The sequence below is a fragment of the Drosophila grimshawi genome, unplaced genomic scaffold, assembly GCF_018153295.1.
Source record: "Drosophila grimshawi isolate 15287-2541.00 unplaced genomic scaffold, ASM1815329v1 contig_1377, whole genome shotgun sequence".
Lineage (NCBI taxonomy): Eukaryota > Metazoa > Arthropoda > Insecta > Diptera > Drosophilidae > Drosophila > Drosophila grimshawi.
The window spans coordinates 6,495,289-6,639,467 of NW_025062900.1; the positions used below are offsets into that span (position 1 = coordinate 6,495,289).

A 144,179-nucleotide genomic window follows, 5' to 3' on the forward strand; every position below is an offset into this window, starting at 1 on the left:
GATACTTTCGGAGACTTTGGAGCTGGCCAAGACGTCACCTACAATGCGGGAACTATAAGTGTGGGCCAAGGCAGCACTCGAGTCGTGCCTTGTCTTTTGTACTTGAAGTGGAAGCTGCTCTACTACAGTAGGAACATAATAATAATGGCATATATGTACTTAATAGAATACATTAATAAGTTGCACGACTGTTGGCGAGAGGCACTAACAACAAAAAAAAAAATAAAATTCTATAAAATCCACATAACAAAACAAATGGGATAAATGGCAAATGTAACACTCGAACTTTGGAGCAGTGGAAGGTGGAACAGCAGTGAGAAACATCTAAATATGAAACATATTCATTTACAACATACAAAATGTGGCATATGTTGTTACGAGACAAATGTGGAAGTGGAACACAGAAAGGTGAAAGAAACAATATGAATTAGAAATTAGGGAACAGTGAACAAAATTTAAACACTGGAAATAAAACAGAATACGGTAAGACACAGTGGAATAGATAAATAAATTGGTAGTAGTTATATAAACATGTGCAAAAGTATAAGTTGGAAAATTGGAAATTGAATTTGCTATGAATGAAACAGTGTAAGTTGGAACAATGGAAACGAAACAGACCAGGAATAGAATATGATATATATATATAGAATACGATAGAATTCGATTTAAGCATATGAAACATAGCAATAAACAACAAGACAATGACGTAACAGAGCATTGTGGAACTCTTGGAAATGAAACAGTTTTAAAGCCCGACAAAGCACACGTCTAGATTCAATCAGCCCCCCTTCGGGTTTAACTGAATGATTTGTAAATTATAGACAAACAAATGCTGAAAAATAATAGAAAAATTCGAGCCTGGCTTCAAGTGAGGCAGTGCAAACCATTAACAACCCGTCGAATGTCTGTGGGCAGGGTTGAGTTGAGAAGAAGCGGGTAAGAAGAGCTGGAGAAGAAAAACACGAATGTCAAGAAGCAACCGAGGAACAACAGAGACCACAGAAATGACTTTCCAGCCAAGAATAACAACAACAGCAACATCAGCCACAAGAAGAACAACCAAGCCGAACTTTTCTATGGACTCATTCAAATTTTTGTCTAGCAATTCTGGCTATGTTCGGTTTTCAGTTCTGTTCTTCTATTTCATCTCTTCTTATTTCTTTTTCTTTTGTTTTTTTTTGGTTTTTTTGCGTATCCAACGATGGCGACTTGCAAGCGACTGACTTTGGCTCTTTCAATAGGAGGGGGCAAAAAAAAAAAGAACTCAAAACCCGTCCCAAGCCTGGCAGCAAATGCGTGTGCGATTTTGTTATTGTTGTTCATGCTGTTGCTCTGTTTTTGTTGCTGTTGTTGTTGAAGTAGCAACAGCAACAGCAACAGCAACAGCAGCGCCAATCACACGCTTCCCGGCACACACAAGAGCTGTTCCTGTTCTTTTGCAAGTTCTTGTATTATTTGTATACCCTGCACCTAAATGGCCTTAAAGTGTGTGATGGGTTTGTACAAATGCAGTCTATACAGTTGCTCACAGCCTATCTCATCCCACAAATCCGAAAATATTAAAAGAATATAACTTTAGAACCATTCGAAATAATGAAAACAAAAACTAATAGTTTGATTCATAAATAACTGAAGAAAAACTACGAATACTGTCTAAATCAGTGTAACAACTTTTTCACAGCCAAAAAAATAGAGAAAAAAAGATTTAAACTTAACTTATAATAAATTTAGAATATTATAGTGGCTGAGTATTATTACCATCCTCATCTATAACCGCATTCCGCCTGTTCCGAATGTTTTTGAGTCAAATATTTCCAACAAATTATCTATTATATTTAGATCAAGTCTTATTACATGGTTTTAAATCAAAGCTCTGAGAGAAACATTTCTTTGCTCATAATCTCAAGGTAATTATATTAATCCAATGTGCTTTTAAAAATAAAGATCTATTTTATAAATATATATGTATTATACAAAATGAACTGAAATAATAACGATGTGGCAACGCTAAGACGACATTTAGTAGTACATATAATACATATAAGATATAGTTATTTGAAATGCATTAATACTAAATACATACATATTCAACTTTGATTTAAATCTTGTTCTAGGGTATCTCTTCTCCAAGCTCTGTCGCCTTAAGCTTCTTACTTGTTTTGCGCTGCTACAGTCGCTGCCAGCGTCGCTGCTGGCGTGTACGTCGTCTACGCCACACTTTGCCTATTCTAGCTAGTTTCACCTTGAAAAGTTCATTCACGCCGCTGCCAAAAAATACAAAAAAGAAATAAAAAATAAGCCGAAACGCAGCGCTAAAGTCCGCAGCAGCGGCAGAGCAGCAACAAAAAGTAGTAACAAAAAAACTTGCACAAAAATAACATAATTTATTTTTTTCTAGCCTGCACGCAAAAACACACACACACGCACAAATAAATAAATGAAGAGGGAGAGACAAAGAGAGAGAGAGAGGGAGAATAGGCAGTGATAGAGAGAGAGGAGGTTCTTGAGGCTAACTGCTGACCAGTCTACGGTCACTGCGAATGGTTTATAATGCAAATATATACGCACTTTTTGAACAAGCGAATATTTATGGCCAACTTTTATTTCTTTCAACTGGTCCGAAACAGGCCACGTGTGTACAGTTTGCTATCTGATGACTTTTTCTAATTCGGAGAATTTTTTGCCATTTGGACCTGTGCATAAAGTTTGAGAGTTGTGTTTTCGAGTGCAAGTTGATCGAAAGCAAAATGTAATTTGCTTAATTTGCTTGCTACCCTTGGAAGGTATGCTATATGCTGACATTTAATCTTATCGGACGACTATGTGCAAGGCCAGATATGATATGCTTTACTATCATATCGGCATATTTACAACGATAACATATGGGATTTTGGGCCAGTGTTAACGACAAAAACGAAAAAAAACAACTGGTTAAAAGTTTAAATTATTAATGTATAGTTTAAGAAAACTATATCATTTAATAAACAATAATAACAGTTTCAGTTATATGTAATAATAAAAATGCAATAATTTAAAACCAACTGAAATAAAATACTTACTACACTTCGAAGCTAATGCTGCATCTCTCCAATTACCCTTTCTAAACAAAAAGATCTACATTTGACGCACCTCCTCTAATTAAATAGTTCAACAAACGGGGTGATTCATGCGAAAAACAAAAAACCACCGGGTTTCACATTAGGCAACCCCAAATAAAATAGTTCTGATTACTCAGTTCGACGCCAATCAAAATATAATTCGCACACCCCCCACGCACACACGCAAAACAACAACAACAACAAAAAACAAACTATCAAAATTGGCGAATTGCGAAATCAAAATGGCAACAACTAGTTTTTTTTTTATGGTTTTGTATTTTGTTATTATTTTTTTTTTTGGTTTCTTTTTTGCACACATCAAAACAAATGGCGAAAATTCGGTGAAGTTCAAGGTATGTGCCATTAAATCAAACAGACAAAGCAAACGGAACAAAAACGAGACAAGGAAGGTCTGATAGAAAATAGAGCAAAACTAAAGCATAGGCATGGCATTAACTATAGCTGATTGTCGGCTGGGGGGATCGGGAGATGGGAGACGGGCGACGGAATTGGGAACCCAATCAGCATTGCGTGCGATCAGAAACGAAGCAAAGAACAGCGAAGCAAAGCAAAATAAAAAGAGAGTAAATAAAAAAAATATAGAAATGTTTATGTGTGCGTATAATGCGTGTGCTGAAAAAGCTTTCAAATGTTTTTTATACATATATATATATATATATATATATATATATATATATATATATATATATATATATATATATATATATATATATAGTTTTTGTCATTTGTGCGCTAGGCATAGGAGCTTTTGGCGAGGTCTTATCTTATCTGGCGGATCGTGCCTTCTCTGAACTAACTAATAAGAACAACAGCCTCAACAGCAACGCACTTTTTAGTGACTCTCGATTAGTTTTATTAGGTTTTTGGGTTTCATCTACCAGTGACGAACAGCTCGCAGTTTTCTATCTTCTCTCTCTGTCTCTCAGTCGGTGCGTGTTTGGCGTGTCTGTGTCTAGCACTATCTATATATACATATATATATATATATATATATATTTGGTCTGTCTGTGCTGTGCGTATGTGGGAATATGCCTCTAGACATGTTTGCCCATCAGCGGCTGTCATCTGCGATTTATTTTTATCTTTTCTGCTTTTGGACATTTATTAACCAATATTTGGTGTAGGTTGGGAAAATAACAAAGTAGAGATAATAATTAATTGCTGTTGGTAATTGACAAATACACATCAAATATAAATGATAAAATAATTAAAACCAAATTAAATAATTCTACTAGTTATAGATTTAGCTAGGACACTCGAATTATTATCGTTAATATTAATAAATAGTTATTAATTTAATCTTATTTATAAATAAATAAATAGTTATGAAACTAGTTGGCCTATGGACTTGAGAAATTTGCTAGTTACCAGTTATTTTGATTAGAAATATTCACATTAATGCAAACCATTTTTAGCTGTTCTACGAAGAGATTATTCCTCATTTAGTCTGGCGCCGCAAAGTATGCAGCATATTTTTCAAATCAACTTAAAGGAATTTCGAACAAATTTGCCTCAGCCCAACTGACCCACTTAATATGTAACGCAATACAACTTTTAATCTACAGAGATTTAAAAACAAAACCAAAAAAAAAGAAGGAGGTTCGGTTCCAGAGATGCTGCAAGTAATTATACCCAATCCATTTTTTTCCCAGCGTTGCCCAATATGCAAATAAAATGAAGCTGGGCCAAATTTGGCGTTTATTCCATTTGTATGTAAAATAGACCTTTAGCATTATTTTCACATACTTTGATTGCCCGAACTGACTGTTGTTGTGGTTATTGTACGCTTCGGGTCAGCGGTAAATCAGAGGAAGTAAAGCTGAGCTAGCTGTAAGTGCTGGACCTAAAGATACCCTGTACAGGCAATTAAGTATTATTTGAGTTAGCTGTATAAATAATAGTAAATCAAAATGAATAATTGTGATAGTTGAATATAAATGAACTATAAAAAAAACAATCTGAGAAATTTGAAATATTGATTTATGCATTTTCTGTGTCAATCTCAGCTAAGATCACGATCCCAGTATCAATTGGTTTATGATTAGGCTACACATAATTAACCAGCAGAAACTCTTGACTTTATTATACCCTTTATGAACCAATTTTTACAGTTACAGGGTGTATAAAAAGGTGCTCAAAACAGTTGTTGTTGTTAAGCCCCAATTTTTGCTTATCTCACACGCATCTCGAATGACTTGAATATATCTCATTTGACGCCAGGACGAGTACGTTGAGCAGAGCTTATATTGGGCCAGTGGCCCATAGCCGGCTTGCTGCACTTGCCGACCACAAGCACGCACATATGTGTACATATATGTATGTATGTATGTATGTATGTATGTATGTAAGTATGTATGTATGTATGTATGTATGTATATATATATATAGCTCAAAATGTGCACAATAAATTTCCACATGTTTATCCCTTTTTTCGACACACACACACGCACTCAACTAACTTCCTGAATGCTGCATGTTTCTTATGTTCTGCGTCCATTGTCCTGTCCCAAATTTACTTTCGTCTCTGCCTTGCTGTGTGTGTGTGTGTGTGTGTGTGTGTGTGTGTGCGGGTGTGTGTGTGTGTGTCTGCGTGTGGGCCCGCAGTGCGCAAAGTGTGTCAAAAAGTTTTTGGCTATTACTTTCACTACTTAGAGTTAGAGCCAGAATTTGGCCAACGTGCTTCGAGTGATGGGGCGGGCAAAGCAGTTACAGCCATAGATGGGACAGCCTTATGAGGGTTGTTGTTGTTGTGTGTGCCTGTGTGTGTGTGTGTGTGTGTGTGTGTGTGTGTAATGCGACAAATTAACAATGTACTTAATTAATATGTCAAATTGGATTACAATTTGCTAAAAATTCTCATAAATGTTGGTCACAGTGCTTCCACACCAGTGAACTTTATTTGAGCAGCCAACAATGTAATTGTTTCTATTTAGATGACCATCGATGAAACTCTTGGGAATTGTTTTTGTATTCATTAAAGATGGGATTGTTTCAAATGAAAGTCTTGAAATATGTTCACAGCTAGCAGCCCTAAGTAATGCTTAGAATTCCCAATTGGTTTAGGCAAAATGTTAACAGAATAATCATTTAATATGCGACACTTGAAAGGTGACAGTTTAGCGTTTTCCCATCAAAAATAATATAATTTGTTTTCTTTTTTAAACTGACTCTAAAATTTGTTAAAATAGTTTAAGTTAACACTGCGGCAAAGTTTCGTGTATGTTTCATTACTACCAAGAATACTAAATATTTATGTTAAGCAATAATGGAATTCCTCTACTCAGAAGACAGACAGCTGCTTCAACTGCTCGTCAACTCATCAACAAGTAAAGCCACTAAAAACTTATCAACTGCGCATATATAAATTTTAATTAGACTTCACACACACACACACACACACACACACACACACACACATCATAGACTAGGCGGCATAGAAACAAACATTTTGTAGCAGGGTTTCATTTTGGCCTTAATTAATTTTTGGCCAAGTGACATTCCCCCTAGAACACACACACACACACACACATACATATAACTGTATACTTGATATACATCTCAAAATTTTGTAGAGGAGTCGTCTCGGTGAAAATCGAGCTTGTGATAAATTGATTTTCACTGAGCGAAAGTTTTTGGGGGCCAAAACAAACGACAAGTGCAAAAGCGCAGCGCAAAAGTATCTCACGGATACACAAACTGTTGAGAATCGGATCCTGCCTGCCAGCTGTAACTGCTGACTGCCAGCAAGCACTCGGGTGGGGTGGAGTGAGATTGGATGGGGTGGAGTGGGATGGAGTGGGGTGGTGTGTGGTGGTTTGGTGTGCTGCCTGCCTGCTGTGTTGTCAAAGTAACGAGTACGCTGTCAAGACTGTCAGCCACACCCACTCGCCCTCCACCCCGCCCCATCCCACATTCCCCTGCCCAGCCCAGTCGAGCGTCAACGCAAGTAAACTAAAAAGACAAAAGCAACGCCTAAAAGTGTGCTACACATAAGGCACAAAAGTATATAAAGGCCCGGTCGGAGCTGCTGCTGCTGCTTCTGCTGCTGCGTCTTCATCTTTGCAGGTTGCCCCGGCGACGCGTGTTGGCAGGAGGCTCAACATGGCCACGAGTTTCAGCTTCACCCAAGTGCAACAACAACAGCAGCAGCCGCAGCAGCAGCAGCAGCGACAACAGAAGCAGCAGCAATGGCAGCAACATTGACAAAAGGTTTTTATGCTCTGTTACCCCAAAGAAAAGGAGTATATTATTTGATTTGTGCAATGTCCATCCAGCTAAGATATATTTTTACTTCAATTGGAATACTTCTTGAACGCTTGGACAACAGCAGCTATATTTATATATATATATACATAAATTTTAGTTATAAAGTTGGCATAGAAATAGAATTGTAATTTTTTCATTTCTAAACTCGCATTTAGGGATAGCTCAGAGCTTTGCATTGCCATAACTTTGTCAAAGATGAAAGCAAAGTATTTTAAGCCTTACCTTCAAATATGAAAACATAATTTCATTTATAAATACGACTCAACAAAATCGCAATCAATCAATTCCAACTAAAAAATCCAGAAATCCAAAGCAATCCACTCTCTTTCAACCGTTATTACACTAAAAGCAGAGTATAAAACAGTCGTTGATTTTCGTTTGCAGTATGCTTTGGCTTGGAATCGCGTTACGCCCTCGTACCGCCTTTGAGCTGCCTGCCCATGCCCAACTCACCTCCCTCTAACTCTGGCCATGTACACAAAAACTTTGGGCCGCATTTTGTGTTGTGTTGGAAAATTCGAATGTCAGTTGTAATAGCTTCGGCATATAAATCAATAAAATGATTGTACGCACCTTTGCGCCTTCCCCTTCCCCACCCAGCTTGGCCACCACTCTCACCCCAACTTCAGCTGCTTCTGCTGCTGTTGCTACCTTTTTTTGTTGTTGTTGTTTTGTGTCGTTTTCTTGCAGCTTCTGGTTCTGGCCATGGGCACTTGTAGCGACGGCTGGCGGCCTTTACTACAGTTAGTTGTTGCTGTTGTTATTGTCGTTGTTGTGTTGTTGTTAATGTTGTTGCTGCAACGTTGTTTCCGAAATACACACACAATAAAGGGGTGGTAAAACGAGGGTCATCCGAAAAGATTGTCGAAATTGTGCGAGAAATGTGCTGGTAGAAAATTTGGACTTGATTAATACAAAATAAATAATAAACAAAAATAATACTCAATAATTAATAAAGGAAAATAAATTTCGAATTTGAAATAAGCTATAATATTAATATTTAAAACATATCGACACGAATCTGAAATGCTTTAGGTAAATTTATATTTTTAGTGTTAAAAACTTGTTCACAGATTTTTTACAATTTTAACTAATTTAAATATAATACAATTGTAATACATTGACTTGATCGTAGCAAATACTCAATATATATATTTTTATACATATATATTTAAAGCATATATTGTTAATGCAACTGATGAAATAGAAAACAACTTATAAAAATAAACATAACCTTTTGTTGCCTAGCTTAACAAGTGAAAACTGTTCAATTCACCCCATCTCCACGCCCACTGCCTACGCCCACATGACCGTCCACTTGCTCGCCCCCGCTATAAGCAAAAAAAAATAACAAAAAATCCAAAAATATATTTTTGCTACCAGTTTCAGGTGCGGCTGCTTGTTGCTGCCGTTGCCATTGCTCTTCTTCGCCATGTTGCTGCTGTTGTAATTGTTGTTGCTATTGCTATTGCTGTTGTTGTTGCTGCTGCTGCTGCTGCTGCTGCTGTTGCCGTTTGCCATTCCACATTCAAGTTGGGGCCATTTTGCTGACTGTTGATGATGATAATGGGCCTGGGGCTTGCCTTCGGGGGCTGCTACGGCAAGAGTGTAGAAAGTAGATGCCTGTGTCATACACACACCTACACACACACTGAGACACACATACTTGGTGGAGGGCACCCGCCCTCGTCTTGCCAATGCGTACAACGTATAAATTTTTACGCATTTTTGATTTATGTGAAAAAAGCAGGCAGCGGAAATAAATTGGCGACGCTTTCGTGTATATTGAAAATGCATTCGGCGAGCGAATAACAAGAAAACAAAAATAAAATGTAATTCACGAGGCAGATTTTTAGCAGCTGCACAGCACTGGCAATAACGTTAATGATTATGGCAACTCTGGCAAGCGATAAACGAGCTGAAGAACGGGCCGACAATGCTCTCGAGAGGGATGGGGGCATAGGTAGTCATACACCTGCGGGACACATGTGTGTATGCAGGGAAAACTCGAGATCCTTTAGCTACAGAGCTACAGGCCATTAAAAGTTTTACAATGCAGACACACGCACTTTTGCCAGAAGTTGCCACGCCTCTTGGTTTCTTTTTTTTTTTTTTTAGGGAAGGAGTGGAGTGGAGTGGGGTGGAGGGGGTTGTGGGGAAGTTATGCTTCTCTGCTGCCTACTGCCTGCTGCGTCGCACAATTTGTAGGCTCACTTTAGTGAAGCAGCTTGTATTTTTTGTGTGCGTTTTTTTTTGTTGGTATATTTTCTATGCCTGGCCAACGGTGCGCATACTTGATGCTCGTATTTACCCATCGAGACAAGCAGTTTTTGGGGCCATGATGGAAGACCAGAACACATGCGAACCAAAAGTTACTTCAGCTCCGTACTTGCTTTCGCCTTCGCATTTCTCTTTGCCTGCCTTTGCCCTGCTTCTCTATTTTTTTTCTTTTCTTTTTTTACTTTTCCCGTTGCCAGTGTACAATTTACAACAAGTAGGCCAACTCAAGAAGCACTTGAAATATATTTTCCCATCCTGTTGCCTTCCTGCCTCGGCATCGCAATTTATGTTGCTTAGACATTGAGTTTAAAGTGGCATAAATGCTAAGCATAAGCTGCTTTGCCATACTACAGGACCTACATATGCCTCCAGCACATGAGCACTTAAATACCTTGTTAATTGTCTCTTACTGGTTGAAATGTCAACTTTCACAAGTGTTGACCAATTGCCGGCTAAGTGAGTCGAAAAGCAGCGCAGATTCAATTTAAATTGATGTTTTTTTCCAGTCACATATGCTGTTTATCATTTCCTGGAAGGCATTTATTGCCTGGAGAACATGTTTATGTTCACCACCTGTCTGATTAAACATCAATCAGTACTCAATCATGGTATTCAGAATCTGATTTCCTGAGATATGCTTATTACTTGACAGATTTCAGTTTTTACTTCTTAACAATCAGATTCTTCTTGAGATAATGCATTGTTCACACTTTTATTATATCGGCATGCATCAATCACTCCGTATTGAAGATTAAATTCTTCAAGCAAACTTCACAAACAACTTTTACACAAAGCTCTTGCCTTATGCAAGATTAATTTCATTCAATTTAATAACTAATAGTTTCAGACAATAGGCATTTTTTCCCGGAATTCGATATTATATTGGGATTTTTGTTTTGTAATTCCTAATACCACTAATTGTTCAATAAATTCTTTAGAGGCAAATAATATTTTATATTTCCTAGAATTTGGGCATCCATTGAACTTAAAGCTTCTCGAGCCGCTGGCTTATGGACATGGGGAGCCAAACACTCAAGGTTATTTGGGTGTGTGTACTCCAACGGCTTACAGAGTAACATTCTGATTCACATACAACTGCTGTGGGGCAACACCTCATTAAAGTAACATCGCGCTAACAAGCCACCCACAACAACCTGCATAAGGCTGCACACACACACACACAAACACACACATACATAGACTGTCCAGACACCCACATGATGATGAGATTGCCCAGGGAGCCAAACACACGAACGTTGCTGTGACAGCAAAGATAACGCGACGGCAGCAGTAACAGGCAACAACTCCAATTCCATGTGTGTGGCAGCAAGACAAGAGTGGTGCGAGAAATGTCAATGCATGTGCCAACCAACCAAATGACCAGCAGGAGTCACACACACACACACACACAAATAGAGAGTGAGAGAGAGGGAGAGGTGTGATCTATGCCTATCTGATGTATTTTAATGGCGCTCACATATATTTTTCATTATTGCTGCTGCCAGTAAATAAAAAGCAACAGCGCAGGGAAATAAAGCAATATAGCTAGTCAAACGAGTGAATAGATGGCAAATCTAATGTACACGAATATTCTAAAGTACTCTAAAATTAATTACGAATTTTATTGAGTTCAAATTATCATTAAAAAATATTTAGTTGGTTTATTTGGTTTATTCAAAGCACATCTAAGATTTTATTTAGCATATGTTGCTGAAATTTGTTTAGTTGTTGAGCTACTTTAAAGTGATTTAAATTGAAATATGACTTATATAAATTATAAAATAAGTTGAGTACATACACAAAATATAAAAAACTTGACACTTGAATAAATACTAAATGCAATGCTGACAGCTGGACAAACATTGCCTTATCGCTAATAGGCTCTGTTCCATAAGGTATCTGAATATACACGCTCATCTTCCTCATATCACATACTCATCTCCAAATGCCGCGTTACGTATACGCAACGCATGCCAGTCTCGCACGCACACACAGTCTCACTGCCGGGGCTAAATTTATATTGTGTACACCAGAGGACGCGAATTTCGCGGCTGCATCCTGCCCCAGGCACTGGATGAACGGACGAACGGACGAACGGACGAAGGGTCGTGTTGGTGTTGGGTCCCCCACGTATGATATGGACCCGGGTCAGACCGGGTAAGGCAGCACCCCTTATCGTTGTGGGTCGAGTGCTGCGGCATTTGGGGGATTCGTGCGATGCGCAATATTTTTTATGGCCCAACGAGAGATTGAGATTGCAATTTAAAAATCGATAAATTGCAATTAATTTAATGGTCACAACAACACACAGCTAACAAATTTGGGCACATAAATCAGCAGGCAATGCAGTGAAACGATGCGGTTGATTTTGTTTCCTTGTAGTCAAAGAAAGGCGATTCCAGATACATTGGCTAACTATGAGAAAATGTTGAATTAAAAAATGTTGGCACGTGCATAACTTCCACACAATCACAAAACAACTGAGAACTGCTGAAGTCCTCTCAGAAATCCAAGCAAATGCTTTGAATTTCCTAATTTCATAACTTCTAAGCAATCGCAAAACAACTAAGAACTTATCAAGTCCTCTCAGAAATACAAGCAATTGCTTTGAATTTCATAATTTCATACAGAATGACAAAGCGCTTCTAATCTATGGTAGCATTTCAGTAATTTTCTGGCTAAAATATTTGTTGTCAAAAAAAATGCAAAGAAATTGTTATTTATTAAGGCCTAACGGGCACTTAATTAGCCACAGCAACTCTAAAGGCGCATCACTCTAATGGACGACAGCAAATGCGAGAGATTTAAGATTGCCAGGGTGATACCCAAAAGTCAAAACATACAAACTGGTGGCAAGTTGGAGGTGTAGTTGGGCAGAGTTATATAAGACAGCAGAAGACAAAGGTAAAACAATGAAACAAATGTGAATGAAAATAACTTAGAAGAGTTTCAAAAAATATCACAAAAAAATCATGAAGCACTTGATATTAAAACTGAAATTGCAATAGATATATAAGAACAAAAAATATTAATATGCTGATGAATTTACTTATTTATTTGTTAAAGTCGACAAATCGAATTAAAAGTAGTTGCCATCTTTACATGTTTAAAATGTATTTATTTATTTAATGTAGACTACAATTTAAAATGAAAGTCACAAATTCAATTATGAAAATTAAAAGAAAGACAAGAAATAAATGTAGCAATGCGTAATCAATGATGTCTTTCACTGTACTCAACGCCTACAAAATATTCATATTTCCACTAATCGAATTTGGCCTATAAATATTTGTATATATTTATTTATCTATATATAAAATGCTACACTTGTTTCTCTAGAGCTCTAACTGTAATGCATTTTCCGCTAAGTCATCTCAGTTGGGGGTTGCAAAAAGCAGACGAAGAAAGCACATCGAAAGTGAAATTTTAATTAAACTGGCCGAGCCATTTGTAGCCATGGCAAATGAGAACTGGAGCATATTTTTAAATGCAGCAATGAAAAACAATTTGACAGTCAAAAACAAAAAAAATAGAACGACCGTTGTCCTGTTACTGTTCTGTCCTTGGTGCTCAAACCTTGGCAACTGGCATTTGCATAATTTCCACCCCAACGTTGGAATGGGGTGAAAGCAGCAGTGGCTCAGATTCGAGAATCGCTGGGATTGCTGATTAGGTGCCTGCGCCGCCATCGACTTTGTGCTTTGTTCATGTTGCCGTCGCTGTGGTCCAGCAACGCAGCATTTAATTACCAACCAACCACGGCGGCAACTTCAGCACAACAATAACAACAATAACAAAATACACACACAGACAGCAAAAGAGAAAGAGAAAACAGGTTAGGCGGCCAGAAGACGCGACCAGGACGTGCCCAGGACATTGCGCTGTGCCTGGCTTTTGCCAACAGCTAAAACAAAACCTAATTTTCTCAAATTTCCAAAGCGGACAACAACAACGACAACAACGTTGAACATTGTGCGGAAAATATGGCGCAGTTTAAGTGCGATCTTAGAGCATGGGCAAGGAGTAGGGCACAGGAGTAGGGGAGTAGGGAGCACAGACGACGGGGGTCGAAGCGTCAAAGGGAGTAAAGCACTGCGACAAAAGCAACTGATTGTTATTGGAGCAAGAAGCAGCCAAAGGAAACGAAAGGAGTAAACACAGAGAAAAAAGAGCTGCCAACTGATCAAACCTGAATCGATAACTTAAAGCGATGAAAAATCTGCTTTTCCAATACAAATTCTGTAAACGATAATCAACTCAGTTATTTAAAATAAATCAAAAATATAATCTTTATTTTTGTATGTTATTTTTAGTGCACTTCACTTTATTGTTGCGTGTAAATATTTTAATAATAAAAATAAATTCAGAGCACCCAAAGTTTTTATACACAAGCTGCAAATAATTTAGCTTAAATAATAAATTAATTTGCTTCTATTTTTTTTATAGTGTATATCTCTTTAATGGTGTATGGTATACATTAATTCTAGAAACACCTGATATTCAATTAAGACTTTACAGCACAATAAATATATGGTTTCTATTGTATACGCCGCCAGTGCAAATCTGCATGATTTTGTAGGTATTTTATTGCAGTGTAGATCTCGGAGTAATGCTGCAAAAAGATATTCATTTCAGATGCGGCAAGCTGCTGTTTTTCGTATGTAGGCGTTGCTCAAACAGGTCTCTGCAACGCGATTCGCACACACACACACACACACACACACATACAGAAACACACACATACACACACACACGGTGACAGCAAGAGGAACAACAAAATATAGAAAAAGCAAAGCAACAAACAATGATTTTCATGGTACGTAAAATTAATTAGGGCACTGAGACAAAAATCCTCAAATTTCAATGAGCTGCGCAGCGCAGTCGGCTTCGACGTCGACGTCGACGTCAAGGCACGCACAACTAGCAGAAGAGTGGGTGGGGGTTTGGGGCGCTGTGCCTGATGGGGTGGCATGCAATGAAAACATAGGCACAACTAAAAATACCAAAGAGCGAGCTCTCCGTACTGTGGCAAGGGGCAACATAGTAGAGATGCCGGGCAACATAATTACTCTGCAGCTGTATAAGTGTGTGTGGGTGTGGATTTTAGTGTGTGTATGTGTGTGTGTGTGTGTGTGTGTGTGTGTGTGTACGTGCGGGTTGTGCGTAGGCTGCGTCTGCTAGTGCAACAAATTTTTGGGGCCTGACTTCGTTGTCGGCGTCGCTGCTGCGCGTGTTTCCTGTCGCTCTATGTACCAAATAGCTTTTACATAGCAAAAGGATGTAAGTCTGTATGTGTGTGTGTGGGTGTGTGTGTGTGTGTGTGTGCGAGTGGGTGTGTGTGTTATCAGCATGACAGCAATTACAACAGCAACAATAACAACAGCAGCAACTTTAACGGCGACATCAGCTCAAAGCTCAAAGGCAAAAATTATTTTTTATATGATTTTTTTTCACTTGCCTGCTTGCTTGCTAGCTAATACATAATTACAAATACATTTAATCCAGAATGTTTTTCTTTTAATTGTTTTTGTTGTTCGGCTAAAAAGCCTGGGAAATCGTAACGGCAAATGTGAAACAATTGCGTTTAAATGAGTTAAGCGTGGGCAGATGGTTGAGGAGTAGGGAGGAGGGGTATATAAAGAGAGGTAAGACTTGAGTTGGAGTTGAGCCGCTTGCAGGCTGACATTTTGCTTTGATTGACATTTTTGAGATTGTGCGACAGCATAGTGAAGATGAAAAGCGAACGGAGCACGGCGGGGGTGGCTTGAGTGAGTGGGTGACTGAGTGGGTGGTTGGGTGTGTGAGTGGTTGGTGCTGTGATGGGTTCAGCTGCTGTCAGTGAGCACATTTTTGAATGGATAAAAGCTGCCACAGCGCTGAGAATTGAGCGATTGAGCGACGTTGCATGCAAATGATGAATACGCATTGGGAATTTCAGTGAGCGGAACACGGGGAGCAGGCGGAGGCCCAGTTAGAAGCGTGAAGAGAAAAGTATAATTGGATATTATTAGATATTACGCCTACACGTCAATGTTACATTGAAGTCCAAATTGAACTCCGTAAAGATTGATTTTGGAGCTGCCTTTAAATCGGTTATTTAACCATACATTCCATATGGCAGCTGAAATCATAAATATCATCACAAAAACCCAAAAATACTTAAAGTATAACATAAATCAAGAATTCTAACTCTTCAAGTGCGTTTCAATTAAACCTATACAAATAAATAACTTTTTTTAGATGTGGAAAATATGTGATTAATATGTTAAAAGTATTTACATAAAAAATTTGTAGCTATTAAAATTAATGATAGATTTTTGTATGAACTCTTATCGATTATTTTGAGCACCAAGTATAGCCAAAGATGTGGTTTTGTATCTTTCTCGTAATTAGGCTCCATTGAAGTTGGACTTAATTTGTTCTTGTCATTTGAAGGCACATTATCGCTGAAATTAATTTCACTTCCTTGCCTTGCCAACCAACTGATATTTATAGAAGCCCATTTTGAAAGCTTAAAGTTGGCAATTAACAGTAAAGGAAACGAAATCTAACCGCTCGAAGACCGCATACGACATTTGGCACGCACTTTGCTATTGGTAGAAGAGGATGAAGCTGACGACGAAGTTAACGACGACTCACGCAAACCTCAAAAGCGGCTGCTTTTCCAAGGAAAATGCCAGCAACTTTGCCATTTGCTTAACTTTAAACTAACGCACACACACACACACACACATACACACACACACCTTGTTCACATATTTTGAAAAAGGCATTTGTTCGCATTGCTATGCACCGCACATGAAGGAGGAAACCCGAGACCCGCTGCGACCCACATAAGTAAGCCAAGGCAAAAAAAAAAAGAAAAAGGAAAAAGCGAAAGGCAAGCAGCAGGAAAATGCCAAAAGGCAATGAAAATTTCGCCTTGTGCACTGCGAAAACTACGCAATTTAGAAAAGCAGCAGCAGCAGCAGCAACAACAACAACAACAGCAACATATGCTAAGCTTCCATCTATATACCCAAGCTATATACTCACGCACAACCCCACCTCCCCCCCAAAAAAAACAACAACAGCAGCAACAACAACAACAGCAATCAACGTCAGTCACAATGCCGCTCCCAAGCGTCCCCATTATCTGCCCCTTCACCCCCCTTTCCACCAACTCTCTCTCCAACGCTCGCTGCACACGCACAAAAAGCGCCAAAATTACAAACGCAGCGAGCGGTCGGTCGCCTCTACGATACACTTTACAAAATTGGGAGTAACAACACAATTACTATGTAATTCGAAATTTAAATAACAGAAAAATGTTTAATTAATATAATTAATGATAATAATGATATAATTTTTAATACATTTTAATAAGAGAACTTTTTTTTTCTTATTGTTCAAAAATAATACATCAATTTGAAGTGACAAGCAAAGCTTTAATTGCCTGAACCCTAATTGCTTTTCCATGCATTATTTAATTTCGACACGAGGAAGAGTAAGTTCAATTGTTCTCTATTATTATAAATAAATATAAATCAATTCCAAATGCTAATAAAATATTTATTATTATTAGTCGATAATCAGTTTAAAACCAAAATTGTTTATTGTGTAGCTCATTTTGACTGGCTTCTGCCGCTGAAGCCAAAGAGGATTCTGGGTGGTTGTCGGCTCAATAAAGGACTGCAGCAGCAGCAGCAGCAGCCGCAGCCGCAGCCGCAGCAGAGTCCCCCCTTGCCCCCTGCCGACATCCCACCTTTATTGTATATAGATATATATATATATATAGAGGCGCACACGCACATCTGTTATGTACTGCGAGGCAGCTGCAGCCACCCAGCAACGCAAAAGGCCCCCCACAACACCCATCCACAAAACCCATGTCAAAGTCAAGCCACCACCAAAATAAAAAACAACAAAAACAAAAAAAAAACACAACAAGAAAGGAAGACGAAGAAGAAGAGCCGAGCCGCCCAAGTAAATGAAAATGTACGCCCTGCATTTCTTTTAGTATTCGCGTTGGCTCCAGTTGCCGAGTTGCCGAGCAGTCGCCCATTTCATTTAACTTGAACGTCCTTGATCCTTGCAACGCACACCAACAACAACAACAACAACAACAGCAGCAGCAGCAGCAGCAACCATAAAGGGCGCCTGCTGGTCGTCTTCCCAAAACACAAAAACACACACACACACACAGACACATGCACATATATACGCACACGCACACACATACAAATGCAAAAGGGCATAGCATACTTTTTGGGGCCAACGTCGCCTGGCTGACGCCTTATCAGTTGTAAAAACAAAACCGGAAGCTCACACACACAGACAGGAAGTCGCAGTGCGTGCGTGCGACTGAGTGAGCATAACTGTGTGCCTGTGCGTCAGAACGAGGCACACACAGAGACAGAGAGAACGCCACAGAGAGAGAGAGAGAAAACACAATTGCGACGTCGTCGAACTTTTTCAGGGTGTTTGAAAAGCGAAAGTGAAAAGCTGTCAAGGCAAAGGGCAAGGCAAAGAAAGTGAAAGTTGTGCGCACAGCGCAAACGCACAGAGAGCGACAGAGAGAGAGAGAGAGACAGAGTGAGAGAGAAACATAGAGGGAGAGAGAGAGAGAGCTAAAGAGAGGGAGTGCGCTTTGGCGAGAGCGTGGCATTGTCGCTGCTGCAGTCGCGTCTCAAGAAAGCGGCTGGAAAAAGCGTGAATGCCAGCATTTTAATGGCCGCAATGTCCTTGGCCAAGCAACGTGCCGAAGGATATTTGGTATAAACGCACGACGTCGACAGCGACGCGGACAGCGACTGCGACGCGTGAGCTTCGTTTTGGCGGCGCTTGCATTTACTTTCACTTTCGGCTGGCCGCGAACTTGACAAACAACCCCAGACCCAATGTCAACCCCCCCCCCCCCCCTCCCCTCCGCTACCCAAATACACACAAAATACACGTCACATTATCCGGCTCGTGCCCCACACTCCGACCCTTTGCATGCTTGCATATAATGTACTTTTCGTTTCGTTTCGTTTCTCTTCTCTTCTCTTCTTTTTTTTTTTTGTTCTGTGAGGCAAACAAAACTTTTACCCCAAGAGCTTTCTGCATTTTTTTTTGTGTTGCTGTTGTTGTTTTTTTTTTGTTTTTTTTTTGTTTTTGGCGCAAGTTTATTTTTGACAGTGTTTTATGCCCTGCGGCCAGGACACTGCAGCGGCAGCAGTGCTGAGCCGGGGCATGGTGGGGTTGGGTGTTGGGTGGCATCGCCCCAAAATGACAAAATAATGTAATTTGGCATTAGATTTATGCGTGCTGCGCCTCGCCATCTCCTTTGGCGCGTGTCCTGCGCGTACGAGCGCAAAACGCAACAAGGACCCCAAAAGAAAAACGCAGCGTCGACGTTTCCTTTTTGCCTTTGCTGCTGCTGCTGCTGCTGCTGCTTCTTCTTCTTATTCAACTGATATTTTTTTTTTGTGCTCGCCCGCTGTGCGACTTATGCTTGATGTTGTTGCTGTTGTTGTTGTTTTATTTTTTGGTTGCTTCTTCCTTCTTATTTGCCACGCTTTGTGTCCTGTTTTTATTTCATATTTTCGCTACTTGCGTCTTTGTTATTTTGTTGTTGTTATTTTAAGCCGCTTGTGCGAATTTAGGGCAGGTTTCATTGACGCTTTTTCCTGACGCTTTTTCTTTTTGTCTTCTCTCAGCTTCTAGGCAACGTTTTTTTCTTCTTCTCCTTATTTATATATTTTAGCTGTTATCAAAAAAACCAAAGAAAAAACTTTCACGTTTCTAGCTTGAAACTTCCCGCAAATTGAAAAATGTCAACAAAGTTTAAAGTGCTAGAAGAAGAGCGGCAGAGAGTGAGAGTGAGGCAGGGGGAGGTTGGCAGCTCAAAAGGCAGTTTATTGTGAGAGTTTTCTTTTGAAAATACCAGTGAAAATAGAAAATAGATTGGACGCACTAATAAAGAGATTAGTCGAATAGTCGGCAGAGCAAATCGATTTTAGTTTCTATAAATAGTATTATAGTTGTTTAATACGATTGTAAAATAAGTACACAGAAAAATCGAGCCTCTTCCAAATCATTAAAATATATTTAATTAATTTTTAAAACATAGTATTTATATAAAATGCAATGAGCAAATGTTCAGCATGATCAGAAAAGAATTATTTGTTTTTACACTTAACACAAATTCTTGCTTTCTACAATAAGTTATTAATAATTATTTTTACTTTGCACGAAATGTAAATTAATTTAATTATTTTTACTTCATTTGGAATACAGAAAGAGCAGAGATTCATATAACTAACAATCACAGCAAACATAATCATATAAAGTAAACATTTGCACTTTAAATATAAATGTAAACACAAAATCCAAAAAAGTTTACATTTTTGAGGAGCTTAAACTACAACAATAATTTCTGAGGGAAATCTATTCACTTTAAATTCAATGAGTAAAAACGATTGGAAAGAGTTTATATATTTGTGGTGCATAATAATGTCGGGAATCGTAATTGTGGGCAGTATTCTGATGATGATCGTGTTCGCAGCTGGTCACATTAACTTATATGGCCCCAACGATGATGTTGTCGAGCTAACCACGGCAAATTTTGAGCACAAAGTGCTGCAGGACGATGCTATTTGGATCGTGAAATTCTATGCAACATGGTGCAGCTATTGTAACGCAATGGTGCCCGAGTACAAGAAGCTGGCCAAGGCGCTGAAGGGCGTTGCCAAAGTGGGCGCTGTCGATGGCGAGCAGCATTACGAGCTGTGCTCCACATATGAAGTGCGCGGCTTTCCGATGATCAAAATATTTGGCGTGAATAAAACACAGCCCAGCGAATATTTTGAAGCACGAAACGCTGAACAAATAGCCAAGGCAGTTGTGGCCGAAATTCAACGAAAGTTGCAACTGGTCATCAAGGGGCAAGAAGATGTCGTCGCCGCAAAAGTCGCTGCCGAAGAAGAGCCAGAGAGTGATGTGATTGAGCTACAGACTGATGATTTTGCCAAGCAGGTGCTCAATTCCAATGAGATTTGGCTGGTCGCATTCTATACGCCTTATTGCAAGGCTTTGACTGCCGAATGGATTCAGGCAGCCAATGAGCTGAGTGGCAAAGGCTTCAAGCTGGGTGCCATGGATGTCAGCAAGCATATGATCAAAGAGAAGGAGTATAAATTCAGGGATTGTCTAACCATCAAATATTTTCCAGCCAACACAAGGTTAGTCAGCAATGCGCAGGATTATCATGGCAAGCGAAATGCAGCGGATATTATCAGTTGGGCGGTGGGAAAGTTGGAGGTGCCCCAACTGCTGCAGCTGATCGATGAGGCCAGTTTGTATGCTGCATGTGAGGAGAAATCGTGGTGTGTGATTTCGGTGCTGCCCTCACTGCTCGACTGCAATGCCAGGTGTCGCCACACATTGTTGCATTCTTTACGCAAGCTGAGCGAAAAGTTTAAGCTGGAGCCTTTCGGTTGGTTGTGGAACGAGGCAGGAGAACAGCCGGTGCTAGAGGAGGGTCTGCAAGTGACAAACTCGGGTTATCCAGCATTGGTCGCCGTCAACTGCGAACAAATGCAATTCTCTGTATTTAACGAACCATTCACACACGATAACTTGGTCAAGTTCCTAGGTGATATTGCCAATAATCGTGGCCATAAGATGCACATCAATTGTGCCCAGAGGCCAGCTATCAACCAGGTTGCAGCCTGGGAAGGAGATGATGTACAGCTGTCCAAGAAGATGTCACTCGCCGAACGCGAAATCACCGATGAGTTGTAAAGTGGCGTCTCCCAAATACTTCAGTTAACTCAACACTAAAAGCTGATATGAATTAATAAAAACTCTATTTGCTGATTAGGAATTGAAATGATTTAATGGCGTGCTGATTGTAGTTTTTTCAATATGAAAATATGTTTGGCCCATCAAAATCTACGTCTACATCTACGATCTTAATGAAATGTTTATAGTTGATCCATAATATGATATTGCATATTAATTGGAAGTAAATATAATTATAAGTGTCTGATGCATTACCATCGTATATCGATTTTTATCCATATTCGGAAGACGGTTGATGTTGTCGATCAAATCAAATAAACTTTCTTAAGCTTTTCCCCAGAAATAAATAGATATATCTGCAATTAGTTCTTCCCACAGCGATAAATAGAAGAAAAAACTATTAAATGATTAAAAGTTAAATCCAATTATTTAATGTTTTAATTATTTTAAGCCTCTAAACTTTAATTCTGAAACCCAACATACAATCAAAATTAATAATTCCCAACAAACTTGCATTTAATTTATACTTTTTCTTAGCACTCACTTTAAATATATATTTTTTTACGTACATTAAAAATTCAAAGAAATTCAACTTGTCGTTTGGGGCACACCAAATAAACAAAGAAGGGGACAGAGGCTCATTGCCCGTTGTCCATTGAACAATTGTCATGGTCACCTAATCCTGGCTGGCAAAATGGCTTAGGAAAAAAGTCGAGCAGACGCCGACCGGACAGCAGACAGACATTACTGACTGGGTCCAGCCGAAAGACCTTAGCCAGGCAACAAAATGCACAGCTAAGCATGTGCTAACAACAATCTTAAAAAAAAATATATATACAAATATATAGATATATATGTATATATATATATATAAGGCCATATTTATGTGTGATGTATATATATATAATATGTAGACCCAAACTGAATTGTTGCCGTTGGCATAATAACTTTAAATGCAAACCGAGAGTTCGGTTGAGAAAATGACTGCCAGCTGTGCTACATTTGGTTGCGGCTCCAGGGACCCGAGACCGCGCCATCTTAAAGGCTGCACATGCCACAAGCCAGCACAGAAGCACCCTCCACGCCCCCTTCTCCATTCACTTTTCTAACACCAATCGCCTCACTTCCCTTGCCAACACTGCGGGAGTTGCACAGAGCTAGCTGCTTATTTCATTTAATTTTCAGAGAAGCCGCCCAAGGAGTAAATGGGTTTTGCATGCCAAGGTAGTCCAGGCCAAAAAAAGGGGGTAAGCGGAGCTGGGGCAGGGGAGAGGTGTGGAAATTGTGGTGTGCATGGGCGTCAGCTCGACTGTCAGTCACTCAGTCAGTCAGTCAGTTTAGGAGGCCGTCACTCAGCTCAGCTCAGCTCAGCTGAAACTTTTTGGCTGCCACGCACAATTTTCCACTTTCAACTTTCGTCGACGAGGGGGGGCAAATTTCTTGCTGTTGTTGTTGTTGCAGGGCGGTGGTTGGTGGTGCGAGTGGGTGGATGGATGGTTCGGTTCGGTTTGGGTTGAGTTGGGTTGGGTTGGGTTGAGTTGGGTGTGCGTATTGAGCTTTATGCTTGGCTGATGTTGCGATAAGCGGCTGTAGCAGGCAATGTTGCTGTTGTCGTCGACGTTGTCGTTGTCATTGTTGTTGTTGCCACAGCCGCAGCCGCAACGCTGCACACGCCACACACACATACACACACACACCCATACATACACATATACCAAAGTGGAGCTGGAAGAGCAAAGCAGCCCTTCGGCATTTAGAAGGCGGGGCGGGCTTGAAAAATAGGCAGCCAAAGCAAGTTGCTGTTGTTGTTGTTGCTGTTGTTGTTGTTGCTGATGTTGTTGATGTTGATGTTGTAGTTGGCGCCATTGCCCAATGTAAAAGTTGCTGAAAAGTGTAACGCAGTTAACGCCAGCAGAGTGGTGTGTGGTGTGCTGTTGTGTGTAGGTTAAAAAGGGGAGCTCTTCACTGCTTCTGGGCTGCTGCTGCTGCTGCTGCTGCTGCGTCGCCTACGCGGCATAGTTTTAACTGTGCTGTTGCAATACACTCTCCAATTGAGCCATACAGTTGACTATGTCATCTTGTTTGACAACGGAAATAATACAGATAGAGTCTTTAGAGATTACAGCATCTAGATTATTACTGGCTTAATTTAATATGGCTACATAAGCTAGAGACTCCAAATTTGTATACCCTACCCAAATATATGTATAAAAAAAATAATAGAAATGAAAAATAATAATAATAAAAATAATAATACTATTAATAATAAAAAGAATACTACTGATAATAGTAACGATAAGAATAATATTGTTTTAATAAAGATTTTTCTTTTATATAAAAGCTTAAGGTGGTTAAATAATCCAATACGACTATGAGCTGCAGTCAGACTATAGTTAAGGAACAATCATTACAGCAAACAATAAATCAATAGAAATTAATCCAACTGCAACGATCTAAAATTGCTCCAAGAGCTATGCAATTTATTAGAGTATTTTAAGTTCGTTGCAGCAACTGGCATAAATTGCTGTTGGATTTCTTGTTTTGCTCAAAAATTCACGCACTTTTTGTGCGTCTCTATGTGAATGTTAGTAAGTCTATATATATATATATGTGTGTGTGTGCATTACTATGTGTGTGTGTGTGTGTAAGTGTCGTGGTAAGTACATAGAGGCGCCGTTATGTGCGCAGATTGCCTTGCCTGGAAATGGAAACGGACGCCGCTAGCAGCACGCATTTCTCCTTTCACTTTCACTTTCGCTACGCCACCTAGCGACGGGGAGGGCAGCTTGTGGCTAAAGGGGGGGCGGGGGGACTAGCGGCGAGGGAGGCAAAAACTTTCAACATCAAAAAGAACTACTTTCGATAATCACAGGCCTGGCGCCAAAGGAATTACTTTTGCCGGCTGTGCGCGTTGCTGGTTTTTTTTTTTTTACTGCTTTATATTTTTGTTGTTGGGCTTCTTCTTTTTTTTATTCCACTTGCCGATTGGGTTTTAAAGTTTGGCGAATATTGTTGTTGTGCTTGTTTTTGCTATTGCCTACTTTTATGCGCATAAATAATGTGATTTTTTTTTTTAGTTTTGTTTTTATTTTTGTCAAGTTTCGCATTTTTATGCATTTTTTTATTGGCATTTTATGCGTTTATTGTTTTTGCGGTTGAGCGCGATGAGGTCAGCGAAGAGCAAAACAGACGATTCGACGTTTTTCATTTGGGAATAAACTTAAAGAGCGCTTATTAATTAAATAAAATTAGACATTCAACTCACATCCCCATCCCTGTCCCTGTGTTTTATATGAGAGAACTTCAGGGCGCAGGATTCTAATCAATGACATAACATTGAGCAGAGGAAAATGCAATCGGAAAAACTGTGATGGTGGTGGTTTTTTCGGTGGTGCACAACCGGTTTTCCATGAAAACCCTTTTTCTGTATTTTTGGCGAAAGCTAAATTGTTGCAGTTTCGAATTTAGAAGGGAAAACTTTTTATGAAAGGGGTTGCTCGCTTACCTCGTTACCAAGCCACTCAGCGGGTGGGGGAGGCCGGGGAGTCTGTTAAGTATTATTAGCTGGGAAATACGCATGCAGTCTCTCATTTAGGTGGAAGCTGTAAGGAAATCAAAAATAAGGGATTGTTTTTATGTCACAATTGTTCTTAGACTTTAATCTATAAAAGCAGCTATTAATATGGAGTGAATTTATGTTTGAGATCTGTTTAGAGATCGCTCAATAATGGGAATTCCCTGCTTCAAAAAGATTTGTTAAACTGAAATTCTGAATTTCGCACATGTTTCAAATTTGGCGGTCAGATAACTTTGTGTGTTCTTGCATAGCTTCCTCTAGGCAGTACTCGCAAAATAAACTCAACTCTACTGTTGATGCTGCACATATATGCCTTGCCAAGCAACGCATTTTTTTGCGTGTCGACTTATCTTATCTAAAGCGTTTATGACTAAGGTATCTCCTACTCGTGCACTCTCAGGCAACGTAAAGTGAGTCAAATTTGGCGCGCAACCAACATTTGCTTACGTGTATTTGGCAAGCGGCACGCAGTTTGAGCTACGTTGCTCAATTTGCGCTTACGTCACGTCATAATGCCAATCTGATGAAAGTTTAAATGCTTGTTACTTTTACTACATTGTAAACTTTTGACTTTCGGTAAACAAACAGTAAACAAAACAGTATATATTCACCCATGTAGACACTTGATACTTTATTCTATGTTGTCAAACATAGAGTTTTGTTGGTATTGAGTGAATTTAATATGTAGGTGAAATAGTTTGGTATTTTCACGTTTGCGGCGTTCGGTCACTCTGGTTTTCAACAGCAACAGCAAAGCAGACGGACGACGTTGGTGTAAAGTCAACGAAATTTTTTCGATAGACAAAAACAATTAGAAATTACAAACGCAAGCCAACAAAATGATGAAAGCCGTGTCCTGTGCCTATGTGCGAGCCAGCGCACAGGCGCTGTCCACCAGCCTGCGGGCGAGCGGTGCTGCTGTCAATGCCATTGGTAAGCATCAACAATAGAAATCTGGAGCTGCAGTTACATAATTATAGACCAATTCTGTGGAATTCTGCGTGGAGCACCGCCAACATTCAAGATTAAATGTTTTCCGCAATGTTTTAATCGTCAAATGGCCAAAGTTACCAATTTCCTTACGTAATTTCTACATAACCTCGTTCCTGGCAAACAGCTGATTGGCGAATGAATGAAAGTGTCCGGCATTGCCCGGGCCAAGATGTGGGTGCTTCAACTACTGCTGTTTTTTGAGCATTAAACATGTTGTCAATCAATCATATTTGTAGCGTAAATCATAACTAATGTATTTGTTTTCCTCTTGCAGCCACTCGGGAGGCGCACAGCGATCTGCAGGTGCCCGATTTCTCGCCGTATCGTCGTGACTCTGTGAAGGATGTGCGTCGCCGCAACGAGTCCGCCGAGGAGCGCAAGGCCTTCTCCTATATGCTGGTCGGTGCCGGCGCCGTTGGCGGTGTGTATGCGGCCAAGGGTCTGGTGAACACCTTCCTGGGCTCAATGAGCGCTTCGGCCGATGTGCTGGCCATGGCCAAAATCGAGATCAAACTTGCAGACATAGCCGAGGGCAAATCGGTGACGTTCAAGTGGCGCGGCAAGCCACTCTTCATTCGCCATCGCACCGCATCCGAGATCGAGACAGAGCGGGGCGTGCCCACATCCACGCTGCGTGATCCCGAAACTGATGATGTGCGTATACCATATTACATATAGATATATATGATTGTAATCCTAGCTTTTCTGCAGCAACGTGTCATCAAGCCCGAGTGGCTCGTTGTGATTGGCGTCTGCACGCATCTGGGCTGTGTGCCAATTGCGAATTCTGGTGATTTTGGTGGCTACTATTGTCCCTGCCATGGCTCCCATTATGATGCCTCTGGGCGCATCCGCAAGGGACCGGCCCCACTGAATCTGGAGGTGCCCACCCATGAGTTCCCCGATGAGGGCACTCTCATCGTTGGCTAAGAAGCCCGAGTTGAGTGTGTTGTTTACCTTTTAAGCAAAGCCCCGCGCGCGACAGCAAATAGTGAATGAATTGATGTAAATTAATAAAAACAAAAAAACAACAACAACTACAAGCTATATAGTTGCAGTTTTATCAATTTACCAATATGTGCAAGCGTTAAGCTTTCTCCAATATTTATTTAAAATATAACACCAAAATTGCGAAAATTAAAACGCGGCTGAAGTCGATTAATTTATGAAGGCGATTAACAAACTGAAACTTATCGCTTCATCAGTTTGGCAAAGCGTTGCCAATATGTTTGTCCCTTTTCACAAACAGTTGATTAATGAGAATCGAAGTTTTCCAATTTTCGGGCAAGAAATGTTTTTTTTTTTGTTTTTATATAAACAAAGTTAATTTTCTTATCAGCAATTGAAGTAATATTCATAACAAATTTGTTAATCTCTGTGCATAATAAATACTTAAGAACTATTGCTAACAGAATCCAAGGCACAAGCCAAGCTCGTATTTCTAAGGTCATCACTTGTGTTTTGAGTAAACTTTGAGAAAATCCCTGTGAATCGAAGATAACTCATCGGCAATGCTTTTCAGGGCCTTCAGTTTTTCTCTTTGTATGTCTAAATTAGCCTCCTCAATGGCCAATAATCTATCCGGCTTACTATCCAAATCCATTGACTCTGCTGGCGCATAAGTATTTGTTGAATACGCCGAATCGCTTTTTTGAGAAGCAGGACTTGATGGTTCTCGTTTTTGATAGATTTCAGGACTGCTTCTTGGCTCTATTGCTGGAGAGTTGTTTCTGTTTGGCGAGTTTATGCTGTCCAAATCGCCGCTGTCAGAATCCTCAAATGGCGAAAAATCTGCAATAAATATGTACACATTATTCGAGCTGCATAATTATGAGGTATATTTAGTTTATACCCAAGCTGTTGGCCATGACAAGTTTCATTTTGACCGATCTCGATTCATTCAACAATTCTTGCACCGTTTTAAAATGTTCCCATTTCGATGGCAGCCCAGTTGCGTGACTTTTATTCAATTCTATTCTGAAACAGCAGAAATAACAATATTATATACTTAATTAATAAAGGGGAACACACACACCTGTATTTCCTGGTCATGTTGTCCACTTTGGCCTTGACTTCAACGTGAGTTGGACCAAATTTGTGTAATTTGTCGGCGATCTCCTTGTAGATTTGCGCATTTACTCGAGTGCCGCGCAATTCTTCGATGTACTCCTGCCACAGTTCCAAAAAGAGTTTTGTCGACGCCAGGTTCCAAAGAAAACGTTTGCCAACTGCATTAATTTAAATTTGTTATCAAATTGATATTTATTTAATTGTTTATTGTTATTTTGAAATGCACCTCTTTTGTATTCCATTATGATGTTGATTCTGACAGTGCGATAGGCAGAAATCGATAGTACGCGTTTGATGCTGAATTCAATAGTGTGGCAACGCTAACTTAGGTATGCACAGTATGCTGATCACTCAATGTGTATAATTGTCTCATTCGAAATATCAATTTTCTTTTATTGTTAGTTATTTATTAGTATTATTTACTTTTTTATTTTCTTTATTATTTACATTATTAATATATATTACAATTATATCGCTTGCTCGTTGTGCAATTTTAACTCATCTCTAGCTGCTCAGCTCATAGGCATACTGCGGCACCGTGTCAACTCTGGCCGACCAGCTGGCAGCATTTATTCGTATTTTATTGTGTTGTTTTGCCATTTGATTGTTGATACTAGTAAAATTGGCACAAAACAATGGCCGAGGAAATCGATGATAACGAATTCTATCGCGAGAACTTCAGCGCTGACTCCGATTGGGAAGTCTTCAACGCGCAGCTTGGCGAATTGCTGCAGAAATGGGAGGTGGCCGTCGATGTTGGCGTCCCACTGCAGCCCGAGGAGCTTTTCAGATGCAAATGGAAAGTGAAGTCCGAGACGCTGAATATGCTGCGCAATGTCATCGCCGTCGACTACTACGAGGCACAATTGCCCCAAGGGCAGCAGCAGGCTGCAGAAGCACCAGTCAGCAATTGCTTGCAGCGCACAAATTGCCATCATGATTTAATGTGCAGTGGGAATAGTTTTGGTCCGCCCATAAGGAACTCCAGTGAGCTGCATACGCTGGCGCGGATTTACGGACTGCGTCGCTTTATTGTGCTGCATCCAGTGAATGCGGCCAGCAATTATATGAAATCCACATCAGAGTTCAATTTCTTTTTGAGTGCTGCGGCAGTTGTGGCCGCTGAAGTCAGCAGCGTGGTGCCGATCTTTGTGCAGATCTACGATCCCAAATGGAACTTTTACACTGGCGTCGCCTTGGCGCCCGCTTTGCGCACCAATTTTCGTCTGATTGGACTGGAGCAGGCGCCGCCAGAGTGTCGTTACCTGATGGGTTTACTGACGCTCTTCCATGACAAGTTGCCGGCTTCGTATGCCCAAGATGCGAGGGTATCGGTGAGAAACACCTATTCGCTGGATGCGGTACGAATTCGTGTGCCATTGTATGTGCCCTTTGCTCATGGACCGAGCTCAGAGGATATTGCCATCGATGGCGATGTGGAGCGTTTGGATGTGCAGCAGTTCTATGCCCTGCCACATGGTTATGCACCCGAATCTTGTACGGAAAGCTATTTGGTTTACACGTGGCCCGAACTCTCGGAGACGGTGGCCTTTGACAGCGAGATGCGCACAGATTTTGTGCCCTCAAAAGCGCCCCTAGGCAAGATCTACTTATCTGTGGAGGCCTCCTCCTATTTGAGCTGTTGCCTGCGAGACTATCAAGCGGTCGGCAAAGTCACTCGCACCCTCGACTCCTATGTGGGTCGCAATTTCTCGGGCACCAGAAGCGGTGCAGAGCACACAAATCCCCTGGATAAGCTAACCGAGCACAAGTTGACAACGCGCCGGCAGCAACAGCAGAACTATGAGCTGCCTTCGCAATCGGGTCTCACCAAGCGACTGCCGGGACCCATGACGGCGAGTGAGCTCGCCGAGCTGCTCGCCTATCTGTTTCCCGATATGCATCCCGAACTGGCACTGTTTCCCTACGACAAGCATAGCCTTAAGGATAAGGTGAGCTGATTCTTAAGCTTCAGTTTTCCACATTTCTTTATTTATACAAACAATTTGTTTGCAGTTCGATCCGATGCGCATTAAGAGCGCCGTTGCTGATTCTTTGGTCTGTCGCCTCAGCTCCCTGTTGTCCACTTGCCACGCCCACCTGGGCGGCGTGGAGGGCATGGCCCAGTTGTGGGCAGTATTTACACGCCAACTGCGTTTGTTATGGGACAATTCCCTATCGGTGCCCGGGTGAGTAAGCAATCCGTCCCACTTTAATTATTAAAAAATCTTGAGCACTTAACAAAAATATGCTTTATTTGGAACTTGATGCGTATTAGCGAAAAAAAACGTGTTTCTCTTTCAACACAACAAACGAAAAAACTTGGCAAAAACTTGTCTCTAATGAACTTTTGCTAATACATATTTTTTTTTAGTTTTTTTTGTTGTTTGTTTTTTTGAAGCCGCAAAGTTAACACTTTAATTAGTATATTAACAATTTAACGCACATTTATGGTAAGATTTGAGTAACTTCATTCCGTTCTAAAGTCTAAAATCGGATGGTGTTTTATCGTGTTTGGTTTTTTATTCAATATAATTTTTCGAGTGGGATTCAACGTGACATTGGAGGAAAAAAATTTGATGGAAAATAAAAGCGAAAAGGCTTTTAATTTGTATTACCAACAAAGGCAGATAATTTAGAATAGTCCAGTCGAGACAGCTCGACCAGCAATCACCCTGAACCCAGCTTTTATATATAAAGTAGACTTGTCGATCAACGTGAATTTTTATTTTGATTAACAGAAACTGTTTTGCTTATCCGATCTTAATGCAATGCAGTTATAATAATATGTTGCTGTAGTTTGTAATTTAATGTTATCGGCAATCGATTTTTATTGCTTTTTGATCAATGCGTGGTATATAAGAGCCGATACTTTATATATAAGCTAAGTTAAGCTAGCTCTTATAGTCTCTATGACTTGTTCGCATAGACGGACAGACAGTGACGGTGATTAGGGATATATATATATATATACATATATATATATACCTTATGGGGTCGAATATGCTTTCGTCTGTTTGCTACATGCTTTTGCTCCACTTGATTATATCCTTGTTACATATATATAATGGGTTCAGGGTATCAAAATATATAGATATATATATAGACAGCAGGCCCAATGTCACGTGATTTTGTATTATTTGTTGCTGTTTGGCAGTATTTGTGTACAAGGTTGCTCAACTCGTTTCTCTAAAGTGCCGCTAAACTAAAAACTAAGCACGTGCTTCAATCTTCAATCTTAAATCTTAAATCTTGATTCTTCGTCTTCGTCTTTATCATTTGAATTGTTTAAACTCATTTTTCGCTGGTGCTAAGGCAGTTAATTAATTTAATTCATTGTTATTAAGCTTAATACTAGGTTTGATTTCAAATTTTCTTATGACTATAACTAGAATCGATAACGCAGCTGTATATCGTGTTATCGATACATTGAGTACTTAACTAATTAATTTGCTTACTTTACAAGTGAAACATTTGCTTTTGCTTTTTATTATAACTAAAATTGTTGGGTGTTTTTCTTCTTCTGCATCTTCATCTACATTTTTCTTTTTAATTTATTGCCTACAATTGTTTAATATATTATTATTTATATGTATATATATTTATAATTTTATTGTTGTTGTTCTAAATAATTGCTCCCGTTTTCCATCAAAATTGTGTTTACTTGTCTAATGCTCAAAGCGTTGTCTTAACTTCTTTCTAAATCGAATTCTAATAGATGTATGTGTCTATATATATGTATGTACTTACTTTACTAAATTATCTAGTGCCTGATATGAGCGTTATTGGGTTTGGCCATTTGTTTGGCCTTCATCCTGCCCATCGGCACTAAATATTGTTAACTGTCAACTGTGTTCTCCTGGATTTGCACTCTGACAAATCCTATCATTAAAAATGCTTGAAACTCAACTCTAAAGCTTAACTATTCAATTTATGTACAAACATTTACAGATGGCATCAAATGAAAATCTAATAAAAAGCAAAACTCTTCGCATTAAAACTGTAATTAAAAAATGAAGTAATAACAATTAAAAAAAATATATAAAAAAATGCAAAATACAAACCCAAGACAAAAACGTAGCCTGCAAGGCGAAACTAAATAAAAATCATAAGACACTAAATTTCTTTTAATATTTTTTTTTAATTTTATTAAAATCTCACTATGAAATTATATTTAAACATAAAAATTAAACAATTAATTGTTAAATCAACTTAGCACACAAACTTTTCGACTGAAGCTTTTATACAAAAAGTAAATTCTTGAGCTCTAAAAAAATGAAAACAATTATTTGCTTGATATATTTGTTGCAAACAGAATCGAGAGAAAATTGATTTTCTCAAAATTATATCCTAATATTCAAGGCAGTAAAACGCTCCTCTTTGCACAGAGCTATTGGAATGTGTTCTTGTTTCGTTTTTGTTTCGACGCGATGCGACAAGCATAGGAAATACAATATCAAAATTAAATTCTTGACTTCTTTTCGAAACTTTTGAAAAATAAACATAAAAAATTCCAGCATGAATGTTGATGAATTTGGACAAACGTAAAGAAAGTTTCAAATAAATTTCAGAATCATTCAATCTACATTTTTTTTATAGTTCATTTAAAAATGATTAAATTTTATAACTTTTAAATTTGCCATGTTTGTCGCACCGTAGTTTTTAAGGTTTTTTTTTATCTTTTCGTTTTTACTAGGCTATATTAAATAATGTTGTTTTATAGATTAGTGATTTAATAGCTAGTTAGAGTGTTTGTATGTATGTGTGTGTGTGTGTGTGTGCGTGTTTTAGTACCATTTTATAAGTTATTGACTTACGTTTTAGTTCTTTGATTGCTTAACATTTGCTGCTTTACCAAAAAAGAAAAGAAAGAAGAACAACGCGTACAACGACAAAGAACCAAAAAAAAAGCGCTAATACAGTTAACGGATACAGATTGCAGTTTGCAGATTACAGATAATAGATAACAATTACATTTATGTACACAAACAATAGATAATGTGTATAAGTAATTCATTGCACTTTTTAAACAGCATACAAAAATAGTTAGTTAACTTGAATTTATATTTCTTTCAGTTATTTTTCTTTTTTTATGTAAATTGCTTGGGATGCGACAACAAGCATTAGCAACAACAACAGTGACAACAACTTTGCTAACAGCTACAACAACAGTAACAACAACAACAACAGTATATTGCATTCAAAGCGTGTCCAAGTCCAAGTCCGTCTCAATGTCAGCCAATGTCAAGTTCAGTTCAGACAAGGCCACAGCTGCTGTTGCTGTTGTTATTGTTGTTGTTGTGTCAGTTGTTGTTGCTGCTACTGCTGCTGCTGCTGCTACTGCTGTTGGAATTGTTGCCGTCTCGGGCTCATACTTAGCTGGCTGCACTTGCTCAATGCTTGACACTGAAGTGCTGGGCGCCAAGGATGATGCTTCTGTTTGTGTGTCAACGCGACTGCTGTCAGTTGGTGTTGTTGTTGTTGTTGTGGTTGCTGTCTGCTGTTGTTGCTGCTCCTGCTGCTGCTGTTGCTGTTGCTGCTGTTCGCTTAGTCTACAATTACAAGTACAGTTACAGTTATCACTAAATGTATGCGCATTAGTTGCATCTATTGAATAATTCTTTCGCCTATAGAAAATATTGGTAGTCGTCGTTGCCGTTGCGGGCAACTGTAAACGAAAGGCATTGTTGCTGCGGCTGCCCAAACGTGTTGCTGGCGTGCTGCTGCTGCTGCTACTGCTGTTGTTATTGCTAGTTGGATGATAAATGATTTCCTGACGCTCATATTCGTTGAAATAGTTCTCAACAACAATGCCAATGTTTGCTGTTGCTGCTGCTGCTGCTGCTGCTGTAACAGCTGGCAACGGCAATGATTGCTGGTTAGGGTTGTTGCTGTTTGTGTGGCTGTTGCTGCTATTATGGAAATTGGCTGCACGGGGCACCACATCGGGCGGCGAGGTGCAACGCTGTGTCTGCGCTGCATTGTAATATTGTAAACGATGCTGTTGTTGTTGTTGCTGCTGTTGTTGTTGCTGTTGTTGTTGGTGTTGTTGTTGTTGATATGGCTGCTGCAATTGCTGTTGTTGCTGATTGTTTCTATGTCGTTGTTGCTGTTGTGCTGCAGCTCTTTGCTGCTGCTGTTGCTGTTGCTGCTGCTGCTGTTGCTGCTGACGCCGTCCACCATCGCCACCCGCTGCAATGGCCGGCGTCAGATATTGTCAGAAAATGCCATCCAAATTTAATACAACATTGAAATATCAGGATAACATAAGCCGCCCTCATAATGGCACCAGACCGTTGCGCGTTGTCGGATTGCGCGCCATATATATATCCATATCATGATCGGTCCAATTATCCGATGTATCGCAATAATTGTTTAGCGTATGCGTTGAGCCCGCCTGCGAATATCTATCAACGACGGAGGGGAAATGGGAGGGGAGCAGAAGAGAGCATCGATTACAAATACAGCAATTAACTTGTGTGTGGAAAGTTGTTGTGGGAAAGGCGGCTAATGACTTGCGCCAAATTGTAGTGTGCCAAAATGAAATTTAACAACAACAAAAAAAAGCAAAAAATAACATTTGTATAATGAATGTAACAAGTTTACACACTGAGCAAAGCAAACAACAACATCAAAAATGTTAAATTAATTCAATTAACTTTTTGTGCTGTGTTCGATTATTCAAAAATTAGCAGGTGGTAAACTTAATAAAATAATCGCCGAGTTAAACAGAGTTGGCTTGTTAATTGTATTTATGATGGGTTACAGCGCGATGTATTTTATTTATTTATGTGATGTTTTTAATAAAGTTTCGCAAGGAAAAGATGTATGTTAATGTCTGATAAAGCACATACCTAACATAACATAAACTGTGATTTTAATTAGGTTTCACAAGCTACAGCAGTAGATTTATGTGGTAATAGGGAACAACCCCAACTATGTTTTGTATTCATGTTTAAGTGTTCGACAGCTAAAAGCCAAACTAAATAAAGTAAAAGCCATCTTTGTGTAAATCAGCATTATTATTCCATTAATATCAAAGACTCTTGAGATTGCAAACTTAAAAAATCTCTTCACTTCAAAATTACAATCTGTAATAATGAAACTATTTGTATAACAATATATATGTCATATTTAAATCTTTTTATTCGTAATACTATCAAAATTAGTAAATCTGAAATACGCTTATAAAAAGAGACCAAGCCTCTTTCATTTTAAGTCGCAGCTTAGTTAACAAGCAAAGAAGGGTGAAAAGCGCAAATTGTTCATCAAATTTAATGGCACAACATATAAAAGATGACAATAAAAACTAGTTTTGTTTTTTTTTTTTGTTGCTTTAAAACTTTCGAATGAATAATAAAAAATTGAAAGTGTGACGTTTGTAATTAGCTACATGTTTTGAGCTGCTCATAAGCTGTTGACAGTTGTGTGTGTGTATGCTGTGTGTGTGCGTGTGTGTGTGTGAGTGTTAAGCCTCTGCCAGACGTGGGTTAGTAGCGTCGTTCTACTTACCGACTTCCCGGTCGATGGTTATGTATGTGCGTTGTGTTCAGTTGATCGCGTGATCTGGAGCGCGGACGTGAGCGTCTTGCATTGCTGGATGCAATGCTCGCTGGACCACCGGGACCAACCAATCCGCTCATGCCCATCAAGCTGCCGGCATTGACCATGCCGCCAACGCCCATGGCACCACCACCACCACCAACGCCACCACCACCGCCGCCGCCGCCGCCGTGTATGGAGCCAGCGTAGGAGGCGCGTGACATACGCTCGGAGGCAGCAGCCAACGATTGGCGGGATTGCCTTAGCTCTGGGCGTGAATTGACCAGATTTGTGGGGAAGGCGCTGCCCAAATAACCGCGATGCGAATTATTCGAGAAACTGTGCTGCGATTGCCCATCGGCTATGGATCTGCTGTTGGTGTTGACCGAGATTCGTTTGTAGCAGTCGCAGTCGCAGTCGCAGTCGCATGTATGTGTGTGTATATATGTGTGTGTGTGTGTGTGTGTGCATGAGTAAACAACGAACATAATGAAATATGAAATTATAATTAAATCAATAACAAGTGAAATAAATAAATTAAATCGCAAAAATCAGGCAAATATTTGTGCAACATTTTTAATGATTTACGATGCATGCTGCATGTTGAATATTTCATGATTTTTGACTTGACCTCTGTGCGACTTACCTTGATTTGGCCACCTTGCCGGGCATGCCAGAGAAATGACTGCGCATATCATCAGGCTGTTCGACGGGATAGATGCGTGGTCGCGGTATCGAGCGTCCACTGTACGCAGATACTTGATCCCATTCCTAGACGAGAAGCGCAGAAAGTTAGTCGAGGTCATAGTTGAAAATATATAGTCAAAGTTACTTTTTATAAAGTTTAATTTTTTTTTGGAATTTCCAACTTTTAGGTAAATGCCATTTTTTAAGGAGACCCCAAATAAAAATGTACTTTTATTAGCAAGTTGATTTTGTGAATTTTTAAAGTTTCCTATTGTTGAAAGGAAAATGCAATATATACAAAATATTCAACGGTTCAACTTTCAATAAAAGCCGTTAAAGAGAACCCAAATAATAATTTATTTTTGATATTTTATGTTTTTTTGGGGTTTTCTATAGTTGAATATGTATTCAGTATATACTCGTATGCAATCGCTCGAATAACTTTTCCGTTACCGTTTTAAATGATCATTTTTTTAAACAAATCAATAAATATTGTCAAATATTTGTTTGATTTTTAAAAGGTCAACAAAAAATTTGTTCGGCTGATAGCTAAAAATCACTCGAAATATAGACAAAAATAAAATAGATGGCTCTTTTGCCATTTCGACCTCAGAACGTAGCGGTTTCATTTGTTGGTCAATAAATAAAAAAAAATATGGTGGCGAAAAAAAAGGTTGCCTTCAATTGCAGCCATTTCCGAGTCACAGGCCAATTTAGCAACAACCTCGGGCAGAAAGCCACCTTCTATTTTATTTTTATAGCCAATTGGCAAGTGGAAAAACTCACCTTGTGATTGTTAAATGCCGATAGCGTGGCAATGGAGCCAAGTGGTCCTGGCGAACCGGTTGGACCGCAACAATTAACGGGCAAACCTCCAATTGGCAATGGACTCTTTTGCTGGTTATTTTGCAGCTTACGCGAGCGCCTGCAAAATTAAATAGAGAGAGGGGGAAAAATAGATATTGAGATGATGATAATGCTCGAGCGCAGATAATACAAAATACGTTTAACAAGAATAGCACAGAATGCGAACATTTTAGCACTCTCAGCAAGGGTACACTCAGAAAAATATTCTGAAATCACCATAAAACGGAAATCAAAGCCTGAAATCAGTTTTTCTGGTTCAAAATGCTACAAATGCTTGCACTAAATCTATATCAATTCTAGAAATATTTGCTATGTTTAATAAATTAAATAGCGAAATGGTCTCAACTCAAACCGTAATTTAAAAAAGTGACAAATATGCTGGCATATTTCTTCTGAGTGCATATACTAGACTAGAGCCTAGCTGAATGTGCTGTAGAGGAATAAATGCTTGTAATTATTCTTACCTGCTTGCTGCGATGAATACAATCACGGCCACAATGATGGTGCCACAAATGGCGGCACTTGCCGCTATCGTTATCTTATCCATGTTGGATGTCTGCGAGGAGACGGTGCGCACCTCGCGACACTGCTGATATGGCACCGTTTCGGGCGTCACATGCAGCTCCTCCAGCGATATGACGCACACAATGATACACTCCTGGGCGGGCACATTCTTGATCTTAAACTCACGCTCACTGGCCTCCAGGGGCGGACCCTGTTTGAAGGCCTTCTCGCCGAACAGGCGATAGACAACACGGAAGCCCAATATATTAGCCGTTTCCGAGTCCCACTGGATGATGACAGCGCTGTCCTGACGGAATGCATGTTTCACCTGCACCTCGTTGGCATCATCGATCCGTGTGCCACGTTGCGGCGGATAGCCGAGCACCAGTGGCGGCCGTTGTGGCTTGTGTTGACTACCATTCGATCCATTGGCGCCTTGACGCCAACCAGGCGCCTGTTTGCCACTCGTATGCAATGTGGCGGAAGCGGAGGCTGAGGAGGACGAGGAGCTGCTGCTGCTGCTGCTTGTCGATGTTATGGCCGTGGCCTGAACGCTGCCAGTGCCATTGATGCCAGCTGTTGGCAATGGGGCGGCTTTCGTTGTGGCTGTTGTCGCTGCTGTGGGCGGACGAGTCTGAGGGAGAGCCATAGAGATATTGAATGTTGCATAAATCACTTGCTGACATTCTCAAATTTGCTATTAAGATGTTCAGTTTATGGTGTTAGTTGCACGAATTGGGGCTTTTAGTGTATCAAGTCATGTTGTGTCGTGTCGTCAGTAAAATGCAAGTGCTCACTTCAGGATTTATTAAATGCAAATTGAGCCACTTCGTAAATTGGAATTTGTAGTTATGCTGGGAGAAAGGCAAAGCGACACTTGTCTCTTATTTAAAACCAGTAAAATTTAAATCACTACTTCATTCATTTAATCAGATTTGTGGCAGAACATTTTCCATTAGTAAGAAACTTAATTATATTTCATTTCATCCTTGAGTGTAAGTTGAATATAATTGCTTGCTAATTCTGAGTTTTGTTTTTATGGTAATTTAAAAAGCCTTTAAAAATGGCTTTCAGCACATTCTCAGTTTGAAAATCGGGTCACTCGTCTCAAGTCCTTAAAGCTGAATATAAACCGCTTAAAGCATAATATATTTGTAGCTGTTATAAAACTTATTTTCATTATTTAAGGGTCGCTGTCAATTAATTTTGAGCTGACGTAACTTTTTAAACCGTTCAAAATCAATTTCATTTTAATAGGAACAAATAAAAAGAATTCTCATGTACAAATTGCTTGCCCAAATCAAAAATCACTCACCGTGCTCGCTGTTGTGCTGGAACTAGTTGTTGGCGCTGCTGTTGTTGTGGTTCTTGTGGTTAATTTTGTTGTTGTTGTTGTTGTTGTTGCCTTTGGTGTTGTGGTGCTCAGGCTGTTGGCAACTGGTGACGAGGCGGCAGCTGTACCAGTGCCAGACCCCGTTTCAAACTCCACCGAGTCCGGTGATGAGGGAAACGTGGGCTTTAGATTGTCGGCGAGGCCGACAGGACCACGAAGCGCAACATCAGCAATTTCGGGACAATTCAACTCCTCCGGCTGTATGGAGTAGAAGCCGCGATCACGGAAACGTGGCGGTGTGCCACAAAACTGAGGATTGCGTTCGCGTGAGGTGACCTAACAGGCAAACAAAGAAAAAGGGGAAAAAAGAAGGAATTAGGCAATCAACTACAGATCGATTAAAATAATATGCCCGCTGGCTGACCTGCAAGTCACCGTTGCGTATCCATTCGGCCACCCAGCGCAGTTTGCAATCGCAATGGAGGAATCGACCGCCCAAGGAGAGTCCACGCAACGTGGCATTCAAATGGGCAAACGCACCCTCCGGCACCGTGCTGAGTGGATTGCCGTCCAAGGCCAGCAGTGTAATGCTTGGATTGCCACGGAACGCCGCCTCCGGCAGCGAGGTGAGCAAATTAAAACCAATATCCAAAACACGCAGCTCCTTCAGCGAATGCACAGCGCCAATGGGAAAATCGGCCAACAGATTGTTAAGCAAACTCAACGAACTCAACGTTTTGCGGACACCAGCAAATGCCGTTTCCGCAATGCTCTGAATGAGATTGCGTTCCATATTGAGGGCTGTGAGTGCATCCAAGCCATCGAAGACACGTATGCCACCAGCGCCCGGCAGCTCCTTGATGCCATTCTGTGAGAGATCGAGAAATGCGAGACTCTTCAGTCCACGTATACTTTCCGGCACTCGCCGCTGCTTGGTGCCCTTCAGATTGAGATTCTTCAGACTCAGCTCGAGACCACGAAATGCGCTCGGAGATAGCGTCACATTGTTATCATTTAGCTTCAGCGTGGACAGCTTGTGGAGACCCGTGAAGGCATCGTCCGGTATCTGGGTGATTTGATTGCGCGACAAGTCGAGCAGATTGAGCTTGCCCAGCAATTTGAGTGCTGCAATGGGCACCTCACTCAACTGATTATCCTGCAGATTGAGATTCTTTAGCATTGACTCCTGCCCCTTGAAGGCGCCACTCGATATTCTCTTGATGCCACAGCTCGATAGCTGCACATTGTGCAGACTCAGATTGCTGAATATATCATCGGGCAGCTCCTCAATTGTAGCATTGTTCACATACAGCAAATCCACCGGCTTCAGTCTCGCATATTTGTTCATCGCGTCCACCAGTTGCGAGAACTCCACCTGGAATGGCACAGAAATTATATGGTCATGTTACGATAGAAACCTGAATTCTTTCTATATTTATATGTTTATACAATCAGACCAGATTTTCTTACCTGATCACATTGTACGCTGAGCTCTCGTCCGAGATTGTAGGCACATATGCAGCTCGATTGCAGATCGGGCACTTCACGTTGCCAAGGACATTGTGCGCTGATCCTGCTGCTGCCTGCTAGAAGTAAAAGCAGCGACGGCAGCCAAAGCTGTCGATTTGTGGAAGTGGTCGCTGTTTGAATGCTGTTGCGTCTCATCTTGGTGCCGGCATAGAGCTGCAAGTGACACAAAATAAGATGGAATGATTTAATATACATATATATATATATATACATATACTGGTGCATATCTTAAAATATATATAATTTATATATTTGGCCAGCTGCCAAACACGTGACATATTTGCCCTAAACAGTTGATCAAAAGGACACCAAGGAAGGAAAGGGAGTCCAGTACGGACAGGCGGATAGCTTTATCAATCAGTTGTCCAGTTACTCTCAATTTCATTTTCACGCTCGTTAAACAACAAACTGTGCGTATCGTACGACCCCCTTCCTCCCCCTTCTCCTCGTCCCACCCTATCTTTCTGCTCATCATTCTCTGGTTGATCGTTTGGCAGTTTCGTTTGATTAATTTGCCTGTCAGTTCCGGTGCGAAGCTCTCCTTCCCATAAAAAAAAACGAAGCATAAAAATGCACAAAAAAAAAAAGAAACCGAAAGGCACAATAAATTCTGCATCCTTTTCAGCAGCAGCCAAATCGTTTTGTGTGTGTGCCGGGCGGACATTTAATTTAATTTGCCAACGCGCGACAGGCGCGTCATAAAAAAAAAAGTAAAAAAAAAGAAACCCTCCACCTCCCACTCCAAAAAGCCAGAACAATAGCTAAGTGGCTGGCCCTTTTGGTCCAGTCAAAGCTGTTGACCTTTTTGCATAATCATGAATTATGGCCGCACTCAATTTTAGGCCTCACAAGTTTCGCATTTGAGGTGTCTGTATTTTTAGACTTCAGAGATTTTCATTGTTTTCTTATTCAACGCACACAAAACGATGACCGGTTGAATGCACGTTAAATAAATGTTACGTATTCGCCGTGTGGTGCGAAGCGAAAGGTCAACGCTTGAATGGAACAATGACAATTTGTAAAGTTTTATGCCACCAACTAACAATGCCCAAAAAAACTACTTGAGACTTAAAGTCCAAATTTAAAGTAGTTGTACAAGTTGAAATAATGACTGCAACATTTGTTTTATTAAATTATGACGACATATTTGTCAAAAAAAAAAGAAAAATTATTATTTTTTATTCTTAAAAATTTTCGCAATCAACAAAAAGCGAAAAGAGAAAAAATTGTTTCCTTGCTTAAAATTAATTCAATCAATTCTTCTTATTATCTAAAACTAATTATTCTTTAGCTTAAGCTTGTAGCACAATAAATATTCAATATATTTACTTCAATCACATGCCAGAGTTCAATGAAATCGTTATTTCATTTTGTCCATATTAATTTAGCTGAACAACACGTTAAGTTTTGCCTGAATTATTTAAAGGCAAAAGTAAAAGTAAAGTTGCAACAGCCCCCACAAATTGCCTTACTCCCTGCGCATGCCACAGCAAATGCTGCAATGATTTGTTTGCCATCCGAGAAAAAACCACAAAAAAATATCTATAAATTAATAAAAAATAATAATAACTGAATTAAGCTGCACGCTTCGCTCCCTCATAATGTTAATCAACGTTTTGTCTATTGATTGATAGTTTTTCAGCAGCATTATTATTATTATTTTTTTCTCTTTCTTTGCCAGCCCTACGGCTCAAAATGTCGATTCGCTTGACTTAATTTTTCATGCGATTTGCGTTTGTGTTCATCTCTTTCCGCCAGTTTGCTTCCCTGCGGCTTCTTTTGTTTCTTTCCATTTGCGGGCTTGGCTTCCTTATGTTTTGTACAATTCAACTCGAAATTGCATTACGTGGCTAACAAATATTTTGCGCTTGAGTGTGCATTCCACTTGACACCCCCCCTTGAGCAGCCAGCCCCCTTATTGCATACAGAGTGCAATCCCATCCAGCCGCTCATTTCTCATTCGTCTGTCCGGCCACAAACTTTAATTAAAAAATTCTTGCACCCATTTTTCCATGCCGAGTTTTTCCACTGATGCCCGTCCGTCGAATTAATTGCATCGCTAAAATTGTTTAATGCGCGAAAGTGCGAAAATTACAAAGACGCCAGAGTACTGAATGAAAAACGATTCAAGTACAGTTGTGCAACAAAGTTCCAGTTAAATCTAAAATTAAAAATATAATACAAAAAAAATGGAAAAAGAAGAAAAAACCATTTTTTTCTCACCAATTCAAGGTGTAAATGTATTTTTTTTATATTATTTTTCTGTTGTGTTCCTGTCTCATAATTATTCACCTTTTTGTCTTTTTTTTTTTTGGTTGCGTTGCGTTGCCAAATTTGCATTTTTTAAGACAATGACCAAGAGAATCAGAGGCGAGCCAACAATTTTTTTTTTGTTCTTTTTCGACTACGTTTTTTTGCACCTCCATCCATTTTAGGACAGCTTACAAACAATTTTTCCCTTAGGGTCTGAGCCTCACTTGAAACGAGTTTTAATTGAAGTTTTATTTAACAAAAGGGCGAGGAGTTTGTTGCTGGCACACTTTTTTCTGTTGTTTTTTTTTTTTTTTTTGGTTGTTTTCGGCTTGCGGGCCACATTGTGGGCGTGGCTGGACGACGACCGCACGATAATTCTGTTAAGTATTTAAGTGGATTAGAATTTTGCAGGTGCACAAAAAAGTGTTTGGTTTTTTTTGTACTTAAGATGGAAATTTGTCAATTCAAAACTTTTCCGCTGGCAGCGTGCGTGTGGGGTAAGGTGTGAAAGTGTTAGCCGGATTTGTGGTTGCTGAACTAATCTATTAAAGTTGATTTTAGGATGGTATTTTGCCTGGCAACTAAAGGTTCGTAAAAAAATATAAGCCATTAAGCCTCTGATAACGCTATTCTAAAGATTGCTTTAGTATAATATAAATTTGAGATATGTTTTAAATGGTCATAAAATTAAAACAAAAGCTCCTTGCATTGATTTATATTATATGGAAAAACCCATCTGTTTGTGTTAATCATTTGCAGTTGCTACCAATCTTGCCAATCTTTTTGCTGGAGCAATTCGCCCACCTTGAGATTAGCCACTTATTGTTTCGCTGCAGTAAAATGTAGCTAATTAATTGTTCTATAAATAATAAATAATAAGCAGCGACTCACAATCAACTGTTGTGATCATAAATATTTCAATTGCTGTGACGCTTTTGATTTGTTAAGGAAACAACATATTGGGCTATTTATAATGGCTTATTGTTAAGATTAGGCTATCTTCAAGTGTTTCAAATTATTGTCGACGATTTGCTCAACTCTTTAATGAAGCTATGAAATCTCGAAAATGTTATAGAAAGCATTTAATTGCCGCTTGCGACAATCCGAAGTAAAACAAAGAGATTGCATTATTCCTTGAGTTTAATATATATATACGTGCTTATGTACTAAGAAAATCGAAATCAGTAATGTGCTCTTGAAAATAAGATCTATTTAATGATTTCAAATGGTCTGACTAGGCTAGCAGATAGCATACGTCAATATCCTGTCCACACACATTTCGTTGGCCTCATCGAAGAAGTAGTTGCCGCAGCTCTTCTCATCGATGGTGCGACCATTGCCACAGCGCAGATAGTGGCGACAACCCTTGGTTGAACTCAGGACAAATGGAATTGTGCGACCCTGGCAGCGATCCTCCGTGCAGACGACCTTGTTCGGCTCAACGCACTTCTGTGAGCTCTTGTCAAAGAACAGATCATCATTGCATCTGCCCCAACGCGGATTTGGATCCGGGGTGCCATCATCCTGCTCGGCACAGAAGAAGTGACCATGACAGGTGGCGCCATCTGGCACCAGAGCATTCTTCTTGGGTGACTTTTCCGTGCCGCAAACATTTTTGGGAAAGGGATGAGCATCGCAATAGACTGAAGTTTTGGGCTCACAAGCGCCAGTTCTCTTTTGAAAGTAGCCCGACGAGCAGCTCGAATCCACTAGTACCCCCTTGGTGCACACATGATACCGATCGCAACCGAGCACATTATCAAATTTGACGCCATCCTTGATGATGCTGCAATAGTCAAACTTGGTCGAATGACAGTCAGATGTATGTGTCCAAACACACTCCTGTATCGCCGAATTGAAGTGCATATCGTCCGGGCAGGTGCCATAAGCGGGCGTCTGCTCATCGATACAGTAATAGTAGCCAAAGCATGACTTTGGATCCCCAATCCATGTATTCGTTGCGTTCACACAGGACACGTAGCAACCGTCCGCTTCATCCTCAGCTAGCGAACTCACACAACTCAATTTGCTCTTGTCGAAAAATGGCTTGGAGCCCGTGCAGGTGCTGTAGGTGCTCTTGCCATCGAGGCAGGTTATTGATCGACTGCACGATTCTGGATCACGTATGACCGTATTATCAGCGAACATCTCGCAAATATCATCAATACGCTGGCTCTGGCTCACGCCACAGATGGCCAAAACAACTAATGCCAAAAGGCCGCTGCGAACTGCAAGTAGTTGTTTAATTTTAAGTTTTTACTGCCTACAACAAAAGTCTAATTTCAAATCCAATTTAACAAATTTACCTTTCATCTTTATACTTTTTATTTGCGTTCTTTTCAGTTTGCCAACTGGCCACAAACTAATCAATGAAACAATTCCGAATGTCGACTTTGCATGGCTTTTATACCAAAGGATCTATCGCAAGTAGCTGGCTTTATCAGGCAGCTACTGAATTCTATTTATTTTTGTTGCCAAAAAAATAGCCAGAGATTAGATTAATGCTTAATGCCATACACATAATGCGTGAGCTTATAACAAAGAGTATATAGGACTATATATTACTCAATTTGCGCAAATGTTGTGACTATTTTGTTGTTTTTATTTTTGCTATTGTCTATTCCATTGATAAATCATTTGGTGTAAAGGCGAAGATTAGCGGAATTGTAGACACCTGAGAAATGCCTAAATGAGATAAGTTGAAACAACGTCAGCTGAAGTTGTTATCAGTGTGAGACGCAAGTGTGAATATTGTAACACTTTCCATTTCACAGCTGGCGCCTATTTGTTAATGATTATAAAAACAGTAAAAAGTCCATAAAAAAGAAATTAAATTTCAGACATTTTCAAACTATTATTGAAGTCTAAAGCACATTAATTGGGTTATAAAATTAGTCCATAAATTATTGTGCGTCAATTAATCAAATCATGATTTTTTTTTTTGAAGCTAAATTTATTTGTTAACCAGTTTCGCGTTTTATGGTATTTTGTTAATCGTTATCATTGCCAAAAATGTTATTTATTAATTAAGACTACCTCAAAATGATTTAGTATTAATGATATACACATTAAATTAATCTTCTTTCAAGTATTTTTCTGGCATGGCTTTAACTGGGCTTTAATAATGCCAAATTTGAGATTCTCTTGAGTCGACATGCCTATTAATTTCAACTACTCTTTATCTTTTTAATCGAGAGCCTCTTAAATACACAAAGTAAATATAAAATAGGTATATATTATTTTGCACATCTTTGTCACAGTCTCTTAACTCGCATTGGTCTTTAAGGCCTCTTGGGCAATTTCCGCATGTGGTTGCCTCTTAATCCATTCCCCACATCTTGGCTGCTGTGGAAATAAATAGAACTATAAAGTGACTAGGCCAACATAAAATGGCCGAAAACAAATTGCTGTGTGCTGTTGCTGGCCTGGCCACAAAACTGAAACGTAACGTTTCTGCTCCTATATATATATACACATATATATATATATTAGGGCCAGTTTATGGCTGGGCGTTTGTGATGATGAGACTGGAGTCTGACTTGATTCCCCCTCACTCCCCATCCTTAACAATTAATGATGTGCAGAGCACTTGAGCTTAAACTACTGTCCAAGCAGATAGAAGGCTCTATTGTGGTCAGTATTTGTTAAGCAGAACTTGGCCAAGATAACGCTTGTCAACTTGGTTTTAGATGGCTAAAAAAAGCTTTTAAGCAGCTACTGCAGCTGTACACACAAAACTCATAAGCGAAGTTTATGCAAATGCACAAGTGGGTCGAGTTGGCGGTTTTGGCAACTACTTACTGGACACATCCGTCGTCTGCAGCTGTTGGCCAAATAAGTTCGCTCCTCTTTGGCTAAAAGAAGCGCTATGCATGTAACTTATAACTGTTCGAGGGTTCAATAAACTCTTTTCTTCCATGACTCACGGGACTAGCTACGCCTCCGCCGCCTCTCCGGCTCCCCGTTCCCCTCGTACCTCTCTTCCAACTCCATTAAGAGACGTTTAACTCATTTGTTATGCACAACTCGAAAGCCACGCAGAGCACACAAAGCCGGCAACAACTTGAATACCAAATGGGCCAAAAGAGGCAAGCGGCAACGGTGACAAAGACTCCGCCTTAAGACAGTGCGTGTCATGTATTACAGATATCGTATATATATATATATTTATATATGTTTATATCAGCGAGCACACATATATCATATGTGGGTTGCCATTGTCACTGCCGTCAGCGTATGATGATGACAATGATGATGATGATGATGATGAAGTCGCACCGTCAGCTCATATTATCATACCATTGATGATGGCTCGAATACGGGACTCAGAACTTCAAATAAGCGTATGCAAAAATGTGCCTTGTTTACAATTGGCTTTCAGTTTATTTATAGCAAATCACATATTTGCAGATACAGATACATATCAGCACGTAGCGTTTTGAATTATAGCTAAAGCTGATTTCTTTTTGATAACTTATCAAATGAGTTTCAAATAGTTTGGCGACAGTGCTCCTTTTTAAGCTGTGCAGAAGGCTATCTAAATCTTTTAGGCCATCTGTTCTGCAACAATGGAATTGTCAAATGGGTTTAGAATTGTAAAATGTTTTCAAATATATGCCACATTTTGAACTCTATTCACACAGTAGTTGTTAAAAACTTTCATTAAATACTTAAAACACACAAAACTTTGCTAATAATTCTTGTTTCTCCTTGGCATAGGATTGCACCTGGTTTTCCCGACACACGCACCTGTCTGTTGCACCAGAAACTGCAGATGCTCAACGTTTGCGTGGAGCGGCGAGTGCAACGCGAAGCGCTCGGCAAACGAAAACAACAACAAAAGCAGATTGAGCTGAGCGAGGATGAGGATGAGGATGAAGACGAGGAGGAGGACGAAAGCGAATTCTATGACTGCGATGAGGCCACTTCTGCAAGTGTTTCGCCAACTAAAGCAGTGTTGAATCTTAAGCCCGAGGGTCGCCTAAAGCGTTTGGGCGACGAACGTTTGCTCGACGAGCCCGATGAATTTCTGTATATACCCGAAACACAGGAGCCGGTGCCCAAGACTGAGGATCAGCTGCATGACGATGCTGAGGTTATGTTGAAACTGGGACCCGGTTCGGATCTGAGCACACAAATGATGTGCACATCCCTCATGTCCGACATGGAGGCATTCAAGGCAGCTAATCCGCGTGGCAAAATGGAGGACTTCATACGCTGGTACAGTCCCAAGGACTGGGAGGAGGTGCAGCATGGTAAGCATGCAGAAAGTGGTCAGCGTTTATATATGATATATAATTCTATAAACTATCTAGACGGTGGAGAGCCTAAGCATCAGTTGAGCGTACGCATGACTACCGAGGGCAATACGTGGCAGAAGGTGTGGCAGCGGGCACAGGCGGTGCCCATTGCCAGGCAGCGACGCCTCTTCGATGATACGAATGAGGCGCTCAAGGTGCTACACTATCTGGAGACGCGCAACATGAGTGAGATTTATGGGCTGACTATAATACCAACGCTACACACGGCCATACTCAAGTTGATTGTAAGTTGCCATAAATCAAAGATAATTTTTAAAGCATATTAACCATTAACTAATTGTGTGAAGTGATAAATCTTAGAATACATTTCTTATAATTCTCATTTTTGTTTCTTAACAGGACATCTACAGCAATGCGCATGTGGAGGATCTCTTTGCCCCACACATCGAGCAGCTCTTGGGCGATCTGTGTCGCCTCTCGCGCTCCCACTCCAATGACCAGCCGAACGTGAGAGTCTTGCTGGATGAACTGGCCGAACTGGAGCGTCGTTTCTATCAATACAAGTGCTTTGAGCGACTCGCTGGTTACCCGAAACGCAGCTCATTGGAGGAGGTCAAGCGTCAGTTTGATGAAATACTCCGGAATGAGAACAGTTGCACCATTGTCGATAAGAAGCGGGGTGCGGCAGGCGATATGACGATGGGTAGCGGTGGCAGTTTATATGATATACTGAGTCCCAAACTGGAGCAGGATATATCGAATCGTTTGATCAGCAAGGATTACGTTATACGTCTGGATGGTGATACGCAATCAAGCGAAAAGGGTCTCTATCTGGGACCCCAATTCATGCGAGCCATTATCACTGGCGACAAGTTGAGACTTTGTGGTGCTTTCACAGAGAGCACGACTTTTGTTTAGAGACATATAATAATATAATATATATATATCTGAATTATCTATTATATAAACCGCCAATTAACCGCTAACCAGCTTTTAATTTGCCTGCATATGATATGAATTTATATTTTATAATGTTCTTTTGGTGCTTTTGTAAACTTCAAGTTCTAAACATAATTGCAATAAAATTATTACCATAAAGTTGTGTGAAATTGGCTCAACTTGCTCATTTTGTTAACCGCAACTGTTTCCTGCAATCAATATCAATTATAGCAAGACAACATTTACACTTTACACTTACATGTGTGTCTACAACACACAACCGCATCTAATCACATAATCATTTCTTCCTCTCGTCCCCTATTTGCCACACTCAATGTCTGGCTGTGTAGCACTTTAAGCCAGTTGCCTTAAGGCATTTTAGCCAAGCACCAAAAAACTTTACTCTCGAATGACAGGCGGCAGCAAGGCATCCCAGCACTTGAATTCAGCTGTGCAACTTCAACTGCAGACATGAAAATTGCCTACATACCCAAGACCAAGTGGTAAACGCCAAGTCTGCGCCAAAGGCGCCTCCTTCAAAATAGCATACCGAGTTGGTATGTGTGTTGGCCCAAACTAACTCTCGTTGTGTTGGCCATGTTTAACAGAAATTATTTTAAGCGCTCTCGTCGCCATAGCTGAAGCAACATTTTCCCCCCCACGGCCACAACACATAAAACATTTCTTCTCTTTCCAGTTTTTCTTTCATGCTTGTGTTTTTTATTTTTATTTTCTTCTTTTTGGTTTTTTGTTTTTGTTTTTTTGCGCCTTTTTTATCCGGTACTCGTAAATGTTGCGCCACTATATTACCTACAGGCTATAATTGTTTTGTGCACATGCCGGAGTCGGAGGCGATGTCGGAAATTAAGAGTCTTCCACAGCAGTTCATGCAACAACCCTGCAATACTCCCAACCACCCTAAAATATGCAAACGCGTAAAAATAGTAAATAAAGATGGATTTAAGTATTTCGTATTTATTACTCGTAAGCGTGCTTCAATGTTCATAATATTCCATTTAAATAAATTCCTCAAGAGCAGTGAAAATACTTGTTAAGATATTTGGATATTTTCTTAATTGTGCTTAAAATTCTTGTAAATTATTCTATTAAATAAAGTCATGGCCAAAATGTTAAGTAAGACTATATTTTATCAAAATAATTATTTCATTTATTACAGCTGCCAAATGCATTTTGCTGTTATCTGAAATCGTAGGCATAAGTTGCTGTAGAGTTATGTGTGCCACTAAATATGCTCGCTGCACACCATAAATGCAAATCCACTTCGAAAATCAGAAATAAATTGCATATACAATTTAAAAATATGAAATGGCATTCATTGAATGATAATATTGAATTCAATTTATACTAAAATTGTGCAATGCGGTCGTTTTCAATAATATGGTAAAAAATTAATTAAATTCTCACAATCAATTTGGCATGAAATAGCTGTTGAATGGAGAAGTTCATTTCCAATTGATTTGCTGCTGGTTTTGTGGTACCTACACACACACACACACACACACACACACACACACACACACACACATTCACATACACACACTTAGTGTGTGCGGCCAGTGTTACAATTTGCTGATGCAGTTGAATTTTAATGAAAGCATTTTTATTCTTTTCTCGCACAGAAAATTGAATTATAGCAGACAGAAATTGGGAGACATCGATAGAGAGAAACGATGGCAGCCAGAGAAAGAAAGAGAGAGAGAGAGAGAGAGATGGTGCTGTTGCAAGGACTTGTTGAGATTTTCAATTTCTATTGAACTATGTATGTGGCTGTTGCTTTGGTTGCAAATTGAAAAGTAGCTGGGAATAGAAATGAATGATTTTATTTTCAACATACTTTTTCTATTTGTCGTAAAGTATTAAAAATCTTTTCGTTAAATAGAATTGAGTGAGTGGGACTTAGGTTCTCCTGCACATGAATTATTCAGCGATTTTCAGCGATTCAATCATAACCAATGTATTCACCGCACTCAAAGATCTAATTGCATGAAATAGAGAGCGGCATTTACATAAAGAAATAGCAAATATTTCTAGAGCATTTTTTTTCTTTCTTGTTTGCAGGTCTATTTTAACAATGGCGCATAAAATCCAACTGTGGGAAACATGCAGCAAGCCAAGCTGCACAAATTTGCATAGTCATCGCATAAGCGAACTGAGCTCAGAGAAAGATATAAAAATTAAAACTCACTTGAACTGAACTGCGATTAAAAGATTCACAACTCAATAATTAAAAGTAAGCCCAACAAAAAGAGGAAAAAAGCCATAAAAACATGAAAGCAACTCAAATTAAGATTAAAACGTGCCAAAGACCAGCAACAACAAATTGAGCACACACACTTTTTCTTCAAAGGTGCGTCAATTTGAGTGTTGTAAAGTTGTTGCTGTGTGTGTGTCTTTTATTTTCTTCTTTTTTTTTTGTTAAAGAGGTGTAACACATTGTCTGATTAGGCTTGTCAGCGGCAGCTGCCTTTAATCCAATCTTAAGCAGCTTATTATAAATTTGCTGTATGCATAAATAAACACTTGACACTGATGTGTGTGTCAGTCTGTCTGTCTGTGTGTGTGTGTGTCTGTGTGTGTCTGTGTGTGTGTGTGTCTAATTTACGAGTTTTGGGGTGTGGAAAAATGAAGATATACACAAGAGAGTACTTGAAAATACTCGAACAAGGTTGAATAACTTGTGTTGAGCCGGGCGAAGAGCGATTGCAAATATTTGTAATTGAAGATGCCAATTGTTTGCCAGCAATTAGCCGTCTTGCCATCTTTTGTGTGTGTGCGTGTGTGTGAGTGTGCGTATACTTAACATAGTGTGGGTTAAATGTTACACCCGCATGTCAATGAATTCATTTGAAAAATCTCTTAAGGTTTGGCCTTTCGAAATTTAAATTCAACTTGCGACAACATCCGCTTTGGCAATTAATCAGCTCAAAGCTTCGTATTTAGCAGAGGTCTCTGTCAATTTTTAAGCACGGCTGCTACTTTAATCACATTTATCAATATTTATTCACAAGTGGTGTTTTTTTCTTTGTCGAAGGCCACACTAGTTGGTTGGGCTAATCGCTTATAATTTTATGATAGGTATAACAAATGTTGGAAAAAAACGAGCTGGCATTCCAATAATATTAGCCAAAAGAGTTCAATGTATTAGAGCCACAAAATCACTTCAAGTTTGTTATGTGTGCTAAAGCACCGTTTTCCATATACGTAAATATCTATTAAGCTCTTAGATGCAAAGTTCAACTTTACACATGTTCCCATAATTCTTGGGCGTAAGGCGACTGACAAAATAGGATTATTGATATCAGCATTGTAAGCTGTGCATTTTTTTTTAGATGATATATTAATATATATTGTTGGCAAGAAACAAGCTGAGAGAAATATTGCTGGGTAAATATTTTACCGGTACGCTTAAATTCTTATAAGCGGCTTTAAAAACTTTGCTTATACCCTGTGCAAGAAGAGCTGCAAAAACAAAAAGAACGCTGGGAAAAGTTGATGGCGTTGCAAGGTTCTTCTTACATCTTTTTATTTATTTTTTTTTTTGCTTTTTGTTTTTTGTTGTCTTTTTGGGTTTTTGCAGATCAACTCGGTTCTTCGTACTCGCGTGTCTCGGGGCGGCCAACAAGCCATGAGAGATGACGGCAGATAGCACCGTGGGGTGAGGAGGTGGCGCAGTGGGACGGGGAGAAGGACGAAACATTTATTAACATTGCTTACTGGGGCGTGGTAGATGCTGCCAAAAGGTGTTAAGTGGCAACAACGACGGGCAAATGATGATGAGGCAAACTCACTCATACGAGCTAAAGCCCACGGAATATGAGCGTCGAGAAATCTGCGTAAATTTCCAGCATTGCCCCATAAATTACAACAAATAAACCAGCCCAACAAGAGTTGAATAATAAATATGAAGGATGCTGCCAGTTTGGTAGTCATTGACTGGCAATATATCCTGGAACCGGCACACCCTAATCTGAACTTCAAAACTTATTTATTTGAATAGCTTTTTTTGTTATCTATTATTTGATTGAAGTGAATAAAGTATCAAAGTCTTGTTAAACTACTGAACAGATTTGATGTGTATTACACATAAAACATAAAATAACTGTAATGTCAAACTTCATCATTTAATCTCTAATAAACTCTTAGATCCATTGGCATGAGCAGAAAATACATACATATGTAACTTATTTATCTATATTTAATTGCATATTTTTACTGCTGGCAGAGAATCCTTGTTATCGCAATTAAATACTTATTCAAACTTTTATACGCCAGCTGAAGCATATTTTATGACTGCAGGGTATTTAAATGCCAGAGTGCTGCTGAAAATGAAATAATTTATGAAAATGTCTGCACGTTACCGATTTTCCAGGGAGTCCAGGCCAAAGCATTTTTTTAATGGTTAATTAAATTGGCAAGCGAGAAGCGCAAAACGTGCAAGGCGAACTTAATGTTTATATGTCCAATTGATAAAAAAAGAAGTAGCGATGGGCAACCCAAATTGGAAATTCAATTGGAAAACAACTGTTAAAGCATGCACACACACAGATACACACACAGACACACACACACACAGTTACACTAACATTTGCTCACAGTTGCAGACAACTCGCGTTGACTGTGGTCAGAAATTGGAAGCGGAAGAGCTGAGCGCAGACTCAACGATGAATCTGTAAATGAATCACGAAGAATATAGAAACTTTGAAATAGCCTATATAAATATATGTATATATAATTGGATAAATATCAAGCTAGCTAGAATGTAGAAACTTTGAGCTAAACTAAACTAAAATAACATCTAAAAGCTATATTAAAATTTAAATAATTTTATACTTAAGCATTATAATATATTATTTTACTCTATGTGTCTTAGGAGTAACGCATCGGATGCCAGTATATTGTTATGTAAATACAATGTATCTCAAGAATTAACAATCAAGACTTGTGTGTATCCCTTTAGATCATTTTTATGCAACTATCGCAAACACTTTGCTTTCATCTCTAGCTAAAAGTGCATTTGGAGCTCAAGAAAATTACGTCAGTGGCTTGGCACAAGTGCACACACACACACACACACACACATACACTTTGACACAAACACCAACCCAAACAGAGGCACACAATCACACACACATAAGCACACACATACACACACACTTGAACACACACAGAGACAGACCCACAGATAAGTGACTGCTTGGGTGCTTAAGAGATAGACCAACGCATGCCTGACTGGGCAAACAGTGCGTGTGACTGTGTGTGTATGTGTGTGATTGTGTATGTATGTGTGCCAAATATGGCCAAAGCAACGCAGATAAAGTTGGCAATGTAAACCCCACAGCACACAGCACACAGCAACTGCCCTCCATTCACACACTTTACCCGGCCAATGACGCAGACGATTGAATGTGCTCCCAAAACCCGTTGAAAGAGTTTGGGACGCGTTACGAGAAGTGGGTCAAATGCCACATTTTTGGCATGCAGCTGCGACGGCAACAGCGCTGCCTAACGGTTAATGTTATTGCGCTTTTGCCGCTTATAGCTGGCCATTGTTCTTGCCATCACCATCGACGTTGACGTCGCTGCTGCTGCTGCTGAGATTTGTAGCCAACGTTGGTTGCCTCTTTGTCTGCCAGCCTGCCACGCTGGCAGTGGAGGCAGGGGCAACAAAGTCAAATAGGCGCACACACAAAAGTCAAACGGCAGCCGCTTAAATTTACTTTACGACTCATTGTAAACGGCATAATGATGTAGTCGATGATGACGATGATGACGAGGGAAGCGAGGAGTGAGCAGGAAACGAGCAGCTGAAGAAGCTGCCAAGTTTTGGGCTTGTGCAATCGACCATGTGAGTGTGCTGCTCTTGCGTGTGTGCGTGTGTGTGTGTGTGCGTGTGTGTGTGTGTGTGTGTGTGTGTGTGTGTGCGTGTGTGTGCGTGTGTGTGTAGATACTTGTGTATATTCTTGTTGCTCAAATTGCTTAGCAAATTGTGTGCATTATGATTACAAATTTTGACAGAAATTGTTTACAACATTTTACATATTGATTCATTATCATTTGATTATTTAATGCCAACAGAAAATGTGGCCGTTCAATCAAGTAAATATTATGTCAACTCCATTTATTAAATACACAACAAAAAATAAAAAATCAATATATTTATATATATATAAGCCGGCAGATAAGCTGCAACTATTATTGACAGCTGTGCGATTAAGTTTAATCTGATTTAAAATAACAAATAAATTTGAATAAAATTTCGACGTTTCGCAAATCGATTTTGATAAAAATTAAATATAAATTTCTATCAAACTTTGTGTGGCAATAATTTTTGTTTCGATTTAAACGCTCAAAAATGTAAAGCTTAAATTGTGCAAATAAGCAGCTTAGTTTATTTGAAAACCTATTAAAAGTCCGTGATGGAAAAATTCAATAAAATATGCAGCATTTTTATAAAATTGCTACCGATTTTAGCTTGCCATAAATAAAGTTAAATCTCTGCAAGGAAAATTTAATAAAATGTTTTTTTTTTTTATTATTTTTGGATTGCTGCTGTGTTTTCTACTGCTCGATAAAAATGAACAATTACTCATTGAGAGTTTGGGAAATTTGTTTCTTGTTGGTGCTAAACGTGGTAATGTTGATGTTTCATTAATAAACATATAAATTTCCCACTTCCGGTGGCTATCAAAGCTTAATTACTGCTTACAGTAAATGGTGGTTGGTATTAAAGCTGTTCTGGTGCAAGTCTTTAATTCTTATTACTTGCGTTAAATAAACGCAATGATTGTTAAAATTGAGTTGCTGCTGTCGCTTGCCGCTTTTTGTTGTTGTTTCTCCTGTGGCTGCAACAACATTTTGTGTCAGCAATTCGCCGACGGCGTTGTAAACTGATTGAAGCGCAGTTTGTCAGCGGTTATTGCTTTTTGTTTTTTTTGGTATACACTGCTGCAATTAATGATGTTGCAGCAAACTGTGGCATGCCGCAGGCAACTGGCCAAGACATTATCTCTGTCTCTCTTGCCACACATACATTTATTATTTTGTGCGCTTCTTTCAGCCCGCAAATCGAAGTCAAATTGAGACATTTTACAAATTTAATGTTTTAATTAAACCTGTCGCCGTAGGCCAGTGTGCAAAAATGGCTTAATGGCCACCTGCAAAATGAAGTCTGCCAGTGAAATTTATTAGTTGCAGTCAACATTTAAGCCTGAACCTGCCAACTAAGCTCCCAGTGGCTGCAGCGACTGCTATCTGCAACTCGTGTCGGACGTGTGCTCGAACATTTGGTTACCTTGACACACACACACACACATCCAATACACATCCAACACACCCATGCTGCGTGGCTGGCATGTGAACGAGTGTGGAATATGTTGCAGCACATACACACACACACGTAGTAGAGGCGAATCCCATTCGTCACGCCTGCAACGATTCGGGGCTCGACCCGTTCGGCTTGTCAGTCTGCATTGACCCGATAAAGAAGCAACCTGTGTGTGTGTATGTGTGTGGGGTGTCTGGTTGGCCTGCTCAAATTTTTGGGCTCGTAAAATCTAATATAAATGCAAAGGTAAATGTCAAAAATTGTAAAATTAAAAATCACATCTGCCAGTCGCAATACCACACACTACCCTTCCCCTACCCTCCGCCTAACCCATTATTAAATCCAACCAGTGTCGCTCGGCGACGAGTCTCAACTATTTTTGTGCACACACGTCGCATACGTAACATATTTTTGCAGTAACTGTCACATTACGTATACGCAATCAGTCGTCAGTTTGTGAATATGCCACATATTGACGACGAAGAAATTTACACAGCGCTCGGTGGCAAAATTAACTGAGTGTCTGGCTCCGTTTGCATGATTGATACCCGAGTTACACTGTAATCAATTTCAGTTAGCTAGCGTACATGATTTTGGCAGAGTATTTGAATTAAATCAAAGCAGACACTAGACAACACACAAATGGGAATTTAATAAAGTACTCGTATTTTATTTATTTTAAACTATCAAATTCGAATTGCAGTAAGAGCAGTAAACACTTTCTTCTAGTGGTTTGCCTCTCTACCACTGTGAGTGATTTTGATTGAACAACTCGCTAGATATCATTTCATTTGCAGATGTGTTGGTTCATCAACCACACAACCCAATTTCCAGATATTGCCAAACATATTTCCCAAAATAAACAAATAAAATAAAAAATGAGTAACTTGTGTGGCAAATGAAAATTTCATCAATACAACATGTTGTACATGAGAGGAAAAAAAAAAAGTATTTTTGCGGCTTTAGCTATTCATGCATGAATTGGCTGTCAGTAAATGAGGAACTCTGGGTTGGTTTGGAAGTGCTGTTGGTATTGACAGCGACAGCGACAGCGACAGAGTTCAGATACGAGTTGAGGGCCACGCAAAGATTATGACGAATTTTTAAGTTAAATTTACGAGGCAGAAAATCGTTCCGCAGTTTTGCATTAAAATTGCATTGCGTTAAAGTTGTGCATTTATCTGCCATGTTTCACTTGGTTTTTAATTTATACACACACATGCACAGCTGGCTAAGGTGGACCTGTGTGTGTTTCTCTTTAGGTGTTCGGCTGCAAAAATGAAAATGAATTTTATTTTAATTTATGCGCAGACATCAACAGACACAAACATATACCAACTAAGGTGCACAGGTCGACGGGGGGGTTAGGAGCCAGCGATCCCAAACAACATTCACACACAGACTCATTGACACACACACACACACGCACACACACACTCACACACACGCACACACACACACACGCACACTCATATTCTTACACACTCACGCATGCGACTAGCTGAAAACGGAAATATGCACAATTTTTCAACAAGACAATGTCAGCTAGCCTGGGAAGAAGGGAAGAAAAATAAAACACAAAAAAGAGAAGAAAAAAATAAAAAAAAAAAACAATAATGGAAAATGATAAACTGAAAAGTTTTACTGCCGCTTTCGCAACTTTTTGCAGTTGCATACAATTATTTAGGTTTCGGCAATTGCTTGAGTTTCCAGTTTGCTTTGTTTCAGTGCGTTTTCGGCTTGTCGTTTTTCATTATAACATAAACGAATTTTCATATAATTGTACAAGTGCATGCCAAATGGATAGATAAAACAATTAACACAACTTCTGTGCAATTGGGTAAATTAAAGAGCTGATGCTATAAAATGCCTTATAAGTAGTTGTTTAACTTCTTTTATGTTATTGCATTTGACCTTTCTAAAAGTAAATTATAAATATGTTTACAGACTGCCTAGGTTTATGAAATAGTTCAATCGTGATTTTGAAATGGTTCCGTAATATGATAATAAAATATTTCTATAATTAAAGTAGCATCGAACTAAAAAATTCAGAATCGCCAAAGGAACAGAAGCTGAGCATGTCTTTAGAGTTAGAGGAAACGATTTTATTAGGCTACACAATACCAGAATGGAATCGAATATCGAAGAAGCTGTGTAACCAATTAAGTACTTTTCACATTTCGACGTCAATGTACTTTAGTTTACTCAAACTCATTTTGTATAAAACCGACTCAAAAATAGCATTTTAAATTTCATATTTCAAGGCTGTCTAAAAAAACACAGATTGAAACTCTGTTAAAAGCTGATTCATGCGGCTGACAAATATCAATGTACTTTTAACATTTAATAATTTTAGCATTTAATTAACAAATTTAATAAATTAAACCACAATGGAAGAAAATTGCGTATTAAGCGTATTCCATACTTTTTCTACAAATCCTTAAAAAAGAATTTTACCTTATGCATGAATATAATTGTTTGGTCATTATAAAAATAGCGCCGCATACAATGCGTATCATTTATTTTAAGCACTTCTGTCGTATGCATTTTTCGCTGCCACAATACAATAAAATAGTGTTTATCTCTTTGCTGCCAAAAGCACACAGCGAACGCATTAACTGAGCCGCAAACAATAATAATTCCGAATGAATATGTATGTATGTATGAATGTATGTAAATATGCTCATATATTTGTACAGCGCATAAGGACAAATGTATAGTTATTTATTTACATTTACATAAATCGTATACACATTGACAAATGGTGGAAAAGTCAGCGGAACAAATATTGCAGAGTCTGCAATAAATATTACACAATGTGTATCCGATGTTTTAATATTGAAATATTATTAAAAAATTAGCTTTAAATCTGAATTAATAATTTAAGCTGATCAGGCGTATTGTAATAAGTGAGAAATTCAAGTGTTAAATAATAAATGATTGACGATTTAAAGCATTTATAACCCATCCAATGAAAGTTCTGATTAAAATTTAAGGCTCAACTCAACAAAACAGATTTTTTTTCAACGAAGATTTGCAACAATTGCGGCTTGCGGTTGAATAAAATAAAATGCTTTTCAAGCTTCCTGTTAATTCATTAAGCATCAAATGCTTTAATCCCGTTTATTGTTTATTATTAAACTTTCTAATGAAGTAATCACAATTGTTCGTTATGCAAACAATGGAAAATGTCATTAAATCAGTGCATGCAGTGAGTGAGTGACTCAACACCTTGCAAAAATCAACTATAATATTAATTAAAGGTAACAATCAGCGTTTAACCAGCTAAGAGGGGGCAAGCGGGGAGATAAATGAAAACAGGTCAGTGCATAAATTGTAAGAAAACGACAAAGCCGGAAGACAAACGACTAAAACAGTGGAAAACGAAATGTAAAGAGAGCCAAAGACAGCGGCGACAGCTTCGTGAATTGTGCAACGAGCCAAAAAGAGTCTTTAACAAAAGAGGAACTAACTGAGGTATGCAACAGATTAAGTACACTAATTTAAATAAATAAATATAGTAGTTAAGTTGATGGGCAAAAGATAAGTGAGCTTAATGCAAATCAATAAAAGATAAGTACAAATAGTTTGTTTCATTTAGTTCAGCTCTATGAAAATATATATATATATATACTTTTTTTGTTTATTTAATGCACTCAAATAAACTATTAATATAATAAAGACAAGCAGCAAGGAAATAGAGTTTCTACACTGAATTCCATTATTATATATATCCAATGCATATGGAAAGTCTTCTTTTTTTTACAAACCTTTTGTAAAATCCTCAGCAGACTGTTCGAAGGCTGTGAATCGCTGTTTAAAGACGAGTTTTAAAATAGTCTCTCTAGAGTACCCTCGGTTAGGGTATTATGGAGATACCAAAAACAGGCACGAGACAATAAATTAAAATGCAAATTTCAAAGAAAATGAGTGTAAACATAAAACACTTGCGACGGAGTGCTAGATGCAATCAAGTTGGTCTGAGCTATGTCTATGGAGCTGCTAACTGGCAACTCAAGGCTGCAACTGTTGAAATTGCGGCGACAATAAGGCTAACTGTGAACCAACCAGGGGCGGACCGGTCCACTGAGTTAATGGGCCCCTAAGCTGCACAGCACGAAAACCTTACAGGAATTTCAAAAATAAAATAAACAAAGTAATAAAATAGAAACTCAAAAATGTTGTATTTCTATTTAAGAGCTCTGGGGCACAGCGAAGAAAAAAAATGTGATAATTCTACAAAAATTTCAGTACATGTTTTGTAAGACAATTTTTAAGTGTATCAGTGTACCGCATATCAATTTATAGCTTTAGTTCACTCCCTATACAAATAAGTATAATAGTTGTCATATAAATTGTAATGAATATAAATATTTTTGGCAGTAAAATGTGCTTAAAATAAACATATAAAAATTGCTTATAGTTTTCTAATACACTTTTGGCAAGAATCCACACCTGTTGTAGACTTCGCCGTCTTTTGAAGCGGAAGTGCCATGGAAAGCGAAAAAAATACAGCTATAAGTAACAATCGACTGTCTAATAATACTTGCAAATAGCGACTCGGCGACGACCAACTGACCCAAAAAAAACATCCAAGAATTTGATGCGAATCTTTAGGTGGATTGCCAGCCAATTGCAATAAGCCAGTGCCATTTTTGACGCCCATTGTTCCGCCGGCGCTGAAGGTCAACTATTGTGTGTGTCTTGGATTGAGCCCGTGCCAAACATGAATTTGCTCCAGTTACCACGTCTTACTTACCCCATAAACCGTGTTCGGTGTTCGCCCAATAAAAATAATCCCATTGATATGTCCAAAAGTTATAAATTTTAAATTTGTGCCTTACCTAAAAGGAAAAATCAGCGAAAATGCAAATATTAAATTGAGATAAACGTATATTTTGAATTTATATGCTAAGAAATTTAGTTTTATGCACAAATTATTTATGTACACCACATGTCTATGTGTGTGTTCGTGTTTTGTGTGTGTTTCCAAAGTTGCAGTACTGTTTTGTGGTTCTGCTTGTGCTGCTGGTTGTTTCCTGGTTCTGCCTATCCAACTGGGAAACACCCGCAAAACGATAAAAAAAAAGTTTATTTTTGACAGTTTTTCGTTGCTTTAACTGCTGTGACCGTCGACCCGAGCAGACAATGGAAACAAATACGAGCTAAAGCGTAAATAAAATATAACAAAAACTAAAATGAAATAACTAACAGAAGAGCAGCTGCAATTGCCATTGCCACTGGCTATGGCCGAAGCCGAAGCGATTCTCAAATGGCTTTTGTTTTGTTAAATGCGTGTTCCCATACTTCTCACAAAGAGCTGTCAAAGTCAAACCAAAGCAATTGAGACCAAAAAGTATCGAACAAAAGATTTACTAGCATTTAAAACTTTGCCTGGGGTACATGAATAATTATGGGATGCTAGCAAATAAATAAAGCAACTATTAAATGTAAATAATAACTGATATCGAAATGGTCTTAAAAATGGCTTGTAGCTATTATGGAATCGTTAAGTCGACTAGTTTTAATTTTGCTTACAATTTATAAGTAAACTTTTGAGCCAAAGCAAGCAAGAATACTTAAAAAAAGATAACTCGACAAGTAAATATTCGGAATCAACGTTATTGTCGAAAAGCAATACAATTTATCTGGCCAACTTCTCGAACTGAAGATCAAATTTAAAATTGAAGATTTTTAAATGGTTCCAACTAAGTTGGCTGCCTTTAAATCGTATATTTTATTATCGTTTCAAATCAAATCGCAGATTTTAGATGCAAAAGTTTAGACAACATGGAAAAGTAAACAGAAACACGTCCGATTTGCCGAGTGAAGTGCCAAAAACATGCTACAACCTAACCAATCTAACAAACTAATGAATAAAAATTCAAATAGGTACCATAAAAAATGAAATGCAATCAATACAACGGTCCCATAGTTGAATTGCTAACAGTGGCTTAAATAAACAACACCCACATCCACACACACACTCACACACACATGCAAACACACACTCGCAAAATTGCGCAGCTGAGTTGGGGCAGAAATGTTTCCATTTGAAATGTTAACCAAATGTTGTATGAAGCGATGAATTCAATTTCAAAGATTTTTCATCAAATTCAACACGTCGACACAGACACGAAGGACCTGCAAAATGAATTATTGCTGTTGGGCGTTACTTTTGGACCTAAATCTGTGAGCTGGCCCCAAACCGAAAACATACAAAATGAAAATGAAAATTAATCATACCCAGTGATTTTTGGAAACTGCGCCAAGAACTTGACGGGGCTCTTAAATAAATACCAAGAGCAAGCAAGCAATAATAAAAACAACAACAAAAAAACAGCAACAACATTTGGCATTATCTTGATGGCATTTGCCACCCGCACTTTTTGGATAGAAAGGAGACCCCAAAGCAAATGATACGCAACTCAGTACCAATCCCAATTCCCGCCAGGCAGTCGGCCAGCGTCAGCCTTGAACTGCACAGTTTGACAGCTGAGCAACAAATAAGTATATATATTTATAAATATATATATATAATACATATATATATATACTATATTTGCTTACACATGACCATGCAGGTTGAATACATTTTAACAAAAAAATAACTTTGTTTTTTCTACTGGTTGCTACCAATGGGGTAGTGCGATTTATAGAGAGCGCATGTTGCAGCTGAAGAATAGTCGTAATATTATCAGTTTGTTACTTCTGTGGCAGCATCATTCATCATTATTATACACTTACTAGCTTTCCATGTTTACTCTTAATCTTACAAATGTTAAATTGAAGCTAATCTTGGCAACAATTTTAAGGTATCTTATAATCGGCTGGTTTGAGTAGATGCAGCTCCGATTTAGCTGTTTTTCTTGCATTTTATTTTGTTTTGGCTCTCACACGAATTAACGTTTAACCATTACTTATTTTTATAGTAAACAAAACTGAACACAAAATATACACACACACATAGACATGAATATAAGCGTAAGCAAATAAGTAAAAATATATAGGAAAATAAAAAAATATAAAAAAAAAAGAATTGTTGTTATTTTTGGCTGTGACTTTGGGCTAAACAATTTGCATAAACCGCAAAATCCGCTTGTTTGTATTAGCATTTGGCTTGGACCGTCAATAAATTTTGTAGCTCCCCGAAAGTCGTTTAAATTTTTGAGAGAGAAACTTGTATTTTTATAAGCAATACAAAAATGCTATCTACATACATACATATTTAAATTTGTGTTCTGCTGTTGCTGTTGCTGTTGCTGTAAAACCAGATGGCTTAAGGGAGGGTGCGGTGACTACATTCGTATCTGTCGGGTGTATTCATCTTTATGAGGCATTCATTCATGCGTTCAGCTTAAGTCGATAAACGGTCCGAGAGAAAAGACAAAAGTTTTGCAGAGCCATGCAAAATGTTGAAAATGGGCAGCCACAAAAGCGCCCAGCATCTCACGCCTTGCCCTCCCAAATTTGCTCCCTTGGGGATTAGTTCCAGTCTCAGACATGAAAGCAACCCAACTAATAAGTTATCAATCAAATATATTGGCATATGGCTTGGACCTGCATGCAATCAATTTGTGTGATAAAGTCAAACCTTGGACAGTCCAAGCAGTTGGGGATGGGTATTGGGATGGGGCGAACAGAGTTGAGAGCTGGGGATTTTGGGTTATTGTGTTCTTTTGCTGTTTAGCATTGTATGCTTGACAGTTGTAAAGTGATTTGCTACGTGATTTAGCTGCTCCCTTTACTTTTTTTTTGTTCGTGATTTATAAGGTGGTTTTACCATATGCCAAATTGTATCAAAATATGATTTGTATGTATTAAGAAATGTAATGTCAGTGCTTGGATAGTTGAGATCATTTCTTTGGAAACTTGCCCGAAGGATGATTAATTGTTGAACTGATTTCGAAAGGTTGTGGAGTGCATTGAGTTTATGAGAGCGTTCTTAGCTTTTTCTGTTGAAAATCATTGTTAAAGTCTTCAAGTAATTGGAAATGAACTTGTTAACTTTAATTCCTCTCGCAGGTCTTGTTATGTGCTATTCAATATTATAGAAAAGAGAAACATCTGTATTGTCATATCTCTAAGGCAATCAATAAAATTTATTTATTATTAATCATTAGCATTACTCATCTTCAGTTTTTATATGTATTAACCTGTTTATTGTCACGTTCTGCGTAAATTCGAATGAAGAACTTGCTAAATAAACCGGCTGCTTATAATTATAGACAGCATACAACAACCTTATAAGCAAAAAACTATATTACAAATGTATTTGTCAAGTCAAGCATCATAATAACATGGATACGAACAACTGTCGTCAACTTTTGTTTGTTTATCAATATCGAAACGACATTTCGTCTGCGATTTCCTGTTTATCGAATACAACAAATCCACGAAAAGTTTTTCATTGCTACAATGAAAGCCAGCAGAACTCAGACGAAAATAGAAAAAAAGAAGCGAACTCAAACAACTCAAATGTAAGATGCCGATAAAAATGACAAAGTTTCTGTTAATGTCTCATAGAGTATTGCGGGCTGAGTAAATTTCTTAAATATGCTAATTTCAAGACTATAAAACCAGTAACAGCAACAGCCAAAACTCAACGTGCACAATGAAGCGTAAAATTTATAAAAAAAAAAAAAAATACAAAACGTTAAGAGATTAAAAAGATGTTGACCAAAATATCAGATGGCCACAAAACCAAAACAATAAAAATAAAAAAAAAACTCATGATGATGATGATAATGAGGTTTCTCATAGCAGATACGCTGATGAATTTAGATGATGTGGGCAGTAAAATATTTCGCATTGAGGAAGTGCCTCGCATGCTTTTTTGTAATTTAAAATTCCATTTCAATAGATGAAGCACACTTGCCAAGGCCAAGCATTCGCACCAATACCAGCTAATCAATAAAAACAACAAATTGCGACTATTTTACAGTTTTTTCTTAGTTTTTTCTTTGCTCTACACCTTTTTTTTTATGGCTTAGGAGTTTTCCATTTTTGAAGTGACTCTCGTTGAAGTGCGGCTTGGGTGCCACAAAAGTGGCATCTGATCGAGTTGCGTAACGAGGAGTCGCCGCTGTTGGGTCTGTTGGTTTGCTGGGTCAAGTGTGACCAAGTGAGTTGTAAATACGAATGCACGGTATATGAAGCTCATGGCTTATGATAGATAGATTGCCGTAGTTTACTCTCGACTCGAGACTCCCCAAGCAAATAAAGTTAAGTGAATTGCCTCGTACTCAAGTGTTTGTTAATGTAAAATGTGTGTTTGCCAGACTCGCTCTTCGCAGAAGGGTGGGAATGGGGATGGGGATGGGGGGCAGCAGCCGTCTGGCGAAGTTAAGAACATGTTTTGGTCGATTTGAAGATTGATTGCAGCTGAAGCTGCATGACAAATTAAAAGCTGAGCGGGTAGCTTGAAGCATGTATTTTAGTTAACGATTATGTGCCAAGCGCTACTATTAAATGCTAGTTAGTTAATTTTTATACAATTTTTATAAAGTTGAGAATCATGTAACGTAACAAGCGGTACAAATCAGCTCCGACTTTATTAATTACATACATATTTTATCAACATTAAGATGTGAATTGATCTGGCCAATTCAGTTTGGCCGTCCATGCAAGACACTTGAAATTTGTAATATAAATTCTTTAAAATGATACCTAGATATTTAATCAACTATAATATTATTTAGATCGGAAAACTAACCCAGATTTTGCTAACCAAAACGTTTTCTAATATTGAAGAAACTATTATTTGCAAGTCTAGTATGTATTCAAAAGCTCGGTGCAGGGTATCTCCTAGTCGAGCGCTTTTACATTCTCTCATTCTAAATGGCTTAAAGATAGAGGTTGACATTAGTTATTCTGCTTAAGCCAGTGGTTAAATTTAAAGTTCTCAAGACACATTTAACATTTAAGTTGAGTGCATTGACTGATCAACGTCTTCGGTTAACCTTTACTTAAATTCAAAAGTCCCGAAAATAAACAATTGCTACTTTTGTTATATAAATAAAGACATTGCCTTCATATTCGCAGTATGCCATCGCAATATTAATCAACTAATTCCCTCATTCTGTCTCCCCGTATGGGCCCACAACAATGTTGAATGAACAAAAGAAATGGCTCTTTGTCATTAAGATGGTTTTGGTTTTTCATGTTTAGTGAAAGAAATTAGCTCATTACGTATACGTAGACAATAAAATATAATTTAGATGCGTGCACTCACCACCTGCCATTGACATTGAAAGAGCCGTGCCAAATGTTAATTAAGTTCATCAAAAATTTACCTGAACTTGTTCATAATGCTTGGCACAGCACTATAATGAAGACATCAAGAGTAACAGCAAAAAATGTTGTCGGCAACAATAAAAGTGAAGGCATTAAAGATATCTGGATTGAATGGATTGTTGAATTGTTGGTTGGTTTGGATTGCTGCTTGGTTGGACAGTCAACACTTTGCCATTGGTTTTCCTTCGCTACGTGCTGCAGATGAAAGCGATTTTCACTGACTAACTGCCAAAGCATCCATTCAAAAAAAAACAAACCAAAACCGAACCGAACCGAACCGAAGTCATCTCAACTCAACTGAACTGAACTGAAGTGAGCCATGGGCACATTATGAAAAACGCTTTTCATATTTATTGTCGGCTCGTTTATGTTGTGCTTTACTTTTTTGAATTTCGCTTTTGCTTTTGCTACACTTTATTTGTTATAGCCGTAATGAGGGGCAATTTATGATAATTTCAGGTAAGGTCTACACATAAATCTAAGTTAAGAGTGAAATTTAAAGCCAGTGTCCCGCACAAAAAAAAAAAAAAAAACAAAAACAGTTCAAAAAGTCAAGAAGATGACAACAGTGTGATAAATAAAGCAATAACTGCTTCAGTATCAGCTCGACTTTGAGATACTTTTGATGTAAATGCTTAAAAGTGTCTCCAGATACTTTGAGTATTTATTGTGAGTATTTGCTTGTGATTTTAGTTTGCAGTTGCAAAATCAGAAATACATTGTTATCGTTTTATTAGCTCCCAAGGCGATTGTGAAAAACTTTTGTGAGTTACCTGTTAAAAAAACATATTCTACTTTCATACATTTATCACCTCCCAAAGGAATAGCATTCATATCCAACAGTAGTAGAAATGAAACGCCTTTCTATGTCATTAGGATCAATTTGGCAGGGTATATTAACTACAAATATAAATGTATTAAAGCACGAACGACTTACAAACAAATTGCCGTCGTTGTCAATTTATACTAAAACTAATAAATTTGACAGAGCGTTACCAACACCATGAAAAGAGTCGGAGACGCCCCCTTCTGGCTATAAAAAATATACTTGTCAACTTTGCAGCAGTTTGTTGTCGTTGTTGTTGTTGTTGTTGTGTGTTTGTTTGCTAAAACAAGTGAAAGTGTCAACGCCATGAAAAATGATGAATGGCCCAGAGACTATGGCCGAGACTCGGGGCCCAGGCAACAGAAAAAAATATCACAAAAATAAATAGAGACTGGAAGGCTGGCCGATGCGGCGTATGCGTAATTTATGTGCTTTGCATACACATTGTAGGTGCGTACTTGTATGTGTGTGTGTTTGTGTGTGTGTGAATTATCTTGTGGCTGCAAGTGAAAAGTCTGCCATCGTAGGCCATCATTAACTGTTAACAAAGAAACCACTGAAATCAAGACTTGTGCCAGCGAATGAATGACGCACCGCACAATGGAATGTCGGAAGGTTCATTTGTTGCGTAATGGCCCTATTTAAAGATACCCATTCAGAGTTCTACAACTTCTAATAAAAAAAAACCAGCTAATAGACCGAATACAACATTTACATACAATATTTATGGTTAGCTATTAACATAAGACTAAAAATTGCAAATTATAATCAATTTTTGAGTTAGTTTTTTGAAAGGCCAAAGAACCAATTTTATCTATATATATTGTTATAGAAAATTATTTAAAATGTAATATCAATTAGCATATCTATATTTTGTTTTAGACAATAATCATAAAAGCTACAGTTAATAGTCTCACCACTCAGTAACACTCACAACAAAGTAAATTAAATTGCATTGCAAGATAAACATAAAAAAACTTCAGGTTGTTTATTGTTTGTTTTCAAGAAATTGCTGATTCAGCAAACACATTCGATATTTAAATCTGAGTAGTAAAAAAAAAAAATCAGAGATTTAGATTTGTTGGGCCATTGTCAAAGAATGTGTGCTATTATGGCTGGCTCAGGCAGAATCCTTACTCCACAAACAGCTCTCGCTGACTAAATTCTAAAAAAAGAATTTTTTGTGCAAGAGACAGCGGCCAGAACGGATGTAAAGGGAGTAACGTGGGAGGGGGGAGGGAGGGGACTCTGATGGTGGAGGCAGGTGTGTGCTAATGTGGCTGCTTATCTGGCAGTCGGCGCGTCTAGGACTTCATAGATAACTGCCAGAACTCATGGCGAACGCGTGCGCTGCATAATGAAAATGCTGCGGGTTGGCAAGCGGCATGAGATGCGGGTGTTCAAGGGGAGAGAGGGGGGGGGGGGGAATGTGGCAGAGGCGTAGCATAGACCATTTGTATAGCAGACTCTTTAGTAACTGGAAAATGCTCTGAACGCGTTACAGCGTAATATTTAGTGCCACGAATAAGATCCACTAAAGTGAGAGGATTGCAGAGGAGGAGAGAATAGTGGCGAGGAGCAAAGAATATGGAGGAGAGGTGAAGGTGGAGGTGGAGAGAAGAGGAATAGATTCGGTTTTGTGGGTTGGTTAGTCGCTAATTTCGCTGGCATGTGTGCCGGCCATGCGTAGTTTCTAAAGTGCTAATTTTGTAGCCGAGTGTGTGTGTGTGTGCCTGTGTGTGTGTGTGTGTGTGTGTGTGTGTGTGTGTGTGTGTGTGTGTGTCTGTGTGTGTGCCCGTGTGTGTGAAGGGTTTCAGTTGACTTTGACTTTGCATGCGTCAATTTCAAAACACGAGAAAGTTCAGTTTGCCAAAGTCAAAGAGAATGGAGCGAATAGAGAAGGTGCTAAAGTGTGCACACATCGTGTCTGTGGTATGTGTGTGTGTATCTATGTGAGTCTATCGAACCCAACATTGATGATGTGATATGTGTGTGTGTGTACACAACAGGTAAACACAATGAGACGGACTATGAAGAAAGTCAATCAGTTGACCACATGAAATGGGCTTTTAAGGTGACACAATCGCTTTGAATTTTGTTAGACAAAGTTTTGAAAGAGCAACTTGGTCGGCAAACAAGTCGGGATTTCTTCAACTATTTGTATTTGTAAATTTGTAAGAAAACAAATCACTCTTGCCTTGGGATACCAAAACTCTAGTAATCGTAACCTTTTTTTTTATTATTACTTTTGGGGGAAACAGGAAACTAACAGCTGTTAGTCAGGACAGAATATTCAATGAAAGTCACTCAGCCACTCCGGCAACCCATTCAAATTCCATTCAACTGAGGCAAACGACCAACACTAACAGTACATCAACACGCACCCAAAAAAAAAAAATAAAATAAAAAAATCAAAAAAAAATCACTAACACACACTCTGCCACAATAAAAATCTCTGATGAGAAAAAAAATAAATAAAGAAAAACAAATATGAGAAAAATGCTGTGCGTGTGTTGAGGAGGCCTAAGTAACAAGCACAGTGAGGCGCTGAAGTCTATGACCTGACTACCTATAGCACTATAAAGCAGCGCACCCACTATACGCCCCCATCCCCCCCCCTCCCCCAGCCGACCAACCCCCCCTTGTCAACACAAGCCGTTGGCAATCAAAAGCGGCGGCGTTTTCCTTTTCGGCTGCTGCGACAGCGACGTTGCTGCTGCTGTTGCTGCTGCTGCTGCTGTTGCCTCTGCTGCCTCTGCTGCTGCTGCGACTCTTAGCCTAAGCGCGGTACAATGAACTTTGTACAGCATTGGGGGCATTTTGTACTATAGTCTGCGCGGTGTAGAGGGAGTTACACTTAGAAAGAAATAAAGGCAATTTAAGCAAAGCGATTTACTCTGATGCTAAGCAGTTCTTCCTATTTTGTGGAATGTATAAATTAAATATAAAGTAATATATACACGAAAATTACTGAATTCCGGGCCAAATAGTTCATTGTAGAACAATATTATCTTATTATAAGTTTTAAAATGTAAGTTTTAATAAGAGTTGAAGTTTATACTATTTGGAAATATGTTTCTTAATATGAAACATTTTTGAATAAAATGACTTAAATTCAAGAATACTTTTTTCTATACTTCCAATAACCAAAAATAATTTTTAATAGGCAGTTGCATTTATACTTTACGGAAATATGCCTCTGAAGAGTAAACATGGCTGAAGTTTATATTTTAAATACATTTATTTAGTAAATTTGTATAATATTTGTAAAAAAAATAATTTTGGTCTTTCAACGAAATGTGAATGCAAATCTTAATACGATTTTTCTGAGTGTACGGGTAGTTGTCGGAGGTCGGCTTGTATAATGCAACGCAAGCAGAAAGCATCTGCATCAAGTATCAGCATCAGTAGCAGCAGCAGCAACAGCAGCAACAGCAGCAACATCAGCTTCAGCTTCAGCATCAGAGAGCAGGTTGCATGTTGCGTTGACTGCGGCTGTTTGCATTTAAATTTTTCACATTCAATTCATTTGAGGCCTGCCAACAAAAACGCAAACATAGTTACAAAGACGAGGCAGATCTGAAGCAGCCGAGGGAGTGGGAGGGGTTGGTGTATTTGTGCCGCTTTTGGTTCGCCTTGTGGCATGGCTAAATGCTGCTCAAAATGAAGCTAATACTCATGTTGCAACTAGGCCTGTGCCAAGCCCCCAGCAACTAACCATCACGACCCCTCGACCCCTCCACAACCCCCTCTCCTTTCATTCAGCTCGCCCTCAACCCTGCTCAGAACTGCAAATGACTGGCGGCCTTTATTTTTCAAGCAGCAAAAGTTGCCGGTGTTGTTTTTGCTTTTTAGTTTTCTTTTTTTTGTTTTCTGTTAGCTTTACCTTAGTTTTATTTCACCTAGCACCGGTCGCCCACTTTTTGCATAGTGTGGGCGTGGCAAGCACCTGTGCTGCACATTGTGCCCATTTCTTTCATATCGCTCGCTTGCTCTTTTTGATACGGACCCCCTTCGCATCCGCCCAATCTCCCCGCGCACACAGCACACACATCATCATCATCATCATCATCATCATCATCATCCTCGTCAGGCATGTGAGAAATATTTCATAAAAATAAATCAAATTGAGTAACCTCGAAAAAATAAAAAGTGTGAATACTTTTTTTATACGTTGTGTTTACAGTTATGAGCGTATAGAAAACCAATAACTGAAAAGTGCACTGAATATAATAGATTTTGAGCGCAAAGATGACATTTTAAGTAATGGTATACACTAAATGTAAGCTACTCAAAATAGAAAAGCAATTTTCCACCTCAGCAGCGTAACAATAAAATCAATCAATTGAAAATTTCGCTTAAGCTTTGGCCAATTGTTTGATTATGCATTAAAAATGAATTGTTTCACTTTGATGTTTTCAGTGTGTGTTGGAATGTGTGTGAATGTGTGTGTGTGGCAGTGTGTGTGTGTGTGTGTGTGTCTTTGTGTGTTGGTGTATTTGTGCTCTTCTATTGCTGTTGTTGTGCGTGTGTGTTAGCAAAAGTACCGTACATTTGCTAACAAGCCAACTAACAACGTGAAACTGACGTTTAAATGCGCACAGCAAAAACGGCCACAAGTGCAACAGCAGCAACAACAGCAACAACAGCAGTAACAGCAGCAACAACTGCAACATCTCCAACAACAAGAGCAATGTGGATGGCATGGAGAACCTGCTCGGCAACCGTAGCTCGTTTGTTGCTGACGAGGATACGAAACGAACGAACCAACGAATCCAGGTGACCAGATCTCAACATTCAATGCATGAAAGCATCGGGCGCTCTTTGTTGTGTTGTTGTTGTTGTTGTTGTTGGGGTTGTTGTGTGCATGCGGCCACAACGGTATATCATCGCACAGACACATAAACACCCATACACAACACTCACTCAGCTACACACTTACACACTTACATACACCTGCATTCGCGCGCTTTGATGACGACAAAACTCGCCCGCCGATTTAACAGCAACAACATGAACAGCAGCAGCAGCAGCAGCAACAGCAGCAGCAGCAGCAGCAACAACAACAGCAGCAACAACAGCAGCAGCAGCAGCAGCAGCAGCAGCAGCAACAACAACAGCAGCAACAACAGCAGCAGCAGCAGCAGCAGCAGCAGCAGCAACAACAGCAGCAGCAGTAGCAGCAGCAACAACAGCAGCAGCAGCAACAGCAGCAGCAGCAGCAGCAACAACAACAGCAGCAACAACAGCAGCAGCAGCAGCAGCAGCAGCAGCAGCAGCAGCAGCAGCAGCAGCAGCAGTAGTAGCAGCAGCAGCAACAGCAGCAGCAGCAGGCACCACGCTTTCCCCTTGCCACTGCCATGCCGCGACCTGCTGCACTGACCCTGCACCTGCAACTCGCTTTGGTCCCGTTTTGCCAACAGCGTTCAATTTTTTTTCATATATTTTTATTTTTATTTATGCTCGTAACATGAATCGCTGACTGCAATTTGCACCTCGACGTATTTTTGCACTTTTGCATTTATTTATAAATATTTTCTTCTAAGATTTATAAATGGAATTTACATTTTTTCAATCAGTGGGTGCAGAATGGTTTTATGTTGGAAATATACTATATATATATATCGTAAGTGTTTTGGTCGTCACATTTCTCTGATGCTTGAAGAAAGTTAACAAAGCAACATGAATAAATAAATTTAAATTTATTCGCCAAATCCTGAATAGATTTTCATATTCATTGCTGTCTATAATCGTATATGTATTTCTAAAATAATATATTAAATGTATTTCTGAATAAGAATTTCGTTTCATATGCAATTTATTGGAGTCTATAAAAATTAACAAAAATATTTAAATTATAAAAAGAGGTCATAAATTACATATAGTCTTGCAACTGTTTAATTTACTGATTCATTTACCAATGAGAGAAGTAGAATCTAAACTTAAGATCAGTCTACAGCATTATCGCCTTTTCATGTGCCTTCTACTTGATTTTATACATTTGAAATAATCGTGCCCTTAACTTTATGCAGCTCTTAGTTTTAAGGCTAAAGCATCTTGGAGCTGATCAGCTATTAAGTGGAATGATATGCTTTTTATAAGCAGTTAGGATGAGTGTATATTATTTGATTTTTGGTCGCCCAGACTTTCAAACTTCATGATCGCTTCATAATGCCCTCATTTAGACACTCTCTTAAGCAAGGCCATAAAAAGGAGCGAAAGAGTAAAAAACAATATGAGACAAAATACAGTTCAGAGTCGATTGAATGTCTTTTGTATTTGGGTCAACAATGCTGTCGCGCCTGGTTGCCATTCGCCTGGCTTGGTTGGTTGGCTGCTGTTGCCCCGGTCCCGGTTCCATTACCAGTTTGCAGCAGCGGCGTCTATTTGGGCCACATCAGTGGCCAGAGGATGTGTTGTTGTTGCAGTTGTCGATGATTGGGTGAGCTGCGCGGAGGTCTGGCTGGGAAACTTGTTTTTAATCGTTGTCAATGGCCAAAACGTTAAGTGTCCCGTTCGCTGGACACTGCAGCACTCTGCCAAACACGCGACAAGCTGCGGTGGCTAAAACCGCTCGACGAGGGGTTGAGAAGGCAGTGGAGGAGTGGGGATCTGCTATGTTTACGGGCCAATTTGTTGGCTGGCATTTGAAACTTGTTTCTCTGAGTGCTCAGAGCGTTGTCATCACCCGGGATTGGATTGCATATGTGTGTGTGTGTGTGTGTGTGTTGGTTGCACTTCAAACAGGTTGCACTGTTAGTTGCACTGATTTAGTTGAAGTCGATTGTTCTAAATAAACTCGCCCCACCCCCCTCCCTGCTACTGGTATGTCCCACTACTCTCCACCTGTCTTGGATTTCAAATAAATTATTTGCAAGTGGGACAGTTGAGCACAGTTACAATACATTTATATACGGAAGAGCTGACATAAATGTTGCGATGATGTTGCGCTCTTTAGCCACATGAATAACTAACTATCAATATTTACGCATACACACACACGCACACACATCATCCTATATGTGTGTGTGTATTTCCAAATGATTGCCTACAATTTGGTCGTGCGCAACGATTTGAATTTATTTCTCAGTTTTTTATTTGGATTTTTTCTCATCTTTTCTTTTTATTTATTTTTTTTTTTTTTTTGGTATTTAATACGCATGACTTCAACTTCGTCGTGATGTTGTTGTTTGTGTTTGTGTTTGTTGTTTATTTATGTTGTAACTGTTGTCTGACTTGTAGACCCGCTTCTTTCTTTTTTGGTATTGTTTTCTTAACGAGTTACCGAAGAGATTTGTGTGGGGATCAGTCTTTGTAATTCATATGTAAGCAATACTGAAGAAAAAGCTGAATTTGTCATCAGAATGTTGTGCGTGTGCGTGTGCGTGTGTGTGTGTGTGTTTGTGTTTGTGTGTGTGCGTGGGTTGTACTTAGTGTGCTCAATAGAACGTGTAAACAAACTCATAGAAAGGCAAATGAACAAACAAAGCATTTATTGTAATGGGGCGAAGATTGAAGACAACTCCTTTGTTGCAAAGTTCTAAGACAGTTATGTGATTACGATTGACCGGGTTTGACCTTTAAAAAAAGACAAACACTACAATTACTCACAAAAATAATGGTACCAATATATTACTTTAGAGCTGCTTTAGATGATCACCCAAATTCCATAAGAGCCAAAACTGTTTTTTGTTTATTTCAAGATGGTTTTGGGACAAGCTTTCTGGAATTGGTTTAGTCAAAGGTATTTGCTCTTATATTAAACATAGTAATTGCAGCTGTGAAACATATGTTTTTCATCTTTTGATTTGATATTGATTATTATTATTATTGGGGTGATCCTTATGCATTGCGACCCAATTAGATCTATTGAACTACCTTCTGAGCCTATATCTCTTCGATTAAACCTTTTATTGCCTTGGGAATTCCTCCTCATGGTCACAAAATCGTCAAATTCTAAGTTTAGCTGGGGGACCTCTTAGTCAGCAGTCTCCAATCAAGAGAGTTTTATAAGTCTGCTTCAGATTATAACAGCTATTTCGAACTTTACACAGTACGAATCAAATTTATGCTCATTAATTTTCTTTCTAATTGTGAGTGCTTTCAGTTGAGATGCGTAATACATTGAAATATTCAATACATCTGTATAATATCATATCATGATACGACTTAATTGAATTAAATCGCCTTTACATAAGTCGCGTATCGAATTATTATCTCAGTCCACAATTTGGAGATTGGTATTTCGCCAAAGAAATGTATATCTCAATTGGAAATTGGAAGTCGAACTCGAGAAACGATTTCAAATGGCCAGATAAACATTGGCAATTGCCAAAATTGGACAACATTTGGAGTGACTGAGGCGAGTGGAGTGCAGAAGACGAAGAGGCGATTCAGTTACCACATCATCATTATCGGCAACATTATTAGCATGAGCATCATTATGCAGTTGACCGTAAAGAGGCAGGCCAAAAACAACGAAACGAAAAACAAGTCAATCGAGTTGAGTCGCATACCAAAAACCCAAAAAGAAAAGCGAGGAAAAATGCGTAACAACAACAACAACGGCAACAGCTACGAAAATGAAATGTCCAAAAATCAAAAAGCGTGGCAACAATTTGATGCTATTAACAGTTAATCTGGGCACGAAAGCCGCACAAGCATCCCACACCCCCCTCTCCACACTCACCCCCTTTGCCCAGTCCACCCAAAAAAACACACACGCCGATTTTATGAGGCTACTTATAGATGTCAACTAAGTATTAGTTATGCGTTTTGTATCTGCAGCTGTAATTGCCAAATGTATCTACGTATCTATGTGGGTGTGTGCGAGTGTGTGTGAGTGTATCTGTGTTAGTAGTGTGTTAGTATATCTGTAGTTGCGGCTGTGAGTGGCTGTAAGCTGACCTCGGGGCATCCATTTGGACGGCAATTAGCCGCATTTATGTGCGTTTCATGTTGTGTGCCATGTTCTTGTACTTTGCACTTAAATGTTGCATGCGACATTTACCACACATGACACGACACGCGCCACATGTGGCTGCCACATATGCCACATATGTCAATCGTTCAATCTTTCAATATTTCAATACAGTCCACACATTGACTGAAATCATTATAGCTAATTAATGGTATTCGCACTACATTTCCCACAAATTTATGGCGCTTAGAGCAGAATGCCAGAATGCCACGCCCACAACGCCCCCTTATCGTAATGCACACAGAATTCAGCTATTTGCCGTTAATTGCTTATTTAATTTGTTTTATGTGCGTTCCACCAAATATGTATTTAGGTTTTCTTCTCTCCACTTTTTGCGTTTGTTATATTTCTATTTTAATTTGGCTTTTGGTTTGGCAGCTTTTATTTTGGGGTCTTAGCTGGCACTTAAGAGGGTCATTGGCTAAAAATTAATGGCTTATTTTAATGGGTCAGTCGAGAGCACTTTGTGAAAAGTGATCAACAGACAAACACTCACCAACAGCTTCACATCTAATTAGCTGACCACGGTGAAAATTGGTAGACTGGGTCAAATAGAATCAAATAGTCAAATACCTTGACCAACATCAAAGTAGTTGTTTACATACCTGAAAAGAAACAAGAAAAAACAGAGTTTATTTAATCGAATTAGACAACAATAAAAGGCTTAGAATTGAAAATATCTGTCGAAAAATAAAATAATTGTGTTTGCAATACAGAACAGATTAAACATTTATGTTCTCAATTATTCAAATATCCATTTGAGCTATAAATAAAAAATAAAACATATTTTTATGATGAGATGTTATTATTATATAAATAAAGCACATAAATTTCATCAAGTTTACTCAGCAGTAATCAACAATATTTTTTGCTTAAATTCCAAAAATATTTCAACAACATTTGACATTGAAAATCCATTGCAAAACAACAAATTTCAACTTTGATGCTGCAAATCCAATGATAAAATTGTCTGGCAAAAAATGACGATAGGAAACTGCATAAAATTTATTGCAATATGCATATTAAATTCAATAAATTTTGCATGGTGCGAAACAGTAAACTAAGATAAAATGGCAGGCCGGCCGACACTGCTGATATATATATATATACATATCTCTTATAGATATATCTCAAGTTGTATATGTATGTAGGGGCACAGTTTTACCTATATATCTAAAGGATGGATGCGCGGTTGCTGCTCAACTGACTTCAGGGTAAATTGATAGACACATAAAATATGTGCGAGATGGAGGACGAAAGTAAGGACAATGTAACAATGTAAAAGTGCACGACTTGTAGACACTCTGTTTTTCTGAATAAATGTAAAGATTGAAATACAATTGTTGTGAAACTTGTAGTACTGTTAGTTATAATACCAATATATATAAAGATTTCAGTTTTATAACTGTCATAATTTATTTTCTAGTACCTTCAAATTGCAACCAAAAAAAATGCAAATATGTGCAAAAAATGATAAAAGCCATTGTTTGCCCACTTGACTGCTTACAGGGTATGAAAATAGAGCTTCGATGGGATGCCAAAAGTGCTGGAAAAAAAGTTGTTTTATATGCTCTATTTTTGCAGCGCCACGCGACAAAGTTTATTTAGCCCTTGACTTGGAATTTGAACTCAACGACTTTGATGCTCAAGTGCGGGATTAAAAGCAATATGAAATGGGTATTCGGGGAAAGGCGAAAAAGAACTGCATAAATCGAATCAGCTGACAAGGAATGGCTGTTAAGCATCCAGGTGCTCTGAAAATGGCAACGTGATGCGTAAACAGAGTGCTCCTGCTGGTGCTGCCACAGAGCTCTATAAAAATAGCTCAAGATATATTTATATTTAGCCAGGCTGGCATCATTTAATTGACTGTGAACTGATAATGATTCAGTGCCATGGCTTAATAGTGGCCTTCGCTAGGCATTATTACAATGTGAGGTTGGTGCGGGTTTGGGGTGTGGGAGCAAAAATAAAAATAGTAAACACCCGTGGAGCTGTGTGTCTCACCACTTAATTAAATATTTGTTTGCAGTTCGCCATGGTTTGCCTTTGCCTTCACAAAGGAGCTGCCACTATGTTGGATTGGGTTTTGTCCCTTCATGCCCCACAACACACTCATCCCCCCCTCCCCTCATCATTTATCTAAATATATGTTTTAACCAAGTTGTTGCCAAAGGCCTCTCGTGTGTTCATTCTGTGTTCTGTGTTCTGTGATTGCTTTTTGTGCATTGCTTGCGTACAAAAATAGTTTTAGTTCGCAAAATGGCGAAAATTCAAAATAACAAATTGCATCGATGTTGCCGCAGTGTTGTTGTTGTTGTTGTTGTTTTTGCAGTTACTATTGCTGATGCTCATTTTTGTTTATGTTGTTTTTGTTGTTTTTTAGTCACTGCGGTCATCAACTTTGCCTCTTCCAACTTTGCCGATTGGCAGGCAGCAACCGCGATTGCAGCTACAATTTTTGTTGTTGTCGTTGCTGTTGTTGTGTGTTGTTGTCTATAAAACTGTGACTGAACTTGCCCCCCCTTAAACATGCAGCAATAGTGCCAGCGGCGTCGTTAGCGCAAATTGGTACAGGGGCGTCAGCAGCACGAGCTACAAACCAAAAAATGACTTGCACTTCAAAAAAGCAAAGGCAAAAAAACTCGCAAAAGCAAAAGTTGCTGACTTTGGGTCTCCATTTAAGTTGAGTACGTTGGATACTTTTAAGACGTAGGCATTGAATAGCTAAGTACAACATTATACTTTCAAATGAATTTAAGCAGTGCTTAAACTAATCGTATTCGTTTATGGTGCATTCGAAATGTATGAGCAATTTATCAAATGTGGGCTTAAATGGAACGGAACTATTCTCAATATTGGCTATTATGTTTATAAGAAAGTGTGTGTTGAAAATGTCGACAAATAAGTATTCATTTTGTATTATTTACTCAGTTACAAATTGTATTAGTTACAAATTGTATCATATAATGAATTAAAAAACAAAAGAAGTAAATTAAAATCAAATAAATCTGTGAATATGAAAATGTAAATTAATTCAATAAGTAACGCAAGGAAAAAACCCAATCAGAAAAAAATATATAGATATTAAAATTATAAACCCTACCAACAAAAGCTGCAACACATAATGGCTTCTCAACTCTTTGAAGTAAATTAATTTTTTTTGAATTCACACAAAATTTAAAATGCGTTTTGATGAGTTAATAAATTCCGCATTACAAAGAGTGCATTATTGGCTTCATGTAGTTTTCACAGCTGCCGAGAGATTATAAATCAAGGCATTACTGAATTTATGTATAGCTTGATGCCATTTCGCATTTTACTTCTTTTGCTGTCAGGCTTAAGTCTGAGATTAACATTTTACTGACCCCCCCACTAAAAGCAGCAGCTACTGGCCATGGCCAGAAAGGGTGTGTGGGGGCTGAGGGGATAAGGCGTGGCTTAGGGACTGGCTTAGTGTCCTGCTGGCTGCAGTGCTGCAGTGTTGTTCTGCCTGGATGTGGTGCCTGGCATCGTGCACGGCTATGCAATTAAATAGAATATATATCGTCTGGCAGCCAGAACTTCAGAAATCCATGAGCTCCATGAGCCAGTGTATTCAGAACTGATGCTCTTCGCTTGCGCCTCGGCCAAAACTCAAAATTCAGCCGCATGGCAATAATTCAGCTATGTTCACTTGCTGTTCGTTGTTCGTTGTTCTTTGTTGTTGGTTGTTTTTGGGGGAATTGTTTCCGATAGTTTGTTGGCTGACGTCGGCATGTTTGACCAAAATGCGATGCATTTGCCGCTGCCCATTGCAGTTGGGCGCTTGTTAAGTAATTTTGTTAATAGCCCTGGCTGTAGCTGCAATGCTGTTGCCACGATTGGGCTTCAATAAATCTCTGTGGCTGCCACAATTCGTTGCACATTTCATGCTCTCTTTGCTGCCGTTGCACAGCCGACAACTATAGGCTATTAAAATGGAAACTAGTTCACGACGCCAACTCTTAAGAAGCTCAATGAAGTTGTTGTTTTGTCCGACTCGCAGACATTTTCCTTTTATTTTCCCCCATTAGACAGCCTGAAATGTTGTTGTTTTCTTGATTGCAGCCACCACCCACACACACACACACACACACACACACAACCAACAACAGAAACACACAGCACAAATTGTTGCACGCACCTGAGAAGCCAATGGCAGATAGACAGAGAGCCTACAATGCTGTTTCAAATATCTATGTGGACTTTCACCAATTTGTAGCTGCTTCGATTGCAACAATAGCACAACAACAACAACAACAAAACAACATTATGATTATCACAATCATTATTTGGATTATTTCTTATGTACACATTTTGTGACGGCAACACGTGTTTTTAATTGTTTTCTTGTCAGCGAAATATTTCTGTCAACATATTTGGATTTTATCACTTCAATTTCATGTTGCATTGTTTACATTGGATAAAAATAGTTTGGAACTAAATCACTGGTGATTTAAATAAATTTCACAATCACAAATCGCGCAACAAAATCAGTTTCTTAGTATGAGTACTTTAGGGTATTTAAAATTCGGTTACAAGCCGAAGAAAGTGTTGACTCTTTCATCTTGCTCAACTTTTTTGCGCCATTATTTTTGCCAAACAAATTTTATGGTAGCAAGCGAATTTTTGCTCATTGAGTTGATTACAGCGATTATAGCTGCACCGTTTACTTTCCCTACGGCTTACCGCACACCCCTTGCCACTTGCCACTTGCCACTTGCCCCCTTACACCTTACCCCTTCCTCTTTCAACCCTTACGTGCCAGTTTGCGCGCTCTGTTGTAATTTACACCTGTTGCGCTTTTGGACCGCTGCCTCTGGCGCTAAGTCAACCCATGAAAAATGCACAAAAGTTTACACAAAATTTAGCAATTTCCACAACAACAACAACAACAACAACAAGACGTCCCCCATATGTGTTTTTGACTGTGTGTGTGTGTGTGTGTGTGTTATTGTGTGTCGACTACGTTAAATGGAATTTAATTATAAAATAATTATGCGCTCATTTGTTGCTTTTGTTTTAATTGTTTGGCTCTTGCTTAATTTGCCTCATTAGAAACATTTTTCGTTTTTTTGCTTTAATTTTATTTTTTTTCTTTCGCTCGGTATTTGGGTCGAGCACTTTTGCTGTTGGTTTGCTTTTCGCAAGCCGGCAGAGCAATCCATCAGTTTGTCAGTTCGCCATGCCATCAATTAGCCACATTAGTCAACCAGGGTGCTCCTGTTGCACAAGCCTTAATACCCTGTACGCCTCAGCTGTGTGCAGAGTCTAACAGACATACTTATGTGTCTATATATATATACAGATATATACCTCTTATTAGGTATATAATTACACTGACTATTTATTAAAAACCAAAACCATAATAACAATTTTAGGTAGGTTTTACAATTTGAAGTTGCTCGTTTGGTAAAATACTTGCAACTAATTTAATTGCCTCTAATCAGTTGACAATTTTTTATAATTATTGCTTTTATTTCAAAGTATTGCAGTCGAGTTTATTTGAAATTGTGGTTTTTTATTCTTGTCGTAACCATTTTAGTTGGTATTAGTGGCTTGTGAAAATTAAAATTAGAACTTTTTGTGCAGCAAGGTGAGCCAGTGTCTAGGAAATAGATTATTTATGAAAATTGTGCACATGTTACCCATACGCAGAGTGTTGCACAACAAAATTAAATGCGACCAGCAATTTAGTTTTGCTATGCACATATTTATGCGTTGGTAAGATTGGAATTATGCAGCTTTTAATTGGCAATCGCGATTACTTAATACTGTGCCCGATCTGATTGTTGGTTGTTGGTTATTGGTCGTTAACCGTCTTTTAAATGAAGTAAATCATGCAATGGCATTAATTGAAAATACATGGCCTTAAAAAATTAGTTAAACAAGAGAGAACATTGCAGACGGATGTAATCGACTGCTGAATACTCTGACAACTGAAAAGAGGTGAAGGGCACGACTCTTGCTCGAAATTTCTGGTAAAATGATACTTCTACAATTTTGTTTACGACAGGAGTAATAACTTTGGCTTGATACAACATTAACGGTTGGAAACACGTTTCTGGCTCGAAATTCTTTCAGTCCAAAAAGCGCCTGAAGCATCGAAACTTTTCAGAGTCATAACTTTGGCAAATGTGATCCGATTATCAAAAAACAAAAAAAAAAAAAACAAATCAGGCTCGAAATTTATGTTTAAAATATACTTTCAAAAACTGTTTATGGGGACAAGTGGAATCTTTGAAGAGCCATAACTTTGTGAAAACTGCTCATGATACTCTTTAATGCCACATTCAAAGTTGGAAACGCGATTCTGGCTTGTGGCATAGGGTTTACATATTATTTTTGTTAGCCGCGCTTAATGATGTTTTTAATTTACGAACGGATTATTTATTTAATCAATAAAATATTTTCAGCAGCTTTAATTAACTAATTGGCAGAGAAAATAAAAACAATTTACGAACGCAATTGAGTTCACGTGTTGCAAGCTAATTGCGTGTTGTGCCACAAAAATAAAATGAATGTAAAAAAAAAAAGAAGAGAAAGAAAACCAATACGCTGATTGATGTTAATATTCAATGCATATATCAATATGTGAATAGGGATGGCAAAGGGAAGTCGAATGTTGTCCAGTGTTTGCTGCATAACACAATTATGCGTCCGAAAAACAAATGGGCTGGAGCGAAACGTGAGGGGCATGCCACACCAGAGCTGCTGCTGCTGGAGGAGCTCCGGCCGAATAGCAGCTGAGGGACATTTAAACACTGTTTAAGTTCGGGGCCACAGGCCCCTAATCCGTGTTAAGTAATAAAAGATTCACTGATTCGCCAGCACCAGCTGAAATATTTAGCAGTCAGCAGTCGGCAGGATAACAAACAGTCGCCTGGTGCATCCTTCGCTCGTTTTTGCTCCTCCGCCTCCTTATGGCCAAATGAAATATGAGTCAGCGCACAAAAGCCCGGCCAGGTCCGAACCGGCCGACTCTGTTAGCCAATGTTTTGGGCAAACGACAAATGAAATGGTGCGCAAATAGAAAACGAAAGAAAAGAAAATGTGATAAGAATAATCTGCGCATAATATGTCTGAATTATTCGCATACTAACACGGAGCGATATATTTAATTGTGAGCAGATGCCTTTTAAAAAAATATCACACAAGTAATCCAATTATTGCGGGGTCCCAATTTTCCTTAGAATTTCAGATATTTTCGTACATTTTCATAAATCATAAATAAATGTTATTTGCTTGTATTCTGTTTGAGTTGAACACTTTAAATTTTCTTAGAATTCTTACTTTACTTTTATAATTAAGAATTTGAAATAATGAAACTGGAGCAATTTAATTTGCTTTTGCATTCTTAACCTTTCGATCGTTTTCAGCAAGCGCTGATTAGATTTGTGAAATTATTTACCAGGTAGAAAGAGATAGACAGAGATACAGAGAGAGAGAGAGAGAGAGAGGCAGAGAGAGAGAGAGAGAGCGACTCGTGCGCATTTCTAATGCTCCTAATTGAAATTGCAATTAGCCAACGGCAGCAAATGTTGTTGCTGTTCTTTAATTAACACACATTTTAATTATTAATTGTTGCACTTAATTTATAGGCACCACACGAAGTCAGCTCCAAGCAGAGCCTTGCTTATGGGCCACCATCTCGACCCACCGGCTAACCCCCCCCTTAATATGTATTGCGTGTTGGCATGGAACAAATTGCAATTTGTTTCAAGTTTCCTGCTGGCATCGCCAGGACCAAGTTTCCTATGGCTTTGTGACTGATTCTCTCTGATTCTGGCACTCAGCTCGCTCCGTTGCACTCACTTCTATATTCTGTTACCTGAAGTTGTAGCATAAAACTATCTACTATGATTTCAGTTGGCCCCAAAAAGTTGGTAATTTGTCATTTGGCTTGCATTCGGCAAGCATAAATTGAATGGCCAACTTTGCCATATGATTTCATTGCATTTCATCCGCTTCATTGTTATATATTTTCCAAGTTGGAGTTTTTCTTTCATTGGACCTGGTCGAAAAATTAATTAAGTGTGCACAACAGGCATAACGGCAAGAACTGTAGTAAGTTTTTCAATTTAACATTAATGAATTTCGTTTTATTTATGGGGATGCCACAGAGAAATGAATTTAAATAATGCAAATGAGCCACCAACTAAACTAAGCGAGAAAAGCAGAGAGAAAAGTGCACAAACAAAAAAAAAAAAAAAACAGTGTGGAAAAGAGACTGGCTCAAAGGAATGAAAAGTTGCCTTGCCTTGTTCTTATTTGATTCTCTAGCCTCGCTTTAGCCAATAATGACCAAAGGGCTGGCTGCCCAGCAGCTGCAAGCTGTTAATGTTGAGCGAATAAGATTTGCAGTGCCCTATTAAGATGTGGTGCAGGAGGTGGTGCAGGAGGATTGGGTTTGTGCAGAAAATGTTTGGGGAGCGTGACTTTTGAATGTTAAGGCATTGGCAGCAATGAGAAGAGGAACAGGAAATGAAAGAGGAAACAAGTAGTTACAGCAATGCTGGACACCCAGTAGATTATATACCCTAGCTAATTGACAATCAGATGGATATTTTAGTCAAAAATTAAAGTAATGAGTTGGACTTTGAAGATTTATAGAAGAACCTAAGTTTAGACTGATCTTTACAATATATATAATTTTCATAATATGTACATAGAGAGAAGAATGCCATTGATTCTGAATAAGCAATATAAGTAAAAAATACTTCATAGGCTAGAAGACGTCTCAGTACATATCAGACTTAAAATACCCTGTGCAAAGTTTCAAAAGAGAGAGACAATCGGAAGCAGCAGTTTAGGGAGATGAATGAGCAAGCATTTCCAAGGGCATAAGTCAGCACACAATCGCAACTTGCAGTGACAACTTGCTGAATGGCAACATTAACAGGCGATAAACGGGCAACTTTTCAACACATGAGAAAGTGTCTTATAAATTCAAGACTTCCAATTGCTGTTATAATAATACATATAACATTGATAATGTATTCTTCAACCCCATTTCGTATTTTTATAAATGTGAGTTGCTCACTTTATGTATGTATGTATGTATGTATATTTATGAATTTCTTATAATGTTGGCTGTCGCATTTCCGTTTGCACATAAAAAAATATATATATATGTATGTATATGCAGCTGTAGAAGACACGTGCTAACCGTCTAACGTTGGCCATTTCCTGTTGGCCGAAGCGCTAGTAACCAAACTGGAAGCCAGTAGCCAAAAGCAGGCAACATGAAGCATTCTAAAATGCATAAGGGTCACTAAATTGTGCGTCACCAACAGGAACAGCTACAGTGGAGTGTGCAGAGCACAGATGGAAAGAGTGGTTGTCGAAATGGGTCTCGGCTGGCGACTATATATATTATACACTGTATATATATATTGTACACTGTGCAGTGCATAACTCTGGCTTATGCCTGTTGGGGGTTTCTTTTGCGAGCGCGTAAAACGTGCAAAGGAAATGGGGACACTGCAACAAAAACATCAACGTCAACAACAGGCTCGCACATGCAAACATATATGCTGCACTAGAGGATACTCCTCAAGGAATTGCTTAACCAAATTCCTTAACAAATTTCATAGATTTTGTTTTTAATGTCGTCGTAGGATAGCTTATCGATATATATATAAATACATATGTATACAAATTGGAGCGAGAATTTATGTTTAATGTATCATCAAAATGCTTACTTCATTTTCACTATCTGTACGAAACCTGTTATAGAAACCACAACAGATCTAGTACACCAATTATAATAATAATAATGAAACCTGTTCATATTTTATATGACATGAAAGGTAATTAAATTATCTTGCCATAAAGTATAAAGTTGTATGTGTTATGTGAGACATAAGTAAAATCATCAGAAAAATGTTCGACGTAATATTGGGTTGGATTGTATCTCTCAGCTGAAACCCTTTTTATTTTGGCTCGTTGTACCATCTTAAATACCAAAAGATTACCTTACCTTACTTACTAAGCGCTTTAAAATAATATATGCTTACATCTTACGGAATTTTAGGTAATCACTGATTTATTTGCTCAACGAAAGAACGTTTTATTTTCTGAAATTCTAATGGGAAAATCGGTAAATTTTTAGATTATATACTATGCTTAAATTAAAGTGAATCAATTTTCAAGTGGGTTGTTTTTTCAATCCATTTAAGTGACTCAGTGACTGAGTAACTGCAAATCAAGTTTTGATAACGGCCTTTCCCATACTCGTTCCGCCCATTATGCACAGCTGAAACTAACATTTTGCTTAGAGGGTATGGAAATATGTTAATCAAGCCGCAGTCTGTTGGGACCGGCATGATAAACGTGATAAACGCTTCGCTGGATGAATGACCTCTACAACTGGCATTCCCTCTCTGTCTCTCTCTATCTATCTATATCTCTATCTCTCTCTCTCTCTCTCTCTCTCTATCTATCTCAATCTATCTCTCTCTCTCTTTCTCTATCTATGCTCCTCTCTCTAGCTTTCTGGCACGGCCTGTTCTTTGGGTCTGTGTGCGTTTTTGTGTTTCTTTTTTTTTGTTGTGATATTTAACCAAAATTGGTTGCAGCTACCGCTTCGAAATGCGTGAGCGAGAGAGGAAGTGTAAATATTCAGAGTGCGTTTATTTTGATGCTCTCCTCTAATTGGCTAAACTCAATTCGAGCTGCGGCTACGGTTAGAATCCAAAGTCTATTTGCCTGTTAATGGTGCATCTTTGGTATTTGTTGACTGCATTTCTCGCCGCTGCTGCTCCTCCTGCTGGTGTTGCTGTTGATGTTCTATCTTCTGCTGCAGCTGCCCTTTTTTTCTTATATTTTTGTTGTTGTTGTTGTTGTTGTTTTGTTTGTCTGGCATTTCTGTGTAGAGTTCATTGCCGCGCTGTTGTAACACAGCAAACAGAGCTCAACTTGGTTTCTGCCTTTGAGTTCGAGTTCGAGTCTGGCACTTGCACTGCTTTTCTGTTTTTTATACATTCATTTCGCTTTGCATCTGCAACTGGCATCATCATCGTCATCATCATCATTGTTATCATCATCATGCGCTTCAGTTGACTACCCTACTCTGGCTTGGCGTGTTCATTAGTTTGTCGGTCTGAGTGAACGCTTGACACAGTCGGTGATCATAATTCAATTATGAGAGCAACCCAATCCCACAGTGGGAACACACATTTCTATTCTCTCGGGCTTTATTATTATTATTTTTTTATTTCTATTTTGGGTTGTTTCTGTTTTTTTTTTTGTCTTTTTTTTGGGCTAGAGGAAGTGGCCAACATTATGAAAATTGTGGCTTTATAACACTTGAAGTTTAGCTGCAAATTAGTTAAGTTAGTGCCTGTGGCAGGAAATACTTATTCAGAGGAGGGGACGGTACTCGCATTTGTTAGAGAGATTGAGTAATTAGAAAATAAATGATAAGTGTGGGAAACTGTATGATTCAGTTAAAGATAATAAATAACCTTCCATACAATGTGACCTTTTACCTTTTTTTTTTAGGACGAAGAGCGTTTTGTTAGTTGGATATTAAGTGGATTTTAAAAACGGTTATTACTATTACAAAGTGTTTATGTATTAAGTAGAAAATTGGTTCTTCAGTTGGTTTTTGATGGTATTTTTAAATAAAAATTTGAGTCAAGTAATGATGCTAAAAATTACCTATTAAAATCAAATATATATATAAGTAGATCCAGTTGAGTTATTGGGTTAAAAGTTTTTTTAATAGGTTGTTCAGTTCGCATTTAGATTATTCTGTTAATTATTCGGTAGTATTTTTTTAATTACAAATATGAATCGACTGATGAGTATATAGTATAGTATAAGTATATAGTATATATCTATAAATACACTCAAACGATGTTCATGGGAGTGTCGTTAATATATTTTCTAGGCCATTTATTTCGATTACTGAAACAAATTCTTATTCTAAATAATTTCAACAGAATGAACCACTGTACTAAGACTGCTGGCTGTTTCTAAGCGGCTCAGACACACACTTATTTACACATTTACACACACATACACACAGAGAGATACACTGAGCAAGACACAGACAAGATTTGCACGCTTTCTTCTCAACCTAGGCCGAAACTTTCGTCTTTCAAAACATATTTCTACAACGGCGGCACCTTAGCACATTTTTCACATATTTTTGAGTTCACGATCAACACGAACCGATAATGAAGTTGTTGATGAAGATCGGAAAGAGAAGCTTAAGACAGAGAGGGAGAGATAGATATATATATATAAAGAGAGAGAGAGAAATAGCGAATAAAAACGGCAGTTAAATTGTGTCGGACAAAACGCTTTAGCCAAAAACTCAATTGCCGCTAATGATGCCAAAAAAAAAAAGAAAAAGATAAAAAGATGCCAAAGATGCTGCCAGTGTAGGGAAGCTGTTGAGGAGTTGTAGAATAGCAACAAAAAGGGGCAGAGTGAGGAAGTGAGTGAGGGGAGGTTGGCGCATTTGTGTCTAAGCACAACACATTTTGACTTTCATTTCTTTATACAGTTAGACACTTTTATTGTGTTTTACATTACTTGTTGTGTGTTTTGTGTGTGTGTTGTTTGTTTTTGTTTGCCCTGCTGCCTTCGTTGCCTTTGACTGTCTGTTTGTCTGTTTGCCTGTTTGCTTGCATATTTCCCTCTGTTGATTTGAACTTTTCTTCAATTTCTATTTGTAGCAACGATAACAACTTCTACTATATATATATATGCAATGTGCGATATTTGGCTACAATTTTAACTCGAACTCATCGCAGACTCGTCTCTGATATCGTCTCTTCTGTCTCGTCGACCCTTTGTCGCTTTTTGTTTTTCTTTGAACGCATTTTTCCACATCTAAGATTCTTATTTTCTTTGGATACTTTTTTCTATCCTCTCCTCTCAAGTTTTTTTTTTTTTTTTGCCACTGCACCCGTCTTGAAAAAGTTCTGCGACAGACTTCGTATTGTAGCAATAGTTTTTTTCTCTATTTTTTTTTCTTCTGTCTCTTCGTCTTCAACGAACAAAGACGCACACAAATTGGCTTGAAGCAGACAAGTCGTGACGGTAAAAATCAAGTTAAACACACTAAAAATAATCACTATCAAACGAATCAGCAAAGCGCCTTAACAATTTTGATTGTTAAAAATTGAAATGCAAAGTTAATTAGAAATTTGAGCAAATCAAAAGAATGTACTGACAAAGCTAATTTCCATTAATTAGAATTTGAGAATTAGTTAGTTAGATTTGTGATATATATTGTTATTATTACTCCTTTACAGTTGAAGTATTTTGCAATAGAATTCACAGAATATGTTTGCTTTGAACTTCAAATGTAAACATTCCCCAAATTTGTCTCGACAAATGTTGAAATTTGCTGAGCAGAAGAGAAAATGTCAAGTTTATTTTTTTTTAAATATATCAAACATTAAAGAAATCTACAATTAGATTAGGCGCCAAAAGGGCAAAAAAAAAAAAACAAATAAAAAAAGAATATGTGCGGCATAATATTCGTTTTGTCGCTTTGTTGTTTGCGTCCAAAAACCAAAACAATGTGCCACACACACAATGGGGCAGAGATTTTTTTTGAATTGTTTTGTTAACGTTTATTGTTCAGGGCCAGCTGCAGGACCCGTTCAACCCCCAGCAACTCTTGCTTGCTTATCGAGACGTACAAAAAAGTTCAGTTGGCAGCCCTCGCAGACACTTGTGCATATTAATTGCTTATTGAGCAGGCCAGGGCTGCCGTGGGGTGAAGTGGGTTGGAGCTAAGGGGTATGTTGGTATGTTGCACAGACTTTTTTGTTCTTTTTTGTATGTGTGTGTGTGTGTTTGGGGATGGGGCAGGCCTTTTTATTATTCTTTTATCAGTTTTCAATCACTCAATCGCGCACTGGCGTATGGCGGCAGCAAGCAACGAGTAGAGCACCAGCCGAGCACCACCATTGATTCATTCATTCATTTATTCACTTCATTCATGCATTGCTTACCTGTGTGTGCTGGTTGTCGTTCTTCTCCTTCTTGTTGTTGTTGTTGTTGTTGTTCGTGTTGCCTTTGTTGTTTTTGTCTTGTCGAAACAAGCGTTTTCCTGCCTTCGGGTTCAAAAGGGTTTTCGTTATGGGCCTCAGTTCGTTGTTGTTGTTGTTGTTGTTGTTGCTGTTCGGTTCACAGGGTTGCTTTTGTAGTTGTGGTTGTTGTTGTTGTTGTTGTTGGTGCAGCCACTTGTGCGCTTTTATGGCCACTTGGCCCTTTTTCGGTTGACAAAAAACGCCAGCGCTTGAAATTCCTTTTTTTTATATTCGTTTTCCCCCTTTTTTTTCTTAATTTTTAACCAGCATTTTTCGTGTTTTGGCTTTTTAATATTTTTTTGTTGTTTTTTTTTTTCTTTTTCGTTTTTTAGCGCGCGCGTTTTTGAAATTGTTGCGTGGTTTGTTATTTGCACATTTGCTGTGGTTGCTATAACTGTTGATTTTTCTTGTTAGCCTTTATTTGAGCCCTGCAGGTGTGCGTTTTTTTGTTTGTCGTTGTTGTTGCTGTAGTTGTTGTTGCACTTGCTGTTGCTTATGGCAACCTGTTTGGCAAAACAATTTAAAATATTTAAGCTGACGGGTAACAATTGTTTGCCAACTTATTGGCATAATATGCAAATCATTGCTTCATAAGATTATTTCTTATTACTAAATTTAATTTATTAGATAATATTAACAACAGAGTTAAGCAGATATATATATTTTTTTTTCCAGTAAAGAACTTAATTTGGCATGGAAATAACTCTTTGAAAAACGTAATAAATTATTTTGTTTATTTTTTCAATAGATTATTTCATATTTTGCTTTATAAATCACATCAATCAATTTAAATTTAAATGAATTAAAATTCTGAAAGCATTTAAAGCAAAAAGCTATTGCAAAATTAAATGACAAAAAAAATTATGTTAAGTGTAAATCAAACATTTAATTTGCAAATCATTTGATTTAAATACAAAAGAATGAACTTTAATCTGTTTAAACGTTTTAAAATAGTATTATTTATGATGCAAGGAAATGATGCATTCAAACACAAAAACACAACTTTTTTGTTCAGAATGATCTCAAAAACATAACTCAAGCATGAACTTCATTAATCAAATGTTTCCAGACATATTTTTATCATTTCACATTTGCTGTATTTTTTGGTATATCGTAAGCAAGATATTTCTTTAAGCTGAAATTGTATGCATCCTTGATTGGGTCTTTAAATTGTTATTTTTAACAAATAAATATCAAGAAGAAGCGTTATACAAAAACAACAATCGAATTAATTAACGGTTTTTCGGTTTCGGTACAAGAAGTCGGTCAATTTTCCAAAGAGCCCAAAAGAAGAAGACAAGTTTTGCTTTAAATTTAATTAAGCATTTGTTGTTGTTTAGCAACCAGACTTTGCAGGCTGAAGAGAACCGCTTTATAATAATAATAATAATAATAATAATGATATTGACGAAGAAGATGAAGAAGACGGAGACGGAGAAGATGATGAAGAAGAAGAATAGTGTCTGGAGTTTGCCGAGTGGCTTTCTAAGCACCCAATGCAAGTAGCAAGAAGAAGAGATAAAGCCACACGCTTCGTTGGCCAAGGGAAAAAGAGGACAGAAGAGCTGGACAGCTCCCAAGAAGAATAACAGCAGCAGCAGCAGCAACAACAACAACAAAACAATTGGCAAGAGAGCGAGAGAGAGCGAAAGACTAGAGACAGCGGTGTAACGGTAAACAAAAATGATAGCTAAACTCTGAAGTCGAAACTGCAGCTGCAGTGTTGAAAAGTGTTTGTAAGAAGTTAGACGAGTTAGTGCCAGGGGTGAAGGAGGGGGATGAGAAAGGGGACGTCACGCGGGGCGCGCGCTTAAAATTCTTGCATGGCAGCCAATTAACAAAAGCCGTTGGCCATCGGCCATCGAGTTCATATTAAATATGTGCTTCAAATAAAAAGGAAAAACGTGTTGTGGGGGGATGGGAGGGCTCACTACTACTAGTGCAATAGATGACCAGAATGTAAATAAAAACAAGGCACACGCATAGGCAGCAGATGACGCGCTTAACACTCACACTCACACATACACACACACACACACATGCACAGCGAAACAAACACAGAACACAAAGAGACGAGACGCGTGGTTAACACACACACACAAACCGTTGGAAGAAACCGTTGCGAAAATCTGCCGCTACGTTGCGACGCGCTCAAACCTTGGCAGGTGACTGAGACAAGCGCCAACAGGCCTCAAGCCAAGAACTGATATAACATAAAACGGAAATACGAACTGCGCTGCTGCAACAACCAACAGCAGCAGCATTTCAGCCTTAACAGTAGCTGCCACAGCCGAAGTTATCCATGTTATTGTCGACACGAAGTGTGCGCTGCGACGCCGACTGCGCAGCAACAGCAACAGCAGCAGCAACGCAACTGAGCGTTCTGTTAATGCCAGCGTCGCTGTTAAGTAACATACACGCCAAATCTTTCAAAATCATGTTTTGAGCATTTATTTTTTGTTTTTGTGTATTTAATCGCATTCACAAAGCGGATTTTGCATGTATGCCCAAAAAACTATAGGCGCCAATTAACATGCAACCACAATTAAGGGTATTTAACGAAGCAGCCGTCTGCAATTAACATGAGGAAAAGCAGATGATTTAAAAAACTCAAAAACGAGTTAATAAACTTTTGAATGTTATGTAAATTATTGCAAATATGCAGTGGGAAATAGTCAATGACTTTATCTAAATTTGGCAAAACTATTGCGAAAAATATTGAAAAGTAGTTTAAAGCATATGTGATTCATAACCACTGCCTAAATTTGATATGTGAACGGCAAAAATGGGTTTAAACATTTTACCAATTTTTACGACTATTTAAAAGAGATGCGTAAATATTTTACTATACAAACAAATCAAAAGGCGAGCGGAGAAATCTTCGTTTGATATATTCTAGAAGCAATTTTTAAATTTTATCAATAAGTCCGAAATTTCTATTCAAAAAGCAAAACTGCAACAAAAGTGTTGCATTAACCAATTTGAATCATACCACAGAAGTGCAACATTTTATCAAGCTGCTAACGGGCTGTTAAGAGCAGACGGTTAAGCTGTTAACATGTGGGCAACATTTAACAGCACTTGGGCAACATTGACTGCAATTGCTTGCAACATAATAAACTGCATAGTTTGCCGTTAACAGTTCCTAAAGCTGCAACGAACGATGCCTGGTTGCAAACCACAACTATGCAAGTGCAAGTGGGGCAGCAATCGCGAGGTGAGGTTTACAAAATTTAACTTGAACTAATTATGGCACTGAAATATGTGGCACAGAGCACCAGTAGCAGCAGCAGCAGCAAATAGTTGGCTCTTTAAAAATTAAGGCTGCCCTAAGAAATAAGTGAAATACTTCAGCTGTCTTGTGAAAATTGTTTGGTTGCCAAAGATTTTCGACTGAAGTTCGAGTTATGCGCACAATTTTTCATATGCCTGCCTGGCTGACTGCTTGCCCCCAAGCTGACTGAAAACTTTTCGAATATGCCACACACACACATATATATACATAAAGATGTATTCATTTTTGAAAGGAGAACACTTAAAAGTGTGTTATGCCGCCGGCTTGCAGTTGCGAATCGGTTAAGGTTCTTAGCATATTAGCATCGATAAAAGTCAAAGACGTTAACAACAAGGGGATATCCTGGCAGCAGCAGCAGCAGCAGCAGCAGCCACGCCAGGAAGTAACGTCGATAAAGACGTAGTTGCAAATGACGTCAACATTTTCATCATCATCATCATCATTTTCCAGCTAAATTCACGCACGTGTCGTCCCTGCCCCTTCCTCATGCCACACCGGAAAGCTTGGCAGTCACGCTTCGCTAGATTACGAAAATGTTGTCGGTGAAAATTAACACATTAAAATTTTGTATATTACACATGTGGAGAATTTATCTCCTTACTCATATCTCAAATGTGGTTTCTTATTTCTTGTATCTAAATATTATTGAGGCATTGATTTTTTTTCCTTTTGGCTTATTAGAGTACAATCGTGAGGGGATTGCTCCAAGTCGAACTTAAATCGTAGAAATTAAGCTAATTTTGAATACAAATTGTTGCATAATAAGCCACTTTGAGGTCTTGTGAATATGTTGGCTAATTGACTCTTAAATTGCCAATGCTTCTCCCTCCTCTTTTCTACTCTTCTCTGCTCTTCTTGCTACTGGGGAGAGTTTTGAACTCTGTGCAAAAGTGTCACTAATTAATTGAAACGATAATTGTGCAATTTTATTGTTTGCCATTCGCCAATTACAGGAAATTATTTATTTATCTAATTATTAAATATAAACAAATAGGCAACACATATTTATAGCCCCAATGTTTGACCAATCATAGCCAAACTAAATAACAAAAATTTATATTTCCAATTACTGAACTAACGTTAATTGCCTAACATTTAGCAGTGCTAACAATTGCCACTCACAATAAACATTGGTTAAGCGTAATATACAAATGTATACATACATAATACATGAGTTTGATAAAATTTCTGCTTTTTATACACTGATTGTGAAGATATAAAAGAATTTATTGTGTTTGGAGACTAGCAACTTGGAATATATATTTGTCTATTTTCGAGTTAGACAAACGGGATAAAAATGTTGGAAGATTGATCGCATTGACAAATACTTATAGATAAAATCAGATATCTCTCGACCTAATCTAAATCTGAATCTGATCTCATTTGAATAGGTTTTTCAACTTAAAAAAAATCACTGGTTTTTCAAACTCGGATCAGTTTTGACCGATTTATAGTTATCGAAAGTCTCGATCCACACACAAAATACCTTTTTAGATTTATAATTTATACATCAAATTCGAGCCAGGATCGTGATTTCAACTTTAAATGTAGTACAAATCTAGAAGTCGAACTATGAAATCGGATAACTTTTGACTCTGAAGAGTTGATTGATTTTCCAATGATATTTGCCACCTGATATCAGCTAGCAGAGTATTTCGCTGTCGACTAAGCAGAATTTGTTAAACAAATTTTGTTTAATATGTGAAAAAAGAGATAAAATCAAAATCAAATATTTTTCAGAAACAACTAATTAGAATTACTTTGCACATTGCAAATTGCAAAAAAAAAAATCAAATGCAAATGCAATAAAAACGTTTTAATTTGCATGCTTTGCGGCAAGCCATTTTCATGGAAAGCCATTTAACAATTTGCATTTAGTTGTACGCATTGCAAAGACCGAAAGGGGTTGAAAAAAGTACAATTGCAAATGAATAAATGATTTATTTGAACCACGTTAAATGCCACTTGACGGTGACTATTTTATAATTAATTTCTAATTTGTTCGTTGCTGCATTGCATTTTGTTTTAATTGACACAAATGTGATGCAAATAAATACTCTCCACTCAATTATGTATACGCCATGAGGCACGATGTGTGCATTATATTTTTTTAATGAGCCTGGCAAACGACATACGTGTTGAATACGCACATAAGTTTATAATAATTTATGCATAATTTTATAAGAAATTGGTTAAAGTTGCAAAAAAAAAACAATCTGTAGGTAAAAGCTTACAAATTATAAACGCTGTTTCACTTTCGTTTAATTGACAGCAGATAGAAATCAACAGTTACAACAAATTTGCCTGAAATTGGATTCAATTAAGTGCTTGTATTGCTCCATTGCACATCAGCCTGTGAGTCAATAATGAAATCAAAAACTATTTCCTTCGCAATGTTTTATTGTACAATAATCCAATTTAAGTCTGAGCTCAATTTGATTTTACTGCTCATTGTTTATTTAATATTTATATTTAAAGTGCTAAAATATTTAACTGTACAACATTCAGTCAATGTTTTTTGTGCTGTGAATTCATTTGTTTATCCCATTGAAAATGGCAAAAAGTGCACAGGAAAGTTGTGCAAGAATAATTTAGCATTTTAAGATGATATATGATATATCGCAGAAACAAATATCAAATGGTTTTTAAGAGAATTGATATATTAAACAATTTAATTCAGGGTATCTGCAAGTCGATCTCTCTGGAAAAGTGTGATGTTTTTACATGTTTTTGTATTGCGTATGATTTCTTTGTATTTGTTTATTTGTAAAATATTTATTTTATATTTATTTATCTTATTAGCTTGTTTTATTTATTTTATTTCTTTATTCTTTATGGGAATCATTTATCTGACGTATATTTGCTTTGATATATAACTGTCCTGCAATGTTTCATTGCTTGTATTGAAAAGATTTTGCTTTAAATTGATAAAAAAATACTTAATTTTAGTAATTATGCTTGGAAAACGGATTTTTGGTTGTTTTTATCAGCCCCTTTTTTTAACATTTGCTTAAAAATATAATTTCTCTGCAGACTGAGCTTTTAATATATACAGTGTTCCATTAAATAATTTATTAAAATGCTTTGATTTGTATTTGCATTACAGATTTTTTCTGGATTATTGTTTTTTTTTTTTGCTTGTGCCTCGATTATTTCCACATAAAAATTATTATTCGCCCTTAGCTTTATCTGTATAGTCGCATACACAAACATACACACAAATGTATGTATTAATTCAGGGAATACATTATTTTTAGGAATGCTGACTCGTATCTCTGGACCACGTTCCGCGGATGCTTAATCAAATATCAATTTAACATTTTTTTTTGCTGGTATTAAATCAAAACCTTTCAAAGGCAGCCGCGAAATGAGTTTACGCTGCGTATACTTAATATGATTTTGCGCTGAAGGTAAATTATAAACATAGCTATACAAAAACCAACAAATTTCATCCGACAAGATAAGACCGGATAAAATTACTTATTGCTTTTGTAAATCTGATTAAAATGGTCGAATTTTTGTTATGAGGGTCCTTTTATTCTTGCAGCCAGTGCATATATCATAAAGCTGCCAAATGAACAAATATGAGTTTTCTTTGAACAACTTTTTTTCACATCCACTAAATATGCATTTCACAAAGCTGCTTACATTTTGCCAAAACAGAAAAGACAAAAGAAGCATGATCAACATTGGTTTTTTTCAGTCTTTTCTTTTTTATAGTGTATAGTGAACTTTACAAGGGTATTTAAATAACCGTTCTAGCTTGTAATTGCCGCCAAAGGCTTTTTAGTATTTTTGACAGGGCAAAGGCAAAGTTGGCAACCATGCGAGGCTTGTGTTGGTTTTTCTTTCATGTGCTGCATTTGATGCTACACACAAAAGAGACGCAAACGCAAACGCAAATGCTGGCAACGTTGCAGCAATTAGATGACCGGCAAATATGCCACATCAGAGAGAGAGAGAGAGAGAGAGAGAGAGAGAGAAAGGGAATATGACTGGGCCAGCAAATTGACAAATGATGCATGTTAATGTCAAGAGGTAACGTTATGAGGCAAGTACAGTGATATTGATGCACGTGCAGCGGCTCTTGCTACTCATGCTGCTGCTCCGGCTGCTGATGCTGCGACTTTGATGTTAATACGCTTGATGAAGTGATGTTGATGCATGTGCATATGCCCTTAACTACAAGCACTATACACACACACACACACACACACACACACACACACACCCTGTCACCTAGATGTGCCCGCACAAAAGGCGCACAGAATCTGAAGCAGGCAACTGCTATATCATTTAACGTTTGGCTTGAGCCGTGTTCAAGGGACGCACAACAATGCAAATTGTGATCGCTGCTCATTGCTGTTGCCCGCAGGCGCCTGTCAAATCAGCACCAGCAACAGCACCAACACCAGCAACAACAGCAGCAGCAGCAGCATCAGCAATGCAAACTGAGCTAAAAGCCTCGCCAAGCCTTTGCCTAATGCCAATAAGCCAAAGCTATGTGGCCGCCAAGGGAACATGCCCCCTGCATACTTGCAACCCACATTCCCTTTCTCACCAACACGCACGCAGGATGCTAACGAAATTGACCGCAGCATTATTTCCATGAATGTTGCATGCAAAACCGATGAGGGGGCAACTGGGGGCGCAAGGGATTGCAGCAGTTTGAGGTAACAAGGGGACATCAGTTTGAGGGGGGAGGAGAGTGCTAGATGTGCGTGCGTTGATGCTTCACAGAGTTAACATTTTAACTGCCATGAAATATTCAGTGAATGGCGGAAGCCGCAGGCGAGTTTTGCTAAACATGCAAATAGTTTTCGCACGTCCCCAAAACATATTTTTGTATGTTTGTATGTGTGTACATACATACATATATCCAAGTACATATGCTTGAAACTGTGCTTCTCAGAATTATATGGCGGAGTTGGCTTGAAAAGTACTCGACAAATGTGAATTTAGTACAAGTATAAGTAAAATATATGCACCTCATGCTTAATGTTAATAAAAATGATTTACAGCGCCACAATTACATTTGAATTTGAGGCAGAAAGGTGTGTCTTAAGTGCAAAGCTGAAAATTCTTAAGTCGTGGTAATATATTTTAATTTAAATGAGGACTGCTTAAGTGCACTTAAATAATTAATAAAATTATACATCAGATTTAGCTTGATATCTGTAGTACAAATATTAAAAGTACTGGGGATGTTTACATGGGCTTCTGAAATTTCAAGCATACTCAAATCGGTCATGTTTCCAATGACCTATTAATATTATTGCTATAAAATATTGATAAGTATGTTTTATAAATAAATAATAATAATAAGCTCATAAAAACTCCCTGACATAATGAAAAGAAAATCCCTGGCTTTAGATTTATAAATGTATAATTCTGATAAATAATATGGTTCGTTGCTTATTTATTTGATTCAAGATTAAATGAAATTTTCCCCTCATTGTTTATCCATACCGTTCCATATCATTACACTTAACCAAAACGATCATTAAACAACAGCAGCTATGCATGAGCAACTCTTCTGGCTGCCCACGCTATATCTTTCATTATATTGGCTAACCGCCCATTAACTATTAACCGAGGGACAATAGTTTATAAACATGTAGAACAAGCAGTGGCAGCACCTGCTATTCCAGGGGGCGGCTCTTTAAAGTGTTTGGCAACTGCTTAAAAGTTAAGGCACGCCCACAGATCCTAGATTGCCACAAGCCCCAAAATCATGAGCCACAACAGCTCTACGAATATCTTGGTTTGCTCTTTTTATTTTATTTTTTTTTTTCTGTTTCTGTTTATGGCTGTGTGTGTGTTGTTTGTCAAGCGATTAAGTTGTAATTATGCGCTGCTACGTGTTTGTTTTCGTAGTTCGGGGTGGGGGCGGTCGCCGAGTCCTGGAACTTTGTTTGTTGGGTTCCCCAAGGATCGCATGGCGATTATGGTTAACAGTGCCTAATGAGTTGACATTAATACGTGGGCGTGGCATTACGGCAACTAAATGAACTTTAAGTCCTCTGGCCAAATATTGCTACACACACAGCTCGGGGGTTGAGAGGAGAGAGAGAGAGAGAGAGAGAGAGACACATGCTACAAATGTAATTAAAATGGCAAGGATTCCGATTTTTCTTTAGGCTCATAGTCGCCAAGGGAAGTGCGACTCAAAAAGAAAAAAAGGATGCCAAAAAGAAAATCAAGTGGAAACGGAAAGGTTGTTTAAAAAGAAAAAAAGGCAAATTATACAGAGCAGAACACAAATTGACATCACGAAGTCGCCTCTGAGTGAAGCATGAAGCATTTCCAGGCATGAAAATTAAGAAGTGACATTGCGACAACAGGCAAAAGAATAGTAAATGGAAATGAGAGTCTGGCAAAGTGTTCAAGGAGGCGGAAAACTCTTAGGCAATGAAAAGAAATGGCAAATAAAAAGGGTGTTAAATTTAATATGGCAGAGCAGAACGCATCCGAAAACATTAAAGTTCCCGAATATAATTGCTGTTGATTAATTTAAAAATGATACTTTTAAATGCTGAAAGTTAAGCTTAACTCACTAGCTGTGATTTGTATAGTAAGAGAAGGCTCATTCCGCTCTTGAAATATTTCTAATCTGCGAGTGAGCTCAAAGTTCGACTAGCTATTTGTGATTTCTTGTGCAAGGCACATCTGCCTCCGCACTGTTGCCTAATGGAACATTATTAACACGTGTACTATTGTCGAACAACAGCAAAAACACCTATTGCCTGAACGTAACTTGACTGCCGGCAGAACATTTCGAATTGGTTCTCCCTCCAAGCTTGCCATAAATTACCAAAGACAAAAGCAATTAAAGTGTATGTCGCCTTCGGGGTGCCCCAAAATTGTAAATGGAGCAGGCCAAGATGGCGATGAGAAACAGGAGCTATTAAAATGGAACTCGAGTGGCCGACTTAGAACAATGCATCAAATGCCGGTCCGAACAACAGCAAAATATGTTGTCAGTTTATCAATGCATTCACACACAAAATAAATTTTACAGAAATAACGAAAGGCGAGACTGCTCGACTAGTAGATACCCTTAACAAATCAATTTAAATATTCTTGAATAATTTACTATAGTAGAGTGAATAAACACTAAATATCATTTAGATAGCATGTTATCTACATTAAGATAAAAATTGTTATGCATTTTTGAAGATTGCCTTTATTTTTGCGGAAGTAATGAAATAAGAAGACAATTTTTTTCGAGTATTAAAAAATGTATTCTAAAATCAATAATTTTTTTCTAATTCTCAGAGCGATTTTCATATTGTTTTCTGGAATTTTGGAAAAAGGAAATGCAAAATGTCACAAAACAAAGGGCGACATTAAATTTCAAAAACCCTCTACTCTTTTTATACGCTTACAGGGTATATTAAATATATTTACAGCACTCACACTCGCTCTCTTACATGTTCTCTCTCTCTTTCTCTGTGTGACCCCAAGGATTTCTTTGTCAAAGCTCCCGCTGTGTGTGCCACTTTTTGTCGAACGCAATGTTAAGACAACGAAAAGGGCAAACAGATTGCATAAAGAAAAAATAGACATACACATATACAAATATATATTTTAGAATCCATTGTTGTGTACAAAATTTGATGTGTGTGGTTGCCATAGAAAATATATAGACACATAGACAGATAAGTATGGATATATACCATGTATATGCATGTCAATATTGTTTAGAATTGGGTTTTGGTGCTGGCTTTTGTCCTAGAATTAGTTGTGTGTTGTGTTCTGCTGTATCTTTAGCTTACAAATTGTAACTCATCATCATAAATATCTATAATTGTCTGACGTTACACAACGTTACAGACGCACTCGCACATATGTTTATTTGTATGGCATTTTGAGTCGAGTCATCACAATTTACGCACGAAAAGTTTCCATTGCCGGAAAATCGATTATGCAAAAATGAAAGAAAGTCAAACATAATGCGCACAAAAACCGAATATTTTGCTCCCTCACCAGATCTGTTAGCTTTTTGTGGAGGGGCGTCAGGCTCGACAGCTCCCCATAATTGCAAATCTCATGTCCTTAGTTGACTCTCTCTTCATTCGACAATTTTTAGCTACTCATCTGTGTGAAGAAATGGCAAAAAATTGAAAGCAAAGCCAATTAAAGGATTTCCAAAAACTTTATCGGCACATTACAACACTGTGTGGCTCTGTGTGGGCTTATCGGGGAGTCTGTGTGTGTGTGGGTGTGTGTGTGTGTGTGTATGTTTGTGTGTGTGCTTGACTGCGTCTTCATCATGGGACCTGGGAGCATGCCTCAGCAAAACAGAGATAAGCCAATAAAAAAAAAGAAGAAAAAAAGGAATGTGACTTGAACGAAACAATTAATGCTCTATAATAAATAGCAATTGCAGCTGAAGGCCACCCCTCAAGCCAGATTGTTCAGATTATGATCTCCATTTTCCTGCAGCTAATGATGATTATAAATAATATATAATTAGAAATAAATTTGAAAATCGTCACAATAAATCAAAGAGTTGAGACATAAATATAAATTATTAAATGTTTCGGTTGAAATTTATTCACGTATTTGCTATAACAACTACAACAATATGCGCTGCAGCCCACTTTAGCTTCTCCAGTTTCGATGTCGCAGCGAAATAAACTCAATTTGGACGGGGCATAAAAATTGTAGAATACTTTTATGGGTCGCTGCAACTGGAAGCAGTTAGCTGTAGGTTGTAAGCAGTAAGCAGCCAGTAAGTCAGGCAAGTAAAGTGCAAGTTTTATAGCTGATGAACGACAACAGGGAACAAGAAGAACAACGAGTCGAGCAGACTGTTGTTGTCTGACATCAGCAACAACGACAGCAACAACGATGGCAACATCAACATGCGGCAACAATGTGCATGCATGTGAAATGAGGGAAATAATTCAAGTAGCTCCCAAGCCAAACCACAACCGACTGTTGACCATACAAATGACTTGGTGTTCGGCAGCAATTGACAACTTGAATGATTGACTAAATGACTGGCTTTGAATTTGAATTCAATTATGTCTGTGTGTGTGTATGTGCACTCAGAGAAAAAATATGAGCCTGAATTTTGCATATTGCTAAGAATACATTCACTATATATATTTTTTGTGGAAACACTTGCATAAAATCAACTCTCCCAATAACGATTTATTTATTTCAACTTTTTTCTCAAGCCTTCTATGATTTGGATAAATATAGTATATAATATTATTTCTGATATTTGAAAAGTAATTTCCAAATTCAGAAAAAGACAAAGCTGATATTCTTGACTGAATGGATTATATTTATTTCAAATCAGAACTTTTATTTTGAAAATCGACAAACCAAATAATATTTTATCGTTCCATTTTTAATAATCAATTTCTAAGATTTATTTCTGCATTGTAAAAAGGAATATTTATATACACATTTTGATGTTAAAAGAAAAACACTGACAGTGCAAGCTGATTTTCTCAATTCTAGGGTATATATCACTCAATTTCCATGTGAGTTGCAGAACTTTTGTGGCTGCAACAAATGAATAACTGATTTTCAAGCTCAGTCGATGTGAATGCAACGGCAGCTTCTTTATTTTATTTGTAGTTGCAATGATTAAATGAGAAAATTCCATTTTCCATTCCATTTTCTATTTGACATTTAACATTTACCGTCACGCACAGCAAACACCCATACCCACACACACACACACACACAAACACACACACGCATTTGTTGTTTGTATTTGTGTTGCTTTCGCAATGTTTTCACTTAGATGGTAAACCATTTTTGATTGATGGATGGGTGTGAGAAGGGAGGTCCTATATGTATTCTAACGATGCGTGAAGGCTGTTGATAACCTTTAATTGGCCTGTTTATATTGCTGATGTGCGAACCTTGTTTACAGGCACGCGTTGGGCGTTGTGCATGTTTTGCTGTCCCTTGTTGTTCCACTTCGATCAACAACATGAAAATCAACAGCAATCACAATAACAACAATATCAGCAGCAACAAAACTAAATAACTAACTGTCACACGGACATGTGACATGTAGCTATAAGTTTTTAAAGTCACTTCAGAAACTCTTGAAATAGACCAAAACTATACAAAACAATAAAGATATTGTCAATTATAGCAAAAGCTTTTCACACCACAGTGACACCATCATCCTGATTGGTGTTTGCCTTCAATAAATGATGTGGTCCGGGCATCAAAGTTCAAGATTTTTCACTCAGTTGACAGATAGTTTTGGTAGCTGAGACACATTTCAAGGACTTGTGAAGTAATGAATTTCATTTGCATGCTGATATTTATCTGTTGTGTTTCAACTTGGATTTCAAATTGGTTTATTAAGTATCAAGTATTAAGTCCTTAAAAAATTGTAATTTTGCATTTATTTTTTCATTAAAATTTGCTTACATAACTGATTATGCTTGCTTTAACTGTTACATGAGTTGAATTTCTACTTATTTTTTATTATAATTAATTATTTTTGCGCTTCAATGTATTATTACATATATAAGCTGATCTGTCGCCTCCACGGTTAATTGCTCTATTAATATTCTTTTAATTTGTAATTCTCTTTTATGTGAATCTTGGAAATTACATGGGATGCAACTGTTCTGCTCTCATTGTTTGATAACCTTATTATGTTTAGCCCTTAACTGTAGTCACTTTAACTAACTTTAGTCTTTCCTGGGGTTTTTTCCGACAAACACATCGGATGCTATCGTGTGTTTGGCACACTTTGGTTGTTCCACATCGAATGGCCACTTTTGTGGTGCGTTGCATTATCACGTACCACTTTTTATGTGCTATTAAGTGCAATATAAGCTTATGGCGCCTTAAAGTATGCTATAAACTCCAACACACACTCACACACACGTCCACTTTGGCGAGCATCTGCAGTGACTGCTGGTGCTGCTGGTGCTGCTGTTGTTCTTAGTGCTTCAGCGTCCACCCCATAAACATTCTAACGTTCCACACAACAAAACCGTTTTTAATACAGAAATATAACCAAAAAGTGGCCAGAGCTTTAAAGAACGTCCTGACAAAAGCAATTGCAGCAACGGCATTTTCAGCATGGTAGAAGTTTCCCTTTGCTGACAAAAAATTTGATTATTTTTTTAAGGATATCGTGTAAGTTCTGTTCTCTCTGTACTTGTTATATGTGATGCATGTGTATCATATAAAGAAATATTAAAATAATCGAAACAGATATTTTTTAGCTATTGATCTTCATAAATAAATGTTTGATTGCAATCATAAATTATTTTTTAACTTATAACAGGGTATTTTTTTGTCTTGGCATTTTTGCCATGCGTTTTTCAATTTGATACAAAATTTCAATGTGATGCAAAAACAATACAGAAAAATTTGCATTTTTCTACACACGCTGCAAGCCACCAGCTATGCCCCAACTCGTAACTTGCCCCTTTTTCCCAACGACGCAAACATTTGCTTTTTTTTTTTGGGGGCATTTGTGCAACATTTGACAAATATTTTAGCCGTTCCAACCCTCCGAGCATTTCCATGGAAATTGTTCTAACCAAAAGCGGAAACAGAAGCTTTTGCTTGTGGCCATTGTTTAGAGGCTGTCGAGTAAATCTGTTCACAAATTCTGTAGGCCTTCGCTTTAGCTTTTTCTCTGGATCTGGATTTGTTTTGTGGACATTTTGTAGTCGGCGACATTTTTGATTTGTTGTCATTTGGTTTAGTTTATTTGTTTTTAATTTGATGGCCAGGCATTGGTTTAAATTTGCATCGTTTGATTTCCATTTGCATAATAGATTAAAATGCACGATTCAAATAGTTTATTTTTGGTCCACAGATTTACTGAATTGCATCGAATGTTAAATGCCAATTGAAAATATTTATGGACAAACTAAAAATAATCACTTATCAGAGTGAAAAAGTATTAGTACACACATAAATTCATCTAAAGTGGTAAATTGATGGCTATGAATTCTATATTTATAGAGAAATTGATTAAAAGGCTTGAAATTAAGTTTCTCGAACTTTATTAAACTGTGATTTCTAACAAATTTGATATTGAATAAAACAAAAAATATGTATAGAGACATGGGAATATGCGCGTGTTTGCTTAAACATGTCATATGCCGAAATCCGGCCCTGATGCAGTTGCGGCGAATTGGCTCTCATTCGTCCTCTCCCTTTCTAACGCAGCTGGTCAGCCATCTGAACGTGTCTGACACACATGCCCATCAGGGAGTATTGGGAGGAGTATTGGACACAATGTTAATACTAAATTCTTCAAGAAGTAGTTTAAATATCCTGGCCACCAGATGACTGAAGAAGGGATACGCACTGATCCAGGGAAAATAGCTGCGATCGCTGAATGTAAGCCCCTAGAAACGTCAAGGAGCTACGTCAAGGCGAGGAGGGTCATATCGATAACGATTTTGGCCGGGTTTGGAGTACCGATCATACTGTGAAAACGATGATCGCACAATTCACAGAGGATAATCAAAGACGTGTCAAGCTCTACAGGGTATAGCGCTGCCTTCAACACACATTGTCGGGAGCCAAGGCTGCCAACGGCAGTGTAATAAATAATAAATAAATCGTTTAAATTGTAATAAATAATAAATAAATCATTTAAATTGTAATAAATAATAAATAATTAATTGAAAACAATTAAAGGAAATATTCGGACAACGTACGAAAGCAACGAGCACAAGAGAGACGGCATGCGAGGAGAGCAGGAACAGCCATGACATAAACTAGAGCACAAGCGCACTTGCAACAAAAGGTCAACGTTCGTTCGACACTCCCGCTTAGATAGGCGCTTGCACCAAAAAGGCACCGTTGCAACAATTAGAGAGTGACACAGTTCGGGTGTCACTAACAGTTGCACAAACACGACTCACAGACACAATTTCAGTTTCACTGAGGTTTGACAGACTAATAACAAAAGGAAGAAAATAAATGGAAAATTCGCATAAGAGGCGGGCCCCGTCCATCCTTCGTCCCTAATCCCCGCACAATAGCCAGCAACGAGGCTGTTGTCATGTGCGGACGGAAAGAAGGATCAACAGCTGCCGTTACTCCAGCGCAGACGCTTGGTGCGGATAATGAGACGACGAGGACAATATGGAGAAGCCGTTGAGTTCGGTGGGTGCGGCGGACACGATATCCGAGCGACCTCGACGACGAAAATTCTGATTGGATACGGTGGCAAAACCCAAAGCTGCCATCGAATCCAAAGCCGGAGGACAAGGTGGCTCGACTCCAGGTGCTACGGCTCCACGCCGAAGCCGAACACATGAGGATATCCACACGAGGCACTTGAGCTTATCAAATTGTATAAAAGGAAAATTAACAAAATAGGCTCCGATGCAGTTGCGGCGAATTGGTTTTCTTTAGCCCGCCCCCTTTCCAACGCAGCTGGTCAGCCATCTGAACGTGTCTGACATACGTGTGCCGTCAGGACTTGTGCCGTTAGTGCGGGAGGACAATGTTGCTGTCCATACTCACACTAACGGCAGACAATGGCTGGCGTCAGCAAATGGCAGAGGGAAATTCCCAAAGATCACGCCACCTTGGTACAGTCCCACCAAAAGGTGGCCAACAATGGTATAAAAGGAGCGCTGCAGCACAAGACGCGGTCAGTTGAAGCCTATGAGAAAAGTCTGACGGCATCATTGAGGGAAATCTATCAGAGGACAACTAAGTAATCGTAGTGTGCGAAAATCACTAAGTGTCGAATCAAATTAAAGTCCCAAGGATCAATTCACGCGTAGCTATACAACGTATATCCTTGGCAGTCTAGAATTGCAGCAACAGGCGGTATCACGTAGAGTGCGACAAGTGAATCCTTGAGGAAGCAAGGAGACTTCTAGTCTTGTTGAGCAACAGGTGTGCCTGCGGAAAATCTCTGTCGGGCAGGCTGAGATCCTGTACTTGATACTAGCAAGGTACTTTGATGTTCTGCAGGACAGTCCTGAGAATCCAAGGCTAATTAAACAGACAGTGTATTGTAAACAAAGTGTTTTTATGAAGAAAACCAACCAATTCAAAAACAAAAGATTCGTAACAAGTTAGTTGCTTTTCTTCGCCAACCAGCCAAAATTTGTTTAAAAACTCTGTTGCAGCTGATCCCTGGGTAATATTTAGCAGTTAATAAGTTGAAACATATGTGGTAACTGTGCACAGAACACCTTTCAATTCATTACCAAGTTTATGGGACAGTCTATGGCGAAAGTTTGTGCCCAGCCAAATTAACGAACTAAAAGAAGTAAGTAAAAAATATGTGTGTGTGTCTTGCAACGAATCAAATAAACTTTGTAAACTTACAAGCAAAGTATATAAACATATAGTAAGAAAGCAGTAGCATATGCACTGAAAAAAAAAAACTTCAATGATTGCCAAATGGTGTCAAGTCTACTTCCGCTTTAGTTTAAAACAAGCTGTCCATTTTTGAATAAACCGCATTTTACTTATTTTAACAAATGTGTATTGCTTATATGAGAAATCTGCACATGAAATCAAGTATAAAATACAACATTTCGACTAGCCATTTATTCAGTGTGTGTGTGTGTGTGTGTGTGTGTGGAGCTTATGCGTGTGTGCGTGTTTCCCTTATTTATTATATAAGTTGGCATTAGACAAGCGCGCACAACTGAACTTGAGAAGTCAAAAACTCCCAAAGAGGAATTACGACTTAAGCACAGCCAACAGCAACTGGAACTGCAGCTGAAGTTACTGTTGGAGCTGTAGCAATAACAGCAGCAGTAGCTGAAGCCAAGTCGGAACGATGCCAACTTGTTTTTGAGCGAAAACTTTGCTGCTGCTACCGCTCCTGCTCCTGCTTCTGCTCCCGATGTTGTAGTTGCTTCTGCTGCGACTGCTGCTGCTGCTGCATGTGTTCCCTGTTGCTGCTGCTGCTGTGTGTGTGTAGTTTTCATACCCATTAAAAACAGGAACGTAACAAGTTAAAGTACTCAACTTCGACTGAATACCAAATCAAAAATTGGTCTTAAATTAAAGTTCTGAACACACACAAATGGAATATGGAAGATGGAATAAAATAGGTCTTCAAGAAACTTTAATACACTTAACAACACTGAGCTCGGGTTATAATCTCCAATTGGATCAGTTTCGTGCATCATTTTGATGTAATTCTAATCCGGTTTTATTTTTCAATGGCTAAGCATGCAACACAAAAGACAAACGACATTCTCACTTTATCGATAACGGTCTTCTTTTATATTAATATGGATAACCGATAAAAAGATAGATCGATAGGAAGAAAAAAACCAAAAATTTTATAGATCAGTTAAGATCACCTGCCAAAATATTCATATTTATTATTTGATCTATTCTGCTTCCCGTTGATAAATGAGCTAAAGCTAATGCTCCTGATCTTAGGGCTCTCATTTCTTTATCGTTGAGGGTGTAGCAGAGTCTCAGATAGAGTCTCAGTCTACTGACCGGACCATCTTTGAGAATGTTCAGAAGTCTCGTCCCCGTAGATGCCTTAAAGCAACTTATGTTGATTTAAGTATGTGGTATCTGGAAGTCGTGCTTTCTCTCTCACTTGGCTCATTGTTGCTTTAGTGGTTGTTGTTGTTCGTCTTATTGTAGCATTGATAAAGTTTAACTGGCATCAACACAACAACACACATGCTGCTTGCTGCATGTAGGGGCATGTGAGAAAAGTTGCTCGTTGCGCACTGCTCGGCTTGTTGCCAGTTGTTTGTCTATTTACTTGTCAGCCGTTGGGTTTCATTTCCGTTTCATTTCATTTCATTTCATTTCGCCTCGTTTTATTACTTTGGTCAGTTGATATTCAGTTTTCACTTTTTTACTTTGACAGCGCTGCAATAAAGTTGGCTTTCTTGGCTTTCTTGCTGTTCTGTTGCTTCTACTTTGGCTGCACTACATTTAATTGAATGCTCAACCTTTAGATGCAACCAACTCCTGCCCCACCTTTCGACTTCTCATTGCGGAAGCCGTGTTGACATATTTGTTGGCATCTTCTAATTGCCGTTGACTTCTAATTTGGGCCTCATTACTTAAGCACGCGCTCGCCTCTTGCAACCAAAACGTTTACGAACAAGGTCATAAGAGGGGTGTGTAAATTCATATGAGCCATGAGCATACTCGTAAGCCTCAGTCTGAGTGTTGGCATGAGTATGTCTGGTTTTGTTTTCTTTGACTGTCTCTGCTGGCTCTGACGACTGGCGTCGTCATTAACCGTCAACAAGTTTTGCTTTTGGCTTTGGCCGTAATTTGACGGTAACCTGGCATCGTTATGTACCCACCTATGAGACACCTATTGGGGCAGGGGCATGGCAACGCCCACCAAGCAACGCAATTCGCGTGGCGGCGATTATGGTGATAATTGTAAGCTGCAATCCTCTGGAAATATTCAAATCGATCTGTTCATAATGCGGACTGAATGTGTTTCAATGCCAGTAAAAAGTTTACGAATGAAGTGAAAAGAAATAAATATACGTGTAACTGAAACTGTAATTTATGTGTGAATGCGTCATTAATAAATCTTGGACTTGTTGAAACCGAATTCAAGAATTTAAATAGAATATATATATTCCAAAGCCAACCGGCAACTAAATTTACGCCTTGCACAAATGAGGTTGCCCAAAGTCAATTGTGCTTGAAAATGCTTCCTTAAATAAAGCAAATACAATCACCAGCCACCAGCTGAACCAAAGCAAACCCATTACAAATTTAAGCCCGGCCAATACCAAAGTCAACCGAATCATTTTCTGTATTTTGGGCACGCCGACTTCGTTTACGCTTCGAGCCGAGAATTTATTGTGGAAAATATTTCTTCAAATGCTTTTGACATTTTCTGCACCCTTTTTTACACAGTTGTTGTTGTTTTTGTAATTGAACACCAACTCAAATTGACAAATTTAACTGAGCTGCCGCTGAGCAAGTAGGCGTTTATTCAACTTGGGGTGCGGAAAATGTTTGCTTGCTTGCTGGAGTGCAAGAGATGTCGAGAGTTAGTTGAGTTAGACAGAGATAGGGCCAGGGCACTAATTATACAATTGCTTTGCAGATGACTACGCTACCCCGCCCCAACCATTGCTGTGTATTAATTAATGCAACAGCCTTGGTAATTTTGCATACTAAGGAGCTCAACACAAGGTGCGTTCATTAAGTACGTAGGAGCCATCAGCTTATGCCCTCTCTCCCTCCATTCCACTCCAACGTCTTGGCCATCTTAGCATATTTTTGCCAACAAGCTGTAAGGCCGGCAAGTGTTGGAGCTTATAATAATATTCCGAAGTTTTGGCAGCTTTGGGATTTGTCATAATATCAAGCATTCAAATAACCAAAGGGTTCTCGGTCAACTTAAAATGCAGCTCACTAATTGCCCCAACCTTTGACATGCAAAAACTTCTGTATTGAACTTTAATGCAACACACACACAACAATTTTGTTTTGGTTGCAAACATGACACATAACGGAAAATATATAAAATATTGCATGATAAATGCAAATGTTAAAAGTCAAGCGAAATCATAAAAAAGAAATATGACAAACTTTGTTTGCACACAGCTCTATTAAAGAAAAAAGGCTAAATTCGTTTTTTGCCATCAAATATTTTTTCAGTGATGGTGTCATGCTTTAACTTAAAGTTAATAAGCAAATTTGCGATTTAAGATTTGGAACGACATTAAAATGAATTAATGGTAATTTACTGTGTGCGATTAAAGAGTCATTCAAATCATGGAATAAAAAAAATATTTTATGTTTTTTCCAATTAAGTTTTACTATTCACTGTTTTTTTTATTTTTTTAATTGATATATGTCAGCAGTTAATTTAATTTTAAATTAAGGTTTTAGGATGACATTATTAACGGCCATTTACTAGTGTTTAAATTCATGGTACGAAAAATTATGAAATGTTTTTAGCCCATTAACAAAAATATTATGATTTTATACGTTAAAAATGTATTGCTAAAGTTAGCTTAATTTAAGTTTGATTTAAGATTTGGGATGAAAATCAAATTAGTTAATGGTCAATTATATGTGCGATTAAAGAGTATAAAAAAGAGTATAAAATTGTATTAACGCTTTTATTTATTTTATTTACTATCATTTATATATTTATTATTATATTTATTGTATTGAGATATTAGGATAACTTTAAGCTGAGCAGAAACAACCTTCTTCAAGGGTATACAAAATAGAATGCTTTACTGGCTCTTCTTCTAAGGCCTTAATATACATATGAAATATGAGATTTCAATTGGCAGGGAGCAAGTGAGAGGCATAAATGGAACTTGTGTGCTGTTGACCATTTCAGAATACATAATAATAATTACATAAAAGCTGTGTGCCGCACACAACATGTCAGTCAGTTGATGCTGCTGCTCTTCTTGTTGTTAATATTTAGTAAACAGCTTGAATGCTTTTGGCTTCATTCACAGAGATGGCTATTACGTCTCCAGCATAACAAACAATATGAGGCAACTGCAACAGCGAACAACTAGCAACAACACAGGCTGGCAACTGTCCACACTTGTTGCCCCATTGCCGCAACCGAGTGGAGCTCTATGCTTGTGGGGCAACGACATTAGTTCAGAGAGGGAAAGAGACAGAGGGAGACTAAGTCAGATGGAGAGACAGAGAGAGAGAGAGAGAGAGAGAGAGAGATAGAGAGAGCAAGAAAATGTTGCCAGCCGCTTAAATGTGCGATTATGTTGTTCACGTGAGTTATTCCCTCTGAGCACCCCCTTCTCGTCCTCGTTGCCCTCACGATGTGTTTCTGTTTGTTTTCATTTGCTTTGCTCAATTTTTTGTTATTTTTTATTGGTCAGCACCACCCAACACTTTTCCCATATTAAATCATAAAAAACAGACTTTTAGGCCCAATTGTTATTGTAGTTGTTGGTTTTTTTTCCCCTTTTTTTGGTCTGGCACTTCTTGCAAAAGGCAAACAAACAAATACGTGCACATTTTAAGTTTGCTCTTGTCGCCGGCCAAAAGATCTTGTGTATGATTTTTCGCTATTTTTTTTTTTGTTGCCTACAATTTTTAGATAAGTTGCAGGTTATGTTTTTTTATGTCTTGCTGCAAATTGCGCTGATGTTGCAAGCCATGTGTATAATCTTTTTTACGGCTCTTTTATGACTGCCAGCTGTGTGATAAGTTGTTATTGTTTTTGTTGTTGCTTTTGTTGCAATACAAACAGCAGCAACAACAACAACGACAAGAATAATCATCTCAGCGGCTTTGGAGTCTGTGGGGCGTCTGCAAATCTTTTTCACTTATTTATGCGGCAATTTCAGACAAGTTATGGATATCAAAACACTCTCAAGTTATTACCTGTGAGGGTTTCTAAATTTTATAATCGTTTTAACTCGATTAATTTTCTGATAGCTGTCTTTAAGTATGCCTCAAAATAATTCAGTATCATTTATGTATATACTGAAAATTGGTCAAATTGTAATGGAACATAATCGAAATCATGATGAAGAAGTTATGGCTTGTGAAAATCGGTTCAGCTTTAACGAAGTTATGACAGCTCTAAATATCGCTATCTGGGGCAGAAAAACCAATTACAATAGGTTTTCTCCGGTTCACTCATGGAATTTGTAATCCGCTTGAATAACAACACAGCGAATCGTTTGACAGGACACAAAAAGCCACCGAATTGTTGGCACCGTTTTGTGGGCTGTCTGTGAAAGAACTGAATGTAAAAAAAAAAAACTAATCAAACCCTGCGGCTTTTTGTGGGGAAACTGGCAACGGCCACATAAAACAAATATGGGGCAAAACGTTTGCAGCAGCCAAAAATCTGATCAATCAAAATCTTAGTGTGATAATTTTGTAGAGCGCCACGAGAAATCACAAACATTCCATTCTTTTAACTAAACAGCGCCGCTTGTTGTCGCTTGCCCCTAACCCACATTTCAGTTTACATTTGGCCAACGATGACGATGCCGATGATGATGACAACGAACCAAAGAAGCACAAGCAGTGTTGGGTAAGGGGAAAAGAGGCACGTTGTCATGCTTTGCTTTTGGGCCAACTTTGTTGCGTCTATATGGATTTGTTTCTGCCCCGAAACGATGACGTTGGTCATGATGAGCCTCAGTCGCAACTGATAATGACGTAACGGACAGACTGTCTGCCTTCAGCCATGCGGGCTTTTGCGGAGTTGTACGGGTGTGGCAGTGGGTGGTAAGCTGTCTGTGGCTTTATCCTTGTGAGACGCGTCGCGTAATTTTCAAAGGGCCCTGGGGCGGACCAGCTGACAAATCGAAACTTCCGCATGTTGCCTGGCACTGGGCCTTAATTTCAAGTGAAGCGTTTTAAACACGTTCATTTAACACACACCCCCTCACCTCCTAAACGTTCCCCCCGGGTGCCCTTAAGCTATCTGGCCAAGTCGAAAGCTAATGTTGCGCGATTTCGAAACACAAATTGCTGTCATTAAAATCATTTGAATGCGCATAAAAAGCCACGTTAGGAAGAACGAAGAGAATTCCAGCAAAGAGGCCAACAACAAGAAAATATAACGAAATAAAATGTTCGTCCATTCAATTAGATTTAGTCTGAGCTGATTCCAAGAAGCATTATGTGCTCTGGTAACTTTATTTTACTCTCATTCAACAATAGATTACTGTTTGCCCCGATTATAATAAAACATTTGCAAGTACTTACTTAAATAAAGGCATTCAAAGATTTTACTCATCAGAATTATTATTGGAACACGAAGTGAAATTCTTTTCATTATTTTCTGAAATGAGAGTGAACAAAAATGAATATAAATTAATCTAGTTAATCTAGTTCTTTTATTTAACTACTTTTCACACCTACATCAGGTTTATCCTCTACTTAAATCTAATTAAACCTATTTAGTGACATTTTTAGCAATTATATAAAATTCTATTTCGTGCAGTTTTCGCACGTCTGCACAGGATTGCGAGCAGTAATCCGAATGCTGAGTATAAAATTGGAAAATGCCGTCCGCAAAGTTGACATCGAGTTTGTCTGTTGACAAGAAAACTGATTTGTCATTGCCGTAATCAGCTTGCGGCTTGAGCTTTGCTCACCTCTCTCCGGCTATCTGTGTGAGAAAGCAAAAGTATAGCATAAAATGCAATAAGCAATTCCATTAAGTAAAAGTGTGAGAGAAAGCACACACACAAGCAGCCAAACACATGTCGTTGAAAGACGGGGAGGAAGTGAGCCAAAGATGATAAGAGATACTGAAAAGCAGTAGCAGAAGCTGTGCGATGCAGTTTTCTCATTACGAAAGCAAAGCCATACTTGAAACTCTGACGGTGAGTTGGCAACTAAAATATCTACGAGCAATGCGCTAGCTGTAATCTGATACGTAACTGGGGGCTGAGACACGATAACCGAAAGAAATTATATCAAAATGCTATTTAAGTGCCAGCTTTTCATGTGTCTGACGAGTGTGTTTGTTTGTGTGTGTGTGTGTCTGTGTGTGTGTGTGTGTTTGTGTGTGTAGTTTGTTTTCGAGTGCTACTTTAAGATGAGAATATAACAGATTAATTTCAATACATCAGTCCGAGTAAGAAAATTCCGTCGAGAGCAGCAATTTAAAAATCAATTATTTATGTAGAATGTGAGAAGTTTAAACAGTTGAGTGGGAGAGATAAAAACTGTGAAGATTTCAGCTGAAAGAATGTTATTTTTGTAGCATATAACGAGTTTAGACAGTTGTGAGGGAGAATTTCGAATACTTAAACTAATTTGTCTAAGCAGTGAAAATTATTTATGGGATCTAGACAATAAACAATTTTCAGAATGGAGAAAAGCTAACTATATATATATATATATATATATATATATATATATATATATATATATATATATATATGTATATATATCAACTTATTTTAAGCTTTAACCATTTTATTTATTTTTTTGAATTTAATCTAACTAACATCTTTTTGTTCGTTTATTTGTTTTCGGCTTCAACTAAGATTAATTAAATTTCTTAAAGCATATCTACAGCTACAATTAGCTTTTAAGAATTATCGTTTAGTTTGAGTAAAATGCTTAGCTAATTCAAAGCCATAACATTAAATTTGCTATTGAGAAACTTGTTATTGTTTTTAAATGGTCTTATTAAAGTCTTAAAAATAAAAAATTTTTAATATTTACAAAAGCTTGCAGCTAAAGCAAATCAATTAAATTTGACTTAAATTGAATTGAATTGAATTTTAATAGTTCGATATTAAAGGTATTTGTTACAAATATTTATTTATATAAATGTTCAATTATACATGTGTAAATTGTGTTATTGAAATGGTTGTGATTGTTGCCTCAGGTGTCTGCTTAACTGACTGCATGGCTGACTGACTTCTTGTCCATCATCATCCTGCTGACTGCAAACAAATTGAAGTGTGTTCGTGTCAGATGTAAACAGAGTATATACACACACACATACACATGCAGCACACACGCACACACATACACACACACACACAAGGTCAACAGTTCGCAGTGTATTTAAGTGCTGAGTGTGGTTTGCGGGTTACTAACTAACTAGAGTAATGTTGAGCTGTGGCTGCTGCTACACGGTTCTAATAAATTCAGCTCATGATTCACAGCAAGAGGAAGCGGTGCACACATAAGTGCAACATTGTTGCAATCTCAAGTGCCTTAACTGCCCCAACACTGCCTTGCCCCTCCCCTTTACGGACACTTGAACGTTTCTCGAGCACTTGCTCACAATGAGTAGAGTCAAAATGACTGCATTTATTTAACTCGGGCAACTCGTGCGGCAGGCACATTAAAACCAAATAGAAAACCAGCTCAGTCGTTGGATAAGTCTGAGGGCTCATCATTCTAAAACACTTGGCTTTTTGGCTACTTGATTCAATTAGTCGAGATAAAAATGTGCTTTATATATGTAATAGACATGCTACAGATTAAAGCATTCATGTCTGTGAGTTGCATCAAAACTAGTTTTCAAATGGGTCAAACGAATGATTAGTAGATTTTTATCAAATCCAGTTTTCTCTCTCTCTCTCTCTCTCTCTTTGTCTGTGATTTAACTGTCAACTCCAAGTGCAGTGTATGCAGAGAGGCATGGACACTGTCACTGTCATGCGGAAATATCCCAAATCAGATTACGATGTGCTACACGAGGGCAGAAGAATTTCATACCAATTACCAAAAAATTAATCACTCGATTAAGAGTTAAACATACACAAATTAGAAATTATCCGAATTACTTTAGTAAGGCAGAGACAGTTGAATACCCTCTCAGATACAAAATGCAACTGAGTAAAATTCTGCTAAGAAACACAGCCATATACCACAAGTGATATGATATGCCATATTAAACGATATAAAACAATATGTATAAATTGACAAAACAATCTCATTGGAATCGGATTTAAAATTTACTAAACGTCACTTCTACCAATTTGTTACATTTTAATTTAATTTGTAGCCCTGGTTAAAAATAGTGCACATCAGATGGTCACTCGCCGGTCGTGTTTGGTTAGATGCACATATAAGTTTGGGTTGGCTGGTTTGCTGTCTGCCGTCGACAACTGTGAACTGCTGCTACAAGCGACGTGCTGTGCGCGTTACTCATACGCCGCATGGTACCGAGTCTTGTTTGCGTTGGCGGCAACGTGTTGCATGCAAATGAATATCATGTTTGCCAACTGCTTCTTCTGTTGTCCAATGTCAATGTTGTTATTGTCCATGTCGCTGTTGTTGTTGTTGTTGTTGATGTCGTTGATATTTGGTTAGTTCCCGGCTTGATTTATAACGAGGGTGTTTGGATTTCTGCCAGAACGCAATTCGAAATAACTCCAAAGGGGCAAAGTTCACAGGTGCCTAAATTAAATTGAACTTAAATTATGATCGCATGTAGCTGCAAAGAGCTAAAGCTTTGAAGCGCTATTGCTATGAAACCCGTCAAGTGGCCATCGAATTGCATTTTAATATTAAATCTGACAAGAATTTGCAGCTGCATCAACTAAGCGGTGGCACTTTACTAGTTATTTTTTCAGTATTTTTTAATTAACTTTTTTTTCTAATTTTTTTTTAGTTTCGTCAGTCGTGCAAAAGTCAACCGAGTGCAAGCAAAACATTTGCATATTAACACACACGAATTGAGTGTGCAGCACACCAAACGCACTTTAAATTTAATTAAAAATGTAAATGAGCAAAGCTGAGCATTCACAACAAACAACACACACACTGCGTACCAACAACATAAAGCCAAAACGATGCAAAATGTTTAAATAAATGCCAAAAAAAAAGAAGAAGAGAAAAATAAAACCTAAAGAGCATAAAAACAAGCAGCATGCACTTTATGACTTTGTGCAAAACTCTGCCGACCTTCGGCACCATTCTTCCCTACCCCTAGCTCTCAATCCATATACATCCATTCACATTTCACTATATGCACCACAGCTCCCATACAGTCATCAGAATGTGCTCCAGTGCGTGCTCTGCGTCAATTTCACGGGGGCCAGTCATAAAAATAAAGAGTACAGAAATACACTTAAAACACACACAAAAATGAGTCGGTTTGTTGATGGCGTTGGCCAGCAAAGCAACTAGGACACCACAGTGGTGCCAACACTTAAGTTTGCTAATGAATGGTAGACCGCATTTGTATTTAGAGTTTGAGAAGAAGCACGGAAATCATACAGATTTTAAAAACGGGCAGGAGATGAGATGATTGACTTAGAAGAGATGTTAGACTTATTATTGTGTATTTTATTGCTATCGGATATCGATTTGTATCTATATTCGCTAAACGGGGGCAGTTATCGATTAAATGACAGAAACTAGATCATTCCTTAACGTTTAATCAGAGCTTATATTCCAAATTTGAAGTGTCTAGTTCTTATAGTTTCTGAAATCGGTTTAAGCTTCCCAAGCTTCCATATATCATAAGCAAGGAAAAATGTTTACTTCAAATGCTTCTTTATACCTATAAAGGTTCTCAGTTTTATTAATATAATTTTTCCTGCTCGCCTAATATTTTGCTCCACTGTGCACCGCTGGACAGATTGTGGCTGGCATTAATCAAGCCATTAAAATGGACATTTCTTGCAATGAGAACGGTGGGGATAGAGTTGGGAGCATGGACTAATTACAGTTACACCTTTCTGCGTGGAGGACGCGTGTCAGAGCACTAAATTATAATTAAGCTCCAGTCAAAAGTTGACTTTTATTAAATTTTATTTATAATGCTTTAAATACCATTAAGCAGAGAACGAATCCAGCGACTGTCGGCGGCTGCCAAGGCTAATTGAGTCATGAGAGTGCCCTACACATAAATACAATCAACATCATCATCACCACCGCCACCAGTATCAACATAATCATTATCATTATGCAGCCTAGAAACCGGATATACTGATAATATCCCTTAATGTGCTGCTTGGTGTTTTTTGCTCGTTCCAAGAACATTTTTTACTTCCATCAATTTTTTTTTTTTTACAATTTCTTGTCTTTGATTTGTTGGCAATTTATTTTGTCATCGTCGTTTTGATTAGATTTCGTCAAAATCAAACCTCAGCAATAAGCGGGAAGTTGTGGAGTGACTGACGTTTATCATGACATGGACATGGTTTCACATCCTACCCTCCCTTCTCCCAACCTGCCCCACACCATCCCCTCAACTCCTGGTTGTTGACCGCGTGCACGATTTGTCAGCGTTGCGCAGACACCATTAAATCGTGTCAGACCCAAAAAAGATTAAATTGACTTTTTATGTAGACTATGTGAAAATATATATGTAATATATAATACATATATATTAATGTTATTTTTTGTGCTGTATGTCGTTATCGTTACGGGGTTAAGGATTTCACGTTTCTCTTTTCGTCAGATCATAAATAATCAATCATTTTACTCCGGGGAGCCCTTTATGCGAGTAAAAGAACTTCAGCATACAAAACGGCAGTGAAATAAGTATAATTCAATGAGAATCTGTTCAAACCATTAGAGTTTTTTTTTATATAGGCACAACAAACAGCTCCATGGCAGTATTGTTTCCCTAATAGTTGAGTTATTTACGTACAATATGCAAAATTCCCCGATATTCATGTATATTTCCTGCATGCTTTATGGCATGAATTGTACAAAAAATATTTACACAGCCAAAATGTGTCAACGTGTCGAACTCAATGATATTTTTTTTTTTGGTTTTTTATTTGTATACGAAATAAAATACTGAAAATCGACATCTTTTATTTCGTTATCGCTGCCCAAACAAGTTTATTGTTCACTAAATAAATAACTTCATGTTTACAGTGCAGCTATTGAGTTAACAGGCTGTTAACAGGGCGCTGTTAAGTTAACAAAAAAAGCCAACAAATGTATGTAAATGAATAAAATGGGGTAAAAGTATACAACTTTTTTAAACTTAAAAATATTAAATTATGTATTGGTGATACAAATATTAAGAGTATATAAATAATAAAAATTAAGTACCAACAAATTTGGCGGGAAAGCTTTGACTTATGAGGACTAAAATCGATATCTCGCATTGGACACTTGAATTAAAAAAGAAAAGTGAATGAAAAAGATATTGATGTAATCTGAACTAAAAGCATAGACACAAGTAAAGGAATTTAAGAAACAGAAGAAGAAAGGTTAACAGAAGCTAGATAATCACTTAACAATTTCAACTAGTAATCAATTATTTGTATCTTTAAAAAAAACTAGTAAAATTGCACAGCTTCAAGGCTTCAGTTGACACATTTTAAGAGCCGTAACCTCAACGTGCTCAATTTAATGCCGAGATTTTTATGTTAGTGCCCTTATAAATAAAACGACACTGAGAAATGTAAAATGCCCTGCAGGCTGCTTTGGAATTTCATCTAACTTCAACTGATTTTCTGACTTCAGGAAACACGCACATACACTGAGCAAAAGCTAAATGTTTCGGAAATGGCAAAGCAGCTGCAGCCGGATGCATTTTGTGTGACGTTCTTACACAAATACACATCAGTACACATACTCACACATACACACATATACACACACACGTTACACATACGCACTGCAGGACACAGCTGGCAAGTGAATCGCGTTCAACTCATCAACGGTGGCTGCTCAGCAATTTGGCTGCCGTAGGGAGTGAAAGGAGTCGGTTGGGATGATGTTGGGGGCGTGACAGAGAAGCATAGTTCAGTGCACTTCGCATTGCCTCTGGCTGAGCATATTTTCGACACAACTGTGGCAAGTAGAAAGTAGCAAGCAGCAAGCAGCAAGTTGCAAGCAGCAGCAGCAAGTCGAAACTCGAACGATGTCGAATGATTTTCTTCCGATTTTCATTGCAAAATGGTGTTGCACTTTAATTTGATTTCAATTTTCTACATACTCCTCACATTGCTCCTCGCCTATCAGGGCTTGTTGTGTGCTATTTGCTTTTTCCTTCATCTTGTTTGACTTGATTGCATTGTGGTTTAAAATTCATTGTTTGACTTTCGATTTTGGACCACAAGAGGCCAACTAATTCAATAGTAAATGGTTTCGATTTGTTATTCTTTCTTTCTGTTAGAGTTAGCTGATGTCCAATGCATTGTAGTTTATTGCAACTGACGACATAATATATTGAACCAAAAGTCTCTAACAAAATGTCGGCGGTCCTCAAGGATTTCCTCTTATTTTGACTTTTTAACTGATAATTTATAGTCTTTGTATCCATTTTCGAAAAATTCTCTAACAAAATGACGATAATCCTTTAAAAATTTAATTTCATTTCTATCATTTAAGATGATACTTTAAAATCTTCGTAACCATATTTGCAACGCACTTCACTCAAGCCACATTTGAATCAGTTTTTGTCTGACTTTTATTGCATAAGCTGCAATAACCATCTACATATATATAGTATATTTGCAGCATTTTCTGCATTTCAGCAACTTGCTGTAAGAAATATTTATATTTCAAGATGCTTGTAACAAGAAATAAAACTGTCAAAACGAAAAACATAAATAAATAAATGTCAGCATACATTTCGCAGCCAGTTTGCAACACAAAAAGATCCAAAAAACGATGCAGGAAGGAAATTATGGAAGGCATTCATATAAAAAAATGTGTCTGCGCTTCTCTTGTTGCATGAGTGTGCAAATTTCATTCGGCTTTTGTCTAGCTCGCTTCGCATTTTATAGTGTGCATATTTTATAACATGCTAATGTATTTCCCAAAACCCCAAAAATGACACAACTAGTGCTATAAATATTCTACTCGGTTTCTCTCTCTCTCTCTCTATCTCTCTCTCTCTCACACTCCCTGTCTCTCTCTCTCTCTCTATTTCTCTCATCTTGAGTGTACTTGACGTCATGAGAAAACCGCCAAATTGTGCAACAAGTCTGACAGTTTATAATACCTAAATCCAGCATCCATTTTTTATGGGTGCAAAGGGTATAATAAACCTGTGCAAAAGTATGCAAAAGTCAGACGTAAGAATCTCCGACACCATAAAGTTGTTATATGTATATATTTATAGGTACTCAGCTCGGTACCAATTGGTAGGTACACACCTAATGGGCACAGGGTATCCCATAGTCGGACACTGCCGAGTAGACCATTCTAACTGTCTTATTCTTTATTTCTTCTGTCGTGGCTTTGTTCTTAGCTGAGATGTGGGCGTGAGTATATATTATAAATAGTTGCTAAAAATAATTGAAATTATAGCTTGAGAATTACAAAAATATAAGTATGACCAAAAATGGCTTTTAAAAATGGGTTCAGTAAAAAATCTTTGCTAGATATTCAGGTAACATCCAATATGCAAAAATAGAAATGATTTCCGTTTTAATTATCAAAACTTTTCAAATAGTCCGTTTTGAGAATGTTCATGAATGTCAATCAGTTCTCATTATGAACTATATTTATAAAAAATTTAATTATTGATAGTTTCAAGATCCGATAACAACGCAAACAATTTTGCTTTCTAGAGTATCTATCGATGTCATACACACACAAAGTCGCGTCACGCTGCCATCACAAGGCCTGTGGGCTGTGTACATTTTGTTGTAGCAACTTGTGTGGCTGTCTTAAGTTTCTGACTTGTCACTGACAAAGAAAACTCAGCACGATGACTTTGGCCAGAAGGAAGTTTTCGACAATGTAGCCCATTGCACTAAAACAGTGAAAAAATGTACAATAACAAAAAATATAAACAAACAATTGGCGAACCGAAACCGTAAACTTCAACAACTGTCATAATTTGTTATATTTGCATGTTTTATAAGGTCTCATGACAAATTTCGTAAAGTTTTTGCCCCAAGTCCGAACCACTTGCGGACAAAACGAATTCACAGCAACAAAAAAAAAAAAAAAACATTTTATTAACTTAATTTATCATTTCACTTGGTAAATGGAAATTCTGAAGCCAGTTACTCGGTTGTGCTCCGTTCCGCTCCTGCCCACTGCGCTGCTGTATGCCGTACGCAAAGTGCAATTTCCGCCGGAAATGTGACACCACCGAAGGATTCTGTAATCTAATTTTAATGATTTTGCGTTCGTTGCAACTTGCCCCGACAGCGCCGCATCCCCTTTGCAAGGACGAGGCCAAGTGCCTGGGCTAGATAATGCGCCCCAGATTCGATTTGCTTAGCTCAACATCAGCGCCATCAAGTTTAGCAGTTAAGCCAATTTGACGTTGATTTTCCGCCCAGCAGCAGCTTCTTCTTGTTCTTCATCTTCGTCTTTGCCCTGTTTGTGTTTGTCCTTAAGATATTGCAAGCGCCCGAAAATATTCAATTAACAAATTTTTTCGTCTGCATGTGACAAAATGCCATTTGGAAACTTTCCTCTTTTCTTTCTTTTCTGTTATTCTCTTCTGTTCTTCTTATTTATTTTACATAGACGCTAATGACGTCAGTTGCCTGTTTTTTCGCTCCACCCCGCAGCGAAGTCTTTGCCAGGCAAATTAGCTGGCAAAGTTTGCGGCTCTGAGGAGGCAGCCATTGGTGTTGGATTGGAGCTGGATTGAGGCGTCAAGTTGACATCTGTGCTCAAAGTTAAAAATTAAGGCAACAGTCAAGTTGCCAGCAGGATATGAGCATCCCAACCTGCCGTCAAAAGACAGCGGAAAGCTGATTAATGAATGCAGGCTGTGAGAAATTGCTCAGTTTAAGCATCGCATATGAGTTGTTTTTTTTGCTATTTTCCTGGATGTGTGTGTGCGTGTGTGTTTGGCTAATTAAAGCAATTATATATTATAGATTATACTTGCAGAAAGTTAGGAATGTGGGCGTCGCATGAAAAGTCTAAGAATAGGCTGTCAACTTTTAAATTTAATGTGCCGCAGAAAAAGTTCACACAATAAATTTCTAAAAAAAAACAACAAAAAATTAGAGCGATGGCATAATTTAAAAGCTTCTAAAATTGTTATTCAACCTCTCAAATTTGCTAACAAATTATTGATAGATTTTCAAGTTCGCCATCACCTGCCAAAATATTTCCACAAACAACTGCACAAATCAAAATAGAAACGAAAAACATTTCATTTTGTTATCATTATTTAAATTGGAAATAAATATTACCGGGTTGGCGTTTATTGGCTGAAAAATATTTGTGTTGCATGCAAATTGCTCGTTAATTTTTAACTAAAGCCAACAAGTATTTTGTGCGCACTTGCTATAAATATTCGAGGAAAACAACCTTAGCCACTTCCTAATTATCAATAATTTGCTGCGCAATTTTTGGCAACCATTTTAAAATGCGTCAAATTTCACACTACACAACAAAGCCGCACTTCAAAAATGAATTGCATCCATGTGAATAATACTTTTGAAATAATATTAAATGAATGAAATAAATTAATATAAATGAATATATATAAATATATTTAAAGAAGCAATTAAATTGAATAGAGTTAGACGTTATATTTTAATTTATAAACGTAGTATAACAGATCATAGTTTTTAAATTTTGACTAAATTTGCACAGAACACTAAAATGTATAAATGCATGATAATTATACCCTGAAGAGCTTGCCCACATTTATAATCCTTAGCCAAAAATATTGATAATAATAACATACTTATAAATTGTTCAACATAATTTCTATAATCGTCCGGAGCCTGAGTTTATAAAGTTTGGCAATATATATACATAAAACATATTTTACATTTTTCAAATAGTCAATGCTGTTGCATTTGCCACTAATGACTTTTACCATATTCGTTTGCTCTTTGGTTTTTGGTCAAATCGATTGCCATGGTTTTTGGGCTGATGTTTCTCATGCTGAGGTTGTTACCCAGCGGAGGCGTGGCGTGGCGTCGCAACCAATTTCAGTTGTTGGAAATGAATATGCTTTTATTCATTTTTGTCTAATTAGACAATATTTCGCTTCGGCGTTCACTCAGAGTAATTGATGTTGATTAGTGCGTCAGCAATGGACAACGGTTGTGGTTGCTATTCGGGTTGTTTCGGGTGCCTGCCTTGTCAGCAACAGCACACAGCTGCAATAGCAATCAGCAAGAGAAACAGCAGACAACAGCAACAGCCATGTGATAAGCCCCTCATAATCAAAAGTAGCAATTTTCGCCCCAATTTTGCTAATGTTGTTGCATTCGCCATTTTACTTATTAGATACCTGATTTGATTTTCGTTGGTTCAAAACAGCAATTAAGCGAAAGATAAATTTAACACGCCCTTAGTTGTGAATAGCTAAAACCAAGTTAGTAAACTTTGAATGGGTGTAATGAGTTTTGATACATATACATATACGATTTGGGCCAGCATTATCGTCAAATGACACAACAGCCAGCGCGTTAAGTATAATATTAAATGACATTTTTTTCCAGTCGTTCCATTTAAATTTTTTTAATTATTGACATCATGAAATGGTTACCGATAAAGTTAATTCAAGCGTTGATATTAACTAGACTGCGAATTATTTCATACAATTTCAAAATGCGCTGTTTTGCATATTTTCCAATATATACCTTTTTGAATTCCGTAAAAAAATAACAGTTTAATAACCAAAGATAAAGCTAGCATTTAATTAAAACGAATCAATAAATCACTGAACTTAAAAATCGATTTCTTTTGCCAATTTTTGATGTTTTTCATTTTGAAATTCTCCAAAGAAATAGTTAAATAACTGTAGAAAACGTGGCACAAAACCAAGTCTCATGAATACTTCATCTTTAGTAAGTGCAAAAGGGCCAATGAAAGTTACGCGACTTAGTTGAGTTGGCTATATTTGATATTTGATTTAAAATGTCTGAAATTGCTATTTGCTGCATTGTAGAGCTATTCACTCAATCAAATTTGAAAAGTGCTCAAGTCAATTGAATTGCTAAGCCAATACACTAGCATAGTGTCTCTTTTATCCTCACTCCGTGTGTGTATCGTGCTTATTGTATCTGTGCAACATTTTATCTGTTTACAAAGTCTATCTGTGTTTCACAATCAATGCCTTACCTGCCATGGGCATTAGTAAAGGTTTTTTTTTGTTGCCATTGCCTTTTCTTTCTTGCCCTTTGCCCCCATTTTCCACTTGATAGCGCATCGCATGCAACAAAAAGATTTTTCTAATAAAGAATTCGAAATCGTTGGACGCCCAATATTTCTAATGGCACCTGGGAGAAAGATGGAAAGAGATTGAGAAATTGTTAGAGAGCAAGGCGCAAAGGCAGTTCAATTGAAAACTGTTCAAAGGATATGAGGTGTCAACCGATGAAGATGTGCCCGGCACTCTCAACTCGCACCCAGACACATCCTGGACAGAAAAGGACAAGACAGCTAACTTGACGTTGCCAGTCTCTTTGCCTGCTTCTTGCACCCAATGCAATTGAAACAAGAAACGAGGAACCTGTCAGAAACCTGACAAAAGGCAACCTGCAATCAAAGCTTGGTTACTTCATTTTTTATGCGACAACTGGGAGAAAGGAGTTTTTGCATTTTCTTTTTTTTTTGTTAACGGCAAAGGCAGTCTAATTAAAATGATTGCATTCTTCATTTATGGCAGAAATGCAGAAAAGTTCATTGAAATAAACTTAAGTTTTGCAAGCTAAGGTTTTTAATATGAACAATAAATGAACGTGGAAGTCGAGCTATATTTTATTAATATTGTTTTAGAATTCGATTTTTAAACTAATTTTGAAGCAATGCAATGAAATGCTCCAAAAGTTATTTGCAAGTCATTAAGTGATCAAATTAAACTATAGTCATAGATAAAATTATCATTGCTGCAAATTCTGCTCAAAATTAAGTAAACAAAAATATATTGCTGGCAAACAATTATTATATACTTTAATCACAGCTTATGCGAAGAGTTTTTATGAAACGACAAAAGTGTTATCATCCATTTTCACTATTTAAGCCGTAATTATATTTTAACAGCTTTAATACACCAGCTTTTAAAATAATGAATGAACTTAAAATGCAATTTGCCACTATCAATATTTAAAGTGGCGACTGGCAGGAAATTCATTTCCAATTACTTTGATAGCAATCGATGACCTTTATACGAAGCTATAGACCTCAATCCGCAGCATTAATCATACGCACAGTTGAACAGCTAAAAAAAAAGTCATTTTACAAATACTCCACACATACACATACACACACACACACACACTTCTTTTCTCACTGTGCAATGGCGGCACATCCGCAACGGAAACTCGGCAAAGCAGAAAGCTGTCCACCAACAACCCCTCCAACAAAGAAAACACACTCCCCAAATCGAAAATATTAAGTGCCGCAGTTAGGGCAAGTACTTAGCGCAAACAAAATGCTCTGTCGTATAGAGGGAGAGGGAAGGTACAGAAGGACCTGGACCAGGACCAGGACCAGGAGCGGAATCCACGGAAGCGTCATTCCGCAGAATGTGCAAACAATGAGACCGAGCCATAAGAATGGACCCGCTAAATATGGCCAACAAACACGAGACGTTCAAGAGAGAGGGACGAGTGGGAGGTGGCTGGATGAGTTGGTAGGGCGTGCCCAATAAAGACGCATTCAAAACAATGTCCTGTTGTCGTCGATTGTGGAGTCGATTTTGGGGAGTCTGAAGCCTGAAGCGATGCGTTCGCTGCGCGTTTGTCGGAACTGTCACATTAAAATGGATGATTTATTTGTGCTCTTAATTTATTGCGACACAGTCGACGAGCGATTCTCGCTTTTGCAGCTGGCGACGGAGGAGCTGCAGAGCCGGTGGCAAAGCTGTGGCAGGATATTGAGTACCCGCAGTGCATGAACGAGTGACGCATGTGAGGGGCGGGAGGCAGGTCAAGGGTGCTCTTGGGCTGAGCGTAGCAATGGAAGGGATGCCAATGAACTCTCCGCATAACAACGGGGCTAATATAATGAATTTTATACGCTGCCATCGCACTTGGCACTTAATAATCGCATTAGGGGCGCTAAGCAGCCCGCTGACACATACAACTGGCAGAGGAGAGGGGCGTAAGTGAGGGGAGAAGGGAGGTTGGAGTAAAAGACACGGGTGTTAAGTATATGGGGTTGCTTTATCAGCTGGCGCTAATGTTTTATTGTTCGCTTATTGCTACAAATGATGGCAAGAGCACCCGGTCGCGATTCAACTTAATGTGGAATGTGCGATTACAAGTGTGTCGGATAACTGTCGGCAGTCACTGTGCAGCAGTGTTTGTGTACTTTGAACATTACTGTTGCTGTGATAGCTATAGCTGCAGGTGTATAATTAACACGCTGGGGTCATGCGAAGTTGCACTAAAGTACACAAAATGATACAAAATGCTTCAACATTGTGTGGCAAAAGCTGCTTACAACAGCGCTTCCACTTCATCTGTTTGTCGCCTTGTGGCAACAAGAATGTGCCCCTAAATGGTTGCCACAATAGCACAGCTGCAGGTTCGGTTATTATTGCTGGTATTCATTTGGTCGGACTTTGTTCGCCAATATAAGCTTTCAATGGTGATTGGTTGTGATTTTAAATACTGAAATATTTCTATCAACAACTGTGTTTGTTCATGTCAAATTCAATTAAGTAGCAATGTTAATTAAAATTGTATTTTTTGCCATATTTGGAATCAATCACATTTTTAATACTGTTATTTTTTGTCAGAGATTCAAAATCGGTTCTTTTTTATCTCTAATAAGGTTTAATAATTGTTGATTGCTTGGCTTTATTCACACTAATTAAATGAATATTAACAGAATAAATAAATATTCTCCACTTAAAGTTTAATTACATTTTTATTTGTCAAGTTATAGCTCGTTAATTAATTGCCATAATAAAATTGCATTCTCAAATGATATTTAATAAATTCAATTAATGTAAGCTGAATTATATTTACAAGCGGACTTTCTTGCCATTTCCTGCAGCAATTTTAATAAAATGCCACTTCAAAACCAGACCAAATACATATATATTTTGGACAGCTCAAACTAATTGTGTAACCATTTTAAAATTGCGATCAATTACAATGCAATTTCAATGAGTGTCATGAACAGGCCATTATATGTGAATCGCATAAATTTCACACGATAATGTCGAAGTTTGTTTCCTCTCAATAGATATATAATATAATAATAAAAGTTGAAATGAATTAATTGTGTTGAAATTTTTAAAGCACATATAAGTTATCAAAAATTAAACGGAAATTACTTCTCGGACTAACTAGTTACCCGACTATTTATATTTCTCTGTTAAAATCAATGCTTTGTTAGAGTATACAAAGATGTTCAAAACGCGTTGCGATTTTATTGTCGGTATATATATGTATATATATATATTAATATATATAAATAAACCGTCTCTCAAATTGACAGTGCATTTTGTGCAACGCTGCCATTTTTCTCATTTTGTCAAGGATTAAGCTCGAGCCACACACACAGAGACAAACATCAAGTGGCTCTATAAAAATAACTCACAGATGCTTTCAATAAGAGGAAACTAAGAAAAAAAAAGCGTCTGGGATACATAATAGGACACACAGAAACACACATGTCTGAGGCAGCTGAGCAGGAAGCAAACTGGCGACGATATCCTTGTGAAAGCTGAAGTAGTCGCAGCCTTTTTGGCTCCAACTCAGAAAATATTTCATACGTGGCGTATTTGAAATATCACAAATAACTCAGTCAAACGACTTGCAGGCCGGCCAACAGCTGACTGACATTTTTCGCTTTTCTTTACGGTGCATTGAATGACGACCTTATTAGAGCACAAAAGACACACTTGAAAGTGGTTTCAAGCTTCATTTATTTCGCTGCTACCATCAATTAGAAACGTGACAAAAAATATTTTAAACGAAAATGGCCAAAGACAAGGAAAACTATTAAACTTGGACATTGAAAGCAAACAGCTACAAACAGACAGAGAGAGAGAGAGAGAGAGAGAGAGAGAGAGAGATAGAGAGAGAGAGAGAGAGAGAGAGAGAGAGCGTGAACGAGAACTACAAATTTTACGCCATATCAATAAAAACTGGAGAACACAAGTTAACCATAAAAAATAAATAAACCGCTTGAGAAATTCTTAAAAAGTTTATGTTCTATTGTTGAGTACTTTTGTATCTTTAATAATAAATTACGGCAAAGTAAAAAACTTAGTGAAACGCATTCAAAATTAATTAAAAAACTTTATAAAATTCCCATTCTAATGCAGAAAACTTTACAAGCCACATATTTAATTCCACAGACTTTCCAAGCTAAATAATTGACGCCACGAAACCATTGCGACAACTTGCAGTGCATAATTAAGGTTTTAACAGGAAAAAGTCAGAGAAGTGTATAAAAGCGCTGTGTTTGCTCCAACAGTAAAATCATTGACTAATTCATATCCCACATTGCAGGACATGATTTACAAGCTGTTTCCTCGACTGGGATTGTGGCCCCTAAAGGAGGTAGTGAAATCTCGCGATGCATTTGTCTATTTGGATCGCGGCATGACGATTTGTGGTTGGATGCCACCGGAGGGTAAATACCAACGCTGGATCTATGGCGTGTGGACGGTGATTTTCAATACGTTTGCGATTGTCTTGCTGGATGTATCACTGCTGGTTAGCTATTTCAAGGAATTTCACACCTTCACCGCTGGCCAGTTTCTCACCTCGCTGCAGGTGGGCTTCGACTGCTTCGGCTCCAGCATCAAGTCGGGTTACACCTTTGCTGGTGTCAAGCGTTTCAAGCAGGCCAAAAAGATTCTGGATCGTTTGGACGACCGTTGCACCAGTGACGAGCAGCGCAGTCAACTGCAACAAACTGTGGCATCTTGCAATCAATGTTATATGGCATACCAAATTCTATACTCCTCGTATACGGCATCCACATTTCTGGCTGGCACTTGTACTGGTCGCCTGCCCTGGAAGTTGTATAATCCTTTAATTGATTGGGAGGCGAGTTACGTACACTTTTGGCTAGCTGCTATTTTCGAATACGTGTGGATGACAGGTGTTGTCCTTCAAAACCAAATGTCTGATGTTTATCCCATCGTACACTTCTTGATGATACGCACTCATATCAATTTACTCAAGGAGAGATTGGAACGGCTGCGCTCAGATCCAACGGTGAGCGAACAGAATAACTATGTGGAGCTTACCAAGTGCATTGAGGATCATCAGCTGATACTCGAGTAAGTTTACACAATGTTCTGGTTAAATTATTCTGTTTGATTCTCTTTCCTCTTCCAGTTACTGCAACACTCTCAGACCTGTGGTCTCTGGCACAATTTTCGTACAATTTCTGCTTTGTGGCGTCGTCATTGGTCTAGCCATGATCAATATAGTGTACTTTTCGAATTTTTGGACTGGCCTGGGCACAGCGATATTCTTGTTCGATCTTCTACTACAGACATTCCCCTTCTGCTACATATGCAATATGATCGGCGATGATTGTGGCGAACTCGCCAATAATCTCTTTCACTCCAATTGGCAGGGTGCCCCTCGATATTATACAGCCACATTGCGTTACTTTTTGCATAATTTGCAGGAACCCATTGTTCTCACTGCGGGTGGCATATTCATCATTTCCATGGCCACAAATATCACCGTAAGTAAGGGTATTTACCAGTCTTGCATATCACTTAATAAGTTTTTTGTGCATTCGCACAGGTCGCAAAATTGGCATTTTCTGTGGTCACATTTGTTGAGCAATTGAATATTGCCGAAAAGTTTCAGACCAAATGAATCACAGTTGGACATTATGATATCAGTCCTTAATGGCGATACAATATACTCAATATTAAGTGTTAAAAATAATACAATATTTGATTTTAAATACATTTTTAGTTATTTGTTTCGACTCAAAACATATTCATATGTTATATTTAAAACATATTTTTATAAGCAAATATAAAACCTGTTATAAAATTCTGTTCAATGTTACCAATTTTGCAAATCGTTGAATTATATTAAAAAAATACAAGCAACTCTTATTTAATATGCAAATTATTATAACTTGGGGTTTATTTTTATTCAGAGCTTTGTATTTAATACAGAATATACGTCCGCTTCATGCGAATTATACCACGCGATTCAAGCGACCAAATGCGACTGACTCTTACGTCATGAAAATAGCTTAAACATAGCATCGAAGAAGGTCTTGATCATAAGGAACTTACAATTACCGTTGCTCGCAGGCAACAACAGATTAAGACTACAAAACGGGAATGCAAGACAAGCTGCGCTGTACATAGGCAAATACAGTTATTTCCAACACAAATAAAATATACTCTCAAAATATATTAATTCGAACTGTTCTGTATTGCAAAACTGCATTAGTCTCTGGCTTGGTAATCCTCCAGTTTTATAACAGCTTACAATCACAAGCGTTGCAAGCTGCACCACAGAATGAACATGCCGCGCTGCACTATCACTTAATAAAATCCAAAGTGCAAGCAGGCAAGTGATTATTTCATAGCTATTGTTCAACACCCTTTACGCACACATACTGTAACTGCTCGCGTTTCGTAACAGTTACTGGGATATTGCCAGGATATGTTGAGTCCGAGGCGTCACTAAGAATTTGCGTAATAAACGAAGAATTGTGCCACACCAAATAAAAAAGGGAGAGATGCGCCAGAAAATCGCAACGAATATGCCACTACACTTGTGCAACTCTAAATTAAAATGCGTTGCATGCTGCACAACCTGCGTTGAACACATCACGTCAGAGTATAGCAACAAGAGCCGTGAAAAAAATGTACAGCGTGAGTTTTCATTGTTAAGCTGTGAGAGTAAACCAAAAAAAAAAAAAAAGGAAAATAACAAAAAAGAAATAAAGAAAAAGAGAAAATAAAGCCGGCTCCTGGTTGGCAATGAACACAAAAACAGGACAATGTGCCGGGCAAGCCGCGTAACAACGACACAGCCGCGCCGCGCGGCAACTCTGGCGATCTGGCCATGGCCAAAAGACGAAGACAACGGGTAGCTGGCAACTGGCAACTGGTAACTGGTCCGCGTCTGCCAACTGTGCGGAAATTTACGAGCTGCTTTATAACCGCACACGGGCAGGAAAAGCGCACACTCATATAATCACACACTCACACTTGCACACACATACTCACACCTACACACACTTACACACTCACCCCTACACACACACACATACTGAGGCGCAGTGCTTGCATTTTGGTTTTGCTTTCATCCTTTCGGCGTAAAAACTGTTTCGTTTGTTTTATTTTGTTGGCCACTTGATTACAAACGGTTGTAAAATTTTATTGGGCTTATATCTTTGGTTATTGATATTGATTAATTGTTCAAAAATGTACATATATTCCAAGAAATAAACTCATTTGCATACTTTTGAAGCTGTGTCTGTGTGAGTGTTATTCATTATGATTCACACCGAATGCAGACACACACAGAAACACGAATTGAATCATGCACAACTTTTACATATGTGGCACTGAATAATCGCATTAGGGGCGCTAAGCAGCCCGCTGACACATACAAGTGGCAGAGGAGAGGGGCGTAAGTGAGGGGAGAAGGGAGGTTGGAGTAAAAGACACGGGTGTCAAGTATATGGGGTTGCTTTATCAGCTGGCGCTAATGTTTTATTGTTCGCTTATTGCTACAAATGATGGCAAGAGCACCCGGTCGCGATTCAACTTAATGTGGAATGTGCGATTACAAGTGTGTCGGATAACTGTCGGCAGTCACTGTGCAGCAGTGTTTGTGTACTTAGAACATTACTGTTGCTGTGATAGCTATAGCTGCAGGTGTATAATTAACACGCTGGGGTCATGCGAAGTTGCACTAAAGTACACAAAATGATACAAAATGCTTCAACATTGTGTGGCAAAAGCTGCTTACAACAGCGCTTCCACTTCATCTGTTTGTCGCCTTGTGGCAACAAGAATGTGCCCCTAAATGGTTGCCACAATAGCACAGCTGCAGGTTCGGTTATTATTGCTGGTATTCATTTGGTCGGACTTTGTTCGCCAATATAAGCTTTCAATGGTGATTGGTTGTGATTTTAAATACTGAAATATTTCTATCTACAACTCTGTTTGTTCATGTCAAATCCAATTAAGTAGCAATGTTAATTAAAATTGTATTTTTTGTCATATTTGGAATCATTCACATTTTTAATACTGTTATTTTTTGTCAGAGATTCAAAATCGGTTCTTTTTTATCTCTAATAAGGTTTAATAATTGTTGATTGCTTGGCTTTATTCACACTAATTAAATGAATAAATGATTATTAACAGAATAAATAAATATTCTCCACTTAAAGTTTAATTACATTTTTATTTGTCAAGTTATAGCTCGTTAATTAATTGCCATAATAAAATTGCATTCTCAGATGATATTTAATAAATTCAATTAATGTAAGCTGAATTATATTTACAAGCGGACTTTCTTGCCATTTCCTGCAGCAATTTTAATAAAATGCCACTTCAAAACCAGACCAAATACATACATATATATATTTGACAGCTCAAAATAATTGTGTAACCATTTTAAAATTGCGATCAATTACAATGCAATTTCAATGAGTGTCATGAACAGGCCATTATATGTGAATCGCATAAATTTCCATTAAATTATGATATTAGCCTTGACGACAGCAAATCTATTGTGTCATTTGAATTGCGTTAATAAATCAGTGAAAAATTATTTGTGGCAATGAGGTTGGCTTGAATTCCAACAGTAGATGGAGCTGCACAACCAGCCACGCCCACCAAGTCGGCTACGCTCGACCGACATTCATTCGACAGTTGCACAGAACTGTGTAATGAACATTTATGAGGCAATTTCCTTGGCAACATACACGCACACACACACATACACACGAGGGACACACAGAGACTGATGACACAACGCCTCCTTGACTCCCTCTCTCTCTCCGTCCCCTCTGCCGCTATCTGAGCTCATCCTCTGTCCTGCCCCCTCGTCGTCTTGTGCAGCTCGCTGAAATTCTGGAACATGGCGCACAACTTTTTCTGCTCCACTTACGCTCAAACTAATTAAGTGCAGGAAAAAATTTACAATTTCCTTTCCGCCAACAACCAGCCAGTCTCTGATCCAGCAGCTAGAGTTGGGCGCCGGGAGTGGTTGCAAGTTTTGAGCTGCTTTTGTCTTCTCTTCCAGCCAAAATTGCAACGCAGTCCTTTCGCTTCCTTTGCCGCTGCCTCGCTTGTAAGACAAGTTGTGTAATTTTTAGAGACTACGCACAGAGGAGTATTAGATCTTGAGGAGAGAACTTGGTTTGTTTTGCCTGAAGCTATTGCTACGTGCCTGCATTAGAAGCTAGATCGCATTCTATTTGCAACTGTCGCTGGCTCTCCAAATATTTAACAGCTTCTCCACTTGGCGCTGATAGCCCATTCGGGCGTCATAATAACGAAGATAAATGCTGCAAAACTTTGCTCTACATACACGACAAGGGACAAGGGACAAGGGACAAGGAACACAGAGGGCGATGAGGGATGGGTGATGGGGGATGGGAGGGAGAGGTTTATGCGAAACATCTATTCGCTTGCTAGTTGCATTGTGTTGTCGAGGGCAAACCTTTTTGGTAATACTTTGTTAGCAATGTCCCCAACATTGCGTACCAAGAAAAGTTTGACAGATTTTTGAGCTAAGAAGTTTTTAGAGCTTCGCAGTACAATACATTATTTAATACTAGAATACATTTTAAATCAGAAAGAATCTACTATAATACTCTCTCCACAAGTTTTATTATATTGCATCTGATTTACAATGCATTTGTATTACCTTTCATAGAAAAATGTACTCAAAACTAAAACTAACTCTTTTATGACCTCTTAAAATATATCACAAATTAAGTAAGACTCAGGTTAATCGAACAAAAACGAACGCATCAGAAACCACATAAGAATCTTTGATTAAATATATTTTTCGATCCCATCAGCTCTTTTATACTGTCAGGCAGCGAATGCGCCAATCAAATATGCCTGAAAGTATGCAACGGAAAAAATCGTATCGCTGATTTGAAGTCGCTGCAAAATGTTTACATGAAAGTCTCGCCGGGTGCAATATGGTCATCAGAGCTGATGCGCTGGAGGAAGCCATCTATGCTTTTTGCTTCATTTAAGTTGCAGATTTAATGAAACAGCTCAACGTGGTACACTCAGAACAAACCGCACTGAATTATAGAACGCGATCACCTTTCGTTCATGTTGACAGAGGGAAAGATAATTTTATTATGTTTTCAGTTTTGGTTTCCACTGTTTAGATATAATTTATATAATATTTAATAGTTTGACATTACTAAATATATTTGCGATAAATATAAAACAACCTTTCTAATTTTATGAATTTTTTTTCGTCTATCTAGAAATCATTTTTCAAAAAAAGCTAGTTTTCTAGTTTAGTTTTCAGGGCGATGTTTAATTTTTGGTACGATTTTCATTTTAGAGTGTGGCTTCCTAAAACTTGACTAAAAGCCTCATCTACACTAGCATTTCAGCAATGTCATTTACAAATTTTGGGAAACAGTTGGCAACTGTTGAGCTGAGTGTCCAATGCTATGTCCTTGCCCAATGTGCTGGCTGCGAACAGGGAGAGACAGCTTCTAGTTTGCTTGATTTATTAGTGTTTGTGTCTGCTTTTTGCTGGTGTGGCAACGGCTCTCGACCTTTTTGTCCCCCTTTTAGTTTGCTGTTAGCTGTGCTCTTTAATTAAACAACTAAAATAGATGGCTGCATAGAGAGCGCGTAATTTTTCTAGATTGCACCACTTGAATTATTTGATTGCTAACAAGCAATAAATTATGAGCAACAACTGCAAGGGACTTGCAACTTTCTACGATAAAGTCGAAGTTGGTTTCCACTTAATAGAATGATACAAGTTGAAAATAAATTTGGAATGAATTAAATGTGAAATTTTTAAAGCACATATAAGTTATCAAACATTAAACGGAAATTACTTCTCGGACTAACTAGTTACCCGACTATTTCTCTGTTAAAATCAATGCTTTGTTAGAGTATACAAAGATGTTCAAAACGCGTTGCGTTTTTATTGATTAAGCTCGAGCCACACACACAGAGACAAACATCAAGTGGCACTATAAAAATAACTCACAGATGCTTTCAATAAGAGGAAACTAACAAAAAAAAGCGTATGGGAACTACAAATTTTACGCCATATCAATAAAAACTGGAGAACACAAGTTAACCATAAAAAATAAATAAACCGCTTGAGAAATTCTTAAAAAGTTTATGTTCTATTGTTGAGTACTTTTGTATCTTTTATAATAAATTACGGCGAAGTAAAAAACTTAGTGAAACGCATTCAAAATTAATTGAAAAACTTAATGAAATTCCTATTCTAATGAAGAAAACTTTACATATTTAATTCCACAGCCTTTCCAAGCTAAATAATTGACGCCACGAAACCATTGCGACAACTTGTAATACATAATTAAGGTTTTAACAGGAACAAGTCAGAGAAGTGTATAAAAGCGCTGTGTTTGCTCCAACAGTAAAATCATTGACTAATTCATATCCGACATTGCAGGACATGATTTACAAGCTGTTTCCTCGACTGGGATTGTGGCCCCTAAAGGAGGTAGTGAAATCTCGCGATGCATTTGTCTATTTGGATCGCGGCATGACGATTTGTGGTTGGATTCCACCGGAGGGTAAATACCAACGCTGGATCTATGGCGTGTGGACGGTGTTCTTAACAACGTTTGCGATTGTCTTGCTGGATGTATCACTGCTGGTTAGCTATTTCAAGGATTTTCGCACCTTCACCGCTGGTCAGTTTCTCACCTCGCTGCAGGTGGGATTCAACTGCTTCGGCTCCAGCATCAAGTCGAGTTACACCTTTGCTGGTGTCAAGCGTTTCAAGCAGGCCAAAAAGATTTTGGATCGTTTGGATGACCGTTGCACCAGTGACGAGCAGCGCAGTCAACTGCACCAAACTGTGGCATATTGCAATCAGTGCTATATGGCATATCAAATTCTATACTCCTTGTATACGACATCCACATTTCTGGCTGGCGCTTGTACTGGTCGCCTGCCCTGGAAGTTGTATAATCCTTTAATTGATTGGGAGGCGAGTTATGTACACTTTTGGCTAGCTGCTATTTTCGAATACGTGTGGATGACAGGTGTTGTCCTTCAAACCCAAATGGCTGACGTTTATCCAATCATATACTTCTTGATCCTACGCACTCACATAAATTTACTCAAGGAGAGATTGCAACGGCTGCGCTCAGATCCAACGGTGAGCGAACAGAATAACTATGTGGAGCTTACCAAGTGCATTGAGGATCATCAGCTCATACTCGAGTAAGTTTACACAATGTTCTGGTTAAATTATTCTGTTTGATTCTCTTTCCTCTTCCAGTTACTGCAACACTCTCAGACCTGTGGTCTCTGGCACAATTTTCACTCAGTTTCTGCTTTGTGGCATCGTCATTGGTCTATCCATAATCAATATAGTGTACTTTTCGAATTTTTGGACTGGCCTGGGCACAGCGATATTCTTGTTCGATCTTCTACTACAGACATTCCCCTTCTGCTACATATGCAATATGATCGGCGATGATTGTGGCGAACTCGCCAATAATCTCTTTCACTCCAATTGGCAGGGTGCCCCTCGATATTATATAACCTCATTGCGTTACTTTTTGCACAATATTCAGGAACCCATTGTTCTCACTGCGGGTGGCATATTCATCATTTCCATGGCCACAAATATCACCGTAAGTAAGGGTATTAACCAGTCTTGCATATCACTTAATAAGTTTTTTGTGCATTCGCACAGGTCGCAAAATTGGCATTTTCTGTGGTCACATTTGTCCAGCAATTGAATATTGCCGAAAAGTTTCAGAACAAATGAATAACAGTTGGACATTATGATATCAGTCCTTAATGGCAAAACAATATACACAATATTAAGTGTTAAAAATAATACAATATTTGATTTTAAATACATTTTTAGTTATTTGTTTCGACTCAAAACATATATATGTATATGTTATATTAAAAACATATTTTTATAAGCAAATATAAAACCTGTTATAAAATTCTGTTCAATGTTACCAATTTTGCAAATCGTTGAATTATATTAAACAAATACAAGCAACTCTTATTTAATATGCAAATTATTATAACTTGGGGTTTGTATTTATTCAGAGCTTTGTATTTAATACAGAATATATGTCCGCTTCATGCGAATTTTACCACGCGATTCAAGCGACCAAAAGCGACTGACTCTTACATCATGAAAATAGCTTAAACATAGCATCGAAGAAGGTCTTGATCATAAGGAACTTACAATTACCGTTGCTCGCAGGCAACAACAGATTAAGACTACAAAACGGGAATGCAAGACAAGCTGCGCTGTACATAGGCAAATACAGTTATTTCCAACACAAATAAAATATACTCTCAAAATATATATTCGAATTGTTCTGTATTGCAAAACTGCATTAGTCCCTGGTAATCCTCCAGTTTTGTAACAGTTTACAATCACAAGCGTTGCAAGCTGCACCACAGAATCAACATGCCGCGTTGCACTATCACTTAATAAAATGCAAAGTGCAAGCAGGCAAGTGATTATTTCATAGCTATTGTTCAACACCCACTCACACACACATACTGTAACTGCTCGCGTTTCGTAACAGTCACTGGGATATTGCCAGGATATGTTGAGGCCGAGGCGTCACTAAGAATTCGCGTAATAAACGAAGAATTGTGCCCCACCAAATAAAAAACGGAGAGATGCGCCAGAAAATCGCAACGAATATGCCACTACACTTGTGCAACTCTTAATTAAAATGCGTTGCATGCTGCACAACCTGCGTTGAACACATCACGTCAGAGTATAGCAACAAGAGCCGTGAAAAAAATGTACAACGTGAGTTTTCATTGTTAAGCTGTGAGAGTAAACCAAAAAAAAAAAAAAAGGAAAATAACAAAAAGAAATAAAGAAAAAAGAGAAAATAAAGCCGGCTCCTGGTTGGCAATGAACACAAAAACAGGACAATGTGCCGGGCAAGCCGCGTAACAACGACACAGCCGCGCCGCGCGGCAACTCTGGCGATCTGGCCATGGCCAAAAGACGAAGACAACGGGTAGCTGGCAACTGGCAACTGGCAACTGGTAACTGGTCCGCGTCTGCCAACTGTGCGGAAATTTACGAGCTGCTTTATAACCGCACACGGGCAGGAAAAGCGGACACTCATACAATCACACACTCACACTTACACACACATACTCACACCTACACACACACACACATACTGAGGCGCAGTGCTTGCATTTTGGTTTTGGTTTCATCCTTTCGGCGTAAAAACTCTTTCGTTTGTTTTATTTTGTTGGCCACTTGATTACAAACGGTTGTAAAATTTTATTGGGCTTATATCTTTGGTTATTGATATTGATTAATTGTTCAAAAATGTACATATATTCCAAGAAATAAACTCATTTGCATACTTTTGAACCTGTGTCTGTGTGAGTGTTATTCATTATGATTCACACCGAATGCAGACACACACAGAAACACGAATTGAATCATGCACAACTTTTACATATGTGAACAATTCCAATTATATTTGATGAGTTAAATAATACAATATTCTGTCTTTTCGAATTATAAAAAAGTTCGTTAATTCGATTTCATTTTTATATGATAGCCAACTGACTAAAAATGTATAAACTCCGTGGACCGCTTTAATCGAAACCCAAAATACAATTTCATATTTGAATCGAATTCAGTGCATTGCCACAATAAGTGCACCTCACGGCTCACCACAACAACAACAATCATATCAATTGTGCTGTGCCAATACAAATAATAATAATAGTAATAATCATAAATTATAATGAGATTATATTAAATGTGAAAATATTTGCCTTTATTTACCTGTTTTACGAGAGACTACTCTTGCAACATGCAACATAAAATTCAAACATGAATGTCATTCGATTTTAATGTGCTTTCAGTTGTTGTTGCACTGTTGCATTTATGCATAAGCGCTCATTGAGGCAGGCATCATTTGCATTTGTCACTGGAGTATTTTGCCTAATTGAAAAATCAAATTATTGATTGTCATAAACATTAGCTAATTGAAATCCTGATAAGGGAATTCAACTTTTAAAGTGACTGGTGAATTGTTTGAACTACTCTTATCAGACCTAATTACTGAATCAATGGTAAAACAACAGAGAAATAAATGGAATCAAATAGAATAGAATAGAAGTCTTTACTCTTAGATATTTAACAAATATGTTGACAAATTTTTAGTGCGCTTTCAAAGCTCCTTGCTCCAGTCTGCTTCAAAAGCTCTTTGCAACAGTATTCCCATGTGATTTAAAAGTTTTGTTATCAAAGTTTTAACAAATGTTTTGAAAATTTTTAATGCGATTTCGAACATTTATAAAATATTAAATATATGAAATACTCAGTCACACTTCATATGTCACTTTGTGTTTAGTTCGCAACTATTGAATTCTAATAAAAATATAAGAAACATTATCTTAAGTACAAGCAGTAACAGCGATATTACGTAATTTTCTATGTTTTTAGGTTTCGTTACAAGCCACACACACACACAGGGAGACAGAGAGAGAGAGTGCAATATCTGAAATTTATCTGTACTATCTATCAAAATAGGAACACTAATTGCATTTTCGTTGTAGGGTTAGGCGCCGACTGCGCTACACAGCGACAGCGACACAAAGTATTGTTTACTTTGGTGGCTGGCACGCTTTTACAGAATACACAGTTCTCTACTGGATTTTGAGGGACTCGCAGTTCGAGACAACTTTGCACATGCCGCAGAACAGGAACAGAACAGTGAATTTCCAGGTAATTCAATTGAGGGCGGTCGCAGAGTCGAGTGGATGGGTGTGTGTGGGTGTGGCTGTGTATGTGCACAGTTCTGCGAAAAACTCATTCAATATGCTGCACAGGTAGCTGCCCGTCGACCAGGCAGGCAGGCAACTGTTTGAAATATTTATTCAAATGTTTTGAGCCAGTTGAATACCAATAAATAAACAGCTCTTTGTCGAAAGGAGTTTGTTGCTAGATATTTCATACTACATACTATTATTGTTGCTGTTGTTGTTCTTTTGGGTTATATGTATGTGTAATACACAATATGTATGCAAATAGACAAATACGCTTTTGATCTTTGATACTTGCATGCTCGGGTATTATGGGATTTTAGCCACCTCAAGCTGGATTTTTGGACTAAGCTCCGCACACTTGCCTGCTCTTGAGTTAGCCACCTACCTGTTATCTTTGGCTAACTGACAAATATATTGGTAAAAGGCACAAGCCGGCTATTGAATATGTTATTACTAGCTTCCTGCAAAATGCTGAGAAAACATAAAGTGTTTGATGTAATGCAGGCCAATAACAGATAAATATGAAAAGAAAAATATTTTGTTTTTATTAAAATAAGCTGTAATACATTTAAATGCATATATTAATACAAATTAATAACACAAACAGGAGTACTAATGACTACACATTCAGCTGTGCCAATAATAGTGATTTCTCATATTATTTGTGTTCTAGTAAATTTCAATCTTTAATAAATAAAGTGGGCTATTAGAAAGTTAAGTAATATACTGTAATTCAGGCAGTTTATAAATGTATAATAAAGTTAAAGAGTTCAAAAAATATATTTGATAAAATATTTGATAAGTGCACTGTTTGTGAATTAAAATTTGCACAGATGCTTTTGATTCTATTATTTGCCAAATTCGAATTTTAAGTGTTTGTTTGCTGAATGGACTTTATGTGAAATACTTTTCAGTTTAACTGTGCATATAATACATATAAATTAAATAAATATAATTCAATGGCAAGCAATTAAAAAATCGCCAAAAGTTATTTAAATATATGGACGATTGCTGTATTTAAATTTAATCATAAGTTAAATTGCTGCAAATATATATTGAAACTTCAGCAAATGTATACGTATTAATATACACAGAATGCACACTGCAATTAATTAATGGCTGAAAATGGAAGTCAGGTTCATTTATTGCTCGGCATTTATTGAATGTGTTCCAAATGGTGGTCCTGGTGCATCCTTGCTGCGATTACAGGCTCTGTGGCTGTGTGCCAGGCAGAAAGTCAATATTATGATGGTAAATGCGAAACAAAAGAAACATCGACGGTGTCAGCCACAAAAATATGGCGGCAAAAATGCTTTCAATTAATTAAACACCCAAAAACGACACAATCATTAAAACGCAATGCCCCGTTAAGAGAATGGACAACATACAAACTTGTTGACCAGTTCATATAACCAACAAACACACTGAAATGCCAAACCAATGAACCATCAACAATAACAACACAGTCAACATGCATCAGGCAGTTGCCGGAGGAAATATTATGTGTATGTCTGCTCTGTGTGGCATGTGCGGGATGCAGCTCATTAATAATACAGATAATGTGTTTGGCAATCGTTTCGGCTTGCATGCCACAAATGCTGCTGTGATTAACACATTGAACTCATCAGCTGAACTGAGACAGAGTCAAAGCTGCTTAACAGCTTCAATTCTCCACGATAATGCTGATAGCAATCAGGTTAATCTTTAGCTGTATTGTTTTCCGATGAGGATTAAGATTAAAGAAACAATTTCATTGCAATTTGAGTAGTTGTTACAAGAATACAAATGTCAACATTTTAGATGCTTACCATTTCAATGGCTTAGTTCAATTTGTTGAAACATTTTAAATTCAGAGTTTGGTTCAATAGGCACATAAATATAAAATATTTTCAAAGTGAATACAGTCAGCGCATACATATATTTATTTGCTTCTTTGTGCCAGTCAAAGCCTCTTAAGTTTATTACCTAAACTACACTTCATTGCGCTAATTTATCAATTCAATAAGCACCACAAGATTCAGTAACCGATTCAAGTAGTTTTAACTTTAAGAGTCTGCAACACTCTTTACTCATCCATCTGTTTGTTCACGCGCAATTCAATTGAATTGCAATCGAATTATTTAAAAAGCACTTCATTTATTTTGATACAGAA

The 144,179-nt window shown here is 38.1% G+C and overlaps 8 protein-coding genes and 1 long non-coding RNA gene across 14 annotated transcripts; 5 read left to right on the top strand and 4 right to left on the bottom strand.

Annotated features, from left to right (window-relative positions):
* Positions 1 to 19,988: 19,988 nt before the first annotated feature.
* Positions 19,989 to 21,513, top strand: LOC6562351 (protein disulfide-isomerase A6 homolog). The gene has a single exon (XM_001988870.2). The coding sequence runs from the start codon at positions 20,094 to 20,096 to the stop codon at positions 21,429 to 21,431; it is 1,338 nt and encodes a 445-aa protein (XP_001988906.2). The 5' UTR covers positions 19,989 to 20,093; the 3' UTR covers positions 21,432 to 21,513.
* A 3,305-nt stretch (positions 21,514 to 24,818) lies between these two features.
* On the bottom strand, positions 24,819 to 25,513 carry LOC116805350. The gene is made up of 3 exons (XR_004365140.1): positions 25,456 to 25,513; positions 24,937 to 25,033; positions 24,819 to 24,873 (listed from the first exon to the last, which is right to left on the bottom strand). It is a non-coding gene; the product is annotated as an uncharacterized LOC116805350 (long non-coding RNA).
* Positions 25,514 to 25,713: 200 nt separating this feature from the next.
* On the top strand, positions 25,714 to 27,048 carry LOC6562350 (cytochrome b-c1 complex subunit Rieske, mitochondrial). The gene is made up of 3 exons (XM_001988869.2): positions 25,714 to 25,941; positions 26,276 to 26,655; positions 26,713 to 27,048. The coding sequence occupies exons 1-3, from the start codon at positions 25,848 to 25,850 to the stop codon at positions 26,929 to 26,931; spliced, it is 693 nt and encodes a 230-aa protein (XP_001988905.1). The 5' UTR covers positions 25,714 to 25,847; the 3' UTR covers positions 26,932 to 27,048.
* Positions 27,049 to 27,088: 40 nt separating this feature from the next.
* On the bottom strand, positions 27,089 to 28,330 carry LOC116805251 (myb/SANT-like DNA-binding domain-containing protein 1). 2 transcript variants are annotated; one of them, XM_032736102.1, is made up of 4 exons: positions 28,298 to 28,330; positions 28,037 to 28,229; positions 27,854 to 27,978; positions 27,089 to 27,792 (listed from the first exon to the last, which is right to left on the bottom strand). In XM_032736102.1, the coding sequence occupies exons 1-4, from the start codon at positions 28,311 to 28,313 to the stop codon at positions 27,452 to 27,454; spliced, it is 675 nt and encodes a 224-aa protein (XP_032591993.1). In that variant the 5' UTR covers positions 28,314 to 28,330; the 3' UTR covers positions 27,089 to 27,451. The 2 variants fall into 2 exon arrangements, with proteins under 2 accessions (XP_032591993.1, XP_032591994.1); XM_032736103.2 differs by lacking the exon at positions 28,298 to 28,330 and having other exon boundaries at positions 27,854 to 27,973.
* Positions 28,331 to 28,597: 267 nt separating this feature from the next.
* LOC6562204 (rab3 GTPase-activating protein catalytic subunit) lies at positions 28,598 to 49,157 on the top strand. The gene is made up of 5 exons (XM_001988865.3): positions 28,598 to 30,023; positions 30,088 to 30,260; positions 47,507 to 48,042; positions 48,103 to 48,332; positions 48,448 to 49,157. Exons 1-5 carry the CDS (start codon positions 28,707 to 28,709, stop codon positions 48,964 to 48,966), a joined length of 2,775 nt encoding a protein of 924 aa, XP_001988901.2. The 5' UTR covers positions 28,598 to 28,706; the 3' UTR covers positions 48,967 to 49,157.
* LOC6562206 (leucine-rich repeat and fibronectin type-III domain-containing protein 2) lies at positions 34,208 to 90,742 on the bottom strand. Of its 2 annotated transcripts, XM_032736067.2 has the most exons (9): positions 90,435 to 90,742; positions 40,475 to 40,687; positions 39,429 to 40,379; positions 38,987 to 39,340; positions 37,632 to 38,305; positions 37,087 to 37,225; positions 36,260 to 36,384; positions 35,584 to 35,985; positions 34,208 to 34,478 (listed from the first exon to the last, which is right to left on the bottom strand). In XM_032736067.2, exons 2-9 carry the CDS (start codon positions 40,667 to 40,669, stop codon positions 34,349 to 34,351), a joined length of 2,970 nt encoding a protein of 989 aa, XP_032591958.1. In that variant the 5' UTR covers positions 40,670 to 40,687; positions 90,435 to 90,742; the 3' UTR covers positions 34,208 to 34,348. The 2 variants fall into 2 exon arrangements, with proteins under 2 accessions (XP_032591958.1, XP_032591959.1); XM_032736068.2 differs by lacking the exon at positions 35,584 to 35,985.
* Positions 43,949 to 45,100, bottom strand: LOC6562205 (peritrophin-44). Its single transcript, XM_001988866.2, has 2 exons — positions 45,094 to 45,100; positions 43,949 to 45,015 (listed from the first exon to the last, which is right to left on the bottom strand). The coding sequence occupies exons 1-2, from the start codon at positions 45,098 to 45,100 to the stop codon at positions 44,027 to 44,029; spliced, it is 996 nt and encodes a 331-aa protein (XP_001988902.2). The 3' UTR covers positions 43,949 to 44,026.
* A 16,731-nt stretch (positions 90,743 to 107,473) lies between the features above and the next one.
* Positions 107,474 to 131,927, top strand: LOC6562202 (odorant receptor 42b). Of its 4 annotated transcripts, none has more exons than XM_043214544.1 (6): positions 107,474 to 107,857; positions 107,913 to 108,055; positions 130,397 to 130,486; positions 130,551 to 131,329; positions 131,388 to 131,745; positions 131,808 to 131,927. In XM_043214544.1, the coding sequence occupies exons 4-6, from the start codon at positions 130,554 to 130,556 to the stop codon at positions 131,880 to 131,882; spliced, it is 1,209 nt and encodes a 402-aa protein (XP_043070479.1). In that variant the 5' UTR covers positions 107,474 to 107,857; positions 107,913 to 108,055; positions 130,397 to 130,486; positions 130,551 to 130,553; the 3' UTR covers positions 131,883 to 131,927. The 4 variants fall into 4 exon arrangements, with proteins under 4 accessions (XP_043070479.1, XP_032592219.1, XP_032592218.1 ...); XM_032736328.2 differs by having other exon boundaries at positions 130,397 to 130,475; XM_032736327.2 differs by lacking the exon at positions 107,474 to 107,857 and having other exon boundaries at positions 107,873 to 108,055.
* A 5,899-nt stretch (positions 131,928 to 137,826) lies between these two features.
* Positions 137,827 to 138,464, top strand: LOC6562201 (odorant receptor 42b). Its single transcript, XM_032735853.2, has 2 exons — positions 137,827 to 137,831; positions 137,894 to 138,464. The coding sequence occupies exons 1-2, from the start codon at positions 137,827 to 137,829 to the stop codon at positions 138,462 to 138,464; spliced, it is 576 nt and encodes a 191-aa protein (XP_032591744.2).
* Positions 138,465 to 144,179: the final 5,715 nt, after the last annotated feature.

Excerpts from the sequence above, each read along its gene's own strand:
- LOC6562204 (XM_001988865.3), top strand. The coding sequence starts at position 28,707 with ATGGCCGAGGAAATCGATGATAACGAATTCTATCGCGAGAACTTCAGC. Across the intron at positions 48,043-48,102 it reads CTGGGAGGAGGTGCAGCATG|ACGGTGGAGAGCCTAAGCAT; the intron begins GTAAGCATGCAG and ends TAAACTATCTAG. Across the intron at positions 48,333-48,447 it reads CGGCCATACTCAAGTTGATT|GACATCTACAGCAATGCGCA; the intron begins GTAAGTTGCCAT and ends GTTTCTTAACAG.
- LOC6562206 (XM_032736067.2), bottom strand. The coding sequence starts at position 40,669 with ATGAGACGCAACAGCATTCAAACAGCGACCACTTCCACAAATCGACAG. Across the intron at positions 37,226-37,631 it reads GTATTCATCGCAGCAAGCAG|GCGCTCGCGTAAGCTGCAAA; the intron begins GTAAGAATAATT and ends TTAATTTTGCAG. Across the intron at positions 35,986-36,259 it reads GGCAAGGTGGCCAAATCAAG|CAGATCCATAGCCGATGGGC; the intron begins GTAAGTCGCACA and ends CAACACCAACAG.
- LOC6562202 (XM_043214544.1), top strand. The coding sequence starts at position 130,554 with ATGATTTACAAGCTGTTTCCTCGACTGGGATTGTGGCCCCTAAAGGAG. Across the intron at positions 131,330-131,387 it reads GATCATCAGCTGATACTCGA|TTACTGCAACACTCTCAGAC; the intron begins GTAAGTTTACAC and ends TTCCTCTTCCAG. Across the intron at positions 131,746-131,807 it reads CCATGGCCACAAATATCACC|GTCGCAAAATTGGCATTTTC; the intron begins GTAAGTAAGGGT and ends GCATTCGCACAG.
- LOC6562350 (XM_001988869.2), top strand. The coding sequence starts at position 25,848 with ATGATGAAAGCCGTGTCCTGTGCCTATGTGCGAGCCAGCGCACAGGCG. Across the intron at positions 25,942-26,275 it reads TGCTGCTGTCAATGCCATTG|CCACTCGGGAGGCGCACAGC; the intron begins GTAAGCATCAAC and ends TTCCTCTTGCAG. Across the intron at positions 26,656-26,712 it reads GTGATCCCGAAACTGATGAT|CAACGTGTCATCAAGCCCGA; the intron begins GTGCGTATACCA and ends GCTTTTCTGCAG.
- LOC116805251 (XM_032736102.1), bottom strand. Across the intron at positions 27,979-28,036 it reads AACATGACCAGGAAATACAG|AATAGAATTGAATAAAAGTC; the intron begins GTGTGTGTGTTC and ends CTGCTGTTTCAG. Across the intron at positions 27,793-27,853 it reads TGTCATGGCCAACAGCTTGG|ATTTTTCGCCATTTGAGGAT; the intron begins GTATAAACTAAA and ends TATTTATTGCAG.
- LOC6562351 (XM_001988870.2), top strand. The coding sequence starts at position 20,094 with ATGAGTAAAAACGATTGGAAAGAGTTTATATATTTGTGGTGCATAATA.